Source organism: Nipponia nippon, unplaced genomic scaffold, assembly GCF_047370975.1.
Source record: "Nipponia nippon isolate SJK-2023a ecotype South Korea unplaced genomic scaffold, ASM4737097v1 scaffold_4, whole genome shotgun sequence".
Classification (NCBI taxonomy): Eukaryota; Metazoa; Chordata; class Aves; order Pelecaniformes; family Threskiornithidae; genus Nipponia; species Nipponia nippon.
This window is the reverse complement of record NW_028262358.1, coordinates 59,077,433-59,191,979: the sequence shown is the minus strand read 5'-3', so window position 1 is coordinate 59,191,979 and position 114,547 is coordinate 59,077,433. Positions and strand designations below refer to the sequence as shown.

Here is a 114,547-nt window from a genome sequence, read left to right as displayed (position 1 = left end):
ATGGATTCAGATGCTTGCCTTTTTACGAAACAACACTGGCAGTGTACCTACAAAGTCAAATCTACTTAATCTGGGTTCTCTCGGGTAAAATGGTAGAATTCCCTGAAGCATTCTCTATTTTTTTTCGATGCAGTTTTCTTTCTTGAGGCCACATCCATTCTCTCTACTGATTGTTGGTTATTTCCTCCTTTACTGCACTGGACAATTATTCTCCCTGGGCTAACTGTTACACCGGAGAGAAGGACAGGGGACTTACACATTGGTAACAAGCTAAGAAATTCATTATAATCCCTGTCTATGCTGACTAACTCCGGGTCATCTGCCTCGTGCTGCCAACCCCCACGTTAATGACACCCACCCTCCAGAACTCACTTATCCCACCATTTCTAAAAGTATCTAAATATGTGAGAGCATTTAGGCTTATTTGCTTTTGTGGTACACTGTGGTCATATTACACAGCTTTCTTTGAAAACCATTAAAAAACAAACTTTAAAAAAATAATCTGAAGCTTGAACAAAAACCAAAACACCAAACAGTGTAATTTTCAATAAAACACCAACGAATCTGATATCTACTGGACAAAAAAAAAAAAAAAAGCAACAGTGGGAGTCAGTAAAGAAAACTGATGCTTATAAAAGCCTTTCTATTTACACTTCTTTTTCCCCCAAAGATAAAAAGATGGCATCTGTCTGATGTACATGAGCAGCTCTGAAAACCAAGCTTCCCTTTCAAGTAATATCCCAGAAGTCCTTCATTTATAAATGATTACTTATAGATCCAATAAATTTGACTATTTTGAGTAGGAAGTAGGATAAAAGAAAAGGTAATACATGTTATTCTTCTTGTTTCTGCAATCTGTATCTGCCATATTTGTAGACAGAAATCTTCACAGGTTTTATCACCATGCACTAGCTGACTTACTAAATAAGCCAGTGTCTGAGTGAGTTACCAATACAGTGTAAAAAAAAAACCCTATGAAATTATGAGGCTTTTTCTTTGCAGCAAAGTGCCATGGGGGAGGAAGAGCTAAGCTGAAGAAAAAAGAACAAAACAAAACACCAAAACCAGATTTCTTCTTCACACGTAGAGCAACCAAATCTTTATTTCCCTTTCCTGATCACATAGCTTATTGTGATTAGGTATTGGCTTCAGTGGAAAAATACAGGCAATCATATAAGGATTGGTCTCCCATTTGTGTTACCCCTTTAATTTGCTATTGTTGATATGCAAGTAATCAGTTTACAATTAAATGATGCATGATGATGATGATCATGATCTGGGGTAATGAATGCTGTTGTCCCCTCCTCCCTTCAAACTCCTAGTGCCACGCCCCCCCTCCCCCCGAACAACACAGAAAGCATAGCCTTGGTAAAAGTAGGCAAGTAGCATAGGGCATCTGTAAAATGCTGGGGGGGTGCGATCGAACAAAAACAACCACCAAAAAAACCCAAAAAACCCACAAAACAAAAATAAAATTCACACCAACTTTCATTTTAGTGTATAAAACCCATTAAGTTAAAGCAGTATCTGACCATGCCTTCCACTTATGGAGATGTTCCATCAAGCACAGATCATACTGTAACAAACATTCTTTACATTCTACCAGTCACACTATAACCGTGTTTAATCAATTCCACAGGAATGTAACATGTCAGAGGAATTCATATAGCATTCCAATACAGAAACACTACTCTAATTTTTGGGTCATACCATCTTGCAAGATAAAAATCCTAAAGGAAAAACAGAGAGCATGCATCAAAAATTCTCTAGGCAAGTCCTCATGTGTATCATTTTAAGGATTTTAATAAAGATACCATAATCTTTCAAAATGAGAAATAAAATCCAATTCAAGAGTATTTTGTCTACAAAAATGATCCATTTTCTAGAGTAGCCACTTCCACGTAGAATGTACTAACCACGGTGTATCTATTAAAACAGTAACAACCCAAACTACTGAAATTCACTATTTCAAAACTCATAATAATCTAATTTCTCTAGTCTTTTTACTTCTGAGTAATAGGAAAAGAGTTCTGGTCCATTAACTCGCCCACTCTCTCCTGGAGAAAGTTAACCAACTCAGCTAATACAAAGACATGAGTTTCATCCAAGTCTTGAATGATGAACTTCTTTCCCAATGCGTTTGACTCATCCAAGTAGAGCAGAAACTGCTTCATTGCTGGGTCACTGTAGAGACAAACACACATGAGATCCCACCTCATTGTAATAAGATACAGTTAAAAACAACAAAAAAAAAGCCACCCTTTGAAGACACTCCCAAAGTTCTTTGGGAGATTAATTTCAAGAGTTGCTCACAATTTAAAGAAAGTTTATGAAGCTTTTTCAAAAGTTGTTTCTTTCACAATAGTAATTGCTTGGGTTACTTTAGAGATAAACTGATCACAAAGTCTAAAGAGAACTGGCTACTTGATTGGCAGAGAAGTGCCCTTATGCTGCTGTTAAAGTAGCTTCAAAAAAAAACAAAACAAAACCAACCACCAACCAACTCTTAATGAGGCAAGTTTGAACTTACATTTCTATCTTCAGAAATAGCACCATAAAAACATGTTTTCTTAAAGCATATTTTAGTTTAAAGGTAACCAAAACCCAACAGAACATAGCTCTCACTCAAAGTAGTAGAGCGCAGAGAAGAAGTGGTCATGTATGAATTGTACATTTATCACACCGTATCTGAACGGTCTCTTCTTTTTCATGATGTCACCCTGTAAGTTAAATTTAAGTGTTCAGAAGAAAACATTTTGGAAGTATGGAAATTACAGGTAACTGAAACAGCTGCATTATACTAGGCAGCTAAAGTGGCTTCAAAATATAAGCTCTTTGATCCACTGAAATTTTTAAGAATTCAGACAATATTATTCTGATACTAGTTTTTACAAAAAAGGAAAAACATGCTCTTTGATAAAACTTAGTATTTGATTGCAATAACGGGTAAATAATATGTATAAGAAATACAGGAAATTGAAATCAGGTAGCTCAGGACACTTTCAGAATTATGAACAGAGTTGTTTTGGCAACATACTAATTCTTAAAAAGAATTCTTAGTAACACAGTATATCTTAAAAGAATTCTTTGGCTAATCTTCTCTCTTTTAGCTGCGGCATGAGGACCAATTCTCCCTTAACTAAAAGTATATATGGTGCAAAGACACGCACTATGAAACCCTGCCCCCTACCCAGCAACTCAAAAAAACAATCTTTAATATTAGGCTCAAACCTGCAGAAGCATGACTAGAATAAGATGAGTTTTCAAAGTACAAAGTAATTTTGAGGAAAGGAGAATGGGAAAGTCTGGAAGCTGTATCTTCTTTAGAAAAGCCACTATTAATGTGCTCCGGCATGTAAGAAGAGAAACAAAAGAGGAACAGAAGAGCTGAGAAAAATCAGATACCAAAAGTATGTGGTTCTCAGCATTCTTCCACATCCCCTTTTGGATGGGTGCAGGGAGGTTTAGTTTTTGCTTGTTTTGTTCAGCTGGACCTTAGTGACTCACATCAGTAGTACTAGATGGCATGAGCTTTTGTTCTAGCTGGTCCAACCAGCTTGTATGACGTTATGCAGTATCCAGAGACTGGTTTTCACACAATCAACATACAGAGCTGTAATCAGTGCCAGTAGATGTATGTCACAGCAGAAACACTGATCTCCTTACAGTACTTAAAGATTATAATCCTTGATATGGTGTCTTCAGAAAAGTTTAGCTATTTATTAGAAGAATATGGAAAAAAAGACCTGCACAACATTTCACTATTTTATTTGCATGATTTACACATTCAGAACTGCCTATTTTTTTTTCCACTCCTTCTCCATTTGGTATCTTAAACATCCTCAGAAAATTGGGTTTTAAAAAACTTGTATCTGAAGTGTAAACAAGGGGACAGGTTTATAGTACATCTGCATCTTCTCCTAGGATGGAATTTTGTGCCCAGTCATGGGCTACCCTTATGCAAAGGTGGGGAGAAAACAAAAACCAAACCACTAAGAGCTAGCAAAACCAACTCAAAGGTCAGTTTCCCACAGGGCTGTTGAAACCAACTGATGGCATAACAAATGCTGTAGATTTGTTATCAGATAGAAAATTCCCTTCCCTTCCAGGGAGAATCATGAAATTCCATGCTAATACTAAGTAGGATGTGGCCATGGAGCTGAATAAAACCACACAGATCTTTAGATATGTGTAAAATAAACACATAAGGTGCAAAATAAAGTATTTTGCTGACTGCTTGAGATTTTAGAACTTCTTGCCTTGTCAGTGAAGAATTCTGCTCTGGGCATCTTTACATAGTCAGCCGCAGGCAGGCAATTTCTTGTGCTTCAGAAGGTTTGTCAATGTACTAGCATGGAGCCAAATTTGAGAAGACAGGCTTTTTGTTCTAGCAGAGTTTAGGCTCTGAACTGCTCACACATAGCCCTTAGACATCCAGACTTCAGCTGGCTAGTCCACTCAGCTCAGAAGTTAGGTGCTGCAAGCTCACAGCTATACGCACCAGGCAAGCACATCACAAGAGGTTCAAAGTTTTTCTGCTTTTGTGCAGTTATAATCCATTAATACATTTACAATCTAAGTGTACAGCAGAAGTCTTATATGTCATATAATGCTATGCAATGACCCCACAAATCTTGACTGATGCTTCTTTTTACTTTGGAGGTAAACAGTTTTCTGATTCTTAGTCTAGAGACTTTAGATTGCATGAGAACATGTTTACTGCACATGCATCAAAAGCTTACTTTTACAAACGACAAGCATAGTCCTTTCGAGTATGATCAACAAACAGAGACACATGTCAGCCTTGAATGGTATTTGGACTGGAGTTGATGAAAAAAGACAGGAAAGAAAGGATGAAAGATTATCCATGTCCCTCTAGAATCAGTAAAGAAATACATTGCTCACAAACAACACCAAAAAACCCCATTATTTGTAAGCAATATAAAGAACAAAAGGGAACATCTAACAGTTAAGCATAAGTGGAAAACAATGTCTTGAAAAGAAAAAAGGAGTTTAGATATAGGATTACCTACAACTACCTCTCTCCTTCTTCCCCCAAAGGCCACATTTTTCTTTTGTCTGCTTGTTCGGCATCACCCCTCCTCACAACAATTCCGGGTTTTTTTTGGTCTAGACTCTTAAGTTACTTAGAATATTTCCAGCTCTAAAGAAATAAGTAGACTTCGACACAGCAGAAGACAGTAAGTGCTGTTACTAACCATTCAATCAGAACACCTTTCAGAACGTTCACCATCTTCTCACTTCTCTTACAAGCGCTGAAAGGAAGAGGTGACAAGAACCGACTCTTGCCTTGGTTTACACGCGTAAACAAAGGACACCTGAAAGAAAAAGAAACAACGCCGTGGTTGAACCCAGCGATCCTTCAAGACAACTCACCTCCCCGGACCAGCAGCGCTGCCCGGCTACTAGGCCGAGCGGCCGGGGGCGTGGAGAGGCGCGCAGGCCCAGGCCGGGGCAGCAGGGCCCGCTCAGGCGTGGCACCGAGCTGTGAAAATTAAAGTCCTCTCCCCTCACCCCTGAGCGCAGTCAGGGCAGCTCTGCCCCCCCGCCAGCCCCGCCGAGCTCCTACAGCGGCCGCGGCCGGCTACCGGCCCTTCCGCCGCCGGAGGCGAGCCGCGGCCTTGCGACAGGCGGCCTGGGCGGAGGGAGACAGGCCCCAACCCAGCCCTGGGACGGGCAGGGGCGTTGAACGGGCGGGGCGGCGGCGGGGCGGCGGCGGGGCGGCAGGCCCGGCCGCTCCCAGGGGCTCCGGTCCAACCCGCCCTTCACCTCCGCCGCTGCCGCCGACCGCTTCCCTGACGACGGAGGCACCGCCACCGCCGTGCTACGCGCATGCGCGGCCCTCCCCTCTCCCGCCTCCGCTCCCGCCATCACCTTCGGATTGGCCGGGCCGCCGGCAGCGTGCTGGCGTCACGGGAGCGCGTGGGCGCCGGCGCCGGGTGCGGAGCGGAGCGGAGAGGCGGAAGGTAGCGGCTGCGTGTGCCCGGGCGGGCGGGGGGGCTCGGTAATGGGGGCCGGTGGGCGGGGCGGGGCGGGCCCGGCCCGGCCCGGCCCGGCCCGGCCCGCTGGGGGTCGGGCTCCGGGCCGGGACACGGGGGATCTCAGCCCCGCCGTCACCGCCTGCCGAAGCGGGGTGCTTGTTTACCTCAGAGGGTTTGCGGGGTGTTCTCCCGGTTTCATAATTGTTACTATTTTAACGACCCCGGCCTCGAAGTCCCTCCGGGCTCCGGGGGGCCGCAGCGGCGAGCGCGCCTGCCTCGGCCTGCCGGGCGGCGCTGCCCGGCCCGGGCGCGGGGAGGCCCCGGGCAGCCCGCGCTTGTTAAAACCCTCCAGAAACAGCGGCGGTGCCTCGGGCTTCGCCCGCTCCCTGCGGGCGCGTCAAAGGTAACAAATGTTGTTTTCCTCTTTGGAAAGAGGCGCGGAGTTATCCCCGCCTTGCTCCTCGGCCGTTGACATGCTGCATTGCCTCAAACTGTATTTTTATGAACCGTGCCCGAGTTGCGAGGCAGCAGCGTTCCTGCCCCACGCTGGGGGAACGACGGAAACGTTGGCATCGCAGCCTCGCCGGCATGGGCCGGTGCAGGAGCTTGTTGCAGACTGCAGAGCTTCCCGAACCAGCTGTGAAACGGGCTGCAAAATGGGTCCTTTTGCGTTATATTGCTATATACCCAAGCCTATTTGCTCTCAGACCTGAACAGAGGATCCTGGCAACGAGGAAATGGTACTCGCTTTGGCCTCTTGTGTCTGCAGGTGCATGTTGTTAATTCAGGGAGTTGGGGCACCTGCTGTCGCTGGACTACATGTTTATTGCAGTTACAGACTGGTTAGGGAGAAGAATAAATGTGAATACTGTGGCTCCATCAATAAAGACAGTAAAGGAACTGCCATGCATTAGACAGAGAGTTTAGAGGCGGGGGTGATATCTCCGGGGGACTGATTATTAACGTCTTAGAAGTGTTTCGTAGTGTTGTGTACTCTGTTGAAATGAATGGATAAACATGGCAGAAGCCAAAAAGTTGCCTGTTGTGATTGTGACAGTGCTGGGGTAATCCTGACATTTTTCCAAAATGTCCCAAACGCAAGCAAGAGAACGGGGGAAAATTAAAACTTTTGGGGAAAGAGGGAAGACATTAATGGAAGGAAACAAAAAAAGTCCCCTTGTTTAGAGAAATTGGGCTCTGACATTAAAAGCGCTATAAGCTCTTTTTTTGGTCTGTAAAGATTACCTTAAATTCAAGGAGAATATCAGGGGATGCCATATTTCAAGATCAGGTTTACTGATAAAGATTTACATGCATGACATTTTATCATTTTGAGTTGTCATTGTGGTGGTACAGACTTAATTTGACATTTAATAAGGATGCCTGTGTTTCCAACATAATACTTTCTTAAATGTATGATAGATAGTGGTGTGGTTTTAAATCTGTTTAAACAGATTAACTTAATTTAGTATTTCAGTCAGCGTAAGTGTATCAATGCAGACACTAAAATTTCACCTGTCATAAAATATGAACTTCATGTTACTTCTGTTGTGTGTGCAGCAACAGATTTTTAAGTGTTTTGTGATTGTTATAGAAGTTTAATATTCTTTGTGGATTTTGGTATAATTCTTGCACTAAAAATACTACATGTTCTATCTGTTAAGACTTGAGATTAAGTCTTCAGCAGAAGTGGTGCACAGAATTTGATTGTTGTGGGTTGTCAAAGCCAATTTGTATATTCTCCTAACTTTAGGTGAGTTTTTCTTATATAAATCAAATATAATGACAGTAACATTTGCTAATACGTAAAATGGTAAATATATGTGAGTGGTAGAAACAGGAATTGGTGCTTTTGCCTGCCCTAAACTGCCGTGGTTTTCAGTGCTTGACTAATACGAGTGTACTTTCTTTGAGCTCGTTGTGCAGAGGTTAAAATGCAGCCCTGATCAGTGGGCTAAAGAGCATGGCTTCTTTTCGGTCCCTCCTGAATAGTCCCACTTGTTCAAAGAGGCATGGTAATATCTAGAATCTGTAAGGAAGTTGCAGCGTTCTTGTCTTAACTCATTTTCCTATCTGTAAAATGGGGAAAATTCAGTGTCTTGTGTCATAGACTGGTCAGAAGAATAAATCCTTTCATATTTCTGAAGCACTTGGATACTACCTTCCTGGAGACCACATGACTGTCAAGAAGATTCATGCTTGCATTGGGTTGCTTCTACGTTCAGAAGTTTGGTAGTTCTAAAATACGTTACATGCATTTGTTTGTGGCTATTTGGGAAAAAAAAAATCCTATATTGCTTAGTTTGATTTCAGCATTCAGTGAATGCAATGCAATTAGTCTGTCAGTATTCTGTGTCTTCATAGTGTTGAATTGCTAAGGTCTTAATTTTAGAAAAGGTTCTCCATGAGTATGGCTAGGTTTTCATTCTTTTGCATGTGTAAGAATTTTTCTAAAATGAGATGCATCCTCTATGTTTTACCTGTAAGCATGCCCTACGAGTTTCACAAGCTCATGGAGTCAGAGGATTTTAGAACCAATACTTATTTTTATTAACTGCAGAGTTTTTACATTCTTGAAGTATTAATCTGATTTGCCCTCCAAAGGCAAAAATATATAATAATTCTTGGAGCCTTGTTAGTCAAAATAAAAGACTTACTTGCTAACACAATCAATTATGAACTTCAAAAGCAGTTGGTAACTGAGTTGTATCAAAGCCCATGTGATATTGAGTAATGTCTTGATGGAGATATGACTGTATATGGTTTTTAAGGGAGAGTTACTAAGAAGTAGGAAAGGAGACTTACAAACACAGAAGTTAACTGGAGATACATACTCACTAAAATCAACAGTAACGCGTAATTGTATGAAAAACTGCTTTAAACTTTTCTTGTACTTGAAATGCAGGCTGTTGAACTGAGGACTTTATAGACTTCTTTAATTACAGCATTTTATATGGAGGAAAATGACATAAATGTGGTTTATTGTGACCTTTGCTGTAAATCATGACCTTTGCTGTAAAAAGACAGGAAAGAAAGCTGCTACAGGTTTTCTGCTGTAATTCTCAAATCAATAATTACTTTTTCTTTTTTTTTTTTTTAATATACAGAATGTCAGTGGCTGCTTACTGTATATTTTGCTATAGACAAATAGGAACTTCTGGTCCAGCCACAAAAACACACCTACCATGGAATGATATCAGTAAGTACAGTTCTGTGTGTATTGATCTGAGGTGTTAATAAAAAGGAAAAATCTGTGTTGGTCTGATGCCATGCGTAATTAAATGATACAGAAGATCTAAATATTTAAATACTTTGTGATCTAAATACCTGAATACTTTGTGATCAAAAGCTTTTACTTGCCTAAAGTGGGTGTCTGCTTCTGACCTTGCTTTGCATAGTGATATGTAAAATGACACCAGCAGATTATCTGGGATTAGAAAGAAGATGAAGGTCCCCCTCCCAGATGCAATCTCATTAAACTATGTTAAACTCCGTTTTGTGTCTGATTTTTTTTTTTAAACTTCTAGAGCCATGAAACAATTACATTCATAAAGTTTGAATAAAGTTTTTTTTTCTATTGTTTCTTCCTCCTCATTTACTGATCTGCAATCTTCCCTGCTTAGTCTCTGGTTTCTTTGGTGCCTTCCATATAGAATGACACTTCTTACAATTCCAAAGTTTATTTTTGAGCATTAAAAGATAGATGGGATATTTCTGTTTCTGCTCTACAGGAAGCATTGCATTTTTTTGCCTTTCCAACCTTCTCTACCAGTTATTTCTTCAACATGTAGCTGCCTCTTGTCTACATGCCAAAATTCTTACGGTCTCGCAAAGACAGAACCTGGTGGCAGTCTCCCAATTCATGCTGAGGAAAAGAAATAATTTGTGATAGATGAGATGTGTTCCATTGGGTTTGCTGTTACTGGTAATAACAGAGTTTCTCTGTATTGAGATCCTTACGTCCAGGTAATCACCTCAACTTTGTCCAGAAAAAATAGCTCAAATCTGACAGGAATCCTTAGACTCAAAAGGAAAATTGTTGCAAGAGGCATGTGTTTATGCAGCTATTTGCTTTATAAATTAGATTCAATGGAATTATTTTTAAAATATTTTTTCCTAGGGAGTTTCTGCAGGACTTTTCAAAGAATACACATACTCCTGTATGTATTCATGTGCATTGAAGAAATATCCACACCACGTAAGAAAAAGTTAACTCCTTAAAATAATCTGGAGTTCCAAACGAATGCTAGTGATGCAGGCAGAGAAAGTTTACTGTTGATTCCTGCAGCTGAGCAATGAATGTAATTGATAGGTAGCAATACACAAAGTAAATAGCACTGGCAGGATACATGTTTTATCATCTTGCTTAGGAGAGCAGGAAATTCTAATCAAGTAATGTTTTCTCTGTTTGTAGATTTAGGTAATGATTTTCTGAAAGCCAGAGAGCAATAGAAAAATTTGAAAAAGCTTACTCTTAATGGCTGAAATTCTTACTGTCTGGTAATCAAATGCTAACTATGGTTATATTGAGGTGATGCACACAACTTTGACATGAATTTTTCATTTTTTCAAGGAAAAGTTGCAAAACTAACTGGATCACTTATACTAGGGTAAGTGGTAACTGACAAGCATATATGTAACTTACGTATACAGTTAAAATTTTAATTTGCGTATCTTTCAAAAAATGTGACGATATTAGTGGACCTTTAGACATGATAGAATATAGTTTTGAAGCATATTTTCTGATAGTTATTTACTTATTTTAAGTATTTTAGAATCTTTTCACTACTTTGCTAAATTAAAATAATCTGCAGACTATTATAGATTTGATAAAATCTGGCTGATTGATACCAAAATGATTGTTAACATATTTTTGCCATCATAATTTTAAAATTAATATTCATATGCAGTTTTCTTTTATTTAAAGAGGTTTTGTATTCATTACATATGAAGTCCTGTCCTTAAAGAAGTTACTGCAAATCGATACTCAAGCTATACATCAAGAAAAACTTAAATCCTATGTATACATACGTACAGCTTCTCTAAATCCAAGTGAATATCAAGGTAAGATGCAGAATTGTTTGGATTCTAAAAACAGAATTTTAAGAGAATAGAATGTTTCTGGAAGTCACCCTTGTATAAGGAAAGATATATTTCCTGAGATCTGTTACAAAAATAGTATTCTTCGCAATGTCACCAAATTTATTTTAAGCTGGTGGATGTTTTTTTTAAGATAGTTCTATACATACAGTTCTCTATATATGAGATAATTATATATATGTCCATATATATGTACATGTGTGTCTGTATATATTTCATGTATATATCATAGAATCACAGAATACCAGGTTGGAAGGACCTCAAGGATCATCTGGTCCAATCTTTCTTGGCAAAAGCACAGTCTAGACAAGATGGCCCAGCACCCTGTCCAGACGAATCCTAAAAATGTCCCATGTTGGGGAATCCACCACTTCCCTGGGCAGATTATTCCAATGTCTGATTGTTCTCATTGTGAAAAATCTTCCTCTTGTGTCCAAGCAGAATCTCCCCAGGATTAACTTGTACCCATTACCCCTCGTCTTTTCCATAAGACTCCTTGTAAAAAGGGAGTTTCCATCTTCTTTGTAGCCACCCTTTAAATACTGGAACATGGTGATAAAGTCTCCAGTAAGCCTTCTTTTCTCAAGGCTGAACACACCCAGCTCTCTGTCTTTCCTCATACGGCAGGCTTTCCAGTCCTTTGGTCATCTTGATGGTCCTTCTCTGGACCCTCTCCAGTCTGTCCACATCTTTTTTGCATAGCGGGGACCAAAACTGAACACAGTATTCCAGGTGTGGCCTGACAAGCGCTGAATGGAGTGGGATCATGACTTCTTTATCTCTGCTGGTGATGCCCTTGTTGATGCAACCCAGCATCCTGTTGGCTTTCTTTGCAGCAGCAGCACACTGTTCACTCATATTGAGCCTGTTGTTCACCAGGACCCCCAGGTCCCTTTCCACAGAGCTGCTCCCCAGCTGGGTAGATCCCAGCCTGTGCTGCACTCCTGGATTATGTTTTCCCAGGTGCAAGACCTTACACTTGTCTTTGTATGTATATACACACACACACACACATGTGTGTATATATAGATATATATATATATAGATATATATATATATAGATATATATATATATATGAGAAAAATAATGTAATAGAACTGTCTTTCAGACTTCCAGTAATCTAAAAATGCTCTTATAGGGATCACATACCAAGCCAGAAAAGAAATCCATAAAGCTGTGAGGAAAATTCTAGAAACAGAAGCTAAAATTTTCCGGAGACCTTTTAACGGTAGGTATTGAAACCATGGCTTTATCTATGATTATTATTTTTGAATAGTAAAACATAAGCCTTTTAGAAAGTAAAATAATTTTTCTTACAAGGTTAATGTGTTCTTTTGTGTTCGAAACGGTGGTAATATTACTATAATTTTCTGTATTAATGTAGAGTATTAGTATCTTTTCTATGTATTAAAACCATTCCTTTTCTTAAAGTAAATGAAAGTGATGGTTAAGAAGAGATTTGAGATTTTTTTTTTTCCTGTTTCAGAAGAGATTTGAAGCTTAAGATACTAGGTTAATATTTTATACCAGTTTTTTGTACAAAAGGTGTTTGGGGGATGAAATACTCTAAAAATCTCACTTTAGAAAAGTATGTTATGCTTTCATCAGAATTGCCAATATTAACTGAAAGCAGCACAGTCTTTTTGTAATTGTGTGTCACTGCTTTTTAGAGTAATTTAAAATAAGAATTTCAATTCATATAAGAAACTGTGCTCCTAGGCCATCCTATCTGTTCTCATTTAACTGTCTGTTAAATGGTTATAACAATATGTACCTCCACTGTGGTGGTATGAAATTAAGTATTCAGGGTCAGAGCTTCAAGAGTTGCTAATCATTTCCAGCTCCTGCTGGAAGCTGGCAATTTTAGTTGGGAAGTGCCAGCCAGGGTGTGTATGTCTAACATATATATGAAATATCAACTTGTTGCCACTAAAATGAGTCAAAATCATCCCATTAATTTAAGGATCAGGATTTTGCTAATGCCATTCTGTCATTGTATATTGTACTAATTCAATATTAAAACATTACACTCTAAATTACTGTTGGCGACTAGTATTCAAATATCAAAATAAACAGGGTTGGTTGGTTGGTTTTTTTACTCAGTGAATAGAAACTGACTGTTAAAATGCTCATTAATAATAACTTGGCTTTCATTTGTTTCCTGGTAAAAGAACAATTCAGTACATTTGATGGAGAAGATCATGAATGTGCCTTATGGCTCCTCTTAAAGAGGAGTCAGTCAGAAGACAAAGAGGTCCGACTGCAGGCTGTACAAGACCTGGCAAGCAACAGTCACTGGCATGGTAATGTATGCTGGTGTAGCCTAATTCATCCCAGAAACATGACAAAGTCTCAGTTAGCTGTTGCAAGTCTGCTGCCAACGTGAAAAAAGGCTAGTAGCTGCAAGGAGTGTAAATACACTCTGAAATTTGATCTAAAATGTGGGTGGGTTATTTACATTTCAAGTAATTCTTCTTTCCTAATACTCTGATACAGAGTGTGTACCTGCAGTGCAGGCCCCTCTCTTGTTTCCCCACCAGAGATTTGTAGCCACTGCCATCATGGGGGAGAGCAGCTCATGGTGATTAGTTCCTTAGCTTTTCTGTTGGAACTGCTAACAAGGTCACTAGTTCTGGCAGTGATTTTTATCGGGCTCTGTAGGGGAGTGGGTTTAAGACCATAGTTCAGTTAATAAAAATTGGTTAGGAACTAATAGATAGTAATGACAAACTAGAGATAGAGGACTTGTATGTGTAAGCATTATTTGTAAGACATTTTCCATCCTAGTTATTATTTGGTAGTAATAAGCCCTCCCTGTTCCTCCAGCAGTGAATATCCTTGAAACCCCAAGTAAAGGGGGAGGAGGGATGTGTATGTGTGTCCTCCTTCCCCCTCCATCACTAGTCCATATAAACTAGGTGACACTCTAATCTTGACTCTTGTTATTCTGGTAATCCAGTCAGTTGAGGACCTTTCACTATTCCAGTGCAATTCCACACCATGGGATTTATCTTGTTTCACATTGCCTCTATAAAACTGTAATTAATTACTCCAAGCAGTTTACATCAAAAAGCTGTGTTTGAAAACATTTGAAAGCTAGGCTGCACCAAAACTGAAGCTGTGTGTACTAATTTAGTATGACCATCTCGTGTTTGTAGGAGAATACTGGTAACAGGTGATCTCAGTGCACAAGATGGCTAGTAGCTGGGGATCTAGTTGCTTTTTGTTTTCTCCTTTTCTCTGTAGTGCTCATTGCTGTAGTATTTGGACGTTTTGGAGACACTAATTATTCTTGCCAACTACCTCATAAGGGAAATGGGCTTTTTTTTTTTAACCTGATATTCCAAAACTGAGTCCAAAGAAGACTGAAAACATGTGCTAACTTTTCACACCTAGGACCAAATTGTTCAGCATACCTGTTGTCGTAAATACAGTATTCTGCTTGTCCAAAGCACCGATTCGGTGACTTCAGTTTGCAGCTGTAAGTGGTCTGCACTAAAGAAAAAAGATGGACAATCTGTGACTGTATGTGAAAAGTATATTTTAGATGGCTTGTCCATTTTGTTGTAGAATTGTATAACAGTAACAAGGACAGAAACTAATTTTTATAGAATAAGTATTGATCCACTTTGTATTTTCTTTTCCTTCAGTTTGCCACTTAATTTCAGTATGTAATTTTCAGTTTCTCCAGCTATAAAATAGGTGGGTTTTGGAAAGGAACAGTAGTTACTCTTTAAGTCTGGTTTCCCTTCAGTAGGGTAACTGAAAGTCTTGTCTTGTACCTTCAGTAAGGAAGGGCTACTTAAAACTGTACTTTGGTGCTGTCCTGCCTTTTCGGACATCACCTGATTTTGTGACTTTAACAATTTTATTGAAACACAGCTTTTGTATCATTTAAAATTAGGTGTCTATGTCTTGGCAGAATTTGGATTTAAGGCTCCAGTTTTTAATACTGTACGCAGAAAAAAATATGCGTATGCTTTTCAAATTTTAACTCAAGCCCAGGGGATTAAGCTTGGGTTTGTAGTCCTCGTACTGCTTTTGCAGTGGCAGTACTGAATGTTTGCTTTTGCTTGTGTTCAACTTATATCTGAGGACCTTTATCAAACTGCAATTTGTGCCCAGGTGTCTTCAGTTCAGTATAGGGCTGGTCTAACAATTGCAATATTTGTCTTTTGGAATTTGTGATTACAAAATCAGAGCTTATTTATGTAGATTGCAGAGAGGTGGTTCTGTTTTCAAGTATATTAACAAAGTAGATCAGAAACTACATTTAAAACCAAATGAAATATTTAAGGTTAGTTTTAACCCTAACACTGAAGTTCTTGTACTACAGATTATCAGTATGGTACAGTTGCCCAAACCTGTGATCAAAGGACCGCTATAGGTTTGGCTCGATCCAAAGACATTGACCTTCGCTTTTTTCTGCCTCCGCCACCATTGCCAAAAATAAAGAATGTAAGTAAATGAAAAGTAGGTATTAGATGATTTTTGCTTGCTTGTTTGTTTTTAGTGCTTTTGTTGTTGGTAACCATGCTAAAGTGGAGCCCTTTTAAAATAACGAACGAGTAGTAAAATTAAGACCAAAATACAAAACCGTAATGTAGTGATATACCCCTGGGGTATATCTGCATTAGTGAATGGCATAATGGAAAGAAGTAAGGATGGGGGGTTGATCAATTATTGTTCTCAGACTGTATGTCCACATTACATATTTACTAGCAGTGAAGTTTGAGTCAGTTACCAGTCTGATGCACGCACTGCCTGTCTGTATCTAATAGGCAATGCAAAGCAGTCTTATATTAAGTCATCCTAGATTGCCTTGTTGATGCTGACAGAATCCTATGCATAGAGAGTGCTCCTGGAGGCCTCTTCATCCTCACTGCTAGTGTGGTGCTCTAGATAGTGTTCTGGCACGCAGCTTTAACCTTGATTATATAAGTAGGGAAATCATTTTGAGTGCACCATGTGACTCCCAAGTGCAGATGCAATGCAGATTTGCTGCCTGGAAAAATGCCTAATCTAATCACCAACACTCACTAATGTAGACATACTCACTGTCTTTCACCAAAAATTCTGCTATCCTCTCCTTTTGACATCTTAATCTACTTATGTATGAATTTGGAAGTTATGAAAGTTTTTGGAGATGAGCTTTAGCGTTATTACTATTAACTAAGTTTTATTTAACTTCAGTTATCACAGTACTTGTTAGATTTAATTGAATAGTATTCCAACAGAAAATTCAATAAGTATGATTTCAGCTGCTGAAATGCCTTGTACCTCAATACAGTAACTGAGAATTAATCGGAGAAGCAAATATGTGACATCTGGAACAGCTTTAAGTAATCTGTCTTAAATTCCCAAATGCCTTCAGAGGTTCTGAGGTGGAGATGTGGCTCTTCCCCATTCTCTTTACATACAGTAAGATCTACCAGCCTTGTTTTCTTCATGCCTAGGCCTGCTGTAGGCCCACCTCTTCATTGCCAGCTTTTGGGTACCAACAAATACATATTGGATAAATCTGACCTTGTTTTGTTTTTATGTCAGTGAGCAAGTATATATATATATGATGGTTTGATCAATCATGTCATCATATCATCTTCTTCAATAAACAGAATGGGCACACAAAGCATAATATAAGAGGTCTTTTGTAATGCTAATAGAATGAATGCTGGCAAAGGTCCCTGTCAGAGAATACCTGTACATCTTAACCAAAAAATCTCTGAAAATCAGCTTTGATTGGTAGTGATATTCTCAGTTTGCTTTCTTATCTTTGTAACATTATGTGATAGTAGATCTGTACCTGTCAGTCCTGAAGTAGTAGGTTATGCTAGTATATGGTTCTGTATATACTTCAGTTTTACAGTGGTGTGATTGCTAGGTGATTGAAGCTAGGAGTTCCCAATCTGCTGCTTAGGAAGTTGAAGCAAATCATTGTGGCAGCAAGTGTTGCTCTGCACATCAGATATCTCTGATTGTAGCAAGGATTAGAGTAACTGCAAGTTCCATGACTGTGGGCAAATAAAATTACTTTGTTGAATCTGTTTTCCTGTCACCTACCCTGGATTATTAAACAAACATCTATAAGAATATTTTGAAGATAAAAGATTAAAAGAAATATTGTCTGTATTTTTTACTAGTAATTTATACATTTATTTATATAAAAATTATATATTTATATATAAATATAAAAATATATTTTTAATATATTTTATATATTTTATATTTATAATATATATTTTTAATATATATATTTTAATATATTTATTTATATATCACCAAAATTACTGTGTAACTAAGGGTGAACTTTTAAGCTTCCTGTGCCAATAGGAGCTGGGTTTTCTTTGGCTCTTCTGGACCTATTAGAATAAGGCCACCAAAGTATGAAGTTTAAATTTTACTTTTCATCACTCCGTTGGTGGTTTTGGAATTATCAGTTTCCAAAGTCTTTACAGGTGTAACTATTAAACCGAGGTTGCAGAGCACTGAAGTCCAGGGTGCATATTTTCTGATTCCATTATTTCAGATCTTTCTTTTCTCTGTGTTTTTCTTCATGCTTTGAACAGAATTAAAAGCTATTTGTGCTTACTTCTCACAGGATTATACCATAGAAGATGAACTTCGCTTGTTGTTAGTATCTTTACCTCAGACTGGTCTAGATCCATGTGTCCAGTACTTCACATCTCTTGCTTTACGTGAAAGTAGTCAGACGCTCGCTGCACAAAGGGTGAGTTCTCACCTGCAGAATAAAACTATTTTGATTCTTTGTTCCTGCAGAGCTCAACAATACAAACCTATTTCCGTATTTTTGAGCATTGTACGAGGAAGAGAAATACGGAGACTTTGTGACCATACAACATAAGTAAAATCTCTTCTGCATACAGTCTGTCTGCTTGAAAGTTTGTTTATCTTTCCCTAGTTGGTCGAGTGAAAAATTATATCTTTACTTACAAGCCGTCCTGTAAAGCAGATATTTCAACGTTTTCTCCAGAACATTTCCTTTCCCTTGCAGTGCTCATAAAATGATTTTTTTTCACATTTCATCTTACCGTTGAGTGTTCTTTCACTGCTGAGGTGGTTAAACCTCTGTGAAGTCTTACTAGCAAACTGATAAGTTGTTAGCACACCTTAAATAGTAAACTCTGTTATATCACATGGAAATGCCTCCCTATAAGAGGTCACTGTTGCCAAAACCAGAATTGGAATAGTCTAGTGGTCTGTTTGGACTTGGAAACTGGGAATTCTTCAATGCTGTCTGTCTAACAACTTCTTAAGTGGCTTTAGGAATGTAATTTAAAGTGCAGTTATTGCTTAAAAATAATAATTGTAGTGGATGATGCTGGCATTATCTCTTGTGCATTTTGTTTTTTTATAGGTGATTATTATTTTTTGTAAGATACAATAATAAAAAATGACTGTCATATTTTAATAATGATGCCTGACAGGCTTTATTTAGGGATTTCAGAGTGCAATAACTCTTTATTCCCTATGACACAATTATGTGTACCATTCTTACACTGTGACTCCTTTATTGTTTTCACAGCCAGAGCTCTTGCTACAAAGGGAGCTTTGGTAAGACACCGCACATGGAGGCATTTTGATAATCATGCCGTTCTAGAAAACTGTTCTTTATCGAGGTTATGTTGGTCTTCCTACTGCATGATTGAGAGACTGGTCTTCAGAGACTATGCTAAGTGCTGAAGACCTTTTTTCCTCTTCTCATTTTTGCAACTCTGGAAGTCTAGATGCAGTCTGATTCTTCCTTTTTTTATGCTTAAGCAAACTCTTAAAAGATGACATTCATTAACAAAATGAAAATCCTACATTTCTGCCTTTATTGTATGTTTTGAAGTTAATAGACTATAGAGACTACTGACTGAAAATCTATTTAATATTTTCAGCTAAAAATAGTAGGTATTTTTATGGTGTGCTGTTGTGTAATTTGTACATTTTGAAAAATGCATGCATGCTGTGCACTCTTTATAGCAATTTCTATAGATCATTACACACTTAATGTTTTAGTTTAGGAATGCTTATTTTATGTAGCCATTTGGAATGTGGTATAATTTTTACTGATTCTCATTTCAGGGAGGCTTATGGTGTTTTGGAGGAAATGGACTTCCATATTGTGAGACATTGAGTAAAATCCCTTCAGAGACAGTGGAGCTCTTTTGCTTGCAAGCTTTAGTACAGCATTCTAAGGTAATTTGTCCTTTAAACTATAACTGAAAAGCTACATTTATAAACCTTCCTTTCCAATGTGCTCTCATACATGGGGAAGGAGTTGTCATTTCCTTGTTTCCTACCCCTCACCCCATCAGTAAGGATGTTCAGACAACTGAGACTGAAGGCAGCATACCAAACTCATTTTTTCATGAGGGAAGTGTATGTAAGTTCTGTTTTTGTTTCTAATTAGCCCACATAAGTTCCCCTATACTACACCTGTATATATCTTTCAGGAAGTAAAAGGGCAGCTCTGACACAGAAAAGCAGGAGAGAGTGCCTGAAGTCCAGATGGCTTTAACAAGTCTTTTGTGTAAGGCTCCGTCCCACTGGCACTCAAAGTCATTGGAGATAGGTATCATAAGGAAACGGTGTTTCCACTCTGCAGGTTTTCAGTAAGCAAGATACTGATGACGTGAAATTCTCAGTGCAAAGTGTGTGTGGATTTGTGTGAGCTAGTGTACATCATCAGTTCAGAAAGCTTACAAGCAGTGTCGTCTTGTAGTTCTTCATGTAACTCTAGTGCCAGGTTTCCAGAAAGTGAAGTAGCCTCATGAATTCACTCTAATCAGAAGCCAGAACAGAATGCAATCCTTGGCTATTCACAAAGGTCCCTCCTTTAAGGGTCTCTGCCTTTGGGCAGAATAGTGCACAGCATGCAGCTGATACAGTGTACTCCCAGGACCAGTCTGTTCTTTGCAGACACAGATGAAGAGTATGGAAGATTTTGTGTAACAATGATTCTTCTTGATTCCTATTGCTGCACTCTTCAGTGTGCACAAGCCTAGAACACTGAGAAACAGCGTTGAGAATACCAAATTGTTATTGGTAGTATGAATGGATAAAGTGCAGTGTGTCCTTTCACATCTTCCATACACATAGAAATTCTGACTTAGTCTACAATTTGTTACATTCCAGATTTTCAGTTTAAAAAAGTTGTGACTGTACTCATTCTGAATGTGTGTCTGTCTTTGTTGAAAGCCACAGACTTGAGGACATCAGCAATTCCATAACTATCACACATTTTTAAGCACTGTAGACAACATTTTCAAGTCATAAGCATTTGGCCAATACCAGTAGTTGACACTACAATGAATTAGTGCATATTCATCTGCTTGGACTAGAATCTGTTGTTGCCCTTAAGATCAATAATGATAGCAGTACTATTGCTACACTAGGAGTGTAGCAATACCTTTGCATTTCAAAGAGAAGGGATTCTAATGATTGCAGTTTAGGTGGTGAACAGGAAGACAAGTATTTCTGGTTGAGACAGTGCTTTAACAAATGCAGACAATTGTCCTGTTCAGACTCTTGAACTTTAGCTGAAATTTGATCACGCCAAGTGGAGAGCAATCTTCTCTCCCTCAGATATGGAGGAGAGTAGAGTGATGGTACTTAGCATCTTTCAGGTTGTCAATGCATACAAATAATGCATTTAGCATATTAAAATATTTACTTCCTTTGCAACTATGGCATAATAAATTCTAGATTAATAAGAATTTCTGTGTAATAAGGGTTCTGCATCATTATTGGGTCCTTAAAATTCCCTAATTTGTGAATTAACAGCATCTCAAAGAACTTTTTGCAGAACATCTACTTATTGTCATTGTATTTACTGTATACTGGTAGGTTTCTTCTCACTGTGACAAAATTGAAGCTAAAGGAGGCCTTCAGCTACTACAAAGGATATACCAGCTACGTAAAGATTCAGCAAAAATACAAAGGAACATAATTCGCATTATTGGAAACATGGCTTTGGATGAACGTCTTCATTCATCCATAGTACGTGCAGGTAAAAGGAAAGCGAGTGCAAGCAGTCTGAATTTCAGATTTCTACTCTAAAATTTTCAGAGGATTCAGTGCTTTTGTAAAACACAACGGACCATGGCAGTGGTGGGTTTTTTTTATATTTGGGGGGGTGGGGAGGTGTTGTAGTTGTGTGTTTGTTGTTTTTTTTTTTAAATACAAAAAATATAGACAGTGTAAACTGTGTTGATTAAAAACTCCTGTATGCTGTCTGGCCAATATATGTCAGTGCTACAGAGGTGCTCTAAGTCTGATGGATGGTGAAAATTTGGACTTGGTTGATGTTCGGTTCACATTACTGGCAAAAATCTTTTGAGTTTCCTACTTTTACAGGTCATCTACCTTGTAGATTTTTTGTTTTTTTTTAATTGACTGTGTTTTAGTCTTGTAAAGGAACAGACCAGCTTGCAGTCCTTACCTTTTGGAATAAAATGAAACATGCCTTCCTGCCCTCTCTTGTTTCATGTTAGGCTAGTAACTTCTGCTAAGCTTTGCTCTGGTGCCCCTTTTTTTATACCCCCTAAATATCACAATGAAATGATTCTTTCTAGTTCTGTACCACATAAATAATTCCCAATGTTTTATTAGGAAAGAAATCAGAAGAAAAATAGAAAATATCAATATGCCCTTGCATACGTCCGAGCTGGTGTCTGCCTCTTAAACACAGCGTGCGTTTTTAATCTCCCTGTTGTAAAAAGGAGAAGTAACAAAGGCACAGGGAAGGACTGTGAGGGTGATAAAAAATTGGAATGGCTGTGGTAGAAAGAACAAAGGTACTTGCATTTAAACAAGACTCACGTGTCAATTCTTTCTTTTCCTAATTCCACAATGAATTATTTTGAATTAGCAACATACTGGCTATCCTAATAACATACTGTGCATGATTTTGAAACAGTGCTTATTAAGTAAATTGTTTCTTCTTTTTCAAATCAGCCTCCATTTGAAAATCTCTCTTCAAAGTCTTCCTGGGTTTTATATATGAACTTGACTTTAATGTAATTGTGATTTATAGACCACTCTTGCTAGCAGCAACAACAGTTATCAGGATTTTAAAGAAATTTATGTGTCTGTGTGTGTATAAAAGATAGTCCTTTGCATTTCTCAGTAGTCTATGAACATCCTCATCCATGTCTAAGAAACTATATTTTACACCATAGTTAAAGTATTATAAAGTGTCTGGTTTTTTCTTGAGGTAGCTCTGACTTAAAATTTTATTGAGGAGTGTGTTCAAAGGTTTCCTGCATTAATTCTATGTTTTTTAAGTATAAATAGTATACTATTTTTAGAATAGAGAGAATGTTTTCATTCCTTTAGACAGTTTTTTACACACTGGATTTTATAATCAGAAATGATTGTACTCTCGCAGCAAGCATCAATTTTTCCACCTGCCATTGATCCCATGGGTTGTTTCGTATGTCTTTCGTATGCTTTAAGCTTCATTTTCTCTCTGGGACATTTCTTTTCTCTGTCTTTCTTGCATCTTACCTGCAAAAAGAGGCTCGAGATCTGTTCTCTTACTGACAGCTGCACTGACCTGCTGATACACTCTCTTTCTCTTCTGAGAAGTTCTCCTTCCAATCATAAGCCAAACAGTAGTAAAATACGTTGCCTCACCACCACTCTGGATTTTTGCATTTTGGAGGTTCCACCACCTACCATTGGCTTTCCTGTGGTAGAGAGAGTGGATTGAGATAATATGTTTTGATATTACCATTCTTAAGTTTTAACATCTATTTTCACAAGTATACTTTGAAGGATGATGTTTCTGAATTCTTTTGGATGATGTTTCTAATTAGTTAACCTGCCACTTTATTTTTTTCAATGTAGGTTGGGTTTCTGTACTTGCTGAAGTAATGAAATCCCCACATATCATTCAGTCTTCTCATGCATCCAGAGCTTTGGCTAATCTAGACAGGGACACAGTGAAAGAAAAGTATCCAGATGGTGTTTATGTCTTGCATCCACAATATCGTAGCAGGTAAAGCAGGAGATATTGTACACGCTGTGCTTTGAGTTACTTGTTATACTGTTCAGGTACAAAACTTTGTAAGAGTTGGCGTTAGAGTGCTGCTGTACTTGCGTCACCTGCTCCTCCTGTTCTTTAGTGGGTTGAGAGGACTGAATTTAGATTCTCAAATAGGAGAACAACAGAAATGATGGGAGCAGTCCATAGCCATGAAAGGAGTATTATTGTACTGCATGGAAAAATCCAAACAGAAACCATGAGATGAATTATTGCTTTGCATGCATTGCAACCGTTTGACCTTTGCACTGGCTGTCTTGGGATACAGTGCCTTGTAATAATTCTGTTGCCAGCAGCACGTGTTGGCCTAAGATGCAGCAAATTTACAGCTGCAGCTTCTTTTAATAGTGATTGTGTATCTGGGACTGAAGCAGCCTCCAAAGTGGTATGTCATTTAGTAGCAACTATTCCCTGGGTCACTGGTGTTAGTCAGGTTACAGTGAAGATCTAATTTGATGATAAAGCTGGAACTGTCAAGCTGCATTAACAGTAGCTGGAGAGAGTGGTGTTTTTCATTATAGAAAAATGTGACTTGTGAGGTGGGTACTTTCCATACCTCTTTTTATATCTCTTCTGGGTGGATCCCTGTTTTTTGTCTTGATCTGAATATTGTCTCTGAAATATCATGAAATGTTGCCCATAAGATAAGAAATCACATATAGTGTTAAAAATAGCATTTTGGCATCCCTTAGATTAAAAGTTCTGTGTGAATTTAATTTGCTAAAAGAATATGTACGATGCACCTCTTAAAAATACCTTTTTCTGTATCAGTCAGCCCATCAGAGCAGACATCCTTTTTGTTCATGGGCTTCTGGGAGCAGCATTTAAAACCTGGCGACAGCAAGATATTGACCGGCATTTGGATAAAAAGGCTTTAGAAGGGGAAGAGGACTATAGTCAGTGCTGGCCAAAGGTAAAAAGACAATAACACTTTCACATGCGGCTGCTGTGTTCTCATTAATGAGAGCTGTCCAGAGGATTTGGAATTACACTGTCTTGCAGTTGTCTCTTTTGAATCAAATGACTTGTAATCTGTTATACAAGTAGCACTTTCCAAGTTCCTGATATATTTTTGTTAGCAAGCTGAAATTCTGAACAGGTTCTTCTTGCAAAGGAAAAGCCCTGCTAAATTTAATGCTCTCACCATCATTCTCCTGCTAGTGAAAGAGGAGGCAATGGCTACTTCCCTCTTTTTTTTTTTTTTTTTTTTCTTTTTATGGAATGTTATTGCTGAGGAAAAGATACTTAATTTAAAATGTAATTTCATGTATCCTTTCTTACATAGGTGTCTGAGTACCTTAATTTTTGCAGATTGCTACTTAAATATTGTTGGTAAATAAGTAATTACTGCTTCAGGCAACTCACATTGGTATAACCACCTAAGTATCTCTGTAAAACTTGCTGATATGTCCTGTTGGTAATCTTGGTGATTCTTGTTTCATCCAGGAGAGGGAGCCAGCAATGCACGAGTTAGTAATCCATCCCTTACCTACTCTGTGGCTGGGGAACAGGCTAGAGTTTGCCAGTGTGTAATAAAAGAATAATAGTCTAGGTGTAAGATGTATTTGGGGATTAACTGAAGAGCAGAAGTCTTGCTTGATATTGTCCCCATAGCAGCATCTTTGCTCCATGGCTGATAAATTGCTTGCAAGAGTTTAAGTACTTCAATTATAAGCTCCTTTTGGTTTCGCTTTTCTTTAATTTAGACGTGGCTGGCTTCAGACTGTCCTGCCCTTAGAATCATATCTGTGGAATATGACACCCATTTGAGTGACTGGAAAGCAAAATGTCCTGTTGAGGCTCACAGGTAACAAATGAGTGTCCGCAGTTTGGAGTGGGGACAGGAGGGAGACCTGTAAAGCTGATCCTTGGAATCACCTAGTGTGATACAGTGAATTTAACTTTTCCTGTTGCATTTGAAAATCAAGTTTGAAAAAACATTAGGTACAGTCATAGTATGCTTGAGCTTTTTAGCCTCATGGCTAATGACTTGTGGCAACTTCCTAAATTCTTACAGTCTGTTCTGCTTCATATTTAGGGGAGACACTAAATTATGCTATTAGTTGATGTAATATAACATCAATTTTATATCTTGAGGGGAATACTTCTTAAACTTAAAATGACCCAATAATGCTTCATAAGCACAGCAAAAAAATCACTGTACTATGGCTTTATATTCATGATAAAATGAAGCATATAATTTTATTCAGGAAGTGTTAATCCCTGGAAAGAGATTGATATAAGTGTTTGATAGATAAAATACAGCAACTGTATCTGGTTTGGTCAGATAGTGTAATTGCCCTTGTCAGAGGAATTGTGTTTTTAGTGACCATGAACTGGGTAGGTAAGAGGAAGATGCTACCTCCAAACATATTCCTTTTAAAAAATAAAAATACTTTGAGTCTGTAAAGGTTATTTGGCTTGAATGGATTTTAGGCTTCGCAGTTGAGTTCAGTGATCTTTAAATCAGATCCTAATCTGAGTCCTTCAAACACTCGTGCAGATACTTAAGCATATAACCAGTACTGTAGCTTCAACCTGTGTACTTCAGTGAAGGCATGTGCATGACTGCTCACAGGTTAAGAATCCGAAAATTGATTATGTTTTGTGTAGGGGAGAAAAAAATTCAGCACGTGTGTAATAGACTGGGAACTTGGTACTTGTTCATTCCCTCCTCCCTATGGATATATGAAGGATCAATGCAATTATTGCATTAAAGAAAGCATGTAAGCAGGGAAAAAATAAGGAAGATACGGCTGTTAATATGCCTATTTGAAATTAGGCAGAATAATGACAATAAAAAACACGTAGGTGGTTACCTCTCCAAGGTCCAAAGATGACTGGACCTTGTAGAGGGACCTTGTACCTTGTTTCACATCCAAAGAAGAGCAACGAGGCTGGTGAGGGGTCTAGAGCACAAGTCTTATGAGGAGCAGCTGAGGGAACTGGCGGTTTAGTCTAGAAAAAAGGAGGCTCAGGAGAGACCTTATCGCTCTCTACAACTACCTGAAAGGAGGTTGTAGCAAGGTGGGGGTTGGTCTGTTCTCCCAGGTAACAAGCAATAGGACAAGAGGAAATGGTCTTAAGTTGCGCCAGGGGGAAGTTTAGGTCGGATATTAGGAAAAACTTCTTCACCGAAAGGATTGTCGAGCACTGGAACAGGCTGCCCAGGGAAGTGGTTGAGTCCCCATCCCTGGAGGTATTGAAAAGACGGGTAGATGTGGTGCTCGAGGACATGGTTTAGTGATGGACTTGGCAGTGCTAGGTTAACGGCTGGACTTGATGATCTTAAGGGTCTTTTCCAACCTAAATGATTCTGTGATTCTAAGAGAACTTTTTTCCTGTGTCCATCTGGATTAAGTATAATGGAAGAAAATTTGAAAAAGAAATAAACATAGATTTCTTTCTTTATTTTAAGATAATGGCTTTTTCATTGCAAAATGGAAAATTACATTACCTGCTATTTATGGTCACCCAAGCATAGTATTTTATTTTTTTATAATTTGATATGGTTAATAAAAAAAATGAAAGATATTGAAGATATTTTTAACTAGCAGGAACAAAGATGTAGCAGTAGAATCACAACCTTATGATTGCTCTGAGTGTATAGGCTCATTTGCTATTTCAAAAGTGAATTTTTATGTCTCTCAGCTCTCCTAAAGCCTATTGTGCGGCTGAAAAGACCCATTTGAGTATCCTTTTCATATGTGTTATAAAAGCAATTTCTAGTGAGAATGCTGAGAACCAATGGAGGTGAAGTGAATTACTTTGCACAGCAGTTGCCCCAGTACCCTGATGTTTTCATTATCCCAGGGTCTTCTATGTTTGATTCTTGTTACACTGCAAGGAGTAATGATGTTGCACTTTCAAGCTTGGATTAGGAATTGACATTGGTTTGGTTTTGGTTGTGCCAAAGATTCATTTTCAACCTCTAACATGTACCTTATCCTTTCCAGAGCTCGGTCTCTTCGTTTATAAAGTGGAGATTATTGTGCTTTTATATTTTTATATATATATTCCAGTACAAAGCATTTGGAGATTATTGTCTGGAAAGTATAACAGACATTATCTCTAATTCTTTAATGTATTGATTGATCATGCACTTGGTTATTAAATTCCTGTACCTTGCTCCACATTTTCAGCATTGTTTAGCAAAGTACATTTTTGTCAGACATTAGGTATATTCTTGTTTTAGGGGATAAAGTTTATTATGCATTGATGATGCTTCATAAAATGAAAACATAATTTTGTTACAATGTGTAAATGAAGTTATCTAAAACTCCATAAAGAGATTTATCGAACTAAAGCTAAAGGAAATGAGTGTTGAGTGAAATTAAAATAAAATTTTCTAGCAAGACCAAGAAACAATTTAGCTCAATTTCTGTTGTCCTTGTGAAGCCAACCTTGCAAAAGTTTTTGGCATTTTTCAAAGTAGCAACAATAATTAAGTAATTAATGTTTTATGTACCTAATTCACTTTCATAAATGCGCAGCACTGAAAGTTCATTCTGTTTTAACATTCCCTTTTAAACTATCAGGCTTCATCATGCTTGCATTTGTTTTTTTGCAGGAAGTCTATTGCTTACAGGAGCAATGAGCTTCTTGACAAGCTCAGAGCTGCTGGGATTGGAGACAGACCTCTGGTGTGGGTGTCACATAGCATGGGTGGTAAGCATATTGCCCATCTGATATAAAGTATTTATTTGCTGTTTTATTTCAGAATAAGCTGTTATCTGAAATGCAGTTATCTGGAATAGTTTATCTAAACAATTTGCAAAGTCCTAAAAATGGAAAATAGATTTCTACTTTCTCAAATGCATTATATTCAACAGCATATACATTTTGAAAGGATTTTTATTGCTGTTTGGTTTTACTGTATTGATTTAAAAACACAAAATCAATGAGTTGAAATTCATGTAAATGGGAATCCAGAGGCAAAATTTTCTCCATGATGAGGCATATAATAAATGTCATTAGCAGCACTTAAAGCAAACCAAAATTGGATTTGCATCATTCCTTGACATTTTATTTTAATGCCTCCTTAGGTTTGGTTGGGGTTTTTTCAACTTAATCTTACATATTTGACAAACTAAGGACCAATCAACTGAGGCAAGAATATGGCTAGTTGTTTCATGGATAATATAGCATGATCGTTATTTTCACAGTGGTTTAAATCCCTGCATTAATTCAGTTTCTGTTGCCAGGTCTTCTAGTCAAAAAGATGCTGGTGGATGCTTCCAAGAATCCAGAAATGGATAAAATTGTAAACAACACCAGAGGAATCATATTTTATAGCGTACCTCACCATGGTTCCCAGCTGGCTGAATATTCTATAAATGCCAGATATCTTCTCTTTCCGTCTGTGGAGGTTAAAGAACTCAGCAAGGGTACGCTCACTTTGCTACCATTTAACAGCGGGGATCTATGCTAATCTGTTCATGATGCTTTTTTTTATCCTGCTGTCAGAAAAAGCTGGATAAAAGCAACAAACCCCCTTTTTATGTTTTGGGTTGTGTGTTGAATTACTGTAACTAATTCTGAGTAACTGTTTCATTTGATTGCAGAGGCGAGGGGGGGAAAAAAAGGGGTCAGAACAAGTTTATAGCAGAGTAGTTTGGGCCATTTAGCAAAGTAGTAACTCAACATGTGCTGGACTTTAGACTCTTACCTTCGAAACAAATTCTATGCTATGCAGAAATAAGCAATTGTTGCATAGGATAGCTGGAAAAAGGGACTACAAACGAAATGCTACTCCTTTTACCAGAGTATCAATTTTTCAAAAACATTTATTCAGGAACACAATCTTGCCAGACAAATGCTGTAATCTTATGTTCAAGGTAACACTGCAAAAGTTATGTTGCTCTTTCTCAGATTCCCCTGCCCTTAAAGAGCTGAATGATGACTTCCTGTCTTTTGCCAAAGATAAGAAATTTTCAGTGCTGAGTTTTGCAGAAACCTTACCAACGCACATAGGCAGCATGATAAAACTGCACGTCGTACCTCTGGAATCAGCAGGTAAGTCAAATAGCCATTTAATTTATTTAACTTTTGTATATATTCATGTGAGCATCAATAATGAGGAAGGATTATAAATGCTATGGTAGAAAGACTTAGAAAAATACATCTGTTATGTTGTGGGGGTTTTTGTTTAAACTTTTGGCTGAGTTTAAACTAGAGTCTCCCTGCTGAGATCAGAGGCAGCTACATTTATATCTTAGAATAGCAATTGTTTGTTTTGATTTTTCTAAATGCAAGTAGCACTTGCTTACTGAAAAAAGCAGGGTAGACCCTGGTCTAATGTTACATTGTTGTAGTCTTTTCCTTTGTAATTATGAGTAACTGTTGTTTATCCTTGTGTAGGTAGGCTGAATAGTGTTTCAGAAGCTCCGGCAAATTCCAGCTATTTCCTCCTTTAAAAAATAAGAAAGAAAATTAGTAAACTGCTAATGGAAGGAAAAGGTCACAAAGCTGTTTGTCAGTGTTAAGAATCCTTTATCTTCCATATCTCAGGTACTCAAGCAATAGAGTTTGCCTCCTGAAGAGTTCCTTCCATCCTTTTGTAGGAGAAGGGAAAACCAGACAGTTCTTCCTCTTGCTTTGTTTATAGGTATTCAACTTAGAGAATTGTTTTAAGTCTGATATTTTCAGGTTTTCCCTGAGCAAAACCCTCTTCTGCACTGCCCAAGGTACCTGTAAGGCCTTGAACAGAAACCAATGCTTTGTTGGGTTTAGATCAGGCTTTCCACCAGCTAAATCCACTAGGTTAAATGCAAGGTTAGTTGCTTTGAAAAAGACAGACTATACATCCCTGTTTTCCTGAGTCAATATTTAGCAGTATTTTTTCAGTGTGTCTTCTCAAGAAGCAGTTGTTTGCAAAAATGTCGCTGATGCAATTTTATTGGTGAGGACTGAAAAACTGGGCATTCTTTTTTTTTTGATTTAACAAAATAAAGTGAAGAGGAGGGCTGGATAACAGAGGGCACAAATAAGCACTGTGCACTTACAATTTTGTAGCACGTTTTTCCTCTTCTAGAGATGATGCACAATGCAGCACCTAAGCTCTCGAATGCCTTTAAAGGCTACGTGACAGTTCAGTGGCACGCCACTCATTTTGTTCAAAACCCAGGGTGACAAGCAGTACACTCACTGTTTCTTACATGCATGTTTGGGCACATGAAAGCAAACTTTATCCTGCTCTAGTGTAATTTTACATGGTTAAAGATACAGAATTCCAAGCAAAATGGAGGATTTCTCAGGAGGTTGAGTGAATAGATAATAAACTGGAATGTGGCAGTCACAGCATCCTAACTGGAAAGTTCACTAGTAGTGATAGCTGTCAGGAAAGAATAAATGCTGTAGTGTGCCCCAAAATCAGTGCCTGAAATGGAATACGTGTATTCTACAATTAAGCAATGTAAATTTTTCATTTCCCTGGAAGTGTATGTAGTGATTTGTGGCATATTTCAGGTCCGTTCTAGTCCCATTTTTAATCTCCACATTGAAGTATTTTATAAGGAATATGGGCAGTTAGTGGTGATCAGAATCTGGATACCCTGGATTAAACCCTATCCCTGTTCATGTCAATGCTTAAACTTCAGTCAGGACTTTGCTGTCAGTCAGGTGCTGGTAAATGAAGTTTCGATTCTTCAGAGTTGTCTGTATGGAGAAATGTACATTTGTGTATTCCCAATAAAGATAGTAGAACTCTGACCTAATGGTTTACCAGTGTGGGTTTTGTAGAAACATATAACTCTATATGACTATAACAGTGTGTATTGAAGCTTTTAGCACATTAAAAAATAATGAAGACAAAACAGTTAAACTGAAGACACGAGAAGTTGTTTTTGAGAGAAAAATTAGTAATGCAAGATGTGCTTTTCAGTCTAGGTGATCTTATGAACTTTGGTAGTTTTTTCTTATATATATTTTTTTTTTCTTTTATATATATATATATTTATTTATTTATTTATTTCCCCCCCCCCCTCTCCCAGAGTTAGGAATTGGAGACCTTATTCCAGTGGATGTTAATCATCTGAATATTTGTAAGCCAAAGAAGAAGGACGCTTTCCTGTACCAACGTACACTGAAGTTCATCCAGGATGTTTTAGCCCAAGAACTTGGAGACTGAGTTTTTGCCTCCATTTGGTGTAACACAGTAAGTTCTTCTCCTAACATTTGTTAGGGGATCTGCAGAACTACAAAGATGCTATGTCAATAGTATCTGCTGCTAAAATAATTTTCAGTACATCTCCAACTTATTTGTAAGTTGGAGAGGTGTCTAAAATATATTCAAAACAAACTGAAGGCCTATAAACTTGGCAAAAAGAAAATGTGTGTTAGCTTAAAGTGACCATGATCTGTCGACAAAATGTGTGTAAATTCTCCAGCAATTTGGCTGGGAGGGGATGGGGATTCAGTGGAAGAGAAGTTTCATTTAGTCTACAGATATCCTTCTGGAGCAACACAGCTAGACTATGGAGAGTGCCCAGGATATCTTCTTTTGGAAAAAAAAAAAAAAAAAAAGCTTGCTCTGGAGGTAGGTGGTCTCATTAAGGTAAATATACATCTGGGACTAAAATCTTAGAGAGAGCATCAGAAATAATTAACTGAGGTGGTTGTTTGTTGTGTCAAAGGGGAGAAGCAGCATGTGGCTGCCTCAAAGCTTTGGTTTACTGTCCATGTTAAGTAGTCTGACTGGAGCCTGAAGAAATTTGTCCAAGTGAATGAAGGTAGCATTTTGGTCTAGTGGCCCAATTACAGGAGTTTTTGTAATTCGCCTTTTCATTTAATAGACCACCCAGATTTGTCAGCAAATACAGCATCTGTGTGAGAAGGAGAGAGGTTGGTAGGTTGTCTTGCATAGACAACTGTAATTGTTTTAATCTGTCTGTATAAATGAAAACAAAACAAAAGAATTGTTCACCTTCTTGTACATTTCTCTCTTAATCTTAGCAACTTGTGAGATTGCTTTCTTTAGGACAGTCTGTATCTGGTCAGACTCAGGGCAGTTCTGTGCTTGTTCACATGGGAGATACAGAACAGAGGCTTAGCTCTTCTGCTTTACTCTTGGGACATACTGAGAAGATGGTGCATTCAAATCCCTGGCTCATGTTACTCATTTAGAAACTCTTTCTTTAGCTGATTTAAAGAATAGCATTGAAAATGCTCAACTGGAGTAAGACAAATGTAGTCCCTGACAAAAAAGATAATGCTTTGAGTTTGGAGCTCAGGTAGGAAAAAAGTAAAGCAGGAGAAAATTCAGATAATCGTAAGGTCTCACTGGAAATACAGAAGATCCCAGATGTTTTGGTTTCTTGAAGCCCAAGTGTATTTATTGGTGTAGATACAGAGAAAAGCAGCAGTGTTGTCTTATTTGAGTTTATGTTTATGTTAAGGATACCTTAACAGTACTGGTGAGAAATAGTATTTTTAGAAAAAAAAATGGCAGTGCTCAGACACTCTTTTAAAGTCTTAAGTAGTTGGCAATGTAGTTAAAAGCAGCCTAGTCTAACTGTGGTGTCTTTCCTTCCTTTCTTTCCACCCCCAACCCTCTCTCAAAACGAACACAGGCTATGATTAGGCTATACTGCCCTAGCTGACCATTTGTTATGTAAGGCCTGTATTGATGACAGGCTTAAGACGTCCCTTAGCATCACTTACGTGAGATGGATCTAATATCACTGGCCTTAAAATTAGGGCTATGAAAGCTACCAAAGAGGTGGGGTGCGCTTTGCAGTTCTGCATGGGCTTGGTGCAGGTGCCAGTGGCCATCGCAGTCCTGCCAGGTCCTGGAACAGCTGAGGTGGCCTCCACTCGAGAGCACTCCAGCCCGGGAGGACACTACATCCAAAAATGCACTTCTGGAAGTTGGGCCTTGGCCTGCTGGAGTTGCAAAGTAAAATGCACAGGAGTAGTACAGAGAATGTACAGCACCACACTAGCAAAAAGAGCATTTTTCCACCCATAACCAAGATGTAGGTAAGAATACTGCATGGCAGTAGTTCAGATAGAAAATGTAACAGAACTGTTGTAACTTCTAAAGACTTTTATCCTTTTTACACTGTGGTTTAAACTTCAGAGTGTAAATACAGTAGAACACTTAGTATTCACAAAGTAGAGGTATGTGGAATTCATTGTGAATAGACAAGACTTCTAATAACTGAAAGCGTGTCAAACCTTGTATTGCTTCTAATAGACTTCTTTTGGCTTGCAGGGATTCAGATCAATTACATTACACATTAATGTCAGTAAATGCATCTATGTTTTGCTACTGTAACTGGAACTGTTGAGGCAACTTTCTCCTTTTTCTAACTGTATGTATATATGTGTAACTTTTAAAACTAATATTTTGAGGGTTATTGGGTTTGGGGTTTTTTTGGAATACAGTAATGAAATGTGGTTTAAAAGATGTACTAGATATGCCACAAAATCTATTAAAGGTGAATGATCTGCCAAATGAATGCTCTGGATCATGTTCACTTCTGTTAAAGACTTGCGTTATTTTTTAGTGATTGTCTCATACTGGACGAATGTAATGTTTACCCTTCATCTTCTGTAAGAGGCATAGTACTGGGGCAGCTGGTCATCAGTTTTGCCAAACTGAACAGTTTTTCAGTTGTGCTTTTAGATTTTGCAAAAGTGCAGCCTAAACCATGCACAGACACTGGTTTGAGGGCCAGAGGGTCTGTTGTGTAGCATTCATGTCTGCCTCCCATTAGAAAGGTATGCTTTCATGCTTCCCTGGTGTCACATTAATTCAGAATAGTGCCTTTACGTGAATTCTTAGGTCTCAAACTGTGCTCTTAATCCTGTCTAGCTGGGAACCCAGCTGCAGATGTGGCTAGCTGGTATGTGTGAATTGCCAGAGAAGATGGTATTTCGTCTGCATTGTGGTATCCAAGACTAAAATAGTAAGACGGGAAGGGAGGGTTAACAGGAGTTTTTCAATCCTCGTGCGCTTGTTGTCCATCACTCTTGTATAACTGTGTTGGTAGCAACAGTCATCAAGTTTTTAATTGCTGTGATTATGCCAGTGCAAACTGGCTTTCGCTGTCATTTGTGCTCCATGGTGCCAGGCAGAGCAGCTAGCTGGAAAGGAGACATTTTCCATCTGGTGAAAATGTCAATTCTGGACAAAAAGGAAAAAGCAAAAATGTCGATTTGCCAGAGTGGAAATTCTGAACAATATTTTGGGTTTGGTTCTCTTTCATTGTGTTTGTTTCAGTGATCACCCACCTAAAAAAGCTACATCAGGCAGTTGCTGTACCAAGGAGACCCATTTACCCGCTCCAAACACGAATGCAGCTGAACAATCAGGATGCCTGTAGCAACTTAAAGTTGCTGTACTACAGGGCCCTGCGCAAGCTCACATGGTGTTAGGCGTTTGCCAAAGTCTCTCACATTAAATAAGCACAGAGACGCTTATATATTTGCCTCTGGTAAATCATTCCTGCCTGGCTTCACAGCCAGTGTCAACAATTTTAAGATTTCCAAGCACTGGGTTCACAACACGAAAAACGTCATGGGATAGCCAGTCCCTGCCACCCGTTATATGACAAGCTCAAGACTGACAGCTGCCACTGGGAACACTGGTTTCCATTGATAATGTCCCAGTGAGAACGGGCAGCAGAGCTGAGGACAGAGCCGTGCTGTGGGTTCCCTAGCTGTGGACGCCAGCTAACGGTGGTTCAGGTTACTTAGCCTCTTTTCACATTGTGGTGGGGCCCGGCTTAATCCTGAGTGAGAAGGAAAGAATCACCGCCTCCTGCAGTCTGATTTTCTGTAATGGTTTCCCAAATGCAGAGCAAGTCTGGCCCTGCTTAGCTTCTCCTGAGCATGAAAACTGGAACCCGCCTCTGAAAAACACTTGGCTGGGGTGCTGGGCACCAGTGTGGAAGATAATATATTGAGACAGGAGATTCCTCGTTCTTTGCTGTAACCTTTTCAGCTGGACTGTCTCTTCCCTTCCCTTGATTTGCTGCGACAGAACGGTATACGCTGTCACTGACAGTATAAACCAGCTAGCTGCAGGGATTCATACTTTAACGGGCAGCTTGCCACGTACATAGACATAAAATATAATGCTAAGGGCTACATACTTCTCTTATTCAAGGAGAGTAATAAAGCAGATTTTATTTGACTTGTATAAATCCACTTTAATTGGCTTTCCTGCTAACACTTTCATTAACATGTAAATTAGCTGTCCTAGAGCTGTTAATTATCTTTGCAGAAAATGCTGGATATGGTCATATAATGTACTCTTTCTTTTTTACTGCTCTTAATGTTTTATACTGCAATGTGCCCATAAATATTCACTTTATTTTTTTTTTTTTAAGAGGAGGACGAAGAGACTAAGGCTCTGTGTCATCTGGTAGGGAAACAACTGTCTTGCTTCAGCATTATTCACCAGCCTGCTGCCACGTTAAACGGACACGTAAGAGGCTTAGCACTGGGTTTTATTGGCTTGGCCTTTGAAGGTTTGGGGGATTTTTTTTTTTTTTTTTTTAAGTGTCTGGCAAAGGAGGGAGCAGAGGAGGACGGCAGGTGCTCGGACAAAGGCAGCATCCTCTCTTACAGGATGTCTTGTGTTCAAATTTGGGCAGTGGCAGTGAAACAGGTAGCATTACAAGTAAGAAAATGGCTGAATTCCCAGTTTCCAGGAAGCTGAGAACCAGTAAATTACATTTCCTATGGAGGAAAAAAAAAAAATCTCTGCTTTTTTTAAGACACTTTTTCTGCAAAAAACATCGGAAAACAAGAGGCTTTTTTCAGCTTCACCAACTGCTTAAAAATGCTCTCCTTCCTTTAATAATAAAAGATATTGATGCTTCTCTTAACAAGTTACCATGACAAGTTGCAATCTGTTCATCATTTTTAACTGCCTACTTTGAACAAATGGCATCTAGAGCGTACAGTTTTACTGCACAGGCAAGGCAAAAGCCTGGGCAGCGAGAGCAGATAACCGACACATTTAGCACCAGGGATGATCCGTGCCAACATCTTGGGCTTCTGAGAAGCGTGACTGCTGGCTTGCTAATAAACGAGAGAGGACTTCATGATGGAGATCAAGTCTGCTTTGAGCTGAGCAGCAATACTTCAGGAGTCCGCCCGCTGGGGTAAGTGACCTGTAGACTCACCTGAAACACTTGTCCTGTGGGCTCTGGTGGAACGCTGGCTAAGTGTAAGGGAGAGCGGCAGCTCTGCACGCTTCCACCCCCTACCGCTTTGGTGTCCAAGCTGAGCTTTGCTGTGAGCGGGCAAGCTCATTACTGGGCCATAAGCTACTGTTCCTCTCTGCCGGGGGGTTCTGCCACCCCCAGTCCTGTGCCGGCGGCCGAGTTTCAGGATGTAACAGCCTGCGTTGCACGTGCGTAAAGTTAGGGTCCAAGACCAGCTCTTTCCTCCTCTGCACTGTGGAAATAAAAGACTGCCGTGGCGTTTTCTTACAAAGCAGCAGAATAGGAACAGGGACACAACTACTGAATTACTAAACTGTCTTTAGCGTAAGACATTAATGTGCTAATGAGCTATGTCATCAGCAGGTCTCAACTATTCATATTTCCACAGTAGCTGCATAGATAATATACAAGCAGACTATAGCATTTCTTCGAAAAAGGACTGTCGTTGTCCACGTGCGGTTTCATTGTAAAGTCTGTTGTTTGGCATCGGCTTGCTGTGAACAAAAACCAGGGCGCCTTTTGGAACCGCCGTAGAAAACCACCCAGAGCCGCCTTTGATCTTACCGTAGGGCGCAGCAATATTCCGAGAGGCTCCCCAGCCCTTTCAGAATAGCTGAGGCATGGGCTTGCAGCGCCAGTAGCAGCATGGCACTTGGAAGAGGTCTGCGGTAACACGGGGGTTCACTTGCCCGGTCTGGAGTAAGAGCAGGCGTTTCTTGCTGATGCAGGGGCACCACCTCTCATGGTTCTGCTTGACAGCCTGATAGCACACACCTTACACTTTACTTTCAACACAGGAATGAGTTTAACAAGGTAAGTACAGGGGCCTGCCAACGCTGCAGCTAGTTAAGATCTACAAGATACTGTCTAAGCCTTGTTTCCACAGCAGAAACGTAGTAGCAGAGCACTATCCGTGTTAGTGCTGTAGTTACACTGGTGTATCTTCCCCTTTCCAATGTTTGTTCCAGAATAACTGTAGCAGTCTAAGTATTAAAGATAAGGGTTCTTTATTTCAAGTGACAGAAATTGATTAATATATGAAGTTCACAGGAGAATGTTTTTCATAACATCTTTTTTCCATACAACATTACATGTTCTTACATATGAGTTGTACCTGAAATTAAATAAAACATCGTAAGATGGATTAATAAAAAGAAATAACTTAGAATAAAGAACTTTTCAAACAAGCTGTAGATAATGTTAGGTTGTATATACTCTGTACACTTCCCTCCAGGGGCAGTATCTTTATATTTAAACGTGAGACTGAAATGTAGCATGGACAGACGATCTATTTCCTTAAATAAAAATCTTTGTGCAAAAGATTTATTTTCATTTTGCATCATAATTGTGATTTCTGTAGGAACGTTAAGGGGACAAATTTTACAATTCTAAATCAGTATTTGTGTTCATCAAGGTATATTTGTTTTGTTCTAAGACAAGCGGTTTGTCGAACCCTTCTGACAGTGCACCGCTGTCTTCATCATCACTAAATGTAACCCAGTGACTGAAATCTTTCAAGTTGGGGCACTTTAAATTTTCTGGAGTGTGTGCTGGAGCAGTAGCTGATGCCGCCTGTACGGAAAGAGGGGAGGAAGAATCTGTGTCCAGGTCCAAAAGATTGCTGTTCTCTGGAAGGGAGCCGGTATCTGAGAGCTGTGGACGCTGGCCTTCTGGTACAGGAGGGCCCTGAAGGTCGCCCGTTGCTTCTGCAGCATTGGGTGCCAGCTGCTTACTTGTGGTGTTTTCTGGGCTGGCAGAGGATGCAGGAGCTGAGAGCGCAGCCTGCGCAGGGACGCGAGAGTCCTGAGTCTGGGGGCAGAACTCAGGATTGTTGTTGGAGTTGAACATTAACCCACTAAGAAGTGGGTTGTCACTGCTCTGGAGAACTTGCAGATGAAGAGTGGCAGGAGCTGACTTCTTTCTTCGTGGTGGCACCTTTGGGGCAAAGGAAGCGTTCGGGGGAGACGGCGCGCTGGCCTCGGCCGTGCTTGCTGAGGAGGGCTGCCTTTCACCGCTCCCCCTGCTCTCCTGAGGCTTCCCAGGTTGTGGCGTTCTGGGTTTAGGGACTGGAGTAATCCTGGTCGGACTAAGAATAGCTCCGGCTTCTAGACAGGGCTCTGGCAAGCCAAAAGGAGACTGTACTGTCTGTTGGTCGAATTGCTCTTCCGTAGGCATGGCCTGAGGGGGAAAAGGAACAAGAAATTTGAGAACAAAAAGGGTACCTTAAAGTCTGAGTCACTCCTAGTGCAAGTCTTATTGATGGCATTGCTGAGAAAAGCTGACAGTACTGGAAGGAAAAAAAAAAAAGCAGTACACAGAGGAGGCTTGACAGCACAGGTTTAGGCCGTACCTGCTTGGTTCTATTCTCAGCATCGTGCCTTGGACCAGTGTTTCTTTACAGAGTGCTGTTTGAGGACAAGGATCCTACAGCCCGTTTGCTCCCTGTATGAGAAACACATCTCTTTCTGACCATGCCTCTTTCATATTAGGATTTTGCTCCAGGCCAAATTAACACCATTCTGGAGAGTTATTTATTTGTTACATCTCTCTGCTGACTAATGTTATTTAAGCAAGAATGCATAGGGCGGGCTAAATTAATGGGGCCGTTAGCACGTGTCTTTGGGTATGTTCTGATACATAAGGTTGAAGGACAATTAGCTCAAGCTAACCCAAGAAAGGCATTCATGGCTCCGTCACATCTCACTGATGCTAGGAACTGAAGCTATAAGTAAGCTCTCGAAGTACAATCTAGCGTATATTCACCATTTAAAAATATATAAATAACTGGAACCCAGCCCAGTCCAAGAGGGCAAGGGCTGCCTCAGATTTCTCACACCCACTGTGACTGAATGAAAGCATTTTAATTCTTTATTACTCTCCCCTAGTATTAAAAGATAATATACAGGCTTTTTAATGCACTCAAAATATCCAGTCGATATTTCATGATGGATATATCCCCTGCTACTTCTGTCTATATGCTGTTGTTAAGTTGCCCACATTTGACTGATTGATTGCATGCTTTTTTAACAAAAAGAGGTGGATTGGGTAGAGGTTTTCAAGTACACGACTCCCATCTGAATTCACTCAGATGGAGGAAGGAGCGGACAGAGTCAAACTGAAATAGCTATATTCCTGCAGGAGATTTCATGTAACTAACGCCAAAACAGCACTCCCTCTCAGCACCTTTCAGGAGTGCCCTGGGAATGGCGACAACATAAAATAAACAGAGACCATTCCTTGTTATTGAATGTTTAAGGAAGGGGCACACGCTGTGTTGTAAGTCCACCATAGAGAAGGGATGAATGCCTTTACAAAGGAACAGCTTAGAACAGAGCTTCCTAGCAGAGGTTCTGTCAAAGGACGAATATAAAAGGTTGTATTTGTCTCTCTCATACTTAAATTGCTTTCACCATTAAATACTCATTTTAGCAGCTCTAGTGGTGAAGAACTATTATCTCCATTGTAGAGACCTGACAGAGAGACAGATTAAAACCCCAGCACCTACAGGTTTGTATTTTTAAGAACCCGAACTCTTGAGCAGAATCCAGAATCCAAAGTGAAAGGCTGAATCCCATTATAAGGCGTGTGAGAAAAGTTGGAGGTTTCTGAACAGGCCACAGAACAGCATACTGATCCAGAAGCTGCTTCGAATCAATACAGAGCAGACCGCTCATGATGTGGTCCAAAGTAAACGCTGTGATAAAGAAGGGATGAGTCCTAAATCCTGACAAGGTTTAGACAAACCAGAAGAAAAGTAACAAAATCTAAGAGAATGGACTGACAAATAGAAAAGCTGACTATGGCTGAGTAAGGAACTCAAGGCTCTCTTTCCTTTCTGATCTCCTAGTATATTTTTATGCCTTGGTGACTACAATACGCAAAATCATTTTAGTCCCTGCTGGCTAAGAACTTTAAATGACAGGACTTCATATGAACTGTTCAACAGTCCACGCCTCTTGCCATCATTCACACTGTGTAATGGAGGCTGGGTATATTTTGCTGCAGCTATCTTACATTTTCCACCTTGACTCCACTCCTTTGCAGAGGTACTGGCTTCTTCGTAGTTGGAACTTTGGGTGGCGGGCGATGGGGCACAAGCACTGGTCCTGCCTGCGGCCCTTGAAACGATGCTGACTTTGTGATGCTGGGAGGAGGCTCAGGTTTGGTGAACGTTTGGTTTCTAGCTGGAGCAGGCTTTACTGCATCTTCTGGTAGTCCTGAAAAGCAAAACCAGTTAGCGTCTTGGCTTGATCAGAATGTATCTTCAAGATCATTTCTTTCACAGTCATGTTTCCCAAAACATGCATGCCTAAAGGGAATGTGCTCAGGCCAGGACGGCAGGTTTTAGAAATAAGCATGGATCTTTCTTTGCAATCCTGTCACAGTTGTAAGAGGCAGTTAGGGAAAAACTCCCCTGTCTGAATTAATTTCATGCCAGAACAGCAGTGCTGTGCCACCATTTAGCCAAGTGGATAAAACACTGGCTGGGAGTTCAGGAGCACTGGACTCAAGTCCCGAGTCTCCTTTTGCCCTAGTTTCCTTATCTGGATAATCAAGATAATAATACCGAGTGCGCCTTTACTTTGGGAAGAACTGGTGGTACAGCACAAGGGACTGAAAGTGATGCCGACTGGACTCATTTCCTTACCAGAGTGCTTAACGTGAATTTCAAAATTAATGGAGACTAAATCTGATTTAAAAAACAAATGTACAGGACTCTCGCAGGAACAAACATCAAGGTGCCTTTATGATATTTCTAATTAAATTGATTATTCCAAACTGCATTTGCTCTATTTAGAAATGAAAAGGGATGTTTTTCTCCTAAACTGAGAGCCTTGCAAACTCGGGCAGTCATCCCAGAGTCACACTGCATTCCTTCAGCATCAGCAGAAAGACTACTTGCAACCCTGGAGGCTGTATTCACACTGCCTAAGTTTCAATATCTAAGCTAGTTTCCCGCTCTAACTTGCCCTTGCAAGAAGCTTTCTTCTCCAGGGATTAGACAGAGAGCCTAAGCAGAGAGTAGCCTTTTAGCTTAGCTATTCAAGCTGAAGTGGTGCAAGCTGCTATCTAGGTTACAACTATCCTTGCTGGCCAAATGTGAACAGAATCCAGGTTATTTTTCCCACAGCTGTATTTGCTCTCTAGTTCTGCTTGGAATAGTGAGCATTCACTAAATAGAGCAGTAAATGTCCTTTATGCAACTCTGAGCTAACAAAGGCATCAGCAGTTTAGTAAGACCCCATCTTCATCTTTTAATTTTTCAGACTAAAGCTGAACATAAATAACCCAAGGTGCTCCTCCTAACAGGTTCTACAACAAAATATACAACCTGAGTCATCTTGAAAAAAAGGTTACTATTATCAAAACTGACAAGAGAACACCAGGTACCATCTTGCAAGAATGTGTATGGCAGTGCTCAGGTGAGCTTCTGAATAGAAGTATGTGCATCTGGGCTATGATGGGAAAGATGAATACACCTACCGTTTTCTTTGCTTAAAGATTTTTAGAAGTCAGTTAGAAAGCTGTCCTCACCTCCTTTAGCTTCCATAAGACATCTAATAGCTTCTTCTGCTTCCTCAGCTGTGGTGGTTTTGATCTGCTTGACGTTGTAAGGTTTACTTATTCCAGTCCGGACTTTAGGCTTTAAAAAAAAAATAGGAGAATGAGTAATCTTGAGAGAACTGTTTTTTCTTGTACACCTGCAATCTTACAGCTAAGCTCACACACCTGTAAAGTTCTGGTTTTGCCAGTGGCTATTCAGCAATCTGTAAATACTACAGAAATGGTGGGGAATCTTTTGGCAGATATTACATCTTTGTTACCAGCTGACAGACAGGCCGATGGCTTACTGCTGCAGCTAGTCCCTTAGCCATCCCTCGTTCAATACATTAGGGTTCTCATCCAACAAGACAGGAGTGGGGAGGTGTTCCCACATTCCGGTCTTGGTCTCCTCAGAGGGCAAGCAGCCTTGCTGGCAAGGGCCAAGACTTTTCCTGTATGCTGGGCACTAGCAGGGACCATCAGAAAAGAGGTAAGAAAAGAATTAAAGCAGATTATCAGGGTGTTAAAAATTCAAGTTAGCATCCGTCAGAAAGCAGCACATGGAATAAACCAACAGTGCCCCGGTCTTGCACCATTCTCTCTCTCCCTCTTTGGCTTTTCTAATTCCTGGCAATTTAATAACATTTTTCTGGTGTCTAGCAGGTCCTACAGTCTAGTATTACATTACAATAAGTTCATCTTGGCATTTCTAGCTCAGGCATGCGACGGACTTCCTTCCTTGTATGACAGGTGCATCATGTTCGTGATGCTCAGTGTCTACAGTGTATGCAGATGGGGGGGAGCAGGACAGTGCTAAGTGGCCATGCCGAGCAGCAGGACTCACTGGCTGCTGAGGGGCTCCGGGTAGCAGCTTCGCTGTTGCCAGGATGGAGCAGGTGGAGTGGCTTCCTGGAGAGAGGGAACCATCTGAGGGGGACTTCTTGCCTGATGTTCCGGCTGAAAGAGGAATAAAAATGGCTTTTTACATTCAAGAGCTGGTACAAAGTTTTATCTGCAATGGAGCAAAACCAATGTGCTTTGAAATTGTTCGTGACAAATAAAAGAGATGCTGTCACCCTCCCTGCTCCTCCAGGGACAGGCGTAGTAGGCGAGACCTTACTGTCTTCCTGACACTGGGGACCTTGAGTCCTTCTGCCTGAGTGCCAAGAGCAAGACACTTGGATCTAGGAGGAGTGAGGGGCTGAACTGTTACTGGTCTAATCTAAGGTGAAAAAAATCTCAACACAGAATAAAATGCTGAAATCTCAAACTGTTTCAGGAAGCAGTTCCCTGTTAGTCTTGCTTTCATTTAATCAATTCAATCAATCACCTCAGCTGAGCATTAACATTGTGTTCCAGGCACAGAAATACAGATACCAGTGTTGTCACTTCTGTGCAATAGGCTCAGAAATGAATGGGAATAACCCTGAAGAACTCATCTTCCAGCAGTGAGTCTGACAGAACCTTTAATTTAAGGCTGGAAAATATATACGGAAGAGAGACTTTTGGACTGCAAGAAAAATGTGATGTATAGCTTGTGTCATCCAGAAGGCAAAGATGATTATGCTGATCTAGCAATCAGCATTCATCCAGAAGCAGCCATAAAAACAGGAGCAGCATAGCACCGATGGCATCTCAGGTGGGTAGAGCTTAGGTAAAGAGCATCACTTCCCCTTTGTGCCTCACTGAAAATCATAAGCCACTTTTTTATTTCTTTCATAAACACAAAAGCAAGCAAGAATTGCTTGCAAAGCAGGAAAGGGCAAAAACTGTCCAGAACAAGTATTTTGTCAAAACTTTTTAAAAGGAAGATTACAAATAAGTCAGAAAAAGACAAACTGTGAGAAAACACTCAGTGACTTTGGAAATCAGCAGGCATAAATACTGATGTTTCTTTTTATTGCCACAAAGTGGCTGGTCAGCTCTCTGAGTGATGAGTTAGTATGAAACATATGGGCCATTCCATCCTCACTAAGGCATTTTTTTGTGGAGTTATCTGTCATCCTAAAGACAAACTTCTCCCGTTGCTAACTGCAGCCATAGTCAGGCTGAAACAGACTGGGAAGCAAGTAAAAGTACCTCAACAGCCTGACATTTCAGAACAAGGTATTACTTTCTTTGTCACCCAGAAATGGCAGGCAAAACTGTTCAGCTGGGGCCAACACAACATTAAAGAAAAAGTTAAACTCACCAGGAGGGGGAGGCCTCTGTGGCGGCTGAAGTGGCCGAGGCCTGGTGGGAATGGACAGAGACCTGCTTGGAGTGCGGCGGTGGCGTTCCCCACTTGCCTCCAGCTCTCGCTTCAAATCGGCCAGGTCCGTATCATCTAGGGGAATTTTAGAAAGGATCTGTATTAGATATCCGCTGGGTGAGATGTACCGGATCCGGGCGGTCAGGAGAGTGGTGATTATGAATGGCAGGCCTCAGCCAGGTATCTCAGCAACACGACGTGGCTCCTTTCATATTGTTTTGCTCTCCCCGAATGTCTCCCTGCTCCCACTCCGGGCAACAGCTACCCTTTGGTCAAACGCTTCTCTCTCCCCTTTTCCATCATTTATTAACTGTTTGTATCGCCAGAAAGACTGCCTGCATCTGATTTCAGGGTCACTAGTCAGCTTGTTAGATTCCGAGCTTTTCACAGCCAGACTTGGTGGCAACCTGCTCTCATTCAAACTGTGTCACGGCAGCCACGAGGAGGCTAGTCACGGTCAATGCCTTGCTCTTCCTACCTGAACGCAGGAATTTCCTCTGAGGATTAGACAACTTTCCTTGGTCAGGAGAACTGTTTTTTTATGCCAGAGAAAAATCTGTCTGAATGGCTCACTCATCACATCTCTGCTTTCCAGCAACGTCTCTTAACAGGTACAGCTGCCTCAATCTGATAGCACTTGGCTGCACCTCACATGTCTCGGCTATTACACAGTCTTTCATCCCATCTAAGCCTCTCTGACAGCTGGAGAGGTGAGGAGTAGGGATTGCTTTAGTCTCCCAGCCTGCTGAAGTGAGGGCTTTCACTTCAGTTCTCTTCCCTGCCCAGCCACACAGCTCTGTTCTTTAGGGCTCCAAAATCCACTCGGCTTAGTTTTGTCCCTGTGGTTTGGAGAGGATGATAGGGAAGGAATGGTGGTAGCAGCAGTCCCTCATACTTCAGGCATTTTTACACAAGTTCCTGTTTTTCAGAAAGCTGTGCTCTGCAGGGAATACTGAGCTGCCTCACAGTTTCCTACTCCCACTCAGCAGCGGATGGCAGCCACAGAGACACAGCCGGAGATCTGCCCAACCCACCTGCCCTCCCCCTTCTCTCTGCATCTTCTTCTAAGCTGCAGTACGGGCTCATCGGTACGATCCAAGGAATCATGCAGGCACCTAAATGCACGGCTTGAAATTCTGGCAGTAACACTGAACACAAGACAAAAACCAGCCACCACCACTCTATCCCTTCCCCTAAAAGGCTGCTGATTTTAGGCAACGGCTCCCAGGAACATCAATTTTGTGAGACTATGCCCTTCTCTGACCTCAGAAACACACATACGCACTGTTCTGTCCGTCACTGGTTTCCATCTGTGTCGAACACCAGCTATACAATCATCATACCTTCGATTAGGAGTTACTCAGGCAGAATTGGAAGCTTATGGAGGCATCTGAAATTGCAGAGACTTTCAAGATGGACTGAATATATCATATTCTGAGTTGTGCGAGATCATGACCCCACCTTGACCTCCTTCAAACTACACTTTATAATCTCCATTTACTTTGTGATATTTTTTGTGGAGAAGAGTTAGTGTGGGTGAAAAGAATCACTGCAATTCTCTGTAGCTTAATGAATCATCACACAGTAGGCCAGAGGTGTTTGGAGGGCAAGGCATCCTATAATACAAAGTGATTGGCTTCACAGTATTTAATAATGACAGATTACTCCTTGGCTCAGGGCTAGGTTTCTGGGTCTGGCCACACTGCACCCAGCCTATGACTCAGGGTGGGCAAGAAAGCTATACATCACTCTGATGATTGTTTGGAAAAATCTGTCTGCGTAAACTTACGAATTTCATTTAATCTTTTTGAACTCTACTTCTGACTCAACCTTTGAAGGTATTAAAGTTTTCACTTTTATGTCAGAAGACAAAGCACTTCTGTGAGAGTGCAGAAAGACAGCTACTGAATCACTTGCTGTCATGATGAAGTGGTGTTTAATACGTGACCCAGCCTGTCAATGCTTGGTCACTGAAGCATGTCCTGATCACATCGCAGTATAAGACCACCACTGGGCTTGGCTAGTGCTTGCTGCACTTTTTATCTGTATTCTCTTCACAGCTTTATTTTCTCTTTACCAAGTCATTTCACAATAATGTGCAAACAAGCCAGGTGACCAGGAAAAAAGGTAACACATTTATGAAGCACTAAAAGAATGAATATACCTGTTGTGTGAACCTCGACTTCTTTAGAAATAAAAAAATAGGAACAAAGGAGAAACTTTAGGCTGCTTTGAAGTAATTTGAACACAACAACCTCCTGGACTGTCCAGCTTACACCTGACTGCATTGCCACAGCTATTGCTCAAAGGACAGGGCCAAGCCCATCACTGGATCAACAGGATTCCTTTGGTTTGCTTTTGCTCTGGCCCTCACCAATAAGAAAATAACAGGCAATTTTTTGTTGTATGCTCTGGTGCCAAACACCACCAAATGGATAAAAAGACTTAATTTCTCTAATTTCTATAAAAGGAAACGAGCATTTTTCAGCACTCCTGCCTTGCCCTGGGCTAGAGAGAAGGAAGATCTAAGCTTTATTATTTGCATTGCTGTTATGCCTGAGGGCCTCAGTTACAGTCACTAACTCAAGGAGGGTTGAGCACTGTACGAACATGTACCAAAAAGATGACCCTCATCTTTAGAGGACCTACAATGAAAATACAAATGAACAGGGAAATAGAGACAAAAGGAGAACAAACAACAAACCTTCAGGTCTTACTTTAAGGAATGCAGATAATTTACCTTTATAGAGCCGTGCGTTTTGTCCAGATTTGTTTGAATGACCTGTGGATGCAAAATGTCCACAGCCCTCAGGCATATCTTCTGCTGTGTCTGCTACTAGGTGTTGACACAAAGCATCATCTAAATAATCATCTTCATCCTCCACTATATCACCTGAATGAAAATATTAGATAACAAAGACTTAGTGAGCAAACGCATTCCCTGCCTCTCTCTACTACCAAACAGTGAATTTAATATACGTGCCGGGCAAGCTTCTTGTGTAACCCGTGTGTTTCATTACAGTTTGTTTCTATACAGACAACTGTACCATACATTGGATTTGCTAACATACGTTATAACACTAAATTGACAGGATGATCTAAGCAACAGTTCTCTGCCCAGGCACAGTGCCGCGTCATGGCTTTAGTTACAATCCTCTTTTTAAGAAGTGTGGCTTCATTACAAATTCAGATACCACCAACGCTCATACTGTACCTTCTCTGTGCGACCAAAGTCAGCAAAGCAATTCTCACAACTTAGCTTAGAAACCTGCTGCTCACCTTCTGAGTCATAGTCCAAACTCGAGAAGTCAAAATTTTCTTCCAGAAGACAGGAGTTTGCTGTGGGGGACATGGGGAGAATGCTGTCCCGTTTTCGAGCAATTTCCTCCTGAAGGCCCTTTAGCCAGTCCTTGGTCTTGGGCCGGATCTTCACTGCTCTGCCTCTGACCTAACGCAAATAAAGAATTGTTTCCCCTTTGCCAAGCAACTTCGCAAAATGAGAACACCTGAACAGAATAAGCAAGTGCTGCCAGTCTATTGTATAACTGCTTCAGAAACTGATATAACTAAAGCTTCATTTCAGAAGCTAAATGAAAAGGAAGCACTCTTCCTATCCCCATAACCAAGTTTTCAGACTGTAACAATGTTCTTGAAAGAAAATTACCTTCACAGCTCAAAAGCACTGCTGCTGCATTTAGGAAATACTTGAGAAATAGGTGAAACATCAAATATCGTCAAAATGATACTGGGATAGTAATAATGGTGTGGGAGGGTTCCATTTTTGAGTCAGTAGCTTTAAAACACACAAGAATTTGCTACCTGATGCCATCTGTAAGGAGACTCTGTTCAGAAAATCCCAAATATGATGGTTGATGTAAATGGAAAGTATATTATTAAACAGATTAAGACCACAGCTGCTTATATGTGTTGCTCCATGACATTTGGGGTGAGATGTATCCAAGGCAGCAGCTTCAGCAGCAAAATTACTTTGGAAAGTTCCTGAATCAGGTTCCCAGCACCTTCACACATTGTGCACATACAATTGTGTTTGGGTCTGTGCTATAAATTACATCAATGAAATGAGCCAAATTAACAGATAAAACTCCAAATATGAAAGACGAATGAGGGTTAAAATCCATTACTTCAATGTTAAGTTTATAGTGCAGTCCCACAAACAGTTTTGTCAGCATAAATGAGGGGGATGATGAATTGTAGAGTATGTGCGTGGGAAGGAAGAGCCGGGGATGGGAAGGTAAACGCCTACTGCTAATGCTGAGTTTGCCATGGAGGCCAATGAGTCATGTTGTTCCAGCTTGGTAGAAGGAGTTTATTTGATACACTTAAGAGAAACAAAAAAATCTCCAAACCACAATCGTGAGGATGCTTTGGCAACAGTATAAAGTCACACACAATCTCAGCAGAACTGCTTCAAGTGCCAGAACACTGACCAAGTCATGTATTCTGCAGTGGTATCAGAGGCCAGATACTAAGCACTGCTTAGGAGCTCCAAGAAAAGTCACCTCCTGCCCTCCTGAAACTGAAATACTGCATTAAAAGCCTCCGCAGCTGTGAAAGCTAAGGACGTTGTGAGCACTAAGTTTCTTTAAAATAATGCTACTTGATTTAGCTACAAACTCAACTATCTCATTCTAAGCAACCACTTTTGAGAAATTTGTTATGAAATTATTATTATAGGTTTGAAAGAGTCTTACTTTGACACCATCTATATCCATAACACGAAGAGCTGACTTGCTGTCTGCAAATGTCACCAGCATTTGACCTCCACTGATCCTAGTAAAAAAAGGCAAAAGAGAGAAAACAGTGCATTTTACTTCACCATTGAATGAAAAGCCTTAAAGGCAAGCATGATAGTTTTGTACAGCTATGTATTTCGTTTTAGTTGTATTTTCCTCACAACTCTGTTTTTTGGGAGGAGCGAGTGATCTATGTATCCCAGTTGGGCTCTTCCTCTCCTCCATCGTCCCTTGTGTGACCCCATCACCCTGCCCTTTACTGGGTTGCTGCTGAAGCAGCAGCACAAATATCTCAGCAGCTGTTGACAGGATACCTAGTCTGATATCCACACTCCCTCTGTGCTAACTTCCATGGCTCTGCATATCCCTCCCCTCAGAGGACATGTGATGTTCCCAAAGATGAGTATACCACCAAGCTCTAAGGCAATTAAAAACAAAACAAATACCACCAAAGCATGTTTTTTCCTTGCTCCTTTTCTTCACAAGCAAAGTGGCGCTGCTGTTCCTGCAGGGCTGCTTTTGAACCCTCAACTTATATTTGGTACTTCATAAAACCATACAACAACAGGTCATCGGTTTTCTCCATTAAGAAATGGGTCAAATACAACATAAACAAGTTTCTGGTCTTGCCTCCCAGGTCAACTGTCAGGTCTTTTGCCTGTATTTCTCAAAACAGAAGTCTCATAGCTATGCTGGAGCCCTGTACGGAATCAACCAGAATGAAATTAAACTGCTCTGCCAGAAGGCATCACACTCTCCCTCTCTAACAGCAGGAAGCCATACTACTAAAAAATAAGCAAAATGACCCCCAAAAGAAAGGGGAGTCAGCCAGAAAATCCTAGTAAGTGCAAAAGAGTGCTGGAAGAGAGCAGACCTCCTTGGAGGAAGTGAAGTATGGCCCCAAGGACCCTGCCAGCAGAAGCAATGCATGGTAATGAGGCCTGAACCTAAAGGTGACGATTCACATCAAAGCCTCTGCTTTACGGTGCTGTACTGAATAAAATTCTCCTCCACTCAGCCAAGAGAGCTGTTAGACTATTTCTTTAACAGGTTGAGGAGAGGTAAAAGATATTCAAAATACTTGTATTCAATTTCTAATGAAGAATTCAACATGCAGTAAAGGAATCCAGCATACTACTTTCTAATACAAAGTTAATTCTGTCAGGACAAAAAAGGGAATTTCTAGTCTGTGGTTTTGAATAGATGACATGCTATTTCAGATCCCAAACTTACCTGACCAGAACAATAGTGCCATAATCCTCAAACATTTGCATAAGCTCTGTACGCAAGTCCTCAGGAAATTCATTTTTCTCTTCAGGCGTTGGGGAGAGCAGATTTACCACTACTGTGGCATCCAGTGGTCCCTGGAAAGATGACACTTCCTGGAAAACACTCTCACGGGCAGCTTGATTAACTTCCTGAACTTCCACTTCTACAATAGCTAACACTGGCCTACATGAAACAAAGGAGAAATGCTTATTTAAAATTAAGATCAACATCGCCCAATAGGAAATGCTTATATAAAATTAAAATCAGTGTCAAGCAGTAGGACTAAGAACTTTTAGTTGTGTGAAGGACAAACAGGGTCTTGTTTAAACTCTATACATCCATGATCATTTTTAACTCCACGATGTCAAATCTCATTGCAAACAATTAAGCCTGCTATACCTTAGAAGGAAGTGATTATTATCTATGTTCTACACAGAAAGAGAAGCAGAACAAATTCCTTAAGGTCTCACTGCAAAAAAGCGCTGTGGCTGGCAAGACAACCCAGAAGTTCAGAGTCTGGTGGACCGTTTCGTTTTTTCTGCAGTGGAAGATCATGCCTTGAGCACTGTTAATTATATTTACCAGCTCTGCATTAGCTGAATGTAACAGTGAGGACACACCAGAAAGGAATTCAAATAACAATTGTGTGTAGCTCTTCTGGCAAACCTGCAGTCTAAAAATACCAGGATACTTCACTCATTATCAAACAGCTGTCTCCCAAAACATCTACAGATTGGGAAGACAATACATTATTTTCTGTTAGACAAGGCCACATAAAGATGTCTTCTTCCAAAAACTAAGGACAAGGTACTCTAAGTGTATAATGTGGTTACGTAGCAAACATATGTCGGTCCATCAAATTATAAGCAGTCAACACTGCAAACTTGCTTCTTCAGCCATTTCTTACAAATGACCTCTCTGTGTGTCAGATCTAAATCAAATTGAGAAACCTGTCTGAAAGAGTAAAGCTTGCCTCATCTCAGTGGTTGCAATCCACATTCTCAGATTTCCACCTGCATATACACACAAAGCAGTAACTGGGATGGCTGCTCTTCTAACTATGCCAAAATTGCTGCCTCCTACTTGCAATAGAGCAGGCTCTGGAATACGCATTACCAGAACATACGAAAGCAACAACAGCAGAGCTAGAAAGGAATAGTAAAGGGAAAAAAATGTATAGGAAGTGTTAACTATTTCTGTAAGCACAGTGAATCATAATGCATTTCCATATGTCACAAAGATATAGCTAAGCCCTTTTTCCAGCACAAACCTTGGGAAAACAAACCTGCTGACTGTAATTAAAAAGCAGTTTTTGCAGTCAAGTTTGCTGAAATAGAAAGCCAATGAACAACAGCCATGTTTCACAGATTGCATCCTCAGGGTCCTATATAATGAGTGCAGCGGTTCCACCGTGCTTTGTGGAACACAGCAATGTCAAAGCCTTGACACAGAGAAATTGATTGCAAGAGGCATGTTCTTCCATTGCTGGAGGAATACAGAACAGTCCTCGCATGCAAGAGCACCATGAGAAGCACAGAGCCAGCCAGCTATTGTGGGTCACTGAGTGCTGCTATGAGGAACAATATTGTAGCATTTCCATAGGGCATGCAAGGGACAGACAAAGATTATTCTGAATGCAAGGGAGCTCTCAAGGTGTATTTATTACAGGATTTGTTTCATAGAAGCGAAGCAGTGACAAGTTGAAACAGAAGTTAGTGATACGGACCAACCACAGGCATTGGTCTTTTTGTTTTTTCCTCCTCCCATCTCCATTTCTAAAGGAAGCCCAGAAGCCCAACACTTGACTACTCTGAAGAGGTCACACCTGGCCCTACGTACATGGCTTACGCCTCTTCAGGCCGCACAGTCCCAACCTCCTCCTCTCCCACAGCAAGCTGAGTGGGAGCCCATCAGAGCAGCTTGTTTTGGTATTGGAGCTTTCCAAGCAACAGAAAGCCCTCAGCTTTCTATACCTGTTGCTGCAACTTAGCCAACCCTTGCTGAGATCACAGTGCAGCAGAAATCAATACAGGACCATAGATACTTGCCACCCTGGTATAAAACCCACCATGAGCGGAAAAAAAAACAAACCACCAAACAGATACTGAACACGGAATAAGGGTGTAAACTCCTGTTACAATCAGACTCGGTCTCTCACTCTGAAGGTGTAGTTCAGTTTGACACATTCTAACCTCGCAACCCTTCCTCTGATTGTTTGCTTACGACTTTACCTGTGGTCAGATGCTTGCAGCTCCGCTCTCCCATAGTACATCAAGGCTCCAGGGGTCCAGGTGTGACTGACTTTAGTGTCAGCATTCAGATCACTGTCTAGAAGATTGATCTCTCCAGCTATGAAGCACACAACGAGATTTAAAACTCACCCAAAGCTAGTTTTACTAACAGTTAAAAGCTATTTTATTAGGATGCACTTCACAGACCCTAGTAGTGGGAAGTGGGGTTTTTTTGTTCTTGTATATACCATTCAAAGAAGAGCTTGTATCCTAAAAGATTTACAAGCTAGGGACTAGGAAAAAAATACAGAAAGGACAGGGAGTGCAACAGAGGCAGCTGGTCACTAGAATAAGACACCTGCAAAATGGTTAACCTGAATGTCACCCAATCAATTACCTAGACAATCTGGGTTGACAGAGTCATATTAGTATTTTTCCTCCTGCCCCATTATTGAGCATAGAAACAGACACTGTACTTGCAAAATACACTGCAAATCCAACCTCCAAATGCTTATTTCGCAACGCATTAAGGTGACAGAAAATGCTCCAGACGTTATCCTAGAGTGAGGTATTATATCGCTGTCAATAACAGGAAAGTTTTTAGGTCACCATTTGGGCTAATGGATAGCTCTCTGTCTTTTCTACAGAGTTGAAAATGAGTCAATACGGAATACGGTGTTTCGCCTAATCACTCGCACTGGGACTACACTTTCTTCTCAGAAGGCAAATAGTCCTCTAGCCTATAGAAGCAAAAAGAAGCAAGGCAAAAGAAATAGAGCCGAGAGGCGGAAGAGCCTTGCCACCAGCAGTAAAGGAGAGGAACTCTGGCAGCAAACTAATTAGAAAAGCTTTGCAGGACTGGGAAGGTGGGTGAACAGACAAGGGGTCAGTGATACACCCACGTCAGCTAGCTGTGGGAGGCCTACAAGCTCTAAAGAAAGGAACCTGCCTCAGCTCTTGCAGACCAGCTAGACAGGTCCTACGTTCTGTGTGTGCTCCATCAACTAAAGTCCTCCCCAGGCAAGCCTTGCCAGGCAAAACAAGGATTGAAAATGCTGAAGGGTTTTCTTTTTCCTAAAATGAAAACAGCCAGCACAAAAGGGCTGTTTTAACCTCCTTATTATGTCTCATACAATTTTTCTTTCCCAGATTACATCTCTATCAATGATTGAAGCTCCTCATTTTACTTTATTTTTCATTCCTTAAATAAGAGTGAATAATTCTGTATCACACTGACATGTATTCTCTGATTGCCCCAGTTTTGCTTTGTAGTTTTTACACTTAGTGTACTCATGGTATGACTTGGATTCCAAGCAGCAGCTCCCAGGAATGTGAAAAAAATCACATCTGCAGGCACAAACCAAATTACATCTCCAGCAATTACACTTTTCATATGAATTTGTTCAGATTTTATAAACATTGGGAGATAGATGTACCCGCAGACTGAGAGAATGGTTATGAAAACTGTCCCTGGAACACAAAGAAATACTTTTTATTTTGTTATTGTAACGTTTGAATAACAAGTGAAAACAGCGTTTCTGTTGTGCTGGCCACTCATGATCTCAAAGTACTTTGTAAGCACTAATTAATGAAATCTCCCACAATTCCAGAAACTAGCACAAATATTCCTAAGAATTACCAAGGCAGAAGAAATTACAGAAAAGTGCTTAATACATCTACTGAGGACAACAGTTATAACAATCTAGCCATTTTAACATGGGAATTTTATGTGGACTAATGTTGAAAAGCAACAGAATCATTTCTAGATTGCTACAGCTGGATTGTTTTCAGTTCCTCAGTGAGCTCCCAGCACCATTTCAGTCTGCAGCACGAAGCCTTGTTCACACCCTCAAGAAGAAAGGGCGCTCTATCTCTGCAAGTTATTCCAGTGGAGCCGAAAGAACATCTGCTTGAGCAAAGCCCCTGCAATTTGACTAAGCCTACGGGACACATCTCAAGACAGCTCTTAGCCCAGAACTCACTAACTCCCTTCCTCACCATTCACTAGATTAAATCCCCTTATGTGGGTTCTGGATGAAATCTAAAACAACTTTCAGACAAAGGAGAAGGAAAGATCCTACGCACCTGTTTTTTCAAAAGGCAGTTTCTTTCTCCACCAAAGCACTCTGTCAGTCCAAGCTGGGGTTCTGCACTTATCACTTGTATCATAAGCCTCTGAGCCAACGTCGTATTTATATGTTGGTCCAAAATTAATAGTCCCTTCATGGAAGTCTTTAAAAATCTATCAAAAGACATACCATCTCTTTGATTAAGTTACAGATTAGGTAGATGCCATTGTGACGTACCAACTTCCTTGCAAACAAACAACATTCTGATTTTTAAACAAATTACTACATTCATGTACTACAAACAAGGGTCTGAAAATGCAACTTTTTCACTCTCTCAAGGAATTAGATCAAGCCAGCGCGCAAGTATTCAAGAAAATGAGACACACTCCCTTACTTTTCCACTGGATTTTTGCTGTTGTAGTTGATCAAATTCCAAAAGTGTCTTCCAATCTTGACGTTTGAGAAAATAAAAGACTTCCTCATATGTTAGATCAATGCGATAGTTAAAATCGCCACACCAGAAGACATAGTCATGTGAGAACACGCTCCGCCCCTAGTTTAGAGGTACAGAATACTGTTAATGTTAAATCACATTCATGAAAACACCTTCTAAATGCACTGAAATGTACAAGTCAGTCTCTCTGAATTACTAAATACCGGACCTACTTGCCACATTCTATCTGTTAAAACCCATCTTGTGCTAAAACGGAATGGTTCCTTCACTCTCTTTTGCATCCTGCTGAGCTGAATTTTGTAAACAAGTGTCAGACTCTGACCCCTCTTTCCTGAAGGTATGTCTAAGCTGGGCCACCAGCTTTATATTCACAATTTGGCTATCATGAATATTAAAAATATGTTTTCCTAACACATTTCACACACATATATTTAGATATTCTAAATATAACACAAAATGTGCTTCTGGTACCAAGGCACATTCAGCAACAAAGGTCCTGAGTAAGAACAAGCTCCAAATTTGATCTTATGTTCACATCACAGTTTTGTAAATGTATTGAAATAAAACGCCAATGAAAACTCACTCCAATTCTAAGGTTAACATCCTATCCTCTAACCAGTCTTTTTTTTTTTTCCCAGTTAAGCTATAAACCTCTAAAACCCAGAGATTCGTAAAGGAAATATTGCAGAGCTGTGGCTGTCACAAGCACTAGAGGGCACTCTTTATATGCATTATACACACAAGGTACATTTAGCTATTGTACATGTGAAGGGACATAAAACAGTTAATGAGGTATTAGAAGGAAAACTACCAGAAGCACAACTTTATGGCCATTTGGAGCAGATATTCTATGCAGGACGTTCAGACTGTCAGTATTAGTTCTTACATAAAACAACTGATTGATATGCTGCATGTGCCAAGCCTCTAAACCTTGCAAACAACAGGGAGTTAAAATTTTATCCTTTGCAACCTAAATGCCATTTTTTGCTGACTAACCGTAATACACAAACTGGTCCATTCGCTCCCTAGTTTAGGACCTCTCCAGAGAGGTCCGAGAAAGAAAGCACTGTGGATATTAAAGCGACCAACATTAAGGGAAGCAAAGAAGCACTGCTACAAATCCCATGGGTTATCTACCGGCCTGAGGAGACAAGTGTGAAATAAAACACTAGGGTGACAGATTTGACACGATTTAGGGGAAAAGTTATTCATACAGACCAATAGTGCATACTTGCCATACTCTGAGAAAAAACAGCAGTTCCTTGACAGTGACACATTCATGAGGACAGAATGAAGGGAACAGAAGTACCACATCAGTGACCAAGAACTGATATATTGTACCCAAGCAGGAGCAGTTAAAGCACTGATGTACTGAGTAACACGGATGGTCTTTTAGGAACCCTTAATAACTAGCGCCAGCAAAAGCTATCAGTATCATGCTCTCCAGTTCTAACAGCAGTCACCTAGATCTTATCCATGAGGCCTTACAGATTTGTCAGTTAACTTGCACCGTTCTGAAAGATCAACTTGAAAACACTTCAAAGATGAGGACTTTTCAAGCAGTGCAGCAACTATATTTTTTTGAAAGGCACAGAACTCTTGTAAAGGAAGTGCTATATTGGGGGTGGTGTCTGGTCTCCTGTGAAACATGCTTCCTTTTTTTTTTTTTTTTTTTTTTTTTTTTTTTTTTTTTTTCGTTTTCTTTACCGTTTTCTTTTATGCCCATTCTCCATGGCACTGAGATGACGACTTTGATGACCTGTCATCAAAGACAGCCTGAGACCAGCTGTAAAGATACAGCCTTTATCTCCAATGTTTTTAGCATACATACACGTACACTTACCATGGGGAAGCTGAGTTTCTGCGTGATTTCTTTATAATCTTCATTCCTCTCTTTCACCTGAGTCTGCCCAGCAGTTAAATGACTGCATATAAAGCAGAAACTGGTACTATAGAACTGAAAACGAATGCTCACTGCCCCTTTATTTCCAGCTTTTCCTCCCATTCCTGTCTTCACGGTGTCTATTGCTACATCCCTGTATTTAAAAAAAAAAAAAACAAAAAACCAGAAAGAGAGTAAAGGGCTGCAGGGACAAACATTCAATTAACTTTGACTGCAACATAAAGGAAAAGTCAGTTTACAATGTCATGTCTTCTCCTCTCCAGAAAGCTTGCTGCTTTTAAACACCTTTTAGTTTCTTGATGATGTTCATGTACTTATGTTTCAAATTAAGTATAATACAAGAGTATAGAAATAAAACTATTTGAAAGTATTTTCCTCCTCCTCTTGTCCCTTCCAAACAGGCCAGCAAGACATTATTTCTGAAATACTGGGAATTTCTACAGAATATACTTTTCAAGTTTACCTCTACCGTGATCTTTAAAATAGTGACAATAACTAATACTAATACTATTATATTTCCTTTTACTTTTGAACATACAGAAATCTGTTTTTCAGATAGTTAACAATTTAGTGTTACCATGTGTTGAAACCCAACTTCGCAGTTGGTGCCGGATTTTTCAATCAATTAAAGAGCAACAGATCATAACCCATAATTTGCTAAATCAGCTGCAATAAAACCAGTGATTATTAGATACAACTATTTATACCTAATTCCTAAAACGAGTTCTGTACTGATGACAAATTGCTTAGGTCCTCCATGTTGTTAATTACACAGTATTTCAACGTCATGATTAGCATACACTTTACTACAGAAAGATGACTTGCTTGGCAAAGCAGACCACCTGCTCACAGGGTAATTTCTCCCAGATAGCCAGTCTACTCTGAGAATAAAGCATGCCTGTCTGATCAGATAAGTAAATGATGAGATCATTGTTGTTACCAACCCCAGCACCATGCATGTCCTTCCCAGTGAGAAAATTTTACTTTCCAGAGAGAAGTCAAGCAGATCTGGACTAGAATATTACTGGCTTTAAGCAAGGGGCAGGGGGAAAACCATGAAGTCTTATTTGAGTTATTGTCAAGCATTCATGATCTCAATGACGCAAGACGTTACAGGCTCTCTTTTCCCCCTCCTCTTCATTTTCCTCTCTCTTCCCCGACCCCCATCTTTTCTACCTTTTTTCCCCTCTTTATTTTTCTCTCTTTTCCTGACTACAGAAAACCTCCAGAAAAGACACCCTCAGGGAGGCAAAAGGGGACCATCAATGTTTTCTATGAAAGGATGGGTTTCAAGCACTCTGAAAGAAGCACGTGTTCAGTCTTTTCACTCTAAGGAGTTCTCCCTTCCTGCTGCCTGCCTACCCAACTGCTGACTGATATTTATCCGACTTGCGTTCATGGCAAAGGTTATGTTGAGATAACCCACTGTACATTCAACTGCTTGTATTTCATCAATCCTTTCACTGATGTATAAGCTTCAGCTATTCTCTCATTTTATTTCTCTGTTCTCTAACTCTTGTTCTAATCTCTTCAACCTCTGTAAGCACAGAAGTCTGTTTTTGCACTGCTGATCATTTTTGTTTTCCTTTTCTAGACACGGGAAAAACTACACAAGCATACAGGTTAGGTTTGATTACGCTCACGTAACACACAGCACCACATTAGCATTAAATGATGAAACTCGGTCACTAAAATCAAACTCTTCCCTTTTTCTCTGGAGATTCAAAGGGCTACATCCAATTCCTAGCAGTCTGACAGCTGCAACAGAGCCACTGTGCTGTTCTGCTTCTGATCTCCATTTAAACCATGCATCTCCAGCTGGATTACTCAAATATCTTGTCAGCCAGGTGAAAAGTCAAAAACTGACAGAAACACTTCTCTTCTGGATTGCTTCGTACCACCAAAAATATGTAATTTTTAAAAATCATGTTGAAGAAAGATTACTGGGAAGGCAGCAATGCAAGACCATCAGGGTTACCTGGATTATAATTACTCTGCCTAGCCTAGAGCACTTGATGTTGCACAAGCTCTGCACTTCTCAGTAGATATGAGACCAGAGGGAAGAAAGAGACAGCTTTTGATATTTTAATCACAAAATGCAGTGGCCAATCAGTGCCCCTAACATGGAGTAGAGGGCACTGTTTGGATCACTCTAGACTTTAAGGACAGAGTGATGCCCAAAGACAGTCTGGGCTAATTACTCATTTCCTATCCATTCACCCTTAGCCTGCATAATTCTTGCTCATGGTAAAGGCATTTTAATGCAGAAATCCCTGTGGCTTGGTAGTCTTTCCTCTTTAATAAAAATGAGAATCTTCTAGGGGCAAGAGGAGTTTGATCAGTCTCCAGGGTGATTGGTGCTAGTAAGCTGAGGACACAGAGCTCCGCACCCTCCTGACTAGGCACACAGTTCTGGTTCCTTGTGACATCTAGGAGAGACAAACACTTAATGGGCCCTTATAGCTCTCAATTCTATAAAATGCCAGGGGGCAAAATTAGCTCTCTTCCCCCCACCTCCCTTTCCACCTTTTCCACCATTCTTTTCAGGCCTGAAGCCAGCCCTGTTTCCATATGGAAACACTAAGGAGAAAAGGTTAAGGTTAGAAAGTAAAACCTGCCCTTCGGGCAGAGGCAGGCACTTGCTTTCACTTGGTGCTGCAAACACTCTCCGACTTCCTAGCTCAGGTCATTTCTTTTCCAGAAAGACAACACCAAAACAAGCTGCTGCACCCTGACTGCCCACCTGGAGCATGCCTGGCTTCTCAGCTGAAGTGGAGGAAGATATTGGGGCTGCCTGACCTTTGCACTAGCCAGGAGGACGGACTCCAGACTATTGCTGCCTGGAAACATGTCTCTCTCCCACACTGAGCAGAGATCCGAATCCTTGTGTGCGTAATTCCAACCAAGCTGAAAAATCACTCCCACCCTCTCTGGCCACACTCCAACAGCAGATGTTACTGAAGACACAGGTTGGGTTTTGGTTTTTTTGTTTTGTTTCTGTTTTGTTTTTTTACCTGATGAAGGGGACATGATAGGGTCGTACAAAGATGAAAAGACAAACACCAACAAGCTGTGCTGATGTCAGCTGAACATAGCGATGAGTCCTGGAAATAGCTTTTTGAAGCTGCTCTCCCCACATTTTTCTATTCGTTGTACTGGAACAAACATAAAATCATTTAATGGAATCAAAACAAACCACATACAGTCAATAAAACGAGCAGATTAACCGCGGCTGAGGTTTACAGACATCCATTAGGCTCTACACATGCTGGTTCCAGAACTGTAAGTGCTGTAGGATGCATGGCAGAGACAGATAATACCCTCCTCGTGAGCCAGCCCAGAGTTAGCAGGGTCAGTGAGCCCAGGCACAGCGCACAAATACAGTTATGCTGCTTCTGGATGTGAGAGGGATTTTGTCTACTACGTGTAGAAAGATCCAAGCTCACATGACATCTGATATCCCCATTCATTGGGGGTAACTCGAAGCTGACTGTAGTAATCATAACCATGAAACAAAAAATCCATGTCAGTCTCATGACTTGTAAGATTGCTTGTGCTCACAGTGAAGAGGAGATCTCTGAGGGCTCAGTGCTGGGGCCAGTTCTGTTTAACATTTTTATCAATGATCTGGATGAGGGGATCGAGTGCAGCCTCAGCAAGTTTGCAGATGACACCAAGTTGGCTGGGAGTGTTGATCTCCTGGAGGGTAGGAATGCTCTATAGAGGGATCTGGACAGGCTGGATCAATGGGCCAAGGCCAATTGCATGAGGTTCAACAAGGCCAAGTGCCAGGTCCTGCACTTGGGTCACAACAACCCCAGGCAACGCTACAGGCTTGGGGAAGAGCAGCTGGAGAGCTGTCTGGCGGAAAAGGACGTGGGGGTGTTGGTCAACAGCTGCCTGAACATGAGGCAGCAGTGTGCCCAGGTGGCCAAGAAGGCCAGTGGCATCCTGGCTTGTATCAGAAATAGCGTGGCCAGCAGGATCAGGGAAGCGATCATCCCCCTGTACTCGGCACTGGTGAGGCCGCACTTCGAGTCCTGTGTTCACTTTTGGGCCCCTCACTACAAGAAGGACATTGAGGTGCTGGAGCATGTCCAAAGAAGGGCAATGAAGCTGGTGAGGGGTCCAGAGCACAAGTCTTACGAGGAGCGGCTGAGGGAGCTGGGATTGTTTAGCCTGGAGAAGAGGAGGCTCAGGGGAGACTTTATTGCTCTCTACAACTACCTGAAAGGAGGTTGTAGCAAGGTGGGGGTTGGTCTCTTCTCCCAAGTAGCAAGCAATAGGACAAGAGGAAATGGCCTCAAGCTGCGCCAGGGGAAGTTTAGGTTGGATATTAGGAAAAATTTCTTCACCAAAAGGGTAGTCAGGCACTGGAACAGGCTGCCCGGGGAAGTGGTTGAGTCCCCATCCCTGGAGGTATTGAAAAGACGTGTAGATGTGCTTAGGGACATGGTTTAGTGGCGGACTTGGCAGTGCTAGGTTAACGGTTAGACTCGATCTTAAAGGTCTTTTCCAACCTAAACGATTCTGTGATTCTCTGGATCTTCTCTGACTGGGAGATGACTGGCTACCCACAGCTGTTGGCTGTTCTTAGCTGAAGGTTTGTGGGTGGGTGCATATACCTTCACTTCTGCAGAACTAGCATTTTCTTGTGTCCAAAGTCAACTGATACATGCAGATACATGGCCAGCCCAGCAGCCATGCTAAGCACTGCTTTAACTTGTCATTCCCAGAAGAGACAACTAACTGGTCAGCCTGATGAATCAGCATGGGAAACATTATCTTCAGGGTTCCATACGTATTCCTCCTTCAGATTCAAAAGGACCAGTATACACCATAGCCTACTGTACATGCTGACGAGCCAAGCTCAGGCTTTGCCTTTAACTCCTTCTCTAGCCATAATTTTCACAAATACAATTAGCCACAGAGACATTTTGTTCATTTTGGAATTCTCACATGAATGCCAATTATGTTTCTAGTCACTGAACACATTTTTCCAACATCAGACAGTGGGTTAAGGACAAGTGTTAAATCAGTGTAAACCATTAGAATCCTTCTCTGCCAACACAAAGACTTAAGAGACTTACAAAACACAGTGTATTCTACTGTACAGAAGTTCACAGAGTAACAGCACTTTCAACACCATCCCCATGCCATTTGTTAATGGCAAACGTATTTCCAGCTATGATTACAAGCAACAGGCTTGGAAGGAAGTATTCTGTACACCTGACCATACAAAGCACAACTCTGGAGGCTTTTGTTTGGCTAGTTCCTTTGGAGAGAGTGCTCTTCTTGGCTTTTTTTGTTTGTTTGTTTGTTTTTGAGGTTTGGGGTTTTTTTGTTATTTTGTTTTGTTTTTTAACCTACCTGGCATTCACAATATTCCCTGCACTTAGTTCAACCATCTCTTCAAATCCCACTGCAAATATGTCAGGAGGGCATTTCTCATCATCTGTTGGCAAGAGGAAAAAGTCATACAAGAGTTACTATTTTGTTGTTTCTTCTAACGACTTGTTTTCCAATTTCTGTCAGAGATCATTCCTGTAGTTCCATCTTGTGTATCCCCTGCCAAGCTATACATATTCATAGCTCCTTTAATCTAATCTCACAAAACAACCCCTGCAGTTCCTCTGAAATTTTTTCCTGCTTTTCTCCCACCAGTTGGTCTCCATCTCTCTTGCAGGAAGCAGTTCAGAACAGAGCATTATATTGTAGCAATGTTAAGATGAGAAAATATTCAATGTTCTCTCTCCCTCACCCCACTCATCACTAAAGCCACAACATCTCACTACCCACCATCTTTCACCCACTTGTCATTTTACTCAACATGCTTCTCCTTTTCTTTTTTTGACACTGATTGCTATGTAAGTGAACTTACTGTCCACACACCAGTATGTCCCTTCCCTCTCGATGCCTTTAGTAAATTTATCTACTCATTTTAAGAAGCCTTTGAAGTTTCTTCTTATCTTTTCTTCCGAGTCTAACTTAAGTTTAGGATAGGCCACTCTAGAGCACAGTGACTCTCCCTTCCCTGGCCCAGGCCTATGGATACTAACCTGGTAAAACACCAAAGATCCAATGCTCTCATATAATAGTGTGAAGCATATCTGTTGACCCATCAGGTCTGTCCATTGCCTAGAGGGATTTTATTTTTTTTTAAACTGTCATATGACCAAGGTAACAGTAACTTAGTTCAACATGAAGACCTAAACAGTAGACAACCACAGGAACCTAAACCAGACCTGCCTCAGAAAATAAGAACAAAAAGAAAAGTAAAATATGCAGCAACTCTCTGTAGACACAAGGGTGAAACTAGCACATGACAGCTAGCCTCCTTTACTGGCTTAACATGACAGGCACTGTCATATGTCTATTTTCCATTAATAATTTCGGACATTTGTCTTTGAACACTTACCCATTGGTGCAGGCACTGCACTGACATTACCACGAACATAGACATTTGCATGGTCATACCCTAGCTCTGTCCATTCACATAACTCAGCTCCCCTCCAGAAGCTGCTTAGGCCTATCACGTTATGGCTGCCTGTATCATTTAGTCCTGCCCCTCCGGTTCTCTCAGGGAAAGGCCTGGCAAGGCTAGCACATGACAGGATCTCAACAAATTTTGATATCATGGGCATAGTCATGTGCTAACACATCTAAACTGTTTCTGAAACAGACTGCACCAATCACCCACCCAAGCTCACAGTACAGTTGTCTGCACCTAATCACACATCCATGCACTCAAGCACTAAGGGTTCAAACAACACAACTTGTGTAAGTAGCCAAGGATTTGAGGAATGAATTCCTGAGCTTGAAGGTTAGGCACAGGAATATCCCTGTGATGCCTGCAGGAAGCTACATTTTCCACTAGAACAATGAAAGCATAGGTTTTGCCATAGTTTTGCAACCACTCAATTTTTAAATGACAGAACATTCACTTTTCATTTTCCTTAATAAAAACTGTAAATCAATTACAATATCTGACCTTGTTCTATAAATAAGAAATTCAGCAGCCAATTTAAGCAAGCCACAAGCACAAGAGCTACCTATAGTGATAAAGAAAGGAAATTACCTTCAACAAATGTAATAACTCTTTTTGTCTGAAGGTTTTGATAGTAACATTTTCAGACAATCCCAGAGTCAAGATTGTACAGATAAGTTTAGCTCCAGATAAAGATCAAGGAGACATTCTGAGGACACCTAAGCATGTAGCTCCCACTCATAACAAAGAACAAAGGACAGAGATATTGAAGAAGAAAACAAAATACGGGATGCAGAATAGCCAGATATACCCCACAATGGCGTGAAAGAGACCTCTGAATTCTGACCTGCTGAAGGTTCAAAGCAGAGTCACCTGGCACAGACCCACAAGTTGCTCTGACTGTCAGGAGCCCTTCACATGCACCGCTCCACTGCTGAGGGGAGGCAGCACAAGTCTACATGGGGCTGAATACACCCCCAAGAATGGACAGAAAATATCCTCCAAGATGCACTGCCTTTGAAAAGAACAGATGGTCAAATCTGTGTCCCAACTTGCTGTCCCTAGAGATGCCAGCAAATATTGCTTACATATTTTGACTGTGAAGTCTTACCCTGAAATTCAGAAACTCCAGAGAGCTTGGGAGAATCCAGCAGCCAGTCTGTCAGCTCGCTGGTACCAAGGATGTTGCTTCGAAACTGTTTCCCTCCGTTCACATTCCAGGTGCCCGTGGCAACACGAATACGCTTGAAGCTTGTGAATTCAAACTGACGCTCTGACATGGCCTTCAAAATACTTGGAGTTACTGACAGAAGAGGGGAGACAGACAGAAAGAGGGTGGGTGAAAGAAGAATGTGCTGTAAAAGGACAGAAAGCATACAGACAGCAGCAACGCAGTCCCTGAGAAATAATGACATTACTCTAGCAGCAACAACACGAAATCTAAGGAGGAACTCAAATGGCAGTGGCAATAACTACAAGATAACCGGGGCTGACATCAGCAATTTCTCTTCCAGAAACCAGGTACCCTTTGAAAGCTTGTGAAGAGCTGGTCACTCACTTTCAGCATATGTTTTCCTATACTTCTTCAAGTAATAAGCAAACAAATTATTGTTCCTCCCTTAATCTTTTCAGTTTAGCCTACAGCGATCAAACATGTCACAAGTTATGACTTAAATTGAAGCCCTAACAAGTTTAGAGTGTGGGGGGAAAGGCGGAGAGCAGCACAGAATCTCACATCAGTCCAAAACTAGCACTGTCATGGCTCTCTAGCCTGGTCAGAGCCCCTCACAGGAAATCGTTATATTCATTTATTTTTGATGATTATAGAAAATTAGCAGCGTGCTTTTTTTTGTGTGAGCACCTGAGGTAACCTCAATCTTTAACCACCTGATTTGAATTGGCAGTCAGGCATAGAGAAGCTATCCATATTTTCCTTGTGGTCCACATCAGGCAGCAGCCCCAGGACTGAAGTGGCACTGAATGGTTCACATCTATCCTATTAAAATCCAGTAGTTCTCTGGAGGAAACTAACCACCTGATACTGCTTGTGGGTGCAATTATCCTGTATTTTGCACACAAGTATCTTCTCAGAGACAGCTAAGTTGGTTTACTCTAGATGGGTGCAAACAAAAGTGTATAGGCTGTGGACTATCAGGGCCTGAAGTAATGCAGGGAATGAACCAACATAACAACATAAATGTGCCTTTAAACATCCAAACGGCTAAAAGCATGTGCAAACTCCAGGCCAAAAATAAGGAGATAAAAAAATCTGAGCTCAAGAGACTTCCTCAAGACAAACTCAGACAGGACCAGACTGGGAATATAGCCCTAAAATCTTTCCCTCTGGACCAACTCCTCTAAACTGTCAGAGGAGATCATCATCAAACAGCAGACAAACATACTCAGAAGGCCAAAACAAAATATGAGAAATAAGCACAGTGGAATTAAAACTCACAGAGTTGTGCTATGGTCACTTGAAAGCAGTGTTTCAAACAACAGATTTGTGCAAAAAGTAGCTTATTTATTGATGTTTTTCAAAAGGGTGCAATTGCTTATATCACACAGCTAAAAACAGACACAAAAGAAAAGTGAAGGATTTACACTGGCCTTACCTAGCAGTGCAGTGTGGTCCATGAGCATCTTGCCTTTGTCTGCATATTCCTCGCTGAAGAAGTCACCCATGAGCAGCAACTCAATGGCTTCCTGCTTTACTGCATCAAAAAAATTTGACTGAATGGTGCGAGACACAGAGCGGGCACCATCCTTGATCTTCCCAACCTACATCAGACAGGAATCATCAGTGCAAGTGACGCTGAAGAGTAAACCGGACATCTTTCTTTACTGGTGAATAAACAGTTTTGCCGTTTTTCTTTACCTTGTGCTTCCCCTCAAGGGCACGACTGCCAGTAAATACTCTGCTCAGATTATGACCGTTGAGAGTCCACATTGCTTTGTAGGATTCCACAAAGCGCTCAATTACAGATTTAGAGTTCAACCCAAGGCTCTCCAATTGAGCAAGCAGGATCTGGATTAGGTGCAAAGGGAGAGAAAACAACAACAACGTTGTTCTTAAATGTGTTTTTGCATTTTATCCTCAGTTTAAGTATTCCAGCCAGCACCGTTACGTATCATAGAGCTGGCAAGACAGACTCATATCACTGAGGCTTATGCCCTCTTTCCCGTCTTCCCCATGGAACAGACAATGCATGCAGTACAGGCATCCACGAAAGGTCCTCTGACAAACTCACCTCCAGTGCAATGAAAGACTGTACACTATTAGTACGATCCAGGCAGTCCAAACAATTCATTCGAAAAGTACCTGTCTGCAGACTTTGGTAACCAAACACAAGAGGAGGGAGGAAAAAAAGGTATATTTTAAAATAACATCTAATCATGAGTGGATTGAACAAGATCATCAAATGTTCAGCCTGAATATACCCACCCACATTTTGACAGTGCAAGCACATTGTGCACAATATATTCCATTAACATGTCTAATTACTTGACTATGTCTGCAAAACTGCATTAGCAAATCCATGCACTGGTAATTTTGCAGATTTCAAACAACAGAGATACAGTTAAGCCAAATAATCTATTTAGCATCAAGACTACACTTTGTCTCAGAATTATGCTCGTGGTTCAAACACAGCAAGCAACCTGGGAAGGCCAAGACATGTGGTGCCTGGCTATGCCGGGACAGAGGGGTAGGGACACTCACCGTGGACTTACATTCTCGCCCTTTGTGAAGATTCCAAAGTCTTCCCAGTGCAACTTCAGCTGAGGCCTCAGCAAATTTTCCAGTTTCTCAGTTTTCCCACCTTTTGCAAATTGGTGGTAGTCAAAGTTTATCATGGGAGTGTCCGCCGCATGGGAAGAGGCCCAAAGCAGTTTCTGTTTAGATAGAGAATGAAGGAAAACAAATCCTGCTCAAGCCACAGTGTAAGGACTGATATCAGCATGCTTTTATCATTACTAAACTTTGCCTGTTTATCACGTCTTTAATATTGAGAAGTTCATAGGGAATTTGGAAAGGCCAGACATGAAAAAAGCACCTGAAGTTCCCTATTTGTTTTCTTTCCAAAAGTAAACTGGATTGTCAGACCCAAATTTTTCTGCAGGAGAACTCAAACTGTAAGTGCAGAGTATTCCTCAGAACTGCTGCTGTCTGCGCCTTGGCTAGTGCCAGCCCTGCAGCAGTGGGCTGCTACCTCTGTGCGTGAGGGTGTACGGCAACAGTGATGCTCTGGGTAGGCTCAGGACCAGGACCCTGATGGGAAGGGTGTCCAAACCCGCTTAAGGTACAGGAGCATAACAGTGCATGGGTGTATTTTTTAACCATTCCTGAAGTGCCAAGACATGGGAAAACGTGGCCCTAAATTTAGGTAGAGGGTGCCTGGCGAGGAAGTAAGAAAGAAATGTCCCAGAAAACATACGACAAAATGTTCATGGTAAACCACAGAAGTGAAAGAAGAGGCACAAACAGACTCATTATTTCACCGCCAATTTCCATGACCTCACATGCATTTCCATAATCACCACAAATTTCATTAAGGTACCTGTAATAGATACGACAATAATACATCCTGTTCTCCACGACAAAGCTAGGGAGAACTGTTATATTAACTCTAGCTATGCAAGCCTTTGTTTATTCCCTTCCCTTCTGTACATTCTCATTTCAAGAGATGGATACTTTACTCCACCTGGATTGTGACACAAACTGAACAAAACAATTCTGATATTACATTAAAAGTGTACATGCAGCAGTTACACCAGTCTAATTGTATAAAGTAAGCCATTAAGCCTTGAACTCAGAACTGTCGTATCATTTTTGACCAATGATAAATACATAACACTTAGTACAGGTGTGTACTTAAACCATTCTTCATGTTATTCTTAGGAAGATATACTCCAACGTATCTGTGTCAGATTTCTAAAGCAACAGGCACTTAGGGGGCAGACTGCCACCAGCCTCCAGCCAGACGCAGGCAGCTATGCATTGCTGCAAATCCCACTCAGTGCCAATCTGCGGCTTCAAGTACACACTAGTTTTAAAAATCTGGCCATGAGAATACCGCACCAGAACCCAACCCAGCTTTAATTCTACAATGCCTGACATCCTGAAAGCACAACCCAGATGTTTTCAGGTATTAGTTGTGCCTAGGGACATGTAGGGGTCAGGAAAATCTCTCTCTTCATACACCAGACTGTCATCTGGTGCTCAGGCAGCCCATTCCCATCACCGTCAGTGCAACATAGCTATTTCCCATTACAATCAGAGCAGGACAGCTTGCTTACGCTCAGTGAGCCAGGGTCAGGGTCTGGTCCCCAAGCAATTCCATGAGGCACCTGACTGCACAGGTGACTACATACTATGACAAAACTGACGACAATTCATTTTTGCAAATGTGAACTACTCTTAGGAGAATTAGGGCAATTTTTTTCAAAGTCTGGTTAAAGAGAATGCGCATAAATGTGTGAAGAAATAAGCAGGAAGGCAGTGCTGGAAATTAAGCTATGAGAGACTATGAAGCAGCATTCTCTCAGTATGTAACATCTAGTAAAGAGATAACATCATTTCTTAAGATATACTATTCATCACCTACTGGGCCAGAAGGGAAACAGAAGAACTTGGAGGCTCAGGGGAAATCAGCAGTTTAAAAGAAAAAAAAAAAAAAAAAAAAAAATCTTTGCTTTTACCTTAAAAGCTCTGTTGAGCACCTCCTCCCCTCCTCTGCTTCCCAACAGGTTAACGATCACTTGTTTTCCATACTGCTCTTTCAGAAGCATCATATGTCTACAGCAAAAGTAACCATAATAAGTACTAAACAAAACCATGTTTTGTTGCCTACTACCTTTTTCAAAATACAAAAGTAGGTATCACTCGTTGTTCCATCCAGCAGAAAGTTTCAGCCACAGCAGCTACAGACATCTTCCTCAGTTTCCTTGCAAGCAATTATTAAATAGTACAAATGGTGAAGGTATGCAATTAATGGACACAGTATTTTGTACTGAATTTAAAGAAAGAAGCATATTAGGAAACAGGCCCCAGATCTTTTATGTCACCGTTGGCTTTGATATTGCCCTTTGTATGCTCCCACCTCTTGGCTGTCAGCCTGGGAACCACATAGGAAGGACAAGAAGAGAAGAAACATGTTACATTTCAACAGGAATTGCCTAGCATCTTGCAGGGCTGAGCCTACAAAGAGGCAGCAGCAGCAGCGGGGCCTAGGACTCCCATGCCAAGGCCAGAGAGGCACAAACACACGTCATAGGCGACAGGGTTCAAATATCTCCAAGCTACTGCAACACTGAGACATTCACTCTCAACTTAATTAAGCAGGAAGGTTAGTAATCATAAGAACTGCTGTGCTGAATCAGACCAAAGGTCCTTTTAGCCAAGTGGGCTTCCATCATGTACTAACAACATTGTAGTAGTACTTAAGAGGAAGCTGGATAGAAATAGACAAAAAAAAAACCCAACAAACAAACACACTCACACAAATGAAAAGCTACTACATGCTGCAAAGCGACATGCAATGGCAAAGTGTCAGAAAAACAGCAAGCATGCGTCTTTCTGGCATGCACCTTTAAGTCCTAGAACCAGAAATAAGACACACAGAAAACCGTGGAAGGGGAGAAAAGAAAGAAAAAGTTACCAGCATGGCCTTCAACAAACATGGCTAAATATATTTTCTGGTGCTATTTATGTTCCTGATTCGGCAACCAGTTCTCTGTACGCCAGCTCTTCCCATACATTTGCACCCCCGTGATCCCAGCATCAAGATCCTACTTCTCTGCCAGTGTTGCTTCCTTACAACAAAACTGCTGAAGCTCAGGTGACCTGCTTGAGTACAGTAAGCAGAGCTCCCCGAGGATTTCTCGGGGAGAGGGGACAAAAAAGATCCACTAACAAGATTACCATTCACTTCTCACAGTGCCTTCTCAACACATTAACCTATCAGATGGGAAAATGTAACAGGCTAAATCCACTCTAACGCTCTCAGAAAAGCTGTAGCAGGTTGTTAAGTTTCAGCATCTTTTTCCATATAAGCATTTGCTTATTCCTTGCCCATTTTCAAAGGACTGTCTTTTACAGATCTGTAAGCAGACAGATCCCTAACTTCATCTAACCCAAAGGCTTTTCTGCGCACAAGGGAAAGAAGGAATAGTACAAGTTGATCATCACGGTCATGTTTCTTACAAGAAAGCTATTCACCAGTTTCATCAGAAAGAAAAGATTCACTGAGCTAAATGGTCTTAACGGAGTTGTTCCTTGCTGAGGTACTCTCAATTTCTTGGGCAGCACAAGAGGATGCTGAATAAATTATTGTTTTCTTCTTATATACCTTATCTCTGCTGTGGAATGCAAACCTCTAAGATGGAGCTTCAGGGACACTGGCAGGGCAAGTTACCATGGCACCTGATGACCCCAAGACCACCAGTCTCAAAGGCAATTGAATTCAGTAGGATTTAAGAGCCTTAAAAAGCTTGGAGAATGTAGGCTAAGACCCTTCAGAGCAGGGACTGCTGTGGTGCCCAGTCCCTTTAGATTCTAATCCCTGTTTGGGGTCTTCAGTGCTGCAAAACTATTAACAGTCACTAATGTCATGTTTGCTGACAGTTGCAGTAAATGAAATCAAGGTATTAACAGGCCTTACCCAAAATTAACATAAACTCTGATTTGCCAAAACCAAATCAAACCAGAAATTAATCACTTGACCTGGCACTTAGAAGTTGAAGATTTCCCACAGGCTAAATCCTTCATGTCCTTTTCAGGCAATGTTCCCAGTGATGTCCATAGGAGTTTGCCCTTAAAGGACAGCACTTCATAGTCAGACATTCAAAGGCATCAAGCTAATGTATGGCTTTTTTTACAGTTTCCAGCTGACAAGCAGAGTATTAATTGCTTAAAAAGGTTTACAAGCCAGTCTTTGGGTAAAGTAGAAAAGCATCAGCGTGACAGCATCATATATATGCTGTCAATACTGATCATAGAATACTGATCATAGAGTAAGATACTGATCATAGAATAAGACACTGTTACTTCTTTATAGCAGTAAAACAATGAGGAGAAAAACAATCCAGACCGGCACGGAAGCAGTGTTTACTTTTTAATTACCTGGGTTACAGTGGTAAAGAATATATGTTCTGAGTACCTTAAGCGTAAATTCACATTTGGTGGCTCACAAAGGGTTACACAGACCCTTTTGCATACCACTCAGTATTTCTTAGCTTTTACAGAAACAAGCCAGGAGACCAAATTAATTCAATTACCATTAAAAACAGAAAGGAAAATGCACAAAAATAAGTGAATAAATAAAGTAAACCCACTTAATCCCACAACACCTGGGGGACTGGCAACATCATCTGAGAGATGTTTCACATCTCTCAGGATTTACTAGGAAGGCATAAAGTTGTGGAATCTTGGTTAAACGCCAGGCTGCTGTGTTATTGCCAAAGTGGAATGAAGCTTACCTGTCAAAGGCAGGAGCATTAGCTTCCAGACCTCTGTTAAGCCTTAGATGATGAGAACCCACCTAAAATAAAATATTGGAAAGAGAAGAAAGAGAGAAGTAACTTCTTAAATTGCTACGGTCCTAAATCACTAGATGTCTCCCTTTTTCCTTCAGAGCAAAACATCTCTCTAACAGCACCAGACAACTCTAACAGACTCCATATACCCCCACACATAATATCCTTAATACAAAAGCCACAGCTTTTATTAGACAACAACATTTACAACTACAAGTGAAAACACGATTATCATTAAGCAAAGGGATACCTACACATCTTTTTATGGCCAAACAAATCACATCCCTTCGCCAGCTTCCTCTAGCAAATATCCTACACTGCCTCACACGAGCATGCTGTGTGCCCAGCATTCTTCCTGCCCTTCCCTCAGCAGAAAAGGCTGCAGTTATGCCAGTTCCATGCGTTGTGTGTCCTGAGTTCTTTCATCTTTCATCATTTACAGAAACTAAAAAGCATTAGAAAAGTCCTTTGAAAATATGAAGGATGAAATCCTGTGCCATCAATCTAATAGGACGTTTACTATGGATGTCAACAACAGTAGCCTCAAGCTCCTTTTGAATGCTAGCTACTGTTATTACAGTATGCAGACGGCTTCTTTTCTCTCCAAAAACTACACTGCTAATTATTTATAGGATCATGCATTGCTTCCTGTACTTCATCATCTTCCTTTCTCTTTATGAGGTTCGTTTCTGCAATTCTTTCTAACATCAGCACCAGCACACTCAGATCCAAGGAATAAGAGTTATGAGTATTCATCAACATAAACGAAAGCTGCGTAATCTAATCCAGATTAGGCAAAAAAGCAGACTGTGTCCCTACTAAAAAACTGAAAATTCTGTTTAACTAGAAATGCTGTGCACTATCCAAAAACACCGGGGGAAAAGCTCTATGGCTTCATAACATACAGAACAACAGTGCTGGATACAGCTACACCATGGGCAGGACGTCTGCACAACCATATGGGCAGACCCGTTTTATAAAAAGAAGCAAGTATTGCACTGGATGGTGCTAACAGACAACAACAGAGATCCTTTAGTCATCTTTCTTTTGCACTAAATCCGGTAGTTCTGAATGGTACCTAGGTGCTAGATTTAAAGATAAAAAAGTACCCAATAATCATTAAAGAATCTATAAAAAGTTACATTACGTATTCTCTACTAACATATATGCATATATGTGCATACTCATTCCATACTTATCCCTCTGTTCAGAGAACGCAAAGAGTGTTAGGGTGATTCTTATTTGAGCTTGTAACTGTATATAACCTGTAAGTCACAGACCATATGTAACCCGCTAGGCTTGATGCAATAATCTCCTGATGAAACCCTACATCTCTGCCTTGCAGAAGATCAGATTAGATCACCATCACTATTTTGACTGAAATCTAGCAAACACACCATCCAGACATTAAGCTGTGTTTCAAGGTAATGTGCTCCTATAGAGCTCCTGGTATCCCTAGATACTCCAATTTTATTGTGGAGGTCAATATCATCAAGCCAACCGGGCACTTCAGAAGGAAAGGTTATTCCAAATCAAACTGAAAATGTGATAAAGATATTGCTGTAAGCTTCAGCTTAGGACATTAGGACACAGTCCCTTACAAATAGTTCCCTGTAGAGGCACACGAACACATGAAAATGTCAAACTTCAGTTAACTATAGCCATTTGCCTGGTTTAGTTCCGTTTATCTAAACATGCAAAATTTCCTACAAGGTAAACCTAAAATGAAAGAGCTCGACATTTTCACGGAATGAGCTTTGCAGCTCATTTAAAAAAAACAATTAAATTGTATGCAACTTCTAAATTATAAGTAGCAGGAGAGATAAGTATGGTAGGCTTTTTGATTATTTGTTTACCTGAAGCCCCGGTTGCTCCCAAAACAGTGGAACAGAACCTCTGATTTGCACAAAGGAGGAGACGTCATCATCCAAGTAAATCGTCTGCAAAAATAAAATAAAGAGAAGGAGTTCTGCAGTTAGATCTCCCAGTCTGTGACCCCTTCATCAGGTGACAGTTTAAGACACTGAACTCAAAGGGTAAAAAAAGTAAACCATGTATCTCACTGTATCCACTTACTGCTCAGCCACTTTTCCATAGTCTCACAGGCAGTGGAACAAAGCACAACGTATTTGCTTTCATGTCATCACAGCAGATTCAATTCATTACTCACCAGAAATAAGAGAAAATTTAAAACACCACCACTGGCAAGAAGGAAGGAATCTTTCATCCACAATGAAGATGGATTTGATCTACTGGTGGAGACACTCAGGAAGACCAGCCATATACTCTGTCTCTCTCACAAAATTTAACTGTCCAAAATGTCATTGCTCCTTGTGACCGATGATGGGTTATGTCAGGTGTGGGATAAGCTTATCTCTTGCTTTATTTACTATTTCTTATTTCACTGTGTGTTGTGCCTTGTCAGAGTGTCTAAATAAATCTCAGTGAAACCAGCAGCTTCGCCACTCCCATTCCGAGACACAGCGAACAGCACGCGATCTACTGCTTTTCCAGGAGCGAGAGGCTCCAAACTCCCCATTCCTTCTCTAACCAGACCTCAAAGTCTCCCTTAATATTTGTTCTTATGATCACTGCTAACAAGCTGATTTTGAGTCAAATCTATGTGAAGTACAAAGACTGATTTCCCCCTTTGCCTTCCCCCTCCACCAGCCCCCAAGCAAAGCATTACATTATACGTTAACTTAGCACAAAAGGTACTATCTTCAGATTCAGTATGACCACAGAGCAACTGTGCAAAGCCTGGCTCACCCCCCTGGCCTATACTTAGCAGTGGAATCCTGGCTGTTTTCCATAGGGGATACATGATACACATCTCTGTTATCTCATGCATGACAATAAGTCCTCTGCAGCCCTGCGGAGGAATGGTAACCAGGTCATCCAGGTAGCTGCTTCTCTAACCGCATCATATCATTTAGCACAACTGCTGCCAGCTAGCTAGCAGCTCCCAAAATAGAAAAGAACATGAAAATGGGTTACTCTACAGCTTTAATGTGGTTTGTGCTTTTGGATTTGCCACTAGATGTGCTGGCTGGGTGGCTCAGGGGAAGTGCCTTCATTTACCTTGACCTCCCATCTTTATAATCACTACCAATGTACAATTTTTAGAGCTACACATGTGAAAAGAAATATAGCTACACCAGAGAAGTACGTATTTAAATATTCCATCACCAGTTTTATCTAACTAATCCTTACAATATTTTGGCAGAGCACTTACAACTACCCCCATTTCACCAAGATGAAAGACTTAAGGGGCTTCATCAAGGACACAATGTCAGTGTTAGAACGATGGCTACCCCAGATGTAGTGCAAAACTGTATGTTTCAATGTTTTTAGCCTCACGCCAATGAACTGAGAACCCTCCTCTGTTGCATCTCATCCTAGCACAACCTCCTGCAAGAGAGGGGGTTGCTCAGGGAAGCGTCCTTGCGAGGCCTGCCTCGCAGCGCGAGTAACGTGGCTCTAAAACACGCTCTCCCAGTAAAGTTTTCTAAACATTGCCAGTATCTGAGCGCAGGAGCTAATTACCATGGCAACACACTGGTGCACCTCTCTTTGCACTTCTGTGCTCAGAAGAGTTCATCCTGCAGTTGGACTACAGGAGGAGTGAGCAGGCCCACCTTCCTCCTCTGTCGCATCCCCACTGAGACACGTTGTACCAAGATGAGTCAGTGACTCCTAAACACTGAATCATCTTTTCACTCACTCATGGACCCAGAAGGGCCAATTCTAAGGTAAAGCAAATTTGTGTAGCTCCATTGACAGCCCCAGCATTATCCTGACTCACACTAAATGATGGTCAGGTCCTGAATCTATGAAAAAAAGAGTCAGGACTGGCTCACTTGAAAATTTGACACGAATCATCACCTTAGTGATGCGATGAGTTGAAACGAAGCATCTAACGATGATTACAAACAAAGCTTCACATGAACTACAATTTGGCCACTCAAACGGCTTGCTACAGAGGATCAGTTTTCTTTACGATCTTCTGGAACATTCTGTTTCTGTAACTAACTGAAAAACCGACAGCTCAAGTATCTCTTTGGCCAGCTCTTTTAAAAAAGTCCCACTTGCAAATTCTCTAGATCCACTGATTAAAAGATAACAATAACAGTAATAATTCTAATTTTAATACCTGCAGTTTAACATCTTCCTGAGCCACAGTTTAAATGGAAAAAAAATGACCAAATATTTCTGCCTTTCTGCATTAACAGATGCTCATATTTCTACTGACTAGTGATTCAACATCGTAAGAGTTAACAGATGTTCGTTACTACTATCACTCACATTTTCTGTTCGCTGGTTTTACCTCTTCTAACTGTTTTCTGCTCTATTAAGCTGTGCATTTGGAAAACTGAACAACAACAACAACAACAACAACAACAAAAATTCAAACTATTTGGAGATCATTCCTGTGATCTAAACAGGATGCCCACATCCTGATGTGCTGGGCTGGGGACATCCTCTCTCAGAGTGAGGTCTAATACAGAACTCCCCTATGATGGTAGGGCATTTTAAACAAACTGACATTTTTATGCTTTTAGAAATTCAGATGTTTTTGAACTGGGAACATGGCCTCTCCAACACAGTCATTCACAAGAAAGTTCTCCACATTAGCACATATTTTTTTTCTTTTCACTTACAGGGCTCATCATTCTGTTCTCTGGAGCAATTCTGTGGTCTTTCACAATCCTCTCACCTCGTTTTCATGACCCAGATGAATCCGAAATTATTTTCTTCAGAGCCGCCAGTGAGTTGGAAAAAGACCCAGTATTTTTTAATGAGTGGGAGAGTAACACCCTTTTCTGCCAGTCATTCCTTCCTAAACAGATTGTAACCATTGCATTAAGCATTACAACTGTGCAAATCTTCCCTGAATTTCAGCAATACCCACTACCCTTCATGCACCACTCCAAGGAACATGACCCCTGATCTTGACATTGCCTTCTACTATGTATGCCCCTTGACATTACAACAATAGTGGCCACAGCCTTCCTACCAGCAGACATCTTAAGCGAGCAGGTTGAAAGACTGAGACTAAGACTTTCCAGTTCAGGAATGGACATATTCTTAACACCCATATACACTATAAGAAACCACATTTGTTAAAATCTTAAATAAGCACTGATAATACATCCAGGTTAAAATTATACTCATAAATAAAAGATTCCAACTTCATTGCTTATGTAATTCCACCATTTATGCATGGTTAAGTACAGAATTTCTTTTCTCATATTCTTCCAAGCTTTGATCATTTTTTTGTTCACAGTGTCATGTTTTCTACAAGCAGATATCTGTCCCACTTTTTTGTCGTTCTAGTTTTGACTTTATTACCCCGTCCTCTAGCAGATCCATTTCTCTTATTCTAAGGCACTATATAAAAGATGAACAGTTCTTTAAAAAAAGAAACCATTCCTTTTTAAAAAGCACTTGAGAATTTTCCTGTCTCCTGTTTTCCTTAACTCATGGACAAGAAATACATCCAAGAAGATCACACAAGTTTTCCTCTACCAGTTCAACAACAATCAGTTACATTTTGGACAACACTTTGTCATTAGGGTTGATACATACTGCTAAATTTTTGTCTTTGGGCTTCATAAAACTATTCTGGAGTCTTATCTTTTGTCTTAGATCCAAAATGACACCAAGTTGTTGCCTACTTGCACCAAGGAGAATGTTCATTCCTATCAAATCCTCAAAACACTCGAGGACTACTTCATTAATCTCAAAGGGCCTGCTCATAGAACAATCCAATCCAGTTAGGTGGATGGATTTTCAGACACATTTCCTGCAGTTTCCCATCAGACAACGTAATAGCAACTGGACATTTAACCCATGCGGAGGTCCTCTTTGCCTTGGTAACAGATTGCCTGTCCTCTGACCTCTGGTGTTAGAATTTGCCATGGTTTTCTTTCGACTTCTGTCTTAGACTCTTTTTGTGGTCTCTTTCTCTGACTCCAGGATCAAGGGTGATAGTGCTGACAGTTCAAGAGGACATTTATCAATCTTTCTCTTCTGTTGCATAGGGCCAGACCTTGCCCCTGTGATCCAAAGACCTTTCCTGGTAACACAAGCTTCATGCACAGGTACTGCTAGCAAGCTTCTGAGCAAGAGGCAAACTGGTACCACTTCTGAGCAAAAAGCAAACATCTACGTCAACCAGATGGTGTTCTAATCTCAGCAGGCTGCTCCCATTCATCGCTTGGAATAATTTATTCACTAATCTCCATCATTTAGCTTCATTAGAAGGAAATAATTATCCAGTCACAACTTCAAATGGCAAAATTCATTACAGACTCAAGGGGCACAGAGACACACTCCATGATGAAATGGATACTCACATGGCTTGTTCTGGGATCCCCAGCTCTGCCACACAACCCACAAAGAGCATGGATAACAGATGGCCTAAGCATACCTCTCTGTGAGTCCCTTTAACTCAGACCACGGGATCCAAGGATATACTTGCCAAAATAATCCTCTTTGCCCCGCCTGGGGCCATACTAAAACTTGATCCAGAAAATAAATTAACCACATGATTGCATCCATTCCTCTCCTGAAGAGCTATCCAACATGGTCTAGGAGTTATTGTGTAATAGGGATCATTTTTCTTAATCCATGCCCAACATTTTTTTCTTAAACTGGAAGAAAGGGAAGGTTAGTCCAAATTCATAGCATTTCCTTTTAACGCCTTGTCAAGGTTTCCATTTTCTTTATTGAACAGTTCCATGAAGGGGAAAACAACTGAAACGATTAATTTATCTTTAGTAAATTAAGAGTTGTTCTCTGAAAGTCACATACTAAGATATTAAGAGTTTAGCACAACTCTTTGGAGGATAACTGGGGGAGGAGCTGAAATGTAAACACTGACAGGCACACAAACTAAATGAAGAAAGCACACTTGTTTCTCAATGCTATCAGCAGAAAAGAATTAAAAGAATGTGATATAGTCTCAACTTTAGGGGATTAGTAGGAGAGGAAAGAAGAAAGGGTGAAGGGAAACATTTAAGCTATCACTGGGAAACAGTGTGATTTTAAAACTACTTGAGGATTAACTGCAACACTGCAAGTAGAAAGGGCTGCTGTCCCATTACAAAATACTGGCAGCAAATCTGGAAGCACACATTAGAGAGATTTCAAAAAAGCCCTCTTTTCTCTCCCCGACATGTTTTGTTTTCCTTAAGTGTTTCCTACTTTTTTTTCTTTCTTGTTTTTTCTTTGTAAAGACGCAAGCCAAATGATCAACTATCTGAAAGATCTACTAGTAGTTTTTTGGGGTTTTTTGAAAAGCAAAAGTGAAGCGAGCTATTTAACTTTTTCCCTCCTCTTCTCAAACACTGTGAGTCACAGCAGTTAAGTGAGCCCACAAAAAATGACTCATTGCAGAGCTAAAATGCCACAAGGCTAACTCAGTGGGAGACAAAAGCGTACCATCTATGCATAAAAGAGCTGCCTGGAGATAAGACTAATTGTTTCTCCCTCTTCTAAAAACAGAAAAATGTTAGAAGTAATTCCTATAAAGGGGGGAAAAGTCCTGGCTTTTCAGAATCCTAGGGTGCTATTTATCCATGAAAGCACACAGCCAGCATGCCATTACACTGTACAGGCTGCAGCAAATGGAAACAAAATGTTATTCAGCCAAGATATTACCTCATAGGCGATTAGTCAGTAGTCTACTATGAAAGTAGGAGAGAGTTTATTCTAGGACTCTTCCTTCCTAATGGTTAAGTGGATGCCAGCTTGAACTGGATCTCAGGCATCCCACTGGTTAGCCCAACTTCGCTTTCTTAGGACACGCAGTTTGGTAAAACTGGTGTTTATCCCCATTAGCAACAGCAACCTTCTTTTCTCCTTTAAAAACAAAAACCAAACAAAACCACACAATCCTTTAAAACTGCAAACCCTCGATACAATTTTCAACCTACTTGAGCCTTTCACCCTGTAACCATTTGACTCTTGTGCTTTTGCTCACCAAATTGCAAAACACTCAAAAGCCTTCAGTCCTCCCACTTCAAGGCAGCCCCTGGCTGAACGGGAACAAAGCGCAGCAGTTCCTGTGAAGAGCCTGACCCAGCCCCAGCTAAGGGAAGCACGAGCAACCGAGTACTGCTTTGCCACTCACCAGGAGCCAATCCCCAGTTTTTTTGCTGGGATGCAAAGGCCATCTTATTTTTCATGCTAATCATTTGCAACGTAATGTACTCCGGGAATATAATTAAATAGAATGAGTTACTTCTGACCCCACTAGTGAGCAGGATAGCTGAAGTGTTTCCCATAATTAGACAACCGCTAAGTGCAGTGCCGCAAATATGAGACTGATCTGAAAGAAAGCTGACAACCCTTTCTAACATTTTCTTTCCTCTGCATTTCAGCAAGAGAACATTCTTCAATCCTGACTGCAAAAATACTTTGCACTAATGCTCATGAGAAGGCACTCAACTAAAATAGCAGACTGTACCAAGTTATTACTGAAAATGGCATATGTCCCTTCTTCTGTTCCCAAGTTCCAGGGGAAAATTCCACTTTTCGGTGAGCAGACCTATCTGCATCTCCCAATGCACTGACAGACTTTCTAGAACGATGTAGATGCTTTAGGACTTGACTTGCAGTTGCTTTGGAGCAGAGGCACAAAAGAGAATTATTAGCAAAGAATTCAGAGGCTGACAGAGACCCAAGCACTGCAGGGGAAGAGTTTGGCATCCAACAAGCAGAATTTGTGGAAGCCTGAACACTAAGTGGAAAGCTGCCAGGCCAGCCTACTGAAAATGCAGGCAAACCAGGAAAAGGAGGGACATGAACGAAAAGCCACCCACATGAGATGAGATGAGAACTCTGACCACTGGGCAGAAAGTCACACGTGCAACATTGTGCATGCTTTGAACATGTCTTGGGGATCAAACCTCACCAGCAGACTGGGGAATATCAGTCTGCAACTCCTCCAGGCCTTTTGCTGAGCAATGCAGCACTGTCAAGTCTAAGGTAGCTCTACACGTGTCCTTAGGCAGAAGCAGGTGAAGAGGTTAAAGCTGTACCATCAAGGCAACATCTTAGAGGAAATTTTGAAAGCGCCTAAAATCTTTGGATTTTGGACAAACAGGTGCCTGAAGGCATGCCTGCCTCATGCAGTGGGATGACAGAAAGGACAGCACTGAGTGTGAGCCGCTACGCTCACGCAATGCCATGAGGAAATATTAGTGCTAAAGTATGGGCACTTTTGAGGGGGGGTGCCACCCTCAGCAGTCAGGCACGGTCCTACAGTGACAAAGCTATAACTCTTCTGGAACAGGTAAAGACACAGCTAGCTTAAGTATCTCTATACTACACTCACTGTGTCATGTAGACATGTCTCATCAGCCTCCCCTTATGCGGATCACCTTAGCAATCTATTTTCATTGTATGTGCACCTACATATTTAGACACATACATACACATATAAAAACAATCTATGCTACATACACAGTTTTGTAGATCTGCCCAGAAGACGCTGAAAACAACCAAATTTTAGGAGCAGATCCTTGTCCTTTGTCGATAACTACTACCAGCCATTTATCTATTCAGCTTATAGAGACATCCATTTCTGTATGACGATTCTGACTGCTGGTAATTACTACTTCTTTTCAAAAAGGAAAAGGTGATTATGCTTGAATAAGAAAGCATTTATTTCAGCTGGAACAGAAGATTTTAGATTCTTCAGGGTCCACTGCTTTTTGTTCGCTTTCAAGGTAGTAAGCTAAACCATGTGTAATAAACCACCTGACTGTGATATTTTGCTTGGCTGTGTCAATCAAGGGAGCCTGCTGAATGCATTTCACCCATATATTTTGTCTCAGCATCAGCTGGAAATAAGGTTTTACCATGTATGTATAAAAACTGTGTCATACCACCTCTCACTGGAGAGAATCTCCCATAAAGCAAAGGGGAATATAAAGCAAAGTCTCTTCCAAAATGAGTTGCGCTGGAATTTGCCTGACTCTGAGAAGATGGTGTTTCTTCTCCGTTTACTAGCCAAAGATTATTTGACTGCCAGCGAACACAGCTCCTTTGCTGGGCAGCTTCCTCTTAACTAGAATGATATATTTGAGCGCTGAGAGTTCTTTTTCACCATAGCGCAACATACGCTACCTACTTTCTATAAATGTTGTCGTGGCTGGTCTGCAAAAGTCCCGTGAGGCAGGAAGTTAATAATCACCCTCGCTTTTTAGCTGAAAAACTTACTGTACAAAGAAGTGATGGCTTCAATCCAATAAGGCAGACAGGAGTAACTTGAAACATGAATATTTATGATCATAAGATTTTATATGATTCTAAAAGTGACTTCCTTAGAGCCAAAAGCAAATCTCGGCTCTAGTCTTTGCTGAAAATCACTCCCAGCATCCCTAAGCAAATTCTTTTACACCAGTGTAGACATAGTTATGCCACTGTAGTGCAAAGGACTTTCAATGGCTAGCCCAGCAAACCTGGTGGTATGGACTAACAGAGATACTTCAAATGAATGAAAGAGAAATGAAGTGTAGAGACCATTACTTTATAGAAAATCTTTCAAACTAGTTCTTCTCCAATGTTCTATCGCATGGGAAACACAATGAATTTTAGAAAAAATGTACTTTAAAATGTATGCAGAATGCATAAAAGTGTGACATTTATTCTGGAACAGATTTGAAAACATTCTTTTGTTTAATATATGGGCCTCATGATTGATAATTCTAAGCAATTTTTGTGCAAGTGAGAAACTTATTGTTACACATGTTGATTTCGCATGAATTAACACACAGAGCTCTCTGCATGGTTTAAAAACCCATGTCTATATTTCACTACAATATCAAATGGCCAGACTTTCACATTCATGAAAAAAATCAAAAGTATTACTGAAAATTGTGTGCATGGAAAAGTCAGAAACACAGAAAAAAAACCAGATTGCAAAGAAATGCATAATGGGCAAGAACAAATAGATCTGTCCTGCATTTTAAATATTCTTGGAAAAAACACTTGCTGAACTCCTTTAATTCTTGTTGGAAACTCTGCCCCAATTAAACTTGAGTGGACAGAATTATTCAAAGCTATCGGATACATCTGCTTACCTGCTCTGTCTCAACGAAGTTAGACACATGTCCATCATCATTGACCCCTCGAATGTGAAACCGGGCACCAGCTCGCTCACAGCTGATGCGAGAGATGAGGCAGGCTTTCGCCTTCTTGTGGGAAGCATAAACAGTGCGAATGTCCACTACACCACAGATCACTTTCAGCAACCAGTCAGAGCAGTTCACCTGGTAGTGTTTGAAGGGCACATGCAACAGCTGGTTCCTGTAACATTCAACAACATAGATCCATTACTGAATAAAATAAGGCAGACAGGCATGGGTGCCACCCCACAACAATCGCTAATTTAAGCAATTACTGTTTTGTGACCCCTCTTCTGTTGTACCTTTACTTTATCCAAAACCAGGAAATATCAGGAAGAAATCTTGGTGAACTACTACAGTGAACAGAACATGCAAATTTTAATAGCACAGCTACCACCAACGTGCTGTCATTGTATCTTGTACCTCTGCCTTATAAATTCAGACACAAATGTTACCTCTTTCAGTTCCAGAAATAGATTTCTATTTAGTAACCTTTTTCATAAATTACAGTGCTGTCAAGCTAATTACTTTTTGAACAGTACTGCCCAGAGCTTAGCATACACTACAGGATGAAGAGTCATTTTAAAACCCACCGGGATTTTCAGGAAAATTTTTCCAAGCAGAAACTGGACCCATAAGTCAATGGAGATATTGCAAAAAATGCTACTAAAATTAAGAGGAATGTCTGTTTTAACCTTCAGTTTATTTAAAAAAAATGAAACCCCGGCGAAACCCCTGAAGAATTGTTCTTCTAGAGTACAGCATTCCTCTGAAAAAGGTGCAAGTCATTCTTACATTTTTAAACTAAATATGTAAGTGAAAAAGCAGCTCTAAAACAATTTTTGGTATCTCTTCCACCTCCTTCTCCTAGCTCTACTCACAGGGGAAGTCTTCACTCAGCCGAATTCCAGTACAATTTTGTTGTTGTTGGAACTCATGTAACAGCCAGTTTGTGTTGCTTATAACTAAGGTCATCTGACACTTTTCATCATGTAACTATTTATCCCACTGTTTACTTTTCTCAAGAATCTATTGTTTGGTCTGAAATTTCCCATATCACATAATTGCCTCAAGATAAATCTTCTTTGGAACACCTTTTTGCCCTAAATGTGATGTCGCCATTCATCCCTGTTCTACAACATGTAGGAGACTGGAACCTCTTCAAGGGCTACTTCTAGATTAGCCAGAAGCAGCAAAGAAGGAAAGTTCAAATACTTATCTTCCAAGAAAAGTTTCAAAAGACAGTACAGGTAAAAAGAGTTCCTTTTTAAAGGTTGTTGCTTTATTAAGAGATACTGCCACCTTAGGAATTTCATTACTGGAACACAGCTCATTTGTGCCACGTGTCTAACCTGATATGCTTGGAGAGCTTTTTGAGAGGGATGCATAATTAGCACAGTTGAAAGCAAGCTTTATATACCTCTCCTCTGAGTTAAACTAAAACACTAGATCTTACCAGTCAAAATCACGTCATAGCTAAAAAGATTCTTTAGCCTGAATGAACTGCTCTCTCATGTTTATTTATCATCCATTATGAACTTTTTTGCTTATTTAACATTCACCTACTTTGGGTGACAAGACTTATCACACATTCTAGCAGCACACCCACATTTAACTGCCAGTTATTTTCCACCTACATCATATAACCCTCGTTTATTTCCAGTACATCTATGCTTCCTGTGTGACTATCCTTTTGTTTAAAAAGAAAAAAATGAGGGTATAGGAATTCAAGCATTCTGCCAGAACTTGTAAAGCAAACAAACTGAATTACATCAACAATGAATCCACCTAGGGAAGACCAAACCCAGCATCTGTATGTATTCCTTTCCACTCAACCAATACTTACCACAACAAGAAATAACTTTTTATTTGCTTAATAAGCACAAGAAAGTAAGAAGTACAGAGCAGAGTATCACAGGAGCTTCCTTCTGTGCAACATACATTTATACTGAGCTGCAAACATATTAATATTGATGTTTTCAGCATAAAAACTAGGGCATATTATTGAAACATTAAACTACAGACTTTAAACACACAGACTTTTAAGAAACAGAAGATACTTCGGCACGGATGATGGGATTTGTGAACAGTTGAAGTGCAGGTTTCTATTAGATAACGTTTAAAGCGAATTATTAAAAAGAACTGCAGGGGAAACTACTCATGACATGTAGAGACATACTTCTGTAGTGTGAGCCATACATCTTGTGTTTCCTTCTTAAAAACACAAAATGTCCAGTTATTAGAATTGCATTTCACTATCAGATTAATTTTAATTAAACAGAAGTTACTTGTTTGACCCAGGTTTACCATGAATTCACTAAGGCCACACGCCCTGTCGAATGACATGACAATGAAATGACGGAGTGGCACCTGAAATGCATATGTTCACGTCCCTCTGAGAATGTTTGACCAATAAGATACAGGTGGGGATGACAGAAGACTTTGGTATAACATGCAGTACTAACCAGAAGAACGAGTTACCAGATTCATAGTGGTTATCAACCTGCTTCTGAGCCCGCACAGTCAGGTCAAAGTTTGAGCCTGCATTAGGCCAGGAGAAATAGAACATCCCAGAGTTCAGTATTTTCTTCAAGGCAGTAACACGCTCCTCTTCCTTGGTTTCTTCCTGGAGAGGACAGAAATCTGTTGCAGTAATTTTGTAAACTTCAGCATCCAGGATTTTTCCCACCGACGTACAGCCTGTCACCAGGACCAGAAAGTGCAGCCGAGTGTTACCTAGAAAGTGACAGATAGTTACAAAAAGGTTACAGGTGGACACAGGCTATGCCATTTCGCATCAGTCCTGTCATGTGCAATGCTGACAGGGCTCCAGCAGAGGCCAGTATCTTTGCTTCCGAAGGAAACAAATACAAACGACAAGCGCATGGCCTATGTTCGTTTACATTTCTGAATTCCTTTTGACTGCAGGTGAGTGCAATTGCATAATATTCCACAATACTTATACATTCCCATCCTTTGCTGCATTAGAATGTGTTTTTCCCATTACTTTATGAAGTGCAATGAGCTTGGCGTTGGGACACTACTCAAAAATCAAATTTCACCACCCTAGAGAACATGCAGTTTTCATTGGATTTGATTGAAGGGAAAGGTAAAAGACTGGTCAATTATAAGATACAGTGTATTCCTCACTATGGATTTTTCAACTGACTTCTGAATTTTAAAGGTATGAAGCATTCAGATTTCTTACTGGCTTCAGATGCAGCTGGGTGTGTTCAGCCATTCAGAAAGTTTCAGTATTACCAATTCTTGAGATTTTGTTTTTTATGTCACAAAAGAGTGTACATGATTAGATGACAACCTCAATTATCTCTAAAAAGAATTCCAGCTCTCATGGCTGTGAAGCAAAGTGTGAAATCATGAAGCAGCTGAATTTCTGGGCCCCAAAACTAAAAGATAAATTTTGAAGCTTGAGAACACCACTGTAATCAGATCTCTCGTACACAGCAGGATTTCCACCTCTGCTCATTCTCTCTGAAATGATAAAGTAATTAAGAAACAGTGGAACAATTGTTCTGAAAACAGTGGTTTTGCTAGGAAGAAACTGTTTGATTCAGTTAAATTGGCCTCTAATAGAGACAATGTCATCCTATTCACTTCAGTTAGTAAGAAAAGGTGGAAGTGAGCCAAAATTTATTGCTCTAGCATAGCAGAAACAAGAGCTGACCTGCCAAGGGCAAGCTAATTAGCTAAGGGCACAGTGACAATCTGGGACAGTATGGTTTCAGACAGCAAAAGGGAACATTTTGTAGGACCAATCTTCAACCCTCCATGGTGGCCCACTGTCCAAAAATGCAGACAAACTCTCACGCAACAACTGTTTTTTTTCTGAAACACCAGCAGGGAAGTCCTTACTTCCAGATCACAAGTTGGCTACAGAAACTTGAGTTAGGGGTGGTTTGCAGCAGGGCCAGAATATTTGCGTAGGCACATGGGACTGGAATGGCAGGACCTTATCTTATTCATTGTGTTCTGCTGACTCCAGTTTTGCATAAAGGCCAGTGTAGGTGGTATTTACTAAAAAGCTCCGTTTGTCACATTTCTTTCTGTAACAAGGGTATGCTGTGTTCTCCTTCTTGAGTGTTTTTAAGAAGTACGTCTTCTCTACTTTTCTAGATGACACTGTAGTGGAGGGTTAGAAATACATAAAACCTGACAGTTTATTCCTCCTTTGCACTTGAGTGTGCATAATTATGAAGGATGAAGAGTAGGAGATACATCAGTTATCACCATGGTAGTTCATACCTGACTAAATACTGTCTTGCAGCCTCCAGAAGAGGTTAGGAGGAGTTAGCTGTCTCTCAGGATAGCTAATAGCTTCTGTGACTTTGCTGAAACCATGCAAAACTGATCAGCTCAAAGTAAACTTCACCCATGAGAATTTGGAAGCTATGTATAGAAACACTATTAATATGCCTTCCTATCAGCTTCAGGGACAGAAAACCAGTAGTGACAGACTCGGAGAGCTGTCTGGCTAGGACACTGAGACAAAGAATACAAGCACTTTCATTGGCTTCAGTGACCGTAAACTTTCCTAGAGGGTTCAGAAGAATTCAAATGAGAAAGTCAATATTAAAATAGCCAAAAAGAACAAAAAATTAATAATAGTGGGCTTTTTATCTGTGGTTCTATTCTTTGAGGAGCTTGTAACCAGTGGAAAATAACTGGATCTAAATAAAGCAATTCTTTAGTTTAAAGTGGCAACAAGTAGGAATAAAGCATGACAGAAAAGCCAATCAAAACTACAGAGTTTTGCCTTGCCTAGAAACTTGCTATCCCTTAGCAAAGACTCTAGACTCTTTTTACTACCTCTTCCACTCAACCACTCACCCCCAAAATGGGAGACACATCTACACATGCAGAGGTCCAGCATCTCTACTCTCCTAAATCGCTAGCTAATGAGCTCAAAAATAGTAAATCACAGCTAAGAAGCTACTACACTGTCCCTGAAGCATCAGGAGACTGATGGCTTTCTGAAGCTGTAATACTCTTTCCTGCCACTGTGCAGCAACCCCATGTGAAAGAGTTGGAGTCGTTCAGCCTGGAGAAGAGATGGCTCTGGGGAGACCTTATTGCAACTTTTCAACATATAAAGGGGGCTTATAAGAAAGACAGAGAGAGACTTTTTACCAGGGCCTGTAGTGACAGGACAAGGGGCAATGGTTTTAAACTGGAAGAGGGTAGGTTTAGATCGGATATAAGGAAGAATTTTTTTACAACAAGAGCAGTGAGACACTGGAACAGAGAAGCTGTGGATGCCCCATCCCTGGTAGTGTTCAAGGTCAGGTTGGACAGGGCTTTGAGCAACCTGATCTAGTGAAAGATGTCCCTGCCCATGGCAGGGAGGTTGGACTAGATGATCTTTAAGGTCCCTTCCGACCCAAACCATTCTATGATTCTATATACACAGAATAAGTGTCCTTACAGTACTCCAAATTATGGAGCAGCCTTCATCCTTCATGCACTTTTCATGATGCCTTTGAACGGAGGCAGGCTGGCAAAGGAGTTCACGCTTACAGGCCAGAAAATTGGAGAAAAAGCAGTAAAGAGACGAATAGATTTAAGCTATGATAAAGCTAGCCTGCTTTGCTGCTTTGTCCTCCTAGACCGCTCTGTGAGCTGAGGTGGTCTTCAGATCAACTCTAACCTCTCTGATTCGCTTAAATCACTCAGGATATGCTACAAAACAGCTAGAAAGCAGAAACCCTACACCACCACAGCCCCAGCTTAACACAAATTTCTCTGACTCTCTGCCTTAGAAAAAAGTTCCAAGCTCCATCCCCTGATATCACCTTCATCCCAGGTGGTATTTGGACAGTGTTCCTGGAAATCAGGTCTAGGCTATCACTGCAATGTCTGGGGGAGGAAGATCCTTGCCCGATGTGCATGCCGTCCTTGGCACAGGGAGCAAGCTAATCACAGTATCCTATTGACAGCGCTCAAGCCTGCCCCATTTTTATTCACAGCACAGATGTAGCCACAGGGTCCTGAGCAGAGGTAGGGCTCCCATCAGCCTTTCACCCTTTTAGAACCTCACACAGCAAAATTAATGCTACCAAAATATTACTCTGCTATTCATCTTTTAATCACATCTCCATTAAGGTCTAAGAAATTATTCACCACTAAGCTATACACAGTGAAACAAAGCTTTCCGCATCTTCCCTTCTTTGCCAGCGACATCAGCTTATGTCCGGGAATCTCTTTTTTCAATCCCAAAACTTTTTTCTCACACTATTTCCCCTCAACCCAGGCTGCCAATGTTTTTACATATATTGATAACTACATTGGAAAAGTTTGTGATGCAAATAACTGCGCTACCTGCACTCATGCTTTCACTTAGGCATTTTGTCAGATTGAAAATGCTATTCCAAGGAATAAAACAAAAGCATTACATATCCAAATAGTACCTCATATGGCAGAAACCTAACATTACCAGCCACAGGAACAATGCTTCTGCTTATTTGCCAGTCACTGAAAGTCCGATTACTATTATTATTATTATGGATATATTAAAGCAAAAAATCAGTCCATTTACTTCTAAATTTAAACTTTTAAAAAGTCAATGTGGTTTCTTTTCTGGTATGTAAATGTCAACAAGCCATAATCTTTCCTGTTGAAAATAGATACTTAACATGAAAACAGCTGTATCAACCACAACCCTACCTCAATGCACTTAAATTTAAGGGTAGAAATTGCTTCAATTGCTTCAATCAGGATGGATGCTGCTACTGGAGCAAGCAATTTTTTTATAAAAAGCAAAATTAAAATCAACTCTTTCCATTTCTAAAAATTGCAGATACTAAGTTATTTGGTAATTGTTCATTCATTGCAAGGAAAATAACATTTTTAGCTGACAAGAATTTAATGAAAAATTCTTTTAGTTCCTAAACAATTTATTTTTATTATCCAGTAAATCTCACAAAAGAATGCAAGAAGTTGCACTAGCTTACTACACCCACCCCCCCCCCAAAAAAGAAAAAAAAAGCAACAAAAAAACCCAACCCAACCAAACCAAACCAAACCAACAAAAAAATCCTGCTATCAACACAACATCGAATTTCCTATGGTAGGTCGATATGTGAGGCCATCGCACAAGAAAGAGAGGAATTTTTTTAAATTAAATTGGTTTTGCTGACCAAACTTTGAAAATACCACACCTTTAATGAAACAGATCAAATTGAAACACCCAGACATTCCTTAAAGCTAGAAGGTATTTCTCCTTAAAACAGTTGAGACTATTCCATTAATCCCCACAGCCTTAACTTTTCAAAACTGCAGCTCACTACCATTTCCAATTCTGTAATTATATTAAAAATACCGCTCCTTTTAAGTTTCCAGTGAAACTGTTTTTATGCAAGTAGCACTTGAAGCACCAGACTAACACCAATCACAACAAAAATACATCAGGTGATAGTCAAATCCACCTGGCAGCAGCATCAGGAAGCATATTATGGGGTTACAGCCTTTGAAAGGAACTAAACAGTATTCAAGGTATTCATGTTTCTTCTGTCCAGAACACCAACAGCAACATAGAAAAAAATACTAAAGCCATGAAATGAGCAGTCATTGCTTAAGTGTAAGCTCAAATAAGTCAGGAAGCTGAGTTTTAAAATGCTGGTAGGGCATACTCAAGATCAAAGGGAGAATTAACACTAAATCAATTCCCTAAAGTCAGTGGCCCTGCCAGTACTACCACTGCAGCCAGTCTACAGAGGTTCCCTGCTCTCAGGAGCTCCCTGCATACCTGGAGTAGGGGACAGGCCAAACTCCAGCCTTATTTCTTGAAACAGGAGCCCAACAGTTCCTATCAAGAAGAGTGATTAATGGAAGTACACTGGGTGGAAAATTTATGGTAATTTTCCCTTGATTTCACGCGCAGTACAGTAGCAGAATGCATATTATATTCAGCTGACAGCTGCAAAGTGCATGATGATTGGGCCAACACTAAGGCCAACAAAAAAGCAACTCAGAAAAATGGAAAACTTTTTCCTGTGAAGTTATTAAGGCTCCAGGTCTGGCTCTTTCAGAATGCCTCCCCAAATAGAGCAGCTGTATTAAACTAAACAACCTGTGTGGTGATGATGTCAAAATACTGACCTTATAGATGTAGCCCTTCCTGACACCACAGTGTCTAAACCAAACACTGCAAAGCCAGCTCCTTTAACACTTTCCTTAAGGTATATTTGCTAGATCTTCTTTGGCAGCAAAATCTTGGCTGAGATACAGCTCAGAGACACTGTACAATTCATTCTGCTGCCATCCGTCTCACAAAAGAAAGCAGAAGAACTTAGTGAGTCATGTTAACAGACATAAGTACATAGAAGTGAATGTTATTACTGGTGGGAAACATTAACTTTGTGAGTCAGTTTCACATATTTCATCTACTTTCTTGTGAAAAGCACGATCTACTTTGGCAGGCATACAATGTGATTTATTTGGATTCCTAAGTAGCGATATTTACAGATTAATTAAAGTGCTCAGAGACATCTTTCATGCCTTGAAAAAAAGTCTCCCCTTCCGCTTTACAAATATACTCTTTTAATATCACAGTAGAATGTACTTTCACAAATATTTTCAGTTAATTTAGTACTTATGGTCTGCAGGTTACCAGCAGTAAGAAAAAAATACTGATACTCCTGAACAAAGTCTCTGTGATCACTGATGCTCAGTGAAGAGCTGGCCAATTCTGCCCTTGTTTGCAGCTGCTAGAATGCATTTTATAAAAAAAAGAAAAAAAGTTACATTACATTCCTTTCTAGTGTTAATCTTTTATGTAAGCAATAGCTAAAGGGATGGAACTTACTTATATGTAAGATGGAAGGGTTAACCAAGACTGAAAAAAACTTGAGCTACCTCTTGAATGGTGAGATGGCATGCAATCATCTTTGCTTTTTTAAACATGTTCAGCAGCAGAAAATGTTTGCTTACCTTTGCTTACCATTACAGCACGACCCTCCTGACTTTTCACTCAATCACAATTAGAAGTTTGCCTCCAGTAATTAAATTTTTTATCCAATTACCAATAAATTTTTTAACAATCCTTTCCAAAGGAAGTCCTGTACCAGGAGGTACAAGACAGAGGTGTGGTGACAAAGCTCAGAGAGGAAAAACCTCACACTTTAAGGGCACTGAAGTTAAGCAGGTGTTGTTCAAAAAGAAGTAAGGACATGGGAAACACAGAAATAAAAGGAGAAAAGAGAAAAAGTAAGACTGAGAATATTTCGTACCCCATTTGAAATCGTTCACCTTTTAATATGAAGACTAAAATTGGATATATTTAGTTCCCATCACATACAAGAAACTACCCTCATCTGCAACTTAAAGACCTTGAATTCAATAGCTACATTCCTTTATTATTACAACAGGATTCATTAGACTCCTATGAAGAAAAACAGGATCAAGTGCCAAGAAAAACTAATCACAAGCCCTCCATTTTTAATTACATTAACAAATTGGTATTAATCTCCATAGAAATGCCTAATTAACTCCACAGGAAACAAAACAAACAAAAAGCCCACATTAATTTTTAAAAAGACTAGATGGGCCTACGGTTTTAAATTACAACACAGAAATCTTTCAGATTGCAGTCGCCTCTTCAGATCAATCTCAAGTCATATTACTCATACCACAAAATGGTAAGTAGGCTATAAAAAGATAATCTACTGGTCTAAATACACCAGCGCTCACACCACCACTGCCTTTGGCAGATTCCTTGACCAAGGATTGAGTTATATGGAAAACACACTTGTCATTCCTCCAAGCCAAAATTAAGCCTTACTGTAAGAAGACCATAGCAACAAGGCATATAGTGCTTTTTGTTTTAATGTATCTTTTTCATCAGTGAATTTGAAGTCTGCTGTGTAAGGTACTATTACCTTCAAATCAATGACTGTAGTTCTTTTCCTAAAACATGCTACTTCCATTAACATTCCTGTAGGCGGTGTAATAGCAAGTCCTTTGCTAAATCAAGATTCCCAAACTGTACAGAAATTTACAGCAATGACAATAAACATTCCTTACTATACTAGTTGAAGTTAAAGACCTGCTTCTGCAAACCCTTATCGATGTGAATTACCCAATTAAAGGCAATTGGGCATTATAGTAAGGACTGGGCATCTGTAGTACTGCAGTCTCAGTAACCACTGTTTAAACATGATCCTTCAAAAAAAGAGTAAGACATCATAGTTTGCCTTGGGACAAATGTGGTAGGGAAAAAAAAGACAATTATCTTCAGGCAGCTAAGAATGTTAGACAAAACAAAAGTTAGAAAAAATCCAGAATTCTTAGACTATCGCTTAGCAGTATGCTTTTGGCACAGCATAAAAAAAGAAACAGATCTCTTCCAGACTGAACATAACAAGGTGCAACTAGCTTTCACAAGTTGAGGAATCAGACAACTTTAGCCATTTGTTATCATCTGGCATTGTCTGGGCGTTTTATAATCTTAGTCGTACAGATGGTCACTTACCACATTTAAGTTGAAGCTCTCCTAAGCAGCCGTAAGCATCCATGAGCTTTTCATATTGTCCTTTAATGGCATCCTTTTCTTCTGGAGCTGAAAAACAAAATGCGAGACAGCAAACCTTAGTTTTCCAGTCTTTATCAAATATTCAGATTGCTACAGCCTACACCAATGCTTCCCAGCTGATTTCACTCAGTAAACAAAACTACAGTACAAAGGTAGGGTTAAAATGCTGTAAGAATACAGTGATTAAAAAGTGATGGCACAGAAATGCACAGCCTCTCCAGACACCACCCTAGAAGAAAGAAGGGCACTAACTACCCTTCCAAACAATGTGATCATTAGTAATGTTCTTATTCTATGGTATAGATGCCACATCAGTTTCAGAATAAGTAAAGGAATATGCAGGCACATGTAAACTTTACACCATTCTAAAATAAGAACAAAAATAATAATTTGTCTGGCCATAAGCTAAAATGTATCTTTTCTTAACGTGCAAAAAGAGATGGTTTCTGTTTCCAGATTCTCGCAGTCTAATTTCAGACAGAATCAGAAATTTTTTATGCAAGATAACATAATTTGACGTAGTCGCATCAGATGTTGGTTTCAAGAGGAATTAAACTTATATTTTAGTGAAGTAAGAATTAGCTGTTTAGAAATAAATAAATAAAATTAAAGGGTCAGATGCTGATGTTAGATTTGTGTATTTCTGCAACAACTGATTTCAATGAGCACAAACTGAACATTTAGATATTAAGCCAGAACATGGCTCAAACTTGTCACTGGCTACTTTAAAGTAAAACCAAAGCACTTCCTGAATGAGTAAGTCTGCGTTTGGTATATATTTCCTAATGAGGAGCAAGGTTAGCCTCATGAATGAGGAAAACAGGCTGTGACCCTCAAATGTCCATTTACTTCTCAAACCACAGATAAACAGCAACATGGTACTTTCGGAGGTTAGCTAACACTTTAGAATCTTATGCTCCTAATAAACTTCAGCAGTTAAAAAAATCTGAAACCTCCGGGCATAAAAAGGACAAACTGAACTGCCTGCAATGGATGAGAGCACAGAAAAGAAAGAAACAGACTTCTGTTTGTATACCTCAAGAGGCAAGTAGCTCAGTGAGAAGCATGGAAAACAAACAAATATCTCCTATATTGCTGACATTTTGAAGTGAAAGGAAGAACTCTTCCACTCGCACAATTCTTGTGGAGTCCTTAGTAGAGGCAAGCTCCAAAGGAAACCAAAACAGATTTGTCTCAATTTTTGCATCGGTGACAAATACAGAAGACTTGTTAATTTTTTCCTAATTTTATTTTTGACATCAGTCTTTCACAAATTATCTATTTTGCTTTCTTACAAACACTGAGTGAATTACAGAAACTAGTAAAACATTGATATCACACACACCAGTGAAACAAAACATAAGCAACAGAAAAAAGAGAAAGGGATTTTTATTGGGTCAGGCAAACCTCTGGACAGCAACAATTTAAATATTTACTATCAGCACCTCTTAAGAGCTGAGACTCTGGAACCTCAGTTCTCTGGCACTTCAAAAAAACTTCAGCAAAAACAGTTGGGATAAACTATAACAATGTTTCATTTATTAAAAGAAAGACTCCCTCTCAGGCCCTCCTTATGTATTAAAAAAAAAAAAAAGTTAAAAAAGTGATGTTTTGCTTTCCATGGCACCTTCACTAGAAAAAAGCTGCAATAACATACTGACTTGTTTCTTAAATTGTTCTCTGCCTTAAAAGCTTATCTTCATTCCTTTTAAAATAAAAAGGAAAAACCATAAACAAAATTCTTGCTCCAAATATTCCACCTCTAAGAAGAAACAGAGAACAACAGAAACTGCAAGAGATTCAGATCTCAGACTGATGCAGAAGCTTGCAAACTTGCAGGCTAGGCACAACCTGAAAACATTTAAAAGACATCTCAAAAGCATGATAATACTCTTCAAAACAGAATTATGTGCTGTAAAGCTGGCTGTTAAAGTGTCTGGTAAGAGGATGATCCAAAAGAATGGAATTTACTTCAGCGTGGAATAAGCAACACACAACTCATGCTGCTAACGGGAAGCACTTGACCCTGGCACGTACAGAAGCCACCAGTTTCCCAGGTCAAGCCAGCAGCATCACGTGCACATCAGCTCCCAGCATGGGACTTTTCCAAATGCCCAAATAGCTGTGTTTTGCCAGCAGTGGTTCAGAAACACCCCAGAGGTCTGGGCAGGTCGTTTGACAGAACCTTTGCCTGCACAGTAGCTTCAGTCAGGGCACCAGTACCAGCAGAGCTGCCTGGAAGGGAGAAGCAGGCTCTGGACACAAAGCTCCAGGGGGACTCTGGGCTGCATTGCCACCCGTTCTGGCTGGCTAACAACTTGCCAGTATCTTCTACCACATGGCAGATTCTGTTATTTATTCTAGGGTTCATTTTGCTCCCTGAAGCAGTTTAGACTCAGAAACCAAAAAGGAGACAAAGTGATCTTTCCTTGACATCTCCATGCACTCTCCAAAGATACAGCATGCTCTAAGACCTCACCTGTGGATAGTCTGAGAGGGAAACAACATGCCAAACAGACACAGCTACGCCTGTGGGTCACGCAAATGGACAGGCCAGAATATTGTAGTGCATAGTGACCAAATTTGTGCGGGAAAAAAAAAATTCCCTTTGTTACAGATACTGATGGAATTTGAAGTCTACTGTCCCATTATACCCCTTCGTGTTGCACAAACTCCTGAGGTGCACTATGAGCAGCGTCATTTTGCATGGGCCAGGGCAGGGGCCTCAGGCAGCAGAGGTCAGGCAGCAGCTCCCGCACACTGCGCCCCCTCCGTAGGGGCCCTCGTGAACTGGGGGGGTGACTCCTTCGCCCCGCACAGCCTCCAGCCACCACGGCGCTGTCTCGCTCCATGCCTTGCCAGCAAGCAAGGTGTCATCTCGCCAGCACTGGGAGGTCCCAGCTGGATTCTGACACACCCCTGCCAGCTTTTTTATTTTTTGGAGGGGGTGAGGGACAAGGAGGAGGAATCCCCAACAATCATTACAAAAAGCAGTACATGGAAAGGATGACTAAAGCGTGACTTTAAAAGGACATTATTGCAGACGGCTTGTGCCAAGTTCATATCTTATTACTAAAAAGAAATATTCATAAATCTTAAAAAATTCTTATTGAAATCTCAAATAACTGTCATCAAAACCTGGTCTGAAACATCTCCTAGAGTATTTGCAAACAGTGCTGGGACACAAGAGCCAGAATCAGAAAGAGAATGACTAGACAGAGAACAAAACTCAAGGATGTGCTACTGCCTTTGCTGGATGAAGAAGAGAGTTAAAGGGAAAAAATACTACGAAACTCTAAAGGATTGTTGACAAACAGGGAAAATATAAACCATATCTGACAAGTTTCAACAATATTGAAAATACTGTTTTAGCAGCAACATTTGACAGCTAGATCTGTCCAAAGACATAGCATTTTTCTAATCGGTAACATGAAAATGATTTCTGTGTTTTCTCAGTTAAATGTTCCGAAGTCAGTGTTTTTATTCTGCAATGGCTTTCATAAAAGGTCTGAATGTAGAGGCAGTGAGAGCAGTCTGCTTGAAAACCTAGGACGAGGACTGGATGTTTAACTATGCTCTGCTCACATGTAAAATCCTTCCTTTTTCAAGCCAGACAGCTTGAAATACATACACACATACATATATAGTTAATGCACAATACTGCTACAGAAGTGAACTCACGAAAAAGTTTTCTACTTAGAGAACAAGTTGAGTTTGCAAATACATAGTACATTTGTTCACTACTTAATAATAGCTATAGGTATTAAAGAGTACACATAGTAATTACCAAACTCCACTACAGCTTTCCATTAATATTTGTAGTAATCTTTCCTTCCACTAAGGATATAATTGAGTATCCACCCCTCTGCAATATTACAACTGTGTTGCGTTCATAATAGCTTTACAGACCTGCACGCTGCCTGCATTCCTCAAGCACTTTTCTTAATATCAATTACGTAAAAGCTCCTGATGTAAATTATATAGAAGGTTGGCGCGTTAGCTCAAAATTTTAATCCTTGCAAAATAAGAGGCACACACTAATTCAATGAAACTAAGCTACAATAAACTCAACTACATATACCGCATGGCCTATCCAAGTGTGACTTCCTGCTTGTGAAAGCTGCCAGTTCGATTTAACGGCTAGCAGGACCTGGCCAGACGTACGCAGGTTCCTTTATTCAACCCTTCCTTAGGGCTGATCCCCCAGACTTCAGCAGGAACCAACAGGGCTCTCAAACACACGGTTTCCAGAAAGGTCAGTGACCAGAGGGAGAGGGCAGGAAGGCACCTTAGTTCCAAGTCCAACGTTAAGGACACACACAGTAATATCTAGAACTTAAAAGAAAAAACTGAAGAAAGAGCTCTTGAAGAAAAGAGCCTGGGACCAGGTTACAGATTCTGGCTCTCCTCTCTGATTATTAAGCCTGATTCTGGAAACAGACACCCGCTTAGCTGTAGGTACTGCTATACATGTATATTCTGAAGCATCTCTAAGTACTTTTAGAAACATAGGTTTGATGTGATGGGGTCTCAGTAGCTTGTCTCCTTTATTTGTGCCGTTCAGCATTTTGGGGAAAGAGGTGTGAATTTTCCCAAAAAAGAGCAAGTTTGATTATGTCAAACAGAAATTTCATACACAAAATAAACCAAAAACACATGAGAAAAAAAAATATATATATACACTACCATTAGCGTCTTATCTAGAAGTATGTCCAATGTCTGGTATTATATGAGTTCAAATAATTAACTTGCCTCCAAATTCTGTTTTCTGTCATCCTCAGACAGGCCTAAAGCACTTTGTTATATTTTCATTTATTTTCATTATCTTTCATCGCTAAACTCTTCCTGTTCACATTCAATCAGAGCTACACAGGCATTATGCAAGTCCTACTGTATTCTGAAATACCATATAGGTCAAGCAATACAGAGTTGGGAAGAGGTCTGTGGTCAGAGTTACAGTTAAGAGAGCCTGGATATTCAAAATGCTAAGCAATATATTTATCAATTTTCTAGAAAGCTGGAAAACAGCTGGTTGAAAACACAACAAACAACTCAAGAAAGTGGCATTTTGGAAAGATCAGTTCACTGGCTTCCTGTATTAGGTTGAAAACATTCTGCTTTCTCGTGAGGGACTGTGTTTTCATAGCTGCATGTCTATAGATGAATATTTTCGTTCACAACCAAAGAAGAATGGACTCATAAAACCACCAGGTTTCTACTGGCCAGTGCTGTGGTCTTGCAGGCAGTTAAGATAAAAGAGAAGTCCCTAAGTCATTCCTCTGGAGCTTGACCATTATCTTTATGTGGTTCCTGTCGTATATTACATATATTAACATAGAAACTTGTAGTCACTACAGACATAAAACAGCAAGCTGAATTTATACCTCACAACCACTAACAGTTTCCTAGCATAGATAACGAGTCTTGTAATCTACACTCTGCATTTATACACCCATACACCTTCCCTCTTCTGTGTACTCAATTTCCATTTCAACAACAGCAAAGGAACTGTTAACACACACCTGTTCCTATAACCTACAGAAGTGACTTCCAGCCTGAGAAACCATAGTTTGCAAGTGCCCATTGCCAGCATAACCAAGGAAAGCAAGGCTTCTGCTACGTAGATTACTTCCAGTACAAGTTTTGTAAGGATCCACAAATAGAAAAAGTTTGACCACCACTAAACTACAGAAAACTTCATAAAATTTTGTAATTCGATTATTTGATTTTTTTTTAATTTAGACAAAAAGTTTTAGAAATACAGACAGAATAGCTATATAAATATGCTGGCATAAGAGTAAAAATGAGTCATGCTATAGGGCTTATTGTTTTGGATAGTGTATACTGCTTAGAAATACATTCACAATACGTTTACAGAAGTATTGGTGTTTGATTTCCATACCCCACCCAGTGGCACATTTTTCCACCTAAATACAAAACTAAAGCTTATTGTAAACAGTGAATGTACGTACTGCACAGAAACTGCATTCTGTACAAAAAAAGATACACAGGTAAATAATTGCCAGTTCCTGCGTTTGTGTCCCTCTTGCTGCAAGGCTATACCCTGATTTCGCTCAGCCCCATCAGAGAACCACACACATAAGCGCAACTGAAGCTGTAGAGGAGGCATAGAGCTGCTCCGCAGAGTGTACACACCCCTTAACTGTATATAAGTTTGTCTCTAGTAAAGGCTTACTTCCCAGATCTGTGGGTGAAAGTCTGGAGGAAAAACATCAGTCTTATTTGCAAAAACATGCACTATATCAGCTTTGAATTTCTGTATTTTCAAAAGACCATGGTCATTTAGGATCCACTGTAACAGGTGTTGTAACATCCCTTAATAAAAGCAATTGGAGAATCAAAGTGCTTACAAAAAAAAAAAAAAAAATCCATCCACCCTTTGGCTCTGCCCTTGCAAAAACATATTTTTATGCTGAATTTCAATAGCAGAGCACTCCTGCTGACATCATTTCACTGAGATTACCTGCTATAATAAAGTTAAATAACTGTATTTTCAGCACTATAGCCTTAGTTTAGCTCAGTGACTGCCTTGACAGCAGTTCAGAACTGCCTTGTGCAGTTCACTTAATCTATAAAGCATTAAAACTGTAATATGTTAAAAGTAGGAACAGCATTTGTATCTATACTCCCTCTTGTATAAGCAAAAACTTCTCAATCAATTTTTCTTCATCCTTCACGACTCCAAGTTTCTTCTACAGAATCTAATATTGATGTTCTAGTTCAGAGAATTCCTGGAAGAATTGTTTCAGGCTGTCACCCATCCTTCTGGAGATGACTGAAGCTTCAGGGTTGCCAGCAGCAAAAAAAGCCTCTTGCGAAATGTGCTGTTAAATTCAAAACAGTGAGTTTTACCCTCCACCCTAGAGTGACATTATGAGAAGAGGAAGAAAAAGTCCCGCCTTCAAAAATACTATTTAATTTATGATAGAACAGAAAATTGTTCTGTTTATATTACATCGCTATACAGATTAAGTTAAAGGGTTTGGGGTTATGTAGCTAGGTTGCCTGCTGTGATTTTTGATTCCTTGATTTTTCCAGAAGTTTCTTAGGTTAGGTTTCCACTACAGCCCGAGTGTGCTCATTTTGTAAACTGCTGACATCTCAGACAGTTAGAGATCTCCCTAATACTTTCCCACTACTGATACCAAATGTTCAAATATTTTTCAAGTGAAAAGTATTAAATCTCTATATGCAATAAGGAAATTCTGAAATATAACGAATTTACAACTAAAATTGTCATCATGATCTTTATAACGTACTGAGAGAGGAAAAAGTATAAAGTCATCCATTCACAAGACAGTATCAAATTTTTGGTTTACATATTTGAAAGGGTTTATTTTAATTATGAGTTTGCCAGAGGCTTATGGCCTGTATAAACGCAGTGTCTATACAAGTGTGTGGTTTTTTAGATTTCTTGTAACACCACTTCTTCCAGGATGATTCTCACTCCCTTCCGCCACTTGAACTAGGTTAAATTCAACATTTAAGTTTCTTCTAGTACAAAAGTATTATAGAAGCAATTGAACTTTCAAAAAAAAGGCAGGTGTCATGCCTCTTCAAGAGCAAAGAGACACTTCGTTATTATGGAAAAAGAATAATGAAAAATGACTAAAATTTGTTCTCAGGCCTTTGTTGTCCAGCCATGATACTCCTCCCTACAGTTCTACTGACACGAGGCTGCTATTGTAAAACCCCATGAACTGTTGTACAACTTAAGTGCTCCAGGTATATGCATCTGCTTTTATTTAGTGCGGAAGTTTGCATAAGGCACAGTTGCATAATTCCTCCTTACCACAGGCATGCAATTTTTTAAAAACTTTATTTTAGAAATGGAAAATTAGACAGAGAAGCCAAAATGAACACAATCCTAGGGCTAGTGTATCTGAAACCATACATAATACACGGCATTAACCTTCCACTGAAGCGTTCTATGGTTAGTAACAACTTAAAGGCCAGGCAAACAAAACAGAATTAATGTTGTTTCTGTTACCACCCTGGCTACAGAGCTTCCTCTTCACAATTCTTGTAGATTTACCATCACAATACCTACTGCTGGTTTTCCCTCCTTTTCTGGTCCTTTGCTGCGTAAACAGAAGACATGAACTAAACAGGCTCAACTGGATAAACTAGCTTTTCCAACAGTACAGGAACCAACCCAGGAAGGAAAAGAGAAACCAAATGAAATAAAATGACAAAGTTACTCACATGGAGTGGGCTGGATGCCAACGCATGCATGATTACAGTTATCTCAAGAGGTGACATTGGACTTTCAAAAGGCATGGCAAACAGGCTTTTACACTAGCCACTATACAGATCACTACTTCAAAATTCTTCTAACACACATTTTAAAAGAGACTATATAAATTCTCTAATCATTTTTAGCTATAGCAATTCAAATGGGAGACAGCAACACTCAGGGAGAAAAATCTATTGTAAGTTGATGGTTCCCTTAATTAGTGAGATTGCAAATAATCTTTCCAACTACTGGTCATACAAATGGCTTGGGGTTGGCTAGATGAATACTGGTCTCTCAATTTTATTCATGCACATTGGCTTTAGGCAGTGGAGCTGCTTTAGATTTGTATCAGAACAATGAAATACAGACCAAGACCCACTGATATCAGTGGAGAGCTTTAATGTCAACAGGCTTTTGAATCAGGGAAAGTGAGTAAAATGCTGCTCAGTAGTACCAGACTTTTCACTTTGTCAGTTCATTGAAAATTGACACAAAAAAACCCTAGAAAAATGTAACACATTAATGTCCACTATTACCAATGAATTTAACAAGAAACTGAACCCCCAAAGTATTACACAATATAAAATTCCAATAAAATAAATTAAAAAAATACCCACGGTGTGGCAATAACATATCTTTATCATGACAGGTGAAAATTTTTCCACTATCAGAACTATTCTCGTGAAAATCAGCTGTCACCTGAAGACCTTTTTGGCTTTTTTTATTCATAAAATCCCCAATACCTGAAAATTAGGCATTTTAGTCCAGATGTCTTGCCACCGTATACCACGGAAGATTCAGCTCAGTGGGCCCGGATCCTGATCTGACATTGTACAAACCACAACATACATACAGTTCTTAGTACAAGGAGTTCACAGTTTAAGTCTTCCCATTTTCCTCTGAGCTGCTTGAATATGGACTTCTACAACACTGTGAACAGTGGCATGATTGCAGGAACAGGTTAAGTATTACACGCTAAACAATTTAAGAACACGGCACAAGCACAACGTGTTCCCCCGCGTTACTTTTTGCACCTTACATTCTCAGTCACCACATTTTTCTGTGCCTGCCTCAACATTAGCCTTGTGTTAACTCATGGGTGGCAAGTATCAAAACACAGGATGAGACAACCCTGAGCACGTTTCCACTGCCCCAGGCGAGACTCGAGCTCCTCAAGTAACCATATACAGTACAAACCACAAGGGCAGGTATGGCACCATACCAAGAAGCCAGGTTTTCTTTATGGGACATGAATCTCAAGTCAGTCATCCAAAACAAATTCTGCTGTGAAATGGATGTCTACGCTGGTGGCTAGCCCCCGATGTAGCTGAATAGAAATTTCTTCAAGAGGCACTGGGCCCCATCTCTTTAACTGGACCCTCCTCTGGAGTCGGTAAAGCTCATGCACGGCTGCAGAGTACAAGGCTTACACAGTAAAGGTGCCCTGTGCCAAGACCCCACAGCCACCCGGCAGGCAGGCAGGCGGCCCCTCCTGCTTCTTCCACCCTGGCTGCTGGTGAGGAGGCTAAAGGCAGCCGGAGCAGAAAGAGAGACGGTCGGACGTGGATCGGGCCTGGAGTCGCACCGGGAGGAGATGCTGGCCAACCCTCCATGCACGGCAGGGCGCCGGGGGTCACCCCAAACCGGCAGCAAGTGGTCAGGCCTGCAGGGCCGTGCGGGAGGGCCGGGGTTTAAGGTGAGGTGAGCGAGGGCCCTAAGGTCAGCGTCCCACCGGGCCCAGCTCTGCGCTCTCCCCTTCCTCCCTCCACGCCTCAGGGCAAAGTGCCCCAAACCTCCTGGGCATCGGCCGCTGCCGCCGCACCCCGACACTCCTCCGCTGGCCCCACTCGAGTCCCGCAGGCACCAGAGAGCCACCAGGCGCGCACCCACGGACACGCCACCCCCCCGCGCCGCAGCCTCCCCCACACGCACGGCGCGGGAAGCCGCCCGGCCCGGCCCGGCCCGCCGCGGGGCACTTACTGAGCGCCGCCACGGTGCCGGCCTCCAGCAACAGGCAGTCCTGGCGGCTGCGCGCCTCCAGCAGGGCGCTCGGCCCCGGCTCCTGCTTCCAGAGCAGCCGCAGCCCTTTGCTCAGAGCCATGGGAGCCGCCGCTCGCAGGGAGAGAGGAGCAGAGGGTGCCGGCGGAGTGGGGCTGCGACCCCCGGCGCCGGTGGCGAAGGACCCTCGGGGGGGCCGCCAGCAGCCCCGCGCCCCTGCCGGAGCTCGTCCGAGCCCGGGGTCCCCGGTCCCGGCTGCCTGCTTCTCCCCGGCGGCGAGAACGCCCAGGGAGGCGGGCAAGGAGGGCGGCCGCGTCCCCTTCCCGGGAGCCGGTCACCTCAGCAGGCCTCCAAGTGCCTGTCAGGGGGCGCCGAGCGCTGAAGGGAGCGGGGAGTTCGCGGCTGCCGCTTCGCCCCGTCCTCTGCGGCCCCCCGGCACGGCGGCTGCTGCTGCCTCCTCCTCCTCGGGGAGCCCCCGGCTGCGGCCAGCGGCGCGGGAGCGAACTGCTCCTCTCCGCCTTTCTCTTCCCACCCACGCTCGCTTGTAAACTTTCCAGTTAACTTTGTCCCTCAGGCTCCCCGGCTGCGGCTCCTCCTCCTCCGGGACAGGTACAAGGCGCCGCCACCCGCCCTGCCTGCCGCGGGGGGGAGGAGCGACCGCCCGCAACGGCCGCGCCCGGCCCGGCCCGGCGCGTCCGGGCCGCGGCCGCTGAGGCGCCGCTCGCCGCCGAGCCCCCGGCAGCGCCCAGCGGCCTTTCGCACCGCCGTGGCGGCCGCACCGCGTGAGGCGCGGAGGACCGGGATGAGTGCGGTGCCTCCCGGCGCCGAAACGGCTTTCTCCGCCCGCCTGGCAGGCGGAGGCCGCTGCCCGGGTTTGCCCCGGGAGAGGCGGCCCTCCTTCCCGCTTCCTGCGGGGAGCGGCCGGCGGCGGGGCTGCCCGCTGCCCGCCGAGTTCACGGCGGGTTTGGGCTGCGCCTGGAAAGCGCGGTCCCGCCTGTTGTGTGTCAGGCGTTTCGGGTAAAGGGCGCAATGCACGTTTCACGTTGACTAGTAATTAAAAAGCAGTGTTCCTTCATGTAAAAGTGAGTGGGTTTGGTTTTTTTTTTATTCTTTTGTGATACTGCAGGATTCCCATCGCAATTCCCTCTTGAGACTGTGCAGGATGAAGCGCTAGTTTTTTCCAGAGTTCAGCCGTAAGGAATGGCTGGAGGAGGTAGGCACAGGTACACAAATGTGTTCAGATGAGAGAAAATTTGCTGTAATTTCTAGCAGAAAATGTAGTCCTATTTATACACAGGTAAACCAATCACAATTCTAATTCGTTAATATGGCAGAATTATACTTTACATTGATACGTAGAGAAAACTGCGAAATTCAAAATACCCCAACTACCATCTGTTATCACTGTCTCACATTAGCGTTGAGGACATCAGCCATGGCTGTGCTCTGCCAGGTGGAATGTAACAGTCCCTGCTCCCATTGAACTTCATGGAAACAAACTGAAAACAGGTACTGTTTTCCTGTCACACCTCTCTGTTTTGTTTATTTTATAACTAGTAGTAATTTGGAAAGGAGATTAATTTTAGGTATGTTTATGGTGCCTTCTTAAAACAGCTAGCATTGTGAAGGGGACTGGTAGGGAAAGTGGGATTGGTGTTTGCACCGGGCTTTTTTTCCCCCTGATCCTAATCTTTGATACAGTATGTAGGGTGAGATAACGAGTGCTGGGTAATGTAAAAGAAATGACCCAGAAACTGTAGAAATTAAGTGACCAGGATGAAAAAAGTGAGAGAGCACACAGCTCAAAGTTTGGAGGTTTGAGAGGACGTAAGGAAGAGCGTGAATTAACCATTCTCTGCTTTAAACAGAAAAGGGATGCCTTTCTTACAGCTGTCCCATGGGAACAGCAGACCAAGAATCCATTTATATCTTTGTCATCTTTCACTGTGACCTCTTTCCCTAGAGAAAAGTGCTTACTTGAGGTGAAATACTGAAAGTATCACTTAAACAATCAGAGCTGCCTAAGACAGTTGTATTACACAGGATTTTAAAAAGTTGCCCTGGATCATGCACTTACGTATTTAAAAATAACAAGGAAAAAAAACCCACCACTCCTTTTTTGTGTGTGTCTTTGCCTTTGAGGAATGATTCTTCATAGTCCTCTTTAAACTCCATTATGAGAGTAAACTGTCACTTGGAGGATGCTGGTAAGTCACTCTCTATTGCCCATGCTTGTAACTCATTAGTAATTTTTGTCATGAGTGCTTTTCACTGCAAATTCCAAGAACACACAATTTAGGACTGTTAATAAAAAACTTACTGTCAGATTTGTTGGGCAAAATACTAGAGAAGGGACTGGTGCACCTGGGATAGTATTTTTTTCAGCACCCCAAATCAATATGAGGAGATGAAGATGTGAGAGGAAAACTCAGATGAAGGTGGAAAACTGGAAACCGTTAGCAGTGTGTATGACAAAGCACTGCTTCCACAGGTAGCTCTGTGAATTAGTCTTTTTTAATCTGTTACGAACAGATCTTGTCAGAGGGTTCCAGTTGCAAAACATCCACAGCATGGAAAGATGCATTTTTAAAGATGCGATGTCATAATTACTGAAAAAGCACTAAGTTAATTAGACTTTGTGTCACAGGTCAGTTACCTTAGAAACATAAGGCTGAGAAAGCAACTATCAGAAAATGGTGAAGAGGAGTGGTGAATAAAGCCATACAATTTACAAACCTTCACCCAGAATGACGTCCAAAGTGAGGGCTCAGATAGGAACCTTGCTCGATATATTGGGAGGGTATGCAAAGGTTTCCCTTGCCTTATTTTATGGCACTCAGGATCTTTTCATGTAACCAAACTGATTATGATTCAATGCATGAAAGTCCATTTTTTAAGGGAAAATGTTGAGATTGACAGAGCATATTTTAGCTGACATTTGGAGTTGAGCTGTCTTGCTCTGGAGCATTTGTATGTGAGTAGCGTGGAAACTGATTAATTCCTGTAGTCATTTGAGGAGTCCCTCAGGTGAACTCATTCCCTCTTCCACAGCATCTGTTTTCACCCAGGCCACACACCCTCATTAACACCTCAGCATTTTTTCATTTCATCCTCCTTTCTCATTGGATTTTTCCTTTCCTTTAATCGTCTGCCTTGATAGTTTCATCATACTAGTTTCTTTGCCCCTCTTCACACTCCCATCTTTGGCTCTTTATCACTTTTCATACCTCTGAGCACTCACAGATATTTTGCATTGCTTTCTGAATGTTCCCACAGCTAAATAGTGGGAGGTGATCTTCCGCTGCCTCTGCAGCCTTCAGCTGAGGGAAGCAACAGGTCACTGGGCTATCTCTACCATTCTGCATGCACAGAATAGTGAGAGTATTTTGGGGGGTGGAATATCTCTTGTCAGCAGTAGTGCTACTTCGCTTTCCTCTTCTTCCAACTCCTTTTCCAGCTCCTGTCTTCAGAGGAGGGGGAGGGAGATCCTTCTCTTTCCCTATGAGAAGGGGACCAATCCTTAAGATCTCGTTGCTGACTGCAGAACTATGTGACATGCAGTTCAAACAAAATTGCAGCACTGATATGTTAGAGGGCCAGCCTCCGTGCTAGGAGGATACAGCCTTCAGCTACTAAAGACAGTTTAGTTCCTGTTAGCTCACCTGTGGCCTAAATTGTGTTGAAGATAATGTCCACACTGTGTTTATACAGATTTTTAAGCACAGTTCTTTTGCTATCATTAGAAATTCAGCTGTTATCTCAGCTGCAGAAATTACCTCATTTCTGAACACTTCTATCTTCTTCCAAGTCATTATTCAGTTTGGTTCACATTTCCAATCCCTTCCCCTCCCCAGCCCCTTGTTTACCTCTGAAGCATGCTATGCATTATAATGACTCCTGCTCCCAGGTCTTTATAGTAATGGATGTTTACAGGGTCTGAATAACTGCCTTAATGAGAGAGAGTCCTGGTGCTGATCTTAGCAAGTGGCATTGTAATGTTTGTCTGGAGATGCATCAGAAGAGGAACAACAGGGGTGTTACAAAACAGTTGAGCAGAACTGGGGAGAGCAGGATGTATTGGGCTTATCTGTCTGCTAGCTGTCTGGAAGAGCTGTGTGAATCCCATGGCCTAGACTTTGGGGCATAGAATGGGTGAATATCTCTGTAGTATTACTTGTCTGTCTTTATGTGTTATTGAGTGATCTTTGCCATCTGGGACTCTTGTACAAAAAGCTTTGGTGATACACAGTAGTAACAAACAGAAAATATCTGTGTGTCCCCAATATTATGCTACTGGAAACAATGGTAAATTTTTAAAGCTCGGAGACTAAATATAGAAGATTACTTGTGATGGCATTTCCTGGAGATTTCTGGCCACTTGCACACAGCCTCAGTGGTCACAAATTCCTCAGGAAATGTGTATGCCCACAAGGTCATTGAAAAGTGTTTGGGTTTTGCCTTTTATGAGAAACTTTTGACTTCAGTAAATAAAGACGAAATAGGGGAAATACCTCAGCACCGCTTTTCCTGCACACGACATTCAAAACAACTAGTAACTGCTGCTAATATGCAAAACTTTTTATTGTTTTCACATTTTCTAGTTAATATTAGAATAACTTTTATTTAAAGCTGAGTTTGCCACCGAGAAGCATTTGCAACGCTTGTAGGCTAAAGTGCTCAAAATCTTGCTCTGAAAGTAGCTGTGGGTTTTGAATGTCACCTCTTACACTCAGTGAAATTGAGAGAAGAGCTTTCTATTCTAGTCGGTTACGCTTGTCTTGACTGTGTAAAGAACTTTGTGTGCAAAAGACATCTGGTACTTTGTTACAGAAACAGTATGATATACTTTGAGCTAGGTCACTGTTTCTCAACAAAGTCAACAGCATTTCCTTAAAAATAACTCTGAAGAGTGTGAGAAGCACAAGTGATAAATTAGTGTGCTTTGTGTGTTTAGAGCTTGACAGAGAACATTCGACCTCGCCGTGAGTGTAAGAGGAGTGATGCAGAGCCATCTTCTGTACTTAAGCCAGTGACGGTATTTTCAACTTTCCACTCCTGTTTACAACCTCTCCTGACAAGCTCCCCTTACTCCTTGCCCCTGGGGTCTGTGATCCTTACAGCAGGAAAAAGAAACTTTTAATACGAATACTTCGGTATCAATATTACCCTTTAACCAATTATTTGGAAGGGAGAGGGGTGGGTTAATAAAGCTGACCTGAGCTTCCAGTTCAGCAGGACACTAAAACATGTGCCGAACTTTAAGTATATCAGTAGCCTAAATCTCACAGCTGCTTGTTTGGTTGAGACTTCTCAAGTGAATAAACAGTGCAGGTTCAACTGCTACAGGTAGTTGGACTGGCAGACAACTGGCTTTAGGTTCAGACTGAGTCAGGGCCTATCTGGCTGCAGGCTGTAGCTCCAGATTGGCAGAAGACTGGGCTGTGAATTCAAGCTCTGAACACGTACCAGAAGTGGCTGAGAAATGCTCTGGTGGAGTGCTAACTGTTTTATAAATGCTGCTAATGAAAAATTGTGTTTGAAGTGTTGTTGGGAGGTCAGTGGAATTTCTCACCTCCTCTTCCACTTATATTTTAACTGTCTGCGTGCTAAATGAAAGAGATTTATCTAGAGAGGCAAATTGACTGCGTTCACAGATACTAGCCTTTTCTTATTGAGAGACTATTTTCAGTAACAGCAGCTGTTTTAAAGCTTAACTTTCTTCATCCTAAAACTATGTGCAGATGAGCAGCATTAGTCAGACAGCGTTTATTTAGGCAGTAATAGTGACCAGACAACCAGATAAAATTTTCATTCTGTCTTCCAGACTGACATGCTTATGATTAGTTGTAGGTATTCCTCTCATGTTCAAAGGACTAGGAAGCCACAGAGTTTTCCACTGCTTCTGGCCTATTTTTCTGGAACTCCTGATAGGAAAACCAAAATGCTTAATAAAATAGAAAGTTCAAATTTAAAATGAACCACTTAATACCTACACAGACAGAGACGCGGCATCTAAGTTGGCAGTTTTTCTCAGTGAGCATATGCCTTTTCTTATCTTCTGACAAATTGTGCACACTTCTGTTGAACATGAACAGTGAAAGCAGAGTTTCACGATTATCCCATATCAAGGGATATGGTTTTCATGAGGTGAAAGAGGCCTTCCTCTTATCCACGAGTCAGCTATGAAGAAAACTCCAGAAAGAGGTGATCCCAGATTGCCTGTTGTGGCATTTCTCTGGTTTATAGTGGCTGCAGTTTTCACAGCCAGGGTACTGGAAGAGACTGCCTGTTGCAGCAAAGTCATTCCTAACTTCATTCTTAAATAAGAATCAAACTATTCTTTTGATGCTCCATATTTGTAAGAAGGAAGAATAGAGTTTTCCTGGTTGTTCAGAATCTGGAAGTTTCATTGTCTGTTGAGATGTTACAGCTAGCCAGACAGAAACAGATGGAATACAAGGGTGGAAAATGCAAGAAAACAACAGAAAGCTGATTATGATACAGAAGATGAACCTGAAAGCTAAATAATTAAAATGAATAAAAAACAACCTTGTATTTTTTAGACTAACCAAGACACACAAAAATTGGAAAAGTTGAGGAGAAAAAGCAGTCCGTCAAGTCTTAGAAGGGATTCATATATATCTGGATAATTTTCATGGTGCAGTACACTTTATTTCTTGAGGAAAACGTTAGCTTCTGATCCCTCTTACTATAATTAACTTGTAAATGAATTCTTTTAACACAAGAATCTTTAGTTATTTTGTCCTATTGGGTAATACAGACTACACATCAGAAACCAGGAGCATACAGAGCAGATGAGACCTATAATGAGGCATTTAAAAATGAGGGGTGGGAAGAGAGGGCAAAGAGAACAGAGTTTCCATGCTCAATACGTGACTCTAATTAATGCTAATTTATTTAAAGCTGATTGAACTAGAGTCTGCCCTCAGTGTGATGAGGCATTCAAGGGAGAATATCTTCTATGGAGTTTCAGCATGTGAGCATTAGTGGGGGTTGTTTGAACACGCATAAGGATAATAGCCCGCGTTAACTGGGTTTATTTTCAGAGCTAGCTATTTACAGTTGTAACATTTTCTAATAGGATTTTGTTAGTTAGATGAGCACATGTTCTGTGTTCACAGAAATGTATATATAAAACCAACGGAGGCTGATATTTTAAAGTAGCCTCACATTCCAGTTCTGTTTTTTCTTGCACACATAACACAAAGGTAAAGCAAAACTAAAGTTTTTGTGTGAACAGAAGTGAATCTTGGACACGACCTGTACATGTAAAAGTTTCAGATTTACTCAAGTATTTGAACAAAAAAAGGGGTAAAAAAAAGAGTGTGTTCTATTTGGAGAGCACCACTTTAATACAATCAAATCATGACATCAATAAATTTTTAGAAGCTAAGTGCTTACCTTCAGAAACATGAATTTGTAACAAAAGCACGTGAAATCACTGCTTTCCAAAAGGAAAAAGTAACTAACTTTGGAGAGCCCAAGGGGCAAAAGTCCATTGTTTGACTCTTATTTAATCTTGTGTAAATGAATATATTCTCAGCATTTTACTTTTTCATACTTTTCTTCAGATAGATCTCACAGGTCTTTAAAAGCTGCTTTAAACACAGCATGTGGCAGCAGTCATCTGTGCCAGTAGCCTGGTGGAACACAACAGCTATCGAGCAGCCCGTACCACCACCCTGCAACTACTGAGAAAAGGAGCCTTATATCTCTGTGATAAGTAGGCTAATTTCTCCCAAATCTTAAATATAATCCAGAACCCCAGTTCTCATATATAAGTTCCATGGGAAACATTGCCTAGGTGTAAGGTTCAGGATTTATTTGCTGCATCTTTCTTAAGATAGAGAATTTCTAGCTAGTGCCCTTGATAATGGCCCACTGTCTGCCAGATACTAACCCACATAGAAGAGAGTCATGTATTCAGTCACCCTCTCAAAGCAACCCAAACTGCCTTGCACACATAGGTTTGCTCTCCTATTATCACGTCAACACATTTTTTTCCATTTTAGTTGTTTCTAGTACAACGTTTGTGGTGCTTTTGAATTGAAGTTAGGCCTGTTTAATTTCATTTTATAAACAGATGCTTTGTGGTATTATGTCTCCTCATGCTTTAGAAAGCCCTGTCCATTAATTTTCAGATTTAGGAGGGATTTCAGACCAAAGAGCAAGGGGAGCAAGAGGCAGTGTAGTAACACATTCACATGAAGGAAGGAGAACATATTTGTTTACCTGGAAGACTGAGAGTTTGGGGTTTTTGTAACTGTTTTTTGTAAATTTTGAAAAATCTTGTAAAAATGGCATTGGGCGATAAATCTCAGGTGTTCCTCTCCTTCTCAGCAGCTTTATGCTAAGATGACTTTTAGACTGAATAGTTTGAAAAGACAGTGAATATGAACTGGTTCAAATCAGAATAGCTAATGGAGTTCCTCGGTACACCACCAGCCATGAGCTGGAAAAGGGTAAAGAAAAACTAAAACAGTGAAATAGAGCAAATGGGATAAGGAGTCAAGCTATTTCACAGCTGCATAATTTATGTGAATCGATATGGCGAATGCAGAGTGAATAACGTATGTTTTTCTTTAAAGGAAAGGAGGACTACAGAAGGAGGTGTTGTATCTGTCAGTACTGCTGTAAAGGGGTAGCTATGAAATAGCACGGAGTGTGTGAATGAGAGGAACAGACCAGAAAAGAGAGCGACTGAGGAAATACCATGTTTTGAAGTTATTTGAACAACCATTTTGGTATGTTATATTATTCTTAATGCACCAATTAAATCCACGGACTATGTGTATGTACAAGTAAACATAGGTAGTCCTTCCTTCTGCTTGCTGGTCAGTATTTGTTTTTTGACAATTTGACTTGTTTATTTAGGTGTTCTGCTCTGCTCCACTAAAATAAGATTTTGCGTTGCTTTTACAAAAAGAATTGCCTGTACTTCTAACTTGTGCCGTGTCCACTGTTAACATATAAACCATTATGGGAGTTTGGGGTTGATTAAGAATGATACGTTCCCACCCCAGGGCAGCGTCTGTAGCAGTCATGCAATCCCTGCTAGTCTGGGGATTGGTCATGGCACGCATAGCAAAAACGATTAGTCCATGTAGGTGAGTAGACTGGTCTAGGGCTCACTGGCCCTGCCGATTGAAAGTTAGAGCTAAACTCATTTGCAGGCTACTATCCTTTTTTTGCTCCGAATGTGCGTCGGGTGGCCTCAAAAATTATCAGGGTGGAAAGGGGGCGAGAAACTCTCTTTCTCTGTAGTCTGCACTCTGTTCCTAGGACATTTCCTCTCTTTTGGTGCCAGCCACCATTGCAGGTACCCCAGTAGTACCGGTGACCTGGGCAGGCTGGTGTGCGTGGGAAGGGGTGAACACAGAGTGTGGGTAGGCCAAAATAATCTCAGCAGTTTGGTAAAGCAGGGAGGGGGGGGTGGAAAGGCTGCATGTGGGTGTGGCTGGAAAAGCTCAGCAAAGCTGTGGTTTTGGAGGGAAGCCAGCTCCTGGGGTGTGAGAATTACAGTGCCATGTAGAATAAACCTGGAGGGGGCAGGGGTGGCTGGAGCGTGACAAATGTTCATGTCTTCCTCTCTGTTTGAGCCACAAGCCAAAAGTAACAGCCCTACTTCTGTCAGGCACCCAATCCACTATCATTCACCTCTTGCAATGTCTGTTTGCTGCTGTTTTCATTACCTCTACTGCATTCCTTGCTGCCCTCATCACCAACTTTATATTCCGTTCCTTATGCTGCCATTACCATCCCTCTTCATTGTCCCTATCCCTCCCTTCTCCCTGCTTTGCTCTCTGATGCTTTTTGCCCAGTTGGTCCGCTAATAATTAGGTTTTGGTTTTAGTGATCCTGATGCATAGGGAGAGTTACTGCTTGGTTATCCCTGCAATCACTTCCTGTGTCTTTTAAAGAGATGGGTGCAATGACAGCTTTCCTGTGCTCTTCTTACAGAGTAGCTATCTTGAATAATATTCCCTGCATATTTTGGTAGGAGTTCAGCTGAATTCTCTCTTTACTCCTTCCAGAAATTTGAAATAGGCTTTGTCTGGTCCTGGAGATTTACTGCAAACTGCACGGAAGGGCCAGAACTGGTGCAGATCTTTTCCACGTGGAAACACTGATGCACAGAGTTCATAGCATGCCTGAATAAACGCAGAGATGCTCTGTGAGCTTAAAAATGCCTCTTAGAAGACAGAGTAACTAAAATCAGTTTAATCCTAGAAGCTGCTGCTCAGAAGGCTGCCCTGATAGAGGAACAGAAGTCCCGGATAGACCAGGATACAACATATTGGAGAGAAACCATTATAAAATGACTACTGTTAAGCAACCTTCTGCCTTGAGACAGATCTATTCATGGTGACTAGAGTTCTTAAATTAATCTATTTTTTATCATCATCTGCACTCGAACTGCTGCCTCGTGCTGGCTATTGAGTTTAACTTGGTGGTTGGAGTCCCACAGGAAAAAACTGTACGGTATGCTGGGGCAGATTTCTAGGGCTGTTTACTCACTGTGCTGAAGCCAGCTACACTGACACCTTCTCTCTGCCTTCTGGGCCATCAGCTGTCTAGCCAAGCCTCTTGTAAGGCACAGAGCAGAACCAATATGCTTTGTAAGATCTTAGCTGGCTCCACACAGGGCCAGCCAAAGTGTCACTGCACCCTGCGACTGAGGGGGAAGCAGACAGTGGTGGCGCACATCTGTCTTGTCTTCAGAAGAGTTTATCACCAGAGCTGTGTGCCATACGTACACC

General features: G+C 40.8%; 3 protein-coding genes across 10 annotated transcripts; 1 reads left to right on the top strand and 2 right to left on the bottom strand.

Moving 5' to 3' along the window:
* Positions 1–1,778: 1,778 nt before the first annotated feature.
* On the bottom strand, positions 1,779–5,877 carry GTF2H5 (general transcription factor IIH subunit 5). 2 transcript variants are annotated; one of them, XM_087777208.1, is made up of 3 exons: positions 5,791–5,877; positions 5,220–5,339; positions 1,779–2,184 (listed from the first exon to the last, which is right to left on the bottom strand). In XM_087777208.1, the coding sequence occupies exons 1-3, from the start codon at positions 5,853–5,855 to the stop codon at positions 2,004–2,006; spliced, it is 366 nt and encodes a 121-aa protein (XP_087633334.1). In that variant the 5' UTR covers positions 5,856–5,877; the 3' UTR covers positions 1,779–2,003. The 2 variants fall into 2 exon arrangements, with proteins under 2 accessions (XP_087633334.1, XP_087633335.1); XM_087777209.1 differs by lacking the exon at positions 5,791–5,877 and adding an exon at positions 5,536–5,665.
* Positions 5,878–5,923: 46 nt separating this feature from the next.
* On the top strand, positions 5,924–33,615 carry SERAC1 (serine active site containing 1). Of its 6 annotated transcripts, none has more exons than XM_087774332.1 (18): positions 5,926–5,987; positions 9,110–9,201; positions 10,123–10,200; positions 10,576–10,612; positions 10,930–11,066; positions 12,242–12,331; positions 13,275–13,406; positions 15,440–15,561; positions 17,702–17,830; positions 19,192–19,305; positions 20,956–21,118; positions 22,960–23,110; positions 23,927–24,068; positions 24,862–24,962; positions 27,726–27,823; positions 28,360–28,542; positions 29,027–29,170; positions 31,147–33,615. In XM_087774332.1, exons 2-18 carry the CDS (start codon positions 9,111–9,113, stop codon positions 31,281–31,283), a joined length of 2,049 nt encoding a protein of 682 aa, XP_087630458.1. In that variant the 5' UTR covers positions 5,926–5,987; position 9,110; the 3' UTR covers positions 31,284–33,615. The 6 variants fall into 6 exon arrangements, with proteins under 6 accessions (XP_087630460.1, XP_087630458.1, XP_087630457.1 ...); XM_087774331.1 differs by lacking the exon at positions 5,926–5,987 and adding an exon at positions 6,101–6,405; XM_087774330.1 differs by lacking the exon at positions 5,926–5,987 and adding an exon at positions 6,457–6,771.
* Positions 33,616–37,323: 3,708 nt separating this feature from the next.
* On the bottom strand, positions 37,324–104,340 carry SYNJ2 (synaptojanin 2). 2 transcript variants are annotated; one of them, XM_087774328.1, is made up of 27 exons: positions 103,749–104,340; positions 93,452–93,538; positions 85,431–85,701; positions 82,921–83,146; positions 73,684–73,767; positions 71,771–71,832; positions 68,993–69,089; positions 67,014–67,186; positions 66,544–66,625; positions 66,171–66,320; positions 65,908–66,073; positions 64,407–64,598; positions 62,179–62,263; positions 59,823–59,963; positions 56,749–56,941; positions 54,846–55,004; positions 54,468–54,624; positions 52,383–52,500; positions 50,116–50,334; positions 48,841–48,919; positions 47,408–47,576; positions 46,869–47,021; positions 44,069–44,203; positions 42,722–42,834; positions 41,869–41,977; positions 40,348–40,550; positions 37,324–38,511 (listed from the first exon to the last, which is right to left on the bottom strand). In XM_087774328.1, exons 1-27 carry the CDS (start codon positions 103,867–103,869, stop codon positions 37,714–37,716), a joined length of 4,542 nt encoding a protein of 1,513 aa, XP_087630454.1. In that variant the 5' UTR covers positions 103,870–104,340; the 3' UTR covers positions 37,324–37,713. The 2 variants fall into 2 exon arrangements, with proteins under 2 accessions (XP_087630454.1, XP_087630455.1); XM_087774329.1 differs by having other exon boundaries at positions 85,431–85,591; positions 103,749–103,783.
* Between the last annotated feature and the right edge of the window lie 10,207 nt (positions 104,341–114,547).

What these genes read in the sequence shown, in the direction of transcription:
- GTF2H5 (XM_087777208.1), bottom strand. Translation starts at nt 5,855, where the DNA reads ATGCGCGTAGCACGGCGGTGGCGGTGCCTCCGTCGTCAGGGAAGCGGT. An exon ending in GGTCGGCGGCAGCGGCGGAG is followed by an intron (nt 5,340 to 5,790) that starts GTGAAGGGCGGG and finishes TTTTTCTTTCAG; the next exon opens with GTGTCCTTTGTTTACGCGTG. An exon ending in AAAGGTGTTCTGATTGAATG is followed by an intron (nt 2,185 to 5,219) that starts GTTAGTAACAGC and finishes TTGTCTCTACAG; the next exon opens with TGACCCAGCAATGAAGCAGT.
- SERAC1 (XM_087774330.1), top strand. Translation starts at nt 6,740, where the DNA reads ATGGTACTCGCTTTGGCCTCTTGTGTCTGCAG. An exon ending in ACTGGATCACTTATACTAGG is followed by an intron (nt 10,613 to 10,929) that starts GTAAGTGGTAAC and finishes TTTTATTTAAAG; the next exon opens with AGGTTTTGTATTCATTACAT. An exon ending in GGTGTCACATAGCATGGGTG is followed by an intron (nt 27,824 to 28,359) that starts GTAAGCATATTG and finishes TTCTGTTGCCAG; the next exon opens with GTCTTCTAGTCAAAAAGATG.
- SYNJ2 (XM_087774328.1), bottom strand. Translation starts at nt 103,869, where the DNA reads ATGGCTCTGAGCAAAGGGCTGCGGCTGCTCTGGAAGCAGGAGCCGGGG. An exon ending in ACTTCGTTGAGACAGAGCAG is followed by an intron (nt 73,768 to 82,920) that starts GTAAGCAGATGT and finishes TTATTTTTGCAG; the next exon opens with ACGATTTACTTGGATGATGA. An exon ending in ACTGCCTTTTGAAAAAACAG is followed by an intron (nt 52,501 to 54,467) that starts GTGCGTAGGATC and finishes TGTGCTTCATAG; the next exon opens with CTGGAGAGATCAATCTTCTA.